The sequence below is a fragment of the Rattus rattus genome, chromosome 3 (assembly GCF_011064425.1).
Source record: "Rattus rattus isolate New Zealand chromosome 3, Rrattus_CSIRO_v1, whole genome shotgun sequence".
NCBI lineage: Eukaryota > Metazoa > Chordata > Mammalia > Rodentia > Muridae > Rattus > Rattus rattus.
Window position 1 is genome coordinate 3,959,698 of NC_046156.1, and position 144,179 is coordinate 4,103,876.

Genomic DNA, 144,179 nt, shown 5'->3' on the forward strand with positions numbered 1-144,179 from the left:
CTTTCTCTCATCAAAATTCACAGCAATCACAAGAAGGCCAGTCTGGTGTCTGAGAATCACCATCACCTTTGTCAAGTGTTTCCAGTTACTGCAATATTATTACTTTTACATAAGGAGGTTTACATTATTGCATTGAACTTGTTTATTTGGATACAGATGTGTTTAAATCAGAAAGTTAACATGAAACTTCCTCAGCTGAATGGTAATATGGAAGCAGCTTCCCAACAAATTCCTTTCTATTATAAACCAGGAGTCCTGTGTGTAAATGTCACCCTGTGGATAATTTACTAGCGAATAATAACTCTCTAGGTATCAAACATGATAATATGACACTAGGAGGTTGCTAAAGAAAATATAAGAGAAAGGGCTCCTAGATATTGTTTTTCAGGGAAAAATGACATGCCCAGTGAAATTGCTTAAGGAACAGTGTGGTGTAATACCATGGGCTTTGAGTAGTATCAGGACCAGGGTACATTCGAGGACACACAAAGGTGTGAATTGTCCGAGGACCAAGATAAGGTGAGAAGGTGGGAATTGGGAAAGTTCTGTAGAGCTAAAATGATGACAAGGTTCTACAGATAACCACACATACATTAGAAGTGGGTTCTGACCATGACATTCAATCCTACGAGGTAAAGAAGTCAGTCTGAAGTTGAACTGAAAGTTCATATTGAGTACTTTGAAATAGTTCTAAACACTGTCATGCCTAACTGGTATCTAGCACATTACATACACTTCCTAGATATTGTGGCAATAACCTTATGGGAAATATGTTTTCGGTTCATAGATGGGTTCATTTGAGACCCAGGGGGGACATGCAGAAGGTTTCTCAAGGGCACAGGGACTCTTCATGGTGTATCAAGAGTCAAATCCAACTTGGCATCAAAGACCACGCAACTGCTACACCATCCAGTCCTATCCGTGGAATGCCATTGCAGTGAATGTTAGCGACGAGACTTGTGGAGAACTGTTCAGAACCCTCTCTTGTGACAATGAAACAGTAGATGACGGTTTGATACCCACAGAAGTGAGAGGTGGGCATTCCTCTGATGATGGTGTTTACCCTGTGCTCAGTGACGGCCACTGAACTTAAATCTGAGAAGGAAATGGATTCAAAATAAAGCAGTGGGAGTTGACGGCCGATTCACGGAAGGCGTCGTTTAGTCATAGGTGGATGGACTGAGAATGGATGCCCGGTTCAGGATGAAACTACACATCCCAGAGAAGTGGCAGTGTGATATAGCAGTGCCAAGCAGACACTGAGTATCTGCTGAACTAAGAGCTGGACTGGGGGGAAAGGGGCGGAGTCCGAATGTGAGGTGGAAGAAGGAAGAACAGGTTGTCGGACTGACAAGCACGTAAGTGTGTACCAGACGGGAGCTATCAAATAACTCAAGTATTTTTCAAAGTCCATTATTTCAATGCAGACAAAATCATTTTATTTCATAAAAAAAAGTCACAGACTTAGATGTAGAATAACTGTCACTTAGTAATTTTGCCCTCTCCCCCCTCTTGATTGTGCTACCTGAGCACAAATTATGTGAAATCTTAAGTAGATAGTAATTCAAAAATAACATCGAACTGGAATGGTGATTAGCTGGTTTTCCTTTTTAACGGCTCTCACTGAACACTTAGTCACCTAGCTTTGGAACTATTAGTGACACCTGGAATGTGTCTTTAGCTAAACTTCTCCCTTTAAGAAACGGAGAAATCATGTCGTGGTTCCTGAATTACTGGGGGGCCAGTAATTAAGTTAGAAACCTTGTTTCCCAGTCTCACTGAGAAGGACACAGTTCTGTGGTGCCCTACAGCTGCTTGGCGAAAAACACTTGCCCTCTCGTGCAGGGTTTTTTATCTTGTGCAGCTCATGGCATGTTAGGTGGACATTTGCTGTCAATACATTGGCGCTTCACTGTTAAAAAGCTATGCTGCTTTTTCAGATCTATGTAGTAGAAGCAGACTATCAAATACATGAAGGTATCCATGTCCATAAAGGTTCTGGAAGCTGGAGATGGAGGCACTTCTGCACTGAGTCTCTCTCTGCTGCTCTATGCAGTCTTGCCCCCCTTCTTAAGTGCAGAGTCCTTCACAGGAACCAGCTAATGGCCAGACTTTCAGATTATCATAAGAAAGCTTGTCTCGGTGTGTTTAATGGCAAGGAAAACTTAAAATATGAGGCCGAAAGAAGATACAATCCAAAATGATTCAGTTATCCTTCCCTGGGGGAAGAAATTCTCATACTCAGGGAAGTGGGTATTGCAATGAAAGTCCGCTTCAGGTTGTTCATCATCTGTTAAAACAGAGAGAGAACTGTGAGTATGTTAGGAAAGATTGTTAATATGTTTGTGTGTAAAGATGAATGTAGCACATAAATAAGAAATCCATGTGTCATGTACAGGCAAAACAGGTGTGCAGAAATTAGGTGTGTTTGATAAATAAACCCAATTATGGGTACATCAGATACAGTTTAGCACACAAGTCCCAATAAGTATATAATTGTGATTTTAAAAGTAGGAAGAGTGTCATCCAGTACCTCATAAAATACAGACCCCCACCAATCCAACAAAGTCTTCTGCTAGGTAAGACAATGTGTCAGTGCTTGAAGTAGACTACTTAGAGAAGCAACTCACTGACAGAATTTCACATCTCTAATTCTTTTTAGAAGACATTTTGGCTGCATGTGGTTTTCAAGAGCGTTATAGCTCACACATAGCACACTCCTTGAACATCTTCTTAAGCTGAAAGAAAATGCGAGCGTAAGAAGAAGCAATCCCGTGGCTGAGTGTGATGCCTGTAATTCCAGCACTCAGGAGGCTGAGAGAAGAGAATCTGGAGTTCAAGGCAATTGGCTCCCTAGAGTTTGAGGTTGTCTAGGACTGCAGAAGACCCTGTCAAACTAACTAACTAACTAACTAACTAACTAACTAACTAACTAACTAACTAACTAACTAAAACAACAACAAACCACACCGACTAAAAAAGGCAGCGACTACAAATGCCTTCACATTCTGTCTTGCAATTGCAGTGTAGATACTTGCCATGGTGCCCAGGGTAATTGCAGATCCTGGTTGAGGGAGCTGCTGTGTGCTCCTTGATAAGCTCTTGTGTACACAATATATTAACTTTCTAAAATATTTGCAAATAGTCTTAGAAGTGCATATTTTACATTAAAGAAACAAGAACGGGGCTGAAGAGATGGCTCAGCAGTTAAGAGCACCTGACTGTTCTTCCAGAGGTCCTGAGTTCAATTCCCAGCAACCACATGGTGGCTCACAACCATCTGTAAAAGAGATCGGATGCCCTCTTCTGGTGTGTCTGAAGACAGCTACAGTGTACTTATATGTAATAAATAAATAAATCTTTAAAAAAAAAAAAAGAAACAAGAACAATGTTTTTTCAAAGCACATGTAATAAACGCCTAAAAATGTATGCCATAGATGTACCAGACAGACTTTTTAGAATGCACAGAGAGAAACTAGAGAGATGGCTTAGCAGTTATGAGCACTTTCTGCTATTGCACAAGTTCTGAATTCAGTCAGTTCCAAGCTCTGCTATTGGGTACCTCATAATCACCTCTAACTCCAGCTCCAAGGGATCTTTTGCCCTCTACTGGCTTCTGCAGGCATCTGTACTCACATAGACACACAGACACATACACACTGAGACACACATACACACACACATGCACATGCAAATAGGAGCACACACACACACATAAACATACACACTCGTGCACACACACATGCATGCACACAACACATGCACCACCAAACATGCACATGAACCCATGCCTGTACATACACTCACACAGACACATGCACCAGACATAGAGCTAACAAATTATTTTTTAATAACCTTGCAGATACACTCACACAGACACATGTGTAGATATAAACACACTAAAAAATGATTTTTTAAAAAGCCTAAGATGAAACTAATAACAACAAAAAGATGGAAATAAGTTACCCTCTGTCTTCCCTTCATGCCACTTAACAATAGAGAGCCACAATGTGCCCAGGATAGCACATTTGATCTTACAGATGCTAAATAAAGGACATGGAGTAAAAAAATTGTTGGTTTCATGACATTTAGAAATATTTAGTTTAGTTTGTGTGTATTCATATGTATATGTGGAGTGCGTATTTGTGTTCTTGTGCACATGTATAAGTATGGTGCCCTTAGAGTCCAGAAGAAGGAAGAGGGAGTCAGATCCCTGAAGTTAGAATTACAGGCAGTTGTAAGTCCCCTAACATGGGTCCTGAGAACTAAGCCCAGGTCCAGTACAAGAGGTGTCTGTGTTCTGAACCATTGAGCTATCCCCACAGCTCCAGTCTTATAACTTTTAAGCTTTTCCATAGTCCAACAGCATAATTTTGCTGGTCTAGTTCCCAACTTCATAAAAATCATATTTAGTTTCTTTTCCTGAAAGATTGAGGTGATTCCCCATCATCACAATCAGGAGGTGATAAAGGGCAAAGACATTAAACTCTTGAACATCCACATTCATAGAAACACTGTTTACTGAGAAGAGGTATTTTCAGAGAATGAAACAAAGCACGCTGGCTTTCGACTTAATAAACCAAATGTACTGTCATTAAAAACAATAAGACCCTTTCCTTCATACCCTCTCTTTTGGATATAGGCTATAGACCAAAATCAAGCTGGTAGACTTCATTTAGTCTACCTGTGGCTCTGGAGTCCCTAACAGACATGGCGAAGACAGTGTTGGGGAAGAACTGATGCTCTAAATTTAAGAGTCATTTTGGTCTTCACTGTGATCTGTTTTCTAGAGTACTCATTCTCCAAAGGACACAGTTCATACAAATCAAATCAAATCCAAAGAGGAACTGAGAACGAGCTGGCCATGTGGCAGAAACATTGGGTTCTGGTGTCTAATTAAGACGTTGACTCAGACATAAGACACTTGTTATTCATCTTATTATGAACACTCAGTGACACGGTAGAGATGTTGATTTGCCAGGAGACCAAGCTGGAACCAGTCTCAGCTGGCCCTCAGTAAAAGGAAATGTCTGATGAGTTTTATTTTTCTGGATTAAGGTGTGATAACATCCAGTTGTATGTGAGAGAAAGTGTGTGTGTGTGTGTGTGTGTGTGTGTGTGTGTGTGCATTTGTGAGTGTGTGTGTGTGAGGGGGGAGCAGTGGACAATCTCGAGTGCTGGTCCCCAAGAAACTTTCACTTTTTCATTGAGACGTGACTCTGGGACTTGACGGTGTAGGCCAGTCTAGCTGGCCAGTGAACTTCAGAGACTCTCCTGTCTCCCTCTCTCATTTCTCCTTTACTGAGATAGGTACACGTCACACTCGTCTTTTGACATGGGTTCTACTGGTAGAACGAAGGTCCTCATGCTTGAGGTAAGCACTAACAGGCTGAGCCATCTTCTCAGCCCTTACTACACATTTTAATTCTCAGAGATACTTTTGCTTTGGTAGCACTGCTGAGACTTGAGCTGAGGGCTAGGAAGCCTCTCTGTCAAGCATGCAGCCTTCCATCTCACCTTTCTAGCTGGTCACTCCACATCAGGACTGAGGAGCCTGGGCAGGGCAAGGAGGTAGAGCTGGAAGCATAGTTGGTGTGGTCCCTGATCTGTGAACAGACAGAGGTGTCAGAGGACAAAGCTACTGACTTTGGCTCTCTTCATCAAATTATGCTCCCTCAACAATGTTGGAAGAAACCCAAAGCTCACACATGGACGAACACTGGTCATGAGAAAAGAAGAAATATGCTTTAGATTATCTTCCCAAGACCATCATACTTCTACCATCGTGCTGAAAACTTGAGACTCAGATTCTACTTCCTCCATGTCCACATCTGAAATGACTTCTAAATCTACACAGTGGTGACCTCAGCACGTGTTCAGCCCTGAATAAAAATGCCTGCAATACAATGGTCTAGAGTCTGCTCCTTTCAGCTTAAACTTTCTTATCACTTCTGATTACTCTTAGGAGAAGACTAGAATTCTTAACTAGACATCAACAAACTCTGTTTGGTTTAGCCTCTAGCTGAAAGATTAGCCTCATTTTAAGGATGCCCCTGCTCTGATATCCTTAGTCTCCACTAGTTACCCTTGAGTGGTACTAACTGAGGCACCCTCTTTCCTCTCAGGGTCTTTGTACCTATTGGTTCATCCTCGCTCCCATTAGCTGGCTAACTCCTACTCATCCTATAGATCTCGATTTGAAAGCTTGCTTCTTTGTGGCACCATGCAGGACTTTTCCATTATTTAATGTTTGTGGTTAGTCTCTTCGGGAATTTGTTGTTGGACACCAGTGGGCTTTATGAGTATTTGGTACTAAGGGTGAAAGTTCACACAGGAGAGGAATGTCTGCTTTTATTTGCTGCTGTGTCTATGACAGTAAGGGTTTATGGCATAAAGGATGCTGCTAAATTGATGCCTAGCACCTACTCTTAGCAGCAGTGGCAAAGTGCAGCCTAGTTCATTGGATGCTGCTGAGAAACTAAGAAAAGACTTCTCATGCTGAAAACATATTTCTCCATAATTTTCTTACAAGGAGAAGAATAAAATATGAAGCTGTTTTGCTGCCCAGAATGTAGGCTTATTCTCAATAAAATCATCAGGACCAGCTGGGACAGCACGCCTGTGGGAAACACATGACATCCCTTAGCTTGTCAAGTGAACACTCTGGCTGAGTGAAGGAAACCGGCAAGTTCAGGAAATGGGTGAACTCGTCGGGAAAGTGTGTCTGGATACCTGTGGCATGTCTTTCTTACAATCCAGAGAAAACAGGAGATCAGTAACATTTTCCACTCAAACACAACTCTGGGTTGGGAACAAACATGGTTTCCCATTTCTCCTTCCAGGACCTCAGAATCCCCTTTCATTCTTGAAGCTGAAGAAATCCCATCTGGTTGGGTGGGTTCTGACATTAGCCAGCCTTGAGGATCCTTTTGATGGCGTTAGGCTAATGGGTCCTTGTTTCATGATGTAAATACACTTGAGCTTGCCACATTTGTTGGCACACTTTAGCAGTAGGCAAAGTTCAGAATCTGGTATCAAACAGCAGAAGAACACTGCTGTGTGGGGCTGAGACAGTATGGACCAATCCCTGTCCATCCATTCAGACCCACAGCTCATGCACCAAACATGCACCTAACACAAGTCATGAACTTGGAACAGTGAGGTGTTAGTGTGAGCTCATTAACTGTAACATGTTCGCCTCCATGCTTGGGACAGAGAGCATAGGTGTGATTGTGAGTGAGGGAAAGTGGATAAAAGCTTTCACTTCCCAATTCTGCTGTAAACTACCACAGAAACAAGCATGGTTATTGAAATGGTTCTATATGATTACAGCTTTTTTTTTTAAACAATGGTTGATTGATAGATGGTTTAACCCAATAATGGCTTTCCTGGTAATGGCGTTATCATCCATATTTTTCTTCTCTCAAATACATCTATACCATTTCTAAGACAAACATCAATAAGTTCTAAAGACCTTTCAGTTTTGTTACAACCAGATAGAGCCTTTGGGCACCCAAGGCACTTAAAGTGCCACCAAGTGGCTCCAAGCATCCCTGTGGACCTTTGTCCTGCCTCTGAGCTCCATGCCACCCCTGCTACCCTCCCCCACAGAGTGAGGCATGTGTAGGAACAGGAAGGACTCTGGAAAAGAAGCAAGCCATCAGCCAGTGCCAGATATACACTTTGGCAAACTTTGCTTAGCTGTGAATGGGAGGGCTGCCATTGCATTGAATGGGGCCCTCTTGGAAGGGAGTCCTGTGAAAAGCAGTCTTCTCTGACCACCTGTGATCTACTCACCTTAGCTAGCGGCTAAGCTTTTAGACTATGCTAGGAAGCGGTATTTACAAGTTCATTGGCATTTGGGAGGCAGAGGGAGGCAGAGGCAGGCAAAAGCAGGAGACTGGAAGTGTATGGCCAGCCTGGAACTTATTTAGGGTAGAGGGAATGGTAAATGGAGACATTCATCTTAAGTCATGGTACCAGACTCTTGATTTTAATATCATTTTGTGCTTAATTCCTCAAATGTCTCCTTTGGCATCTCCAAAATGGTATGAGAGGCTACAAATGGGCCTCTCAGACACTTCTGCTCTCCACCATGGAGTTCAGCCTTTGTGCTGCCCAAGAACTTCCTAGACCAAAGCCCCTCACTCTGGCTTTGGGTAAGCTCGTAGGATGGCCAAGTGTCTCCACACCACCAAATGTAATCTACCCAGTTCTCTCTGAATATAAGAGACCAAAGTTTTCCATTAAAAGTATACCTTACCACTTATCTGAAAGCCATATTTCTAGACATTTTCTGGTAGAGTTTTTATGGAAGTCTTATATACAATATGTCATTTAAAATATGGAAAAAACCTGTAACTCATAATGAATATCAAGGGCAGTTTTTAAGAATCCAGGTGAAATACCTAACACTATCTACCCAAGGTCAGTTTCCTTGTGGTGACTGTGTTGACATACACTTGCAGATACTTTTACACAACCAGTACTGAATCTTCTCTGTGGGTGTCCTGTGAACCCTGTGGGTTGCTGGAGGTTTGACTGGGGGTGATTGACCCCTCTATTTGCACTCCCTCTGTCTATGAGGTGCTGTAGTTAGAGGGCTCTGTCTGTGTGCTCATCAGTTAGCTGACTTATTCCATCCACTTGCCTATCCACCTCAGTGCCAGGATTGTCTGCATTGACATTAGCTTCATGTTTTGAAGAGCTCTGAGAAGAAACTTCTAGAATTCTCTCCCATCATCTCTAGTCACCTATGTTTTTATTATAACCATACTTCTCCCATAGCTCCCTCTTCTGCCTCCTGTTCACCAGCTTTCAACCCATTTTGGATATGACATATGCTCTTTGATTCCTTTGTTAAAAAAGCAACCATAATTATTAAGTACCTTTCCCCTGACAGACACTGTTATAAACATCTTACCAATATTAAGTCACTGAATTTATCATTATCTTCCCTTGACGCTGGGGGAAACTGAGACATAGATAAGTAGTAGCCCAGGGTCACCTACAAAAGGTGGCAGAGCTTGGCTCAAAACACATATGTATAATGATACATTACCAACTTATAGCTAATATATCATGTATACATTGCTTCCTCTTATGGCCATCACTGGATTTCACTCAATATTAATAAAAATTGATCTGTCAGTAACTTTCAATGTTTGTTACCACTACTGGTACTGCAGTTGTTAAGGTAAGTATATCTATGATATAAATTAAGCTCTAAAATGTATAAACTTGGCCCTTCCTTTCTGTATAAAAATAATAAAACCTTATTATCTGGAATGAACACACTTTTCTGATGAAGGATAGAGTAAATTTTTTCATGATACTAGGGAGAGAAATTATTCCTTTGGTCAATTAATAATTAATTACTAAACATACATGATAGACATGAAATTAAAGGAATATTTTGGGATGTTGAAATGGAAATCCAAACCCCTCATAGCCAGTGGCTTTTCATATTCCAGACAATAATATGTAGACTATACTGCCTGAATGCTGCTTTGGAGAATGTTTAACATGGAAAACGTCAACAGGGATCAAAAGAAGCAGTAGAAAGGGGCTCTAATTGCAGGAGAACTTAGCATGATGAAGTCTGTTCTTAAGTAGTATTGGAATTCACAGCTCATCCCATGGGTGGATCAGCTCTTAGGCACGGGACCAACCACTCACAACAAGGTGGTAGTCTTGTGAATATACAAAACCGTACTTTTTAAAGCTAGAAGGAGCCTTAGGGATCGTGGAACCCAACTAAATTTACACATGGGGATGTGAAGCCAAGTTGTTTTTCTTGTAACAAAGCTGGATTTTGGTAAAGTTTTGTCTGGAATCCAGTTTCCTCATTTTTGTCCCGCATGAGACCCAAGAATAGATCTGCAGATTTCATCTACTTATAAACAGCCAAGAGCGTAAACTATTCAGAAAAAAAGAAAAAGGAGAGAGGAAGGGGAAGGACAGAAGCACAGAAGAGGAGAAGATGGTAGAAGGAAGGGTAGGGGAGAGGACAGAGGGGAGGAGAGAGGAGAGGAGAGGAAGAGGGTGGAGGGGATGGGAAAGGAGGAGAGGAGAGGGGAGGGGAGGGGATAAGGACTGGAGGGAGAGAGAATGGGAACTACTGACCAGAATGAAAGCTGACAAGGGAGTTTGCCAGTGCTGCTTGTCGTGAGCCCCAGATGTTCATGGGTGTTTGTTGATGCCCTCTGAGTGTTTAGCCTCTAGTCTAGCACAACCTAATTACTCTAGGGTGTTTGCATGAGTGATCTTGTGTTTTCACACAGTATCTGTAAGTAAAGATTAGCTCTACTCGTAGGCAAATGTTGTTAATCACGATGCTTCCATGAACTAAGTGACTTGCTCAAATCTAGATCATGAGCCACAACCAGAAACCAAGTCTTTGGATCCTCATGTGCCATGTCACCCTCCAAAAAGTGTTTAAGTTGGTAGATGATTCTAGAGTGAGGATAAGGACAATGAGCCACCTCAGCTAAGGGACAGGCTCTCAGCAGGTTTGTTGACTCGGTCGTCGTCTTTCTGGCCCAACCTCAGGAAGCTGAGGACCTCCCAGCTCCTCAGAACTTCCTAGTTTCTTCCTGTTCTTCTCAAAATCCAAACCGCTCTGAGAATGAGGAAGAGGGTCTCCATGGCCCTGGCTGCTGCAAGCCTGAGGCAGCTGCAGGTGGATTAGCATCTGTCATTTATGTCTGAGGGCTCGGAGCCTCTTCTCACCTTGCAGGTTTTACTTGAACCTGGGTGTTTTCAGTGGGCCTCTGCGCTTCCCCAGAATACTGACATGCATTCTTAGCAGAGTAAATCTTCAGTACACTGCTCTCGTGGACTAACATAGGCTCACAATGCCTTGACAACTTAGAGAGATGCTAAAGTAAACGTGATTTAGAAGATTTTGGGTTTCCTGGGATTTGTAAAGAATTGTGAAGAGGGCTGCAAAGGAAGGGCAAAGTTGTAAAAGGCACAGTAGCAGGTCTGAGCCAACACTACCTGTGTCAGTGTTTGTCTTCCTGCTAAGATTGAGTGAGGTGAGTAGTGGCTGGAAAACACAGTGCTCCCTCTTTTTCTGTGTGCCCAAGACTTTCACTGAGGGTCATATGTGGTAGCTGTGTGTCAAAGGCCTGAGAAGGAAGGATGTCCAGGGTGAAACCTATTCCCCTGTAGGAGGAGCCTCCTACAGCAGGAAAAGGCTAAGACACTGAGCCCTCACCTCTAAACTGCCGAGATCACACCTAGACCATCTCGTTACAGGCCCCAAGGAATCGGAGTGCCCAGCACAGCCCTTCATATCACATTATGATCTTCACTTCACATTATGAAGTGAGAAACTTGGTGTTTTCCTTTAAAACCCTGACATCGTCACAGAAAGCAAAGAGGACTGCTTGTAAGTGCAAGCTGTGTGCAGCCACACTGTCCAGAGGCAGGGTTTCGGATAATTCAGTGCTTCTCTGTGAAGGAGTTAACAGTGCTTCCCACAGAGTTTGATAAAAAGTCTTCAGATGCCAAGCTTCCACACAGCCAGTCAGCTCTGTACTGCTGAGGGTTTTCATTTCCTCTTTAAGTGGTTGTTTTCCAAGAGGATACGCACGCTTTATTTGAACATTGTGTCATCTAAAAATCCATATTGTGAAATACTATAAGAAAAAAGTAAGAGCAATAAAACATCCATATTCCAAGTGGTTAGCTCTTAAATTATATTCATACAAGTGACTCTAAACAGACTGAGTAGATTATGTTTATATATTCAGGTGCATAGGCTCTTCAGGTGCATAACAATTAAAGAAAAAGGCTAGAATTCAGGAGAGAGCAAGGGAGAGGACATAGGAAGGTCTAGAGGGAAAAAGGGGGAAAATAATATTTTAATTAAAATATTATAACAAAAATTTAAGACACTATCTAAAGCGAACCATTATAATATAATCTAAATTTAATAACAATTTTTGAATGGATCAATCTTCAAACATTACCTTAATTTTTAAAACATCAACAGGCAAAATATAAAGGAAAGTAAGTCCATATCTCACTATCAAGTTGAAATGATTTGTGTGTGTATCTGTGTATCACGTGTGTATATGTTTATATGTACCTAACTATATGTCTGTGCATCATGTGTATATGTATCTATGTGTGTAAAGCTAAGTATATATGTGTATCATGTATGTGTGAATCTATATGTGCATCATGTCTATATGTGTGTGTACCTAAGTATATGTCTGTGCATCATATGTGTGTATGTATGTGTGTGTAAAGCTAAGTATATGTTTGTGTATCATTTGTATGCCCATGAAGGCCAAAAGGCATCATATCTTCTGGAACTGGATTTATATGTGTGAAATGCCATATGGCTCCCCAAAACAGAAGCTGTGTTCTCTGTAAGAGCCATGCTCTTAGATGCTGAGCATCTCTTCAGCATTAATTCTGAAGGAAAGACAGACAGACAGACAGACAGACAGACACACACACACACACACATACACACACACACACACACACACCCCTGCTGGGGAATCTCCTTCTATAAACCACAGCACTTTTCTCTTCCTCCTTTATCATCCCTGCCCCATCGTGTGGACACAGGTTCCTTCAGAACACGGCTTTCCTTCCTCTGATCTTTGTTCTAAGTGCCCATATCTGGGCCCTGTGTAAGAAACCCAACAAGCAGTGTTTCCTCCGTGCATCCCTCCTTGATTCCTCTCAGTGATTGACTGTGACCAAGAAGTGAGAGCCAAATAAGCCTTTTCCTGCCCAAATTGCTCTTCGAGGAGGAGTGCTTTCTCATGATAACATGGAGAAACTAGACCACTCTATGTGATTGTGGGTTAGATTGGAAGGGCTAGTGTGTCTGAATTGCTTGGAACAGAACTGGCAGTGTGCCTGGGGCTCAGGAGTTGGGAGCTCCCTTTCAGCTATGTTGGATATGGTATTTGTTACCCTGTCTGCAATTCCAGGTCCCTGTAAGGGGATGTCCATAGCTATCACCTCTGCTGAAGACATACCCACGTGTCTTTCTACACACATTTTATATAAGGATACTGTCCATCACAGTCCAACCTGACTGTGCAGACATGCAAATCCAAGTTATAGAACAGCCTGTGACCTGTGATCTTGCCAATCAAGGAGCCAATAGTTGATTTGATGGTTCATATTGATTGGCAACTAGAACAAAGAAACAAACCTCTGTGAGATCTTTGGGGATAAATTAAGGTGGGGAGAACCATCTTGCTGTAAGTAACACCATTCATGAGTCACTCACAGTTATGGGGTACAGAAATGAATGTTAAGAACAAAGCAAGCTGAGCACTGGCGTTCATCTCCCTCTGCCCTCTGACTGTACATGCAGTGTGACCTCACATTTCTCACATATTTTTGGACACAACTTTTATACCATGGGCAATTATTTCCTTGAATTGTGAGCCCAAATAAAACCTGTATTGCTTAAGCTGTTTATGCAGCTACTTTAACACAACCAGGACGCGGGAAACTAACATGACCAAGATCTCCTCTCTTGAGGATCTGATCCTGAAAGATAATGACATGGTTTGGATATAAAATGTTGCCCTGGGACTCAGGGGTAGAACCCTTGATTCCAGCATTGGTTCTGGAAGGTCGATGAACCTTCAAGAGGGAGGGTGCACAGCTGGCACAGGTAGGGCACGGAGGAAGACATCTTAAGGTATCTCAGTCTGCTTCCTGGCTTACTGAGTTGTGAAGAGTCCTAGCCATGGGCTCTGCTGTTATGACATCCAACATGTCTTCCCCACAATACCATAATGCACCAGGACTCTCAAACCACGAGCACAAATCAATCCTTCCTCCAACGAGCTGCTTTCTAGCAGATTTTTCTCACAGAAACAAGAGAAGTGACTAGCGAGAGTTCCTGGAGACAAACCAGGAAGTAGAGGACTCAGGCCAGAACTGGGAACTTGCTCCAGTCAGCCCTGCAGCCCTACCTCTGAAAGTAGGCCACAGGTCTAAGATTCATACAGCCTTCCAAATCCTGGCCACCAAGTAGGGACCAGTTCCTCAAACATACGAGCTTGTGGAGATACTGCATATCAACAACATCCACTTAAATGGATAAACATTTTTAAAAGAAAATACCTTTTTTGGTAAAATAGCTAAGAAAGAAGTTGTACAGATTACAAAAATTGTAAAGGTTTTGGTGACAACAGAAATCCCCCCATATCTTTTTTTTAAATAAATATAAAAATAAATCAAATATATTAGAAAAATATTTTCTGAGCTTGGTAAAAAATACTGTCCCTAACTCCAAATTCTATTTTTGTGCTGAAGGAACATAGCAATAAAATGTCGTAAAGACATTCTGCTATACCAATAGATCAAAGTCTTGCTTAGAGATAACCAGAGAGGCTGCCTCCTATAGTCGCTGGGAATTAATACAGAGACCTACAACTGGGTAATTTGAGAGACTCTGGAGCACTCAGCCCTAAATGGGATGCCTTCATCAAACTTCTTCCCTCAAAGATCAGAAGAGGAGGCAGAAAGACTGTAAGAGCCAAAGGATCTTATGGATCACACCAAGGATAGGGTACCTTCCATACACCACAGGGCTGATATGTAAATGAACTCAGAGAGTGACTGTGGCAGCACACAGGGCCTGTGCAGGTTCAAGCCACATGGGGTGCCAGTACTGCAAGGAGGAAGTGAACCCTATCACCCATGCCTGACCAAGAACCTATCTCCAAGTGATAACTTCTTGCAAAGGAAAAAATTAATTCTCTCCAATGGAGTATCACTGGGTATATAAAACACACTTAAGAGTTGGCCTCCTGCCCAGCCATAAACGGCCAACACAAACACACAAAATGAACTCAATGCGGTTTTGCCTGTTTGCTTTTGTTGTTGTTGTTTTTGGTTTTGTTTGTTTTTTGTGGTTTTTGGGTTTTTTCAAGTCAGGGTTTCTCTGTGTAGCGGCCAGCTGTTCTGGAACTTCCTCTGTATACCAGGCTGGGCTTGAACTCACAGAGATCTACCTACCTCTGCTTCCCGAGTACTAGGATTCAAAGTGTGCACCCCCCTAATAGACTGAACTCAATGGTATATTTGCACTTTTTGTCTTACAGCACTTTCGTTTACTTTTGTCATACAGATATTTCACTTTTATGTTTTCCAATGTTTTGGTTTTATGGGTTATGTTTTATGTTACTTGTTTTTATCTATTTAAATTCCGTTTTGTTTTCCTACTTGTTCATCTAAATAGAAAGAAAAAGGAAAGGCATGGGGTTGAGTGGGGAAGGGAGGAGGAAAAACCTTGATCAGAATACATTGTACAAAAAAAAATTTTTTTTTACCACTCTCTGCTCGTGCACATGCAAACCCTTTGTGATTGTAACCAAATGGAAATGAGACAGGGAATGCAGCCTTGTGGCAGAGCAGAGCTTGCAGGATATAACATGGAGTGAGAGGCAGGGGATGATGTCTTTCAGCCAGCATGGCTGCCATAACACCAAACTACACTTGTGTGTGTGTGTGTGTGTGTGTGTGTGTGTGTGTGTGTGTGTGTGTGTGTGTGTGTGTGTGTGGGGCAGGGGGGGTGGGGAGTGGGGGCAAGAACGGGAACTCCAAAGAGCAGGAAGAAAGGGTCTAAGATATTAAGGACACACAGTGAAGAGGCTATGCTCTTCACAATAAACTTTAAAACACACATTTAAAAAGTCCTATTCCTTATAGCAAACACATAGGCGAATGCCAGCAGCAAACCACTGAACTGAGAACGGGACCCCCTTTGAAGGAATCAGAGAAAGGACTGGAAGAGCTTGAAGGGGCTTGAGACCCCATATGAACAACAATGCCAACCAACCAGAGCTTCCAGGGACTAAGCCACTACCCAAAGACTATACATGGACTGACCCTGGGCTCTGACCTCATAGGTAGCAATGAATAGCCTAGTAAGAGCACCAGTGGAAGGTGAAGCCCTGGGTCCTGCCAAGACTGAACCCCCAGTGAACTAGACTGTTGGGGGGAGGGCGGCAATGGGGGGAGGATGGGGAGGGGAACACCCATAAGGAAGGGGAGGGGGGGAGGTTAGGGGGATGTTGGCCTGGAAACCGGAAAAGGGAATAACAATCGAAATGTAAATAAGAAATACTCAAGTTAATAAAGAAAAAAGAAAAAAAGTCCTATTCTTAAAATCACACTAATTTATAAGTAGTATTGTCACAGACATAGTAAGCCCTAAGTCGTGGACAATGCACGCCATTACACCCCCCCCACCCCCACCCCAGTTAGCAGCAAAGGAAAAAAAGATGTCATCGAGGCTGAAAAAAATCCAGGACTGCCCCTATAAACAAGTGAACAACTCCCCTCAATTAAATACATTACAAAGATGGTCGGAAAGAAATCCAAACCTCTGCCCCAAATGACAGATTTTCAAAGGCCACCTTAATTATTCCAAACAAGCTAAAAATGTAGATATAAAGTCAAATTAAGTCTGACAGAAGGTATGTGTTCTGCGTTTTTTAATAACTTGTCATGGAAGAGTGATGGAGGATCTTCTTGCAATTTCCGATGGCAAACCGATCAGGAAATTCAGCTCAGACCAAAAGGCAAACAACCGAAGGTTCTCACTTATCAGCAGTCAGTAGCAGAGCAGCTCAAGGAAGATTAAAGACTGCTGTGGATGTGGTGATGTGTGCAAGCCATGGATCTCATGATAAATCAGCCCTCGTCATCTCTAGGTCAGAGCAGGTTTGCTCAATGCCTCTGCACTTCTGTATGCTGGCTAGGGGTTGGGGGATGGGCGTGCGTATCAAGTCCTCATGCAGGTGACTGCTGTCTGCAAAACATCTGTACCAAAGTGACTCACCATGGCCCCCACTGTGCATCATAAGCACCCACAGCCATCCAACAACCAGGTTAAGTTGTCCCCACTCGGGCCCCCCATCAGATGTTCTCCTTTATGGGTGAGACAAATACTTCAGCCTTACAGTGAAGGTCAACTCAGCCAGCTCTTGTATAAGATGCTGTCCAGGCAGTGAAAAGATCTTGACTCAAGAACAATGAAATTGCTGTAAATTGTACATGATTTAAAATGACCACTATGCAGTATACATCCTATGAGTTGAAGGATTAGGATGAGTCTAAACTCAGTATACCCACATTTCTCTAGGGTGATAGGGTCAGCCAAAAATATGGCTAACACAACATCAGCTCCAGCATGGATATCTAGAGTCTGAGTCAGAAAAGAGACACCTCAGTTTTAAATACAAAACAATGCAGTAAATCATTATTGCTTGGCATTTCTTTTTTAAAAAATAATTTAAGTGTTTTTATGTGCATCAGTGTGAGGGTGTCAGATCCATCACAACTGGAGTTACAGACAGTTGTGAGCTGCCATGTGGGTGCTGAGAATTGAACCTGGGCCCTTTGGAATAGCACCCAGTGCTCTTAACCACTGAGTTATCTCTCCAGCCCCTTGCCTGGCATTTCTTACTCTGAAAGTCACAATAACTATAACTCAGATGGGATGGGAACAGATTCCCTGACACCAAACAACTCACACAGAGAACAGACATCACAAGGCCACTCAACCCCAGCACAGTACGTAAGGTTTGTGACCCCTAGCAGGCACTCTCCCCTTCCTTGTATAAGAGCACATTACTAGCTAGATACCAGCTAATACATTGCATTCCCTGCTCTCTCTGTTAGGGGTAGCCATGTGATGAAATTCTGGACAATCGTATGTAAGCAGAAGAGGTGAGACTTCTGTAGAGTCTTAAGGAGGAGACGTACACTTTTCTTTACTTCCTCTTCTCCAGCAGAAGGTAGACTGATGGCTGACACTCACTCAGTTGTATTGGACCATGGGGCAGGGAATGAGAATGGCCAGCTCAGCCCTGGGCCACCTGCACAGCATTTATTTACATATCAGGGAAATATATCCTTTCAGCCATTCTTTTCTTTCTACTCTTACTTTTATAATTCTGTAGAGAAGTTTTGCTTATAGAATTGTGAGTTTTTTAAGAATAGTGTGTGTAGGACCCTATTTTAGACTGTAAAATTATCATTGGCAATGAGAAGTTGGCTAATATAATTATCTTTTTTAAACAATGAAAAATTATTAGCTAATTTAGAAAAAACTACTTGACTGAAATATGTGACAATGATTGAAATCTAAAAGCGAGACATAACACATTTCCTACAACCCAGAATCAAACGCCCAGGCATCTCACAGGACAGCATTCATTTTGTAGCACTGAATAATTATCAACTGGTATAACTGAATAATTACCAACTGGCATTAGAATGCTCTAGACCTACAAAGCATTGAAGGACCTTCTGTTGCTAGCGAATGGACCTGGATTACTGAAATCGTTCATGGGCCCCATCCACAGACAGTCAACAGAGAGCTGATGAGAACATACATCTTTATCCCTGAAGAGTTTGCAGGATAGCAAATAAAATGTAGCAGAATAAAATACGATGTGATTCCCCTCCACAGACAGTGAAGGTATGAAAAAAAAAATCTGTCTCAAAGAGAAATAGAACATTGCAGTCTATTGCAGTCTATGATAGAGAACTCCGGTTGATTTCCAGGGCTCCCTTCCAACTGCCTTGTGATTACTTTATTTGTTTTTTTTTCTTTTTTTCGGAGCTGGGGACCGAACTCAGGGCCTTGCGCATGCTAGGCAAGCGCTCTATCACTGAGCTAAATCCCCAACCCCCCTGTGATTACTTTAATCATGACAGTCACCTGACTTAAACTGTCCTTAACACCCTCTATCTACCCACTTATATACACAAAGATACATACACAGACACACAAACACAGACACATACACGGGCACACACAGAGATACATATAGACACATACATGCACACACAGGCACATATATGCAAAGGCACCTAGGTATTTACACAGACATACAGAGGCACACATATAGATACACATAGACAAGTGAACATACACAAAGAGACACACAGATGCATATAGACACATATACAGACACCAAGGTGCACATGCATGTGTACACGCACACACACACACACACACACACACACACACACACACGCCCCTCTCCTTGACTTGGGGATCTCTACTGCCCATCTGGCTGCAGAAATCTATGAACACACCTGACTGCAAGGTCTCAAAGTATGCCCTCTTCTCCATACTGTAGTCCAGTAGAAACCAGAAAAGAGGAGAGCCTTCCATAAGCGAAGGAACTTGCTTCATTTTTTCACCAGTTTCTTGTTAGAACTCAGATACTGAAGGAATAATTTAAAAGTCCACCCTGTATAGTGGATTAACTTTGCTTATTGTATTAGCAAAGGCATACCAGAGGTCCCCTATAATTAAATCCTTTCCTCTCCCAACACTGAATTTGGTGAACTCTATTCACTGAATGTGAATCTTAGCTCTGAATATACTTTTTCTTCCCCCAAACCAGATATTCTTTAAGAATTTTACTCTTCCTTTCTTCATAGTGGAACAAACATCTTGAATTTGCTTGGTTTCTGGTATCATTACTGTACCTTTGTCTTTCTCCTGTTAACCTCCCCTCACCATCTGTCAGGGACAAAGGACGTCTGCTATATAAAGTAATGTGTCGCCAGAGGATGTTGAAGACTACGTGGTGCTTGAAGAGCCAGGAGACTCCTGTGTTATACCTATTTTTTGAAGAATCCACATTTTGTGCAGTTAGGCTATGGCATCAGTCATGTGTCTGTGACTCAGCACCTGTGAACGGTCAAAGGTAAGGAGTACAGGAAGACCTGTGGCTCTGAGGACTAGAAGGCCTGTTCAGGTGGCTTCCGGGCTTTGCAGCCTGTATGCTCTGCAGAGCAATAAGAGGGAGAAAGAATGAAGCCCAGTATGAACTGGATCTGTGAATAAAGGACTAAGATCGAGAGTCACTATGGATGGAAACAGGAAATACCCCGGAAGTGTCTGCCTATCTCAGCCTTGCCACATGGGTGGTTTCATAAAAGGTTCCAGGAAGGGAAATGATTTCTCAGCCTCCGACTTCACACCTGGACCACTGAGTGGGTGAGGAGTAGGGGTATCGAGTCCAGGGCTCAGTGGACAGTGTGAATGAAGCCAAGGCTCCGGCTCGCTCGCCACAGCCGCCCCTGTCTTCTGGTCTGGGTGCGCTCCTCTCAGCTATCTGCTTCCCAGCTAAGGCTCTTTTAGGAACACACAGTCTCGACAGGAACGTTCTCCCCTCACCTTACCTCTGAAATGTGATGTGAGGGTGTGAGCACGGCTGTGCTCAGTGAGCTGAATGCATTCGATCTAAACTTGTCATTGATGATGCTGTGAGCAGGACTTTAAAAAGTTCTGGGATACAGCCACGCCATGTGGAGTCACTACTTGCTGAACTGGAACAGGACCCTTCCTAGTACTATAGTAACTTTGTGAACTGTATTATTTTTTCTGCTAGACTCCCCAGATACCCGTGTACTTATTGATGTGTAACACTGTGTCTGGTTCTTTTATTCAGTGAATTTTTCTACAGATGCTAAGAATTTCTTCTACTTTACAGCCTTCATGAATATAGCTAGGGTTGTGGGGAGGAGAGGAGACAAGCCAGGTCAGACCACCAAACTTAAAGGTGTGGTTTGTTATTTGAGAGGCTAGAGGGAGATGCGTGAGAGGCAGGTCCAGCGGTGGAGTGCACGCGGGAGTAGTAAGAAACCATCATAGATGTAACTGAGCACAGAGGGGAGAGTCACTGACTCTGGATTCGGCAGAAGGAAAAAGCTAGCAGTCTAAGCATTGAAGTCTAAGGACTTCACGAAAAAGGAGGAAGTCTCCAGTTAAGGGGAACATGTGAACTAAGGAACTTGAAACTGAGCTGCGAACATCCAGTTTGCCAGCATTCCAGAGAGGCTGAGACCCTAGCTCCTGGACACTAGGAACAGGAGATTAAGCCTAACTCCTGCTAGCTTTGGATAAAGTAAAACAGTTCAGTTTGGGGCATAGTGGACATACCAAAGGCTTTTGGGGGAACTACAGTCTTTGCTTTCCAAATGAGAAAACGAGGCTTAGTGGGAAGAGACAAATGGGGAGAGGGTGTCTGAGCAGATTCTGACTCAAACACTGCTCTCAGTGCTACTTTCCTTTATAGCCTATTTATTTTAATAGGCAAGTATCAATTTTATATATATAGTACATTCAGCGGGTTGATATATTACCCTTCCTTTTAATTTATTTCTCTGTAAAAATTGTTCTGATAAAACAAAATTACAGATGTCTAGATGACTCAATAACTATGAGTTCTGTGACCATAAGTGACTAGCATATTGCTATTTTGCTATTATCATAGGCCATAATTAACTAATATCACTCCTGAAATTACCATGAAGGCATGTCTACAGATGCATTGGTGTTATTTAGTGTGAATGTTGGTCGTAAGGGATCAGGGTCTTACTGTGCATCCTACAAATATTATCTCATTTCCTTTGAATACCTGGGGAAATATATCTGTTCTCATCTCTAACTTATAGACAGGAGCAGACACCTGCCCAATTGCACTGCTTATATAGTCAAGAACCAGGCTTCATAGCTTTCATACCCAATGCTATAAATGCTGCTGGGGAAAATCAGCAGCAACTTTTTAACAGATGTGCACCCTGTAGCTAAAACAATGACTTCCCTGGCAAGATGTGCCCAGGGGTGCACAAATATCATGGGAGTAAACTAATACATTCTGAACAGATTTAAGGCCCTCTCTGCAGAAACTGTAAATCTGCCCAAGAACCCATTTCTCAGGAGCTCACAGGCCCCAGGGATGAATCAGTATTATTATTTTGCTAAACAGACCTAACATCAAATTGCCCTTCAAATTCTTACCTCCTTACCCATAGATTAGTACAAACATGGTCAGTGGAGTTTGTGCAGTGGATGGTGGTTAAGACAGAAACTCACAACTCTGAGTGCACAGAATCGGTGTCTATGGAATGCTGAACTACAAACTGAACATCTATACATACACTCCTCCAAGGCTCAGGGACCATCAGCGAAGAGAGAACAGAGAGATTATAAGAGTCAGAAGCAATGTCCTCATGAACTCCCAGCAGCTGCAGTTGCCTGCACAAGACTTGTAAAAGGTCAACCTGGTGAACATCCTGTTGTGTACTGGAAAGTGGTTCTTGAGTCCACATTTGTATTGGACAGTGTGTATGTACACATGTGACATGATGTCTGGAAGAAGTGAGAAGGTGATTGGTTGATCCAGGAGTTAGAGGGAGTGAGGTTATTATGATCAAAATACATTGTGAGCATGAACCAAAATCCTGAAAGAATTAATAACAAGTAGTATATTTATTTATTTAAAAAAGAACCTCCTTGATCAAGGGGATACAAATGGGAAAGAAAGAAGTCAAAGTCACTATTTGCTAATAACATGATAGTATCTATAAGTGACCCCCAAAAATTCTATTAGAGAACTCCTACAGCTGATAAACACCCTCAGTGAAGTGGCTGGATAGAAAATTTACTCAAAGAAATCAGTAGCCCTCCTTTATACTGAAGACAAATGGTTAAGAAAGAAATTAGGGAAATAACATACTTTACAATAGCCATGAATAATACGAAATATTTTGGTATAGCTCTAACCAAGTAAGTGAAAGATCTGCATGACAAGAAGTTCAAGTCCCTGAAGGAAGAAATTGAAGAAGATATCAGATGGAAAGATCTCCCATGCTCATGGATAGATAGGATTAACACAGTGAGAATGGCCATCTTACCAAAAGCAATCTTCAGATTCAAGGCAATCTCCATCAAGATTCGACCACAAGTTTTTATATACCTTGAAAGAGTATTTCTCAACTTCATATGTAAAAACAAAAAAACCCGGGATAGCCAAAATAATCATGAACAATAAAAGAACTTCGGGAGGAATCGCCATCCCTGACCTTAAGTGGTATTACAGAGCAATAGATAAAAATTGCATGGTATTGGTACAGAAACAGACTTGTTCCTCAATGGAATCAAATAGAAGACCTAGAAATAAACACACACACCTATGGACACTTGATTTTTTTTTATAAAGAAGCCAAAACCATACGATGGAAAAAGAAAACATCTTCAACAAATGGTGCTGGTCTAACTAGATGTCTATATGTAGAAGAATGAAAATAGATCCATATTTATCACAAAATTTATCACAAGTGGATGAAACACCTCAACATAAAACCCAGATACACTAAATCTTATAGAAGAGAAAGTGGGGGGGTTGGGGGATTTAGCTCAGTGGTAGAGCGCTTGCCTAGGAAGCGCAAGGCCCTGGGTTCGGTCCCCAGCTCCGGAAAAAAAAAAAAAAAGAACCGAAAAAAAAAAGAAAGTGGGAAATACCTTTGAATGCATTGGTACAGGGGACAATTTCCTAAACAGAAAACAAATGTCTCAGGTTCTAAGATCAACAATAGATAAATCTGACCTCATGAAACTGAAATGGTTCTCTAAGGCAGAGGACACCGTCCATAAGACAAAATGGCAGCCTACAGATTGGGAAAGGATCTTCATCAACCCTACACCTGACAGGGAGCTAACATCCAAAATTTGTAAAGAACTCAAGAAGTTAGACACCCACAATCCAAATAACGCAATCAAAAAATGGGGTACAGAGCTAAGCAGAATTCTTAACAGAATAATCTCTAATGGCCGAGAAGCACTTAAAGAAATGTTCAAAGTCCATAGTCATCAGAGAAATACAAATCAAGACAACTCTGAGGTTCCATCTTAGATCCATCAGAATGGATCAAAACCCAAGAGACAGAACATGCTGGCGAGGCTGTGGAGCAAGGGAATGATGCCCCCATTGTTGGTGGAAGTACAAACTTATACAACCGCTTTGGAAATCAATTTGCTGTTTCTAAAAAAGCTGAGATTATTTCTACCTCAAGACTCAGCTATACCACTCCTGGGCATATACCCAAAAGATGCTCCAACATCCCACAAAGACACTTGCTCAACTATGTCCATAGCAGCTTTATTCATAATATCCAGAAGCTGGAAATAACCTAGATGTCCCTCAACTGAAGAATGGAAAAAGAAAATGTGGTACATCTATACAATGGACTACTATCCAGCTATTAAAAACCAAGACATTATCAATTTTTCAGGCAAAACTTGAGAATATTATCTTAAGTGAGGTAACCCAGTCCCCAAAAGAAAATCATGATATACACTTACTTACAAATGGATATTGGTCATAAAATATAGGTGCCATGCTATATTCCACAGACCCAAAGAAACTAAACAAGAAGGAAGGCATAAATGAGGATTCTTGAGTCTCATTTAGAAGGGGGAATAAAATAGTCATAAGAGGATGGAGGGAGCTTGGAGGAAAGGCGAATAGGGATGGGGGATTCAGAATCAGGTGTAGGGAAGGACATGAGATGGCCAAATGGTCATGAAAATGAGTGGATATCTGCAACTGAGGTGAGGAGGTGAGGGGCATCTCCAGGACAAGACCAAGACCTGGGATAAAAGAGTTACCCAAGAATCAATGGGAGAACCTAAGCTGTAACTCATAACATTGGAGATGTAGAACTTTAAGAAGCCCCCACCTCCTATAGCCAGGCAGGAACTCCAGTAGAGCAACAGAGACACCAACCCACCCACAAATTTTTCAACCCAGAAATACAGGCATGGGGGATAAAGCAGAGACTGAGTAAATAGCCAACCAATAACCAGCCCAGCTTGAGACTCATCTGATGAGCAAGCACCAATCTCTAACACTATTAAATGATATTCTGTCATACTTGCAGACAGGAGCATGTTGTCCTCTGAGAGACTCTATGCAGCAGTCGACTTAGACAGATACAGACACCCACTGCCAAAGAGTGGATGGAGCTTGGGGATTCTTATGGAAGAATAGGAGGAAGGATTGCAGGTCCCAAAGCGATAGGAATTCCAAAGGAAAACCAACAGAGTCAACTAACCTGGACCCCTGTGGCTCTCAGAGTCTGAACCACCAACCAAAAAAACATACAGGCTGGACCTCGGCCTACACACATATATAGCAAATGTGCAGCTTGGTCTTCATGTGGGTCCCAAACAATTGGAGTGGGGTGGGGGCTGTCCCAAAAGCTGTTGCCTGTCTACGGGATGTGTTCATCTATCTGGGATGCCTTGTCTGACTTCAGTGGGAGAAGAAGTGTCTAGCTTTGCAGAGAAATTGAAGTGCCAGGGTTGGGGGAAAACCAGGGCATTCCCACCTGCTCAGAGGAAGAGGAGAGGGGGATGGAGGAAGGATTGCAGGAGGAGGTGACTGGGAGGGAGGCAGTGAATGAGATATAAAGTAAATAAGTAAAAATTAAATTAATTTAAAAGAACCTCCTTCAGATTCATGTCCTTCTACATGTAACCCTTGGCTTCCTTTGATGATATTGTGACCTCACAGAATGTATGACACACTGCATGGAGATCCTGTCTTCAAGGAATTTGTAGAGTCAGCACAAATTTCAACACAAAACAGGCATTAACACCAGTTCTATGCTGTAATGAGGTACTGAACAGTTAAGTAGAATGGCTCTTGAGGCTTGACTAATCAGAAAACTATGGTTCATTTTACCTCTCTTAGTATGAGGACCTCAGTTCAATTAGGGCTCACATGAAAAACTGGGTGGAATGCACTGCTAAAGCCAGCACAGAGGAGGTAGAGAAGGGCAGATTCACCTCCATATCTATCCAGTCAGCCTAGCCAAATCAGCAAGATCCAAGCCAAGCGAGAGAGACCCTATGTCCAAACTAAACTGGATGACATCTGAAGACAACGCCTGAGGCCGACCTCTGGTCTCTGCGTGCGTGTGGTGTGGATGTCTACCCCACACAGATGCACCAGGACACAAGCATAGCCACACAAGCACAGAAAGAGAACAATTTTATTGTTGATTATGGGGGAAAAAAAGACAAGCCCGGCATGGTGGTCCACGCCTTTAATCTCAGAGGCAAAAGCAGGTGGATCTTTGTGAGCTTGAGGCCAGCCTGGTCTAAAAGAGAGGATTCCAGGACACCTAAGGCTACACAGAGAAACCATGACTCAGAAAAAAAAACCCAAATAAAACAAAAAAACAAAAAACAAAAACAAAAACCTCAACCAAGAACCCATTCTGATTATATAAGTATCAGTTCCTCAAAGACCTAAATCAAATGATTCATTAATTTCTATATTTAAAATCTGTCTCTGTCTCTGTCTCTGTCTCTGTCTCTGTCTCTCTCTCTCTCTCTCTCTCTCTCTCTCTCATACAAAAACACTTCACAGACTTGGTAATGCTATGCAAAAAGAGAGGTGTTCTCAATGGGTTTATTCTATTAACCGTATGAATCACACACATAAATAAAAATGATCAGAATAAATAGTTAGCTAAGTCGGACTGAGTCCATAGTCCAAATGTGCATTTCACCGTGAAGAGAATCTGTCCCTGATATTGTTGACCATTAGGTGTTCTCATTTAACTACTGGACAATAATCACTGCAGCTCTTTAGATTTCTTTCCTGTCCTTTTTGTATGAAACTACAAACTGACTAATTGAGACAGAGCTACCATGCTAGACTACCTTTGTGATGTGGCCCTGGTATCCCATAGAGCAGATGCGTCTCGGGGGAAAGGGTTATGGAAAAGCACTGCTAAGCTCAACTGCTAAATTCTAATCTTTTTTATTCACACCAATTCATATTTGGTAGCCCCTCTATAACTGGTTTGTTTCATAGAATCCTGGAGTCCTGAATAGTAAGAAGCCTTTAAGAGCATTTGCCACCCCTCTTAGTTCCCTTCTGGTTGCCCAGCATTTGCAGAACACAGTCAGGACCAAGTACCTTACTATGTCTTCAAGCACATACTTTTATCTTGGGCCACATCTGCTTGCCTTTCTCTCTCTCTCTCTCTCTCTCTCTCTCTCTCTCTCTCTCTCTCTCTCTCTCTCTGTAGACATCAATTGAAATTCTCTCTGTAGCTACTTTCCACCTTTCACAGTATTGAAACACACCTGATTCCATGTGACTTCCCTTTAATACACAGATACTCCATCTTGGTTCCTAGTTGCAGTCAGGCTCAAGGAGAGACTTTCAAACACCAGCTTTTCAAGGGACGGTGATGGCTCATTCTGAGTGGCCTCTTGTAATTTTCCCCTGCTCTGTGCTTTTCTCCACTGTTGTAATTTCACACTTGAATATATAGTGTAATTGTGATGAAAATTACATAAAGGGCTGTTTATATTTTGGTGAAAATATTAATGCTCTAGATAAAATTAATAAAAAAAACTGAGACTGTCTTAAAGAATCCGGTAATCTGAGGTCTGGAATGTGTGATGTAATCTCAAACTTGGAATGTGTGATGTAATCTTAAATCTGGAATGTGTGATGGCAAAGTTTAGTTCCCAGGGACGGAGCCCCATATTAACAATGTTCAGTATAGATATGTGGAGACTAAAGAAACCAAAGTATCATGTATTCAATTGGTAATCCAAACATACGCAAATCAAATATCCCCCACACATATCCCTTCCCTGTATAGTATCAAAACCACGGCAGAAATGGGGACTTTAGGACCAAAGGATTGCTGAGAATCCAATGCTAGGAGAAATGTGATTGTTTCTGTCCCAATCAAACACATTCAATGACCTCATGTTTTTCTCAAATGCAATATGTTCCAAAAACTTCATTGATAGTTCTGTCTGCTAATTACTCCATGACTAAAAGCACATAAAAGTGATCTTATGTATATACAAAGTATTTCTTTGCCCGGGTCTTGATAGGTCTGTTGGTGATTTTATACATGAAATAATGGTGACAAAAATACACCTGACTCCACGTGACATTCCTTTAGTGTTGGCCTGTGTGCCAGAGATTTGCCTCTCCAAAATACTCACAATCCCTATAAACTAGGATTCATGGATCTAGTGCCCCTTGGCTGAGGAAGGCAGTGAAGTGACAGGGACGCCATGCCAGTCTGTACCGGCTGATGCTGAGAAAGGTTCACATTGATGTGTCTCAGGTGAACTCGGCCAGCCTGAGCTCTGCAGAAGGAAGCTGATACAGGCACTTCTCTAATGACCTCTTTGGAGTTAGAGAAGCTTTAGAGAAGCTACACGGTCCCTTATCTCACAAAGACAGATTGAAACTTTAATTATAAACTAAGCATGGTGGTACATACTTGTAATCCCAGCACCTGGGAGGCTGAGGTGGGAGGGTCCCCAGTTCCAAGTCAGCCTGGGGTACACAGCAATAGTAAATAAACAAGTAAAATAGAACAAAACAAAGCTGTCAGATATGCTTGTTTTGCCATTTCCTATAATTTCTCCTACTTCCTATGGAGCTAGTCCACATCCTTCCTCTCTTACCCTGAGTGGGATGATGGGGCAAATTTTATACACTGGTGAATACACTTAGCCTTTGAAAACTGGACCACTTGTCTTCTAAGCCTTTCTTCAATGTTAACAATTTACAAAACTGAAACAACAAAGTGCTTACGTTGGCATTATTTCATGAAACGCTTATAATAAATGTTTCCTTATATAAAATTGTTACATCCACTTATAGATAACCTCAAGATTTGAAAAGATGATGTTAACTTAAGATCAGCCAATGAGTAAATTAACAGAGCTAGTTTTATGCTCCATGCTCTCAAATGCAACATGACATGTGGCAAGCCACGAGCCCTGGAGTCAGGGAGTCTCTCTCTCCACGTGGCCATGTGGTATGATGGATCTCTCAGGTTAGTACCACTGCAGCTGTCACTTCATGCACTGTGGCTAATTCAGCAATTCTCCCTCCAGATGGGTGCCCCCTATCTATTTTGTAAGACTTACATTGTTTTCTTTAACCATCACAGCTGCCCTGTAAGGTAAATGCAAACATCTCACTTCTTCATACAAATTTTTACGAGCTCTTACACAGTTTCTTTCAAATACTCACATCTGGATCCCTAGATACATGTTCCCATAGCCCTGAAGGTTCTCTGGCTGAGACACTTTCTTTCCAAACACTTCCCCACCAATCAAGTTGGCATTCTGCTTGCCTCTTGTCTCTAGGATATTCTCTCCCCAACGGTTGTGCTGGGAAAATGGGAACAATATTAACCCTTAGTGGGCCTTTATTCAGAGAGACAGAGTACTGTCCTTTCTGCAAGGAAACCAAGAGATACGGTCTTTCCTTGCTACTTCAATTTTTTTTTAACCATGTCCTCATGAGATGAGGCCCATCAATTATTATATAATTTCAAAGTTACATAATTACTGATAACTATTATGAAGACTTCTGGATGCCATACCCATTGTGAGCTTTGTAGAAGCTGGCCAGCACAGGGAAATCATCACTCATTTTCCCTGTGCAACTCATTTAATTTAGTTTAATTAACTCTAGGCTAGTAAAAGCAAAATTTTAAATAAATAAGAAATGTGTTGAAGCCATTCTGAAGAAACTTCACCCGGGTCCAAGATGCTTGAGGACTGCATGTATATTGAAATACTCAAGATATCATTAAAAATGAGATCAAATATAGATTCCAGTATGCACCAATTTTCAACTCAGTAGCACTTTGGGTGGACTGCCTTCAGAATTCACTTAGCAACAAGAGCAGAATTTGAGGTTGGAGATGTTGAAAACAGTGGAGAACTTTTTTTTTTTAACTGTTCTAGTCAGTCGGAGCAGGGGAAGGAAGAGCTTTGCACTGAGGAGAGAAAACTGGAGATTAAAAGACTAGCACGAAGTAGATTCTCCCTGTTAAGCAATGGGAGAAGGAAAACCCAAAAAGAGAGTGAGGAATTACTTGTTTCTCAAAACAAAAACAAAACCACAAACAAACAAACAAACAACAACAACAAAACAGTCTGCACCCAAAACCGCATCTTGCAAAGGGAAGGTAGAGCAAGTTTCAAGATCAGGCAGAAGGGACGATTTCCTGCCGACTGGGTTACAGGTTTTCCCAAGTCCCTTTGTAAATGAGAACCCCTTTGCTTTTCAGCTTTTCTGAACGCCTGCTCTCGTGCAAAAAAACTGGAGAAGTAAAAAACTTAAGGGGCTGGGAGATGTGATCTTGAATAAACCACATTGTAACAAGCTTTTAGCTTCTGCAAAACCCACAGGCCTGGGCAGGAAGTGTCTGCCACTTCTGCCAACCGCTCGCCACCTCCAAGCGTGTCTCCCCTCCACTGTGCACTCATCTAACAAGGAAGAGCCTGGCTGTTTGCAGCACTGAGCACACGCACAGATTAGACATATGGTTAATACCAAGTTTTGATGAGAAGCTTGTTTTCTGGTCTAAGCAATCCTACTGGGAAAGCTGGCTCCTTGTAGCCGCTGAAGATGGGTCTGCCTCTCAAAATGTCTCAGTCTCAGTAGCACCGAAGTCTTCCTTAGGCAGAGCCTCTGTGGCGCCTTCAGAGGTGAACTTGGAGCTTCCGAAAATGCCTACAGCTATAATTCTTCGGTCAGGGATTATGTGATACTTAAGCTGAGAACAGGTGTGAACCCCAGCCTGGCTCACATTCTGTATAACAGACATGGTTGGAGATTTACCTCTCATGAGCCTCTGAGTCCTCCTCAACAAATTTTGATAACAAGACCTACCTTGCGGCACAGGCACAGGATCTGTGGGCCCCGTGAATAAGGACATCATGAAATGAAGTCTATGCTGTTGGTTGTTCTCATCTCCGGTTTGCTCACATTCACTTAAAGATACCCAGAAATCCTAAATTCTGTTCGTCTGTGTTGTGTTTTGTGACGGAGTCTCACGGTCAATACCGGCTTCAACGTCGAGTCTATCTACCACCCAAGTGCTGGGTGACAGCCGTACATCACCGTGCCCAGTTGAGGGCTTGGCTCTTGACACATTCTAATCCATCAAAATGAGGAGTAATCTAAAACTTAAGGCGTGGGTCTGAATCTACAGAGCAGGGAATCCAATAAAGGCAGGAGAAAGCATTAAAATTGTTTTCTACCTACAAAGAGGAAATAAAGGCGGAGAGAGCCAAGGTCAGCATGTGGTGTTTAGTAACGGTGGAACAAGGCAAGCCACAAACACACTAGTTAGAAACATGTTAATGAAAATATGCCAAGACAGGGGCCGAGAGAGAAGCCGTCTCCTAGCAGTGTGGAGGTACAGGTTCAAGGCGGTCAGGCCTTGTGATGAGTCTTTGGCATTATTTGACTTTTTAAAACAACACTTTATTGGCACATTCATTGCACATAGTGAAGGGCTTTAGAAACATAATCTCAGGTACATCAAGAACTTTGATCACATTTATCATACAACATCCCCCCTTTTCTCTGTTTTTTTTTTAAAAATATATAATTTTACCAATAAATAAAATTTTAAGGAAAAAAAACTTGTTTAGAAAAACTACACAGTTGAGTTATAAAAGAGACCAAGAAACTCTTAATTTTTTCAGTGTGAAGGTGGTGCACACATGTATCAAGCCCATATTTCACAAATAAGACCAAAAGAAATGAAGCATTCTTTGTAAATCATGTGCCCCATCTGGGTCAGGGACCAGCCTTCTAAGAGTGCTTGAGTGTACCCAATGACAGTGTGAGTGTCTAATACTGAGGCAGAAGCTGTCTGGATAGCTCAAGATGGGAACAGCCAAGTTAGTTTCCTGATGGCGTTCTGCTAGTGAACAAGAATGGCATAATAATAGCAAACTCCAGAATAGCACGTTGAGACTTTTGGAGTTCGTCTGCCGTAAGAATCTTAGGTTGGCTGGAAATCTAAGTTCAGAAAAAAAAAATCTGTTGATTTATCAAGAACAAATAACTAACTAGAAACTAGTCAGCCTGGCTGCTGCACTTGATATCCTAACTCCTTGTCTAGCACAGAGGACTCCCTCTTTTACTTCTTCTAGCAAGAACTTAGAAAGCATTTTTGTGAAATGACTTTGTTCGAAGAATAAGTAATAATAGTTTAAATTATTAACCACCTACAGATTGTATCAGGAATATCAGTTGGCACCGGCAAACCTGTTGATAAGCAAGCCCTAATTAGGAATGTACAGCACTTAAGCTAGTAATCGTTCTTGGCCATATATTAACATTTCAACAATTATTTTCAGCAAGAATTACTTTTGTCTCCATAGTTTTGAAAATTGCAATGTTAGGGAAAAGCTTTCAATGGCCAGTAAATAGCAAAACTAGGTGACAATAGGCAATCCCTTTTCTCCAAAAGTGAAGTCTTGGTGAATCTTCCCCAAACCACTGACCCTTTGAGAATGCCCATGTGATGTTGTAAAGATACTCCCACAGCAGTGCAAGTCTACACACGTGTCCCACGCAGCCCACTCCACATTAGAAAGCAAGTTCTAATTTATGGATTTTTTTTGAAGGCTCTAAGGTTTCATGTCCATCTTCATTTAGGAAGCAGAGAGCAAGGCAGAGATCAGTTTCACAAAGCACTCCATCCTTCCTCCCTCCCCCCAGAGAAACTCAGACCATAAACCACGGTGCACCTTCTTCTAAAGGCAACAGCAATGCAAGGGCGTGTGCCGTGCACTCCTATACAAAGACTGGGTCTGCTGGGTCATCATTGCCATCTGCATTTTTCAACTTTGTTTCTTTTTCCTTTTCTTTTTCCTTTTCAAGACAGAGTTTCTCTGTGTAGGCCCGGCTGTCCTAGAACTTGCTCTGTAGACCAGGCTGGCTTTATAGAAATCTGCCTGCCTCTGCTTCCTGAATGCTGGGATTAAAAGCATGAATGACCATACCTGGCTGCCATCTGCATTTTAAACAGCAATGCACAGTCTGAGCTCATGCAGAACTAGGGATAGATTTGTGTCACATTCTAATCATTAGCTTGTTTGTATGTAGACGGCACTCAGAGTTCGGGCTGTGTTTCTTCTAAACTCTGAATATAATTTTAAGCCTCCTCTTGCTGGCTCAGCACAAAGAGAAGCAAAACAATCCTCTTTCTGTTAAGACAAATGAGTCGTTGGGTAACTTTTGCTTTAAAAACTTGTTTTAGATGGACTGAGTGTGGTGGTGCACACCTTTAATCCCAGCTCTCAAGAGGGAGAGGCAGATGGATCTCAGCTCAAGACCAGCCCGGTCTAAAGAGATAGTTCCAGGACAGCCAGGGCCACATAGAGAAACCAAAACCAACCAACAAATCAACTAAACAGACAAACATATAAATAAAAAATAGGGGAAAAAAGAGTTGTTTCAGGGAATACCTATTTAGTGCTGCGATTGCCCAGAAAGCACAAGCTTCTGCATTTTGTTCCTGTCCTGTTTAGAGAGAGAAATGACCATTCCTTATCACTAGGTTGGGTCACATTATGTCTTGCCATCATGCAATGACAGTTTTTAAAGTGACAGTAGTGTGGTGAAGTCACCTTACCCTGTCACATACCCTATCTGTTCCCATAGGTCTGAAGGGAGATGTCAAGGAGTGTGGCTGTTTACTGGGAAGTAAACACACAGACTTAGTTATGGCTGCAGCTTTCAGCATTTTTTTTTTTAAAAAACGAAAGACTTACTCAATTTCTGACCCATGAAGAAAGTCAGTAAGAGTCCCTAACCTGTGTCCACCAACTCCCGAGGGCGTCCTAGATGAACTTGGTGGTGGTAGGGGGTAAGGGTGAGAGCTGTGCTTTATCCGACACATCACACAGAGAGAGGTCTAGGCACTGTGCACAAGAAGGGGATCAAACATACTATTAAAGCATTTGGTAAACAACTCTGTGTCTGAGGAATCCAGCCTGGTTAGTTCATCCTGAGATATTTCCTCAATATCCACTGGCTATGATACAATCATCTGAGGAGGAAATGCATGTTCTATGGTCATCTCTCACACACACCAGGAAGATGAAAGACCCTTTAAAGAAAAGCTCTACAAGGCACCTGCCAGGGAATGTGTCCTTAATTACAGAGAATTAAAACACAGAAAGAGACTCCCATTAGCAATCCCTCGTAGAGACACCAGAATAGATGTCGGGGCGTCAGTAGAAAGAGAATACTCCTGAGAGAGTGCACCTCCCCTTCTATGAATAGGCTTATGAGCTTACAGAAGCCGGTCAGGCCACTGTGACCCAGGCATTATTGTCATGGTAGTGCTGCACTTCTGCAGCCACACACACACATTCCAGGCCCGACATCAGTGACACAGACCCACCTGCATTCGTGGCCCCTTTTCTGAAATCACAGGTTTCTCCTGCGGACCAACATGTCTACCTGTCAAAGTCTGAGACACTTTTTCTTGTCCTCATTTAGGACATATTCCTGGCATACAGTGAGTAAAGGCGAAGATGCTGTATCTATCTTTATCTCTATCTATCATCTTTACCATCTATATCTAAACCCTATCATCTATACCATCTATATCTATATCATATATCAAATATCAAGTATCATATATCTATATCTATCATCTATTCCATCTATACCTATAACTATACCTATCATCTATACTGTCTATATCTATATCATATATCACTTATCATCTATCTTTATCTCTATCATTTATACCATCTATATCTATATCTATCATCTATACCATCTATATCTATATTATATATCATATATCATATATCTATATCTATATATCATTTATACCATCTAATCTATATCACATATCATATATCTATCATCTATACCATCTATATCTATATCTATCATCTGTACCATCTATATCTATAGCTATACCTATCATCTATACCCTCTATATCTATATCATATATCATATATTACATATCTATATCTATACCCATCATCTATACCATCTATATCTATATCAGATATCTATATCTTTATCTATCATCTATACCATTTATTCTATATCTAACATCTATACCATCTATATCTATATCTATCTCCAAGTGTATTTGCAGTGCCAAGAAGAGTAGCCTGGTCACTTCTGCTCAAGAGTAAGAGAGAGGTGGATGGAAGGTTAGGACAGCTGTAAGAGTAATTAGAAAGCTGTGAGGTTCTGGAGAAGTGAGGTGAAAGGTCTTCTAATGTCCTCCGTCCAGGTTAGTAGTTTCCTTTCTCCAAAACACAATAAAATATCACCCATCGATTCACAGTGCCTCCTGTGATTTTGTAGCTCTGATGGAATTGACTCCCTTTCTCCTACTGTATTGTAAATGCAAAGTGTGTGTCTGTGCATATGTTTGTGTGTGATTGTAAATGCAGTAGATTGCAAGTGTGAAGTGTGAACTACATACTCTTTGTTTAGTGTGTGTGATAATGTCTTTGTGTATGTGTCTGTGTTTATGTGTCTATGTGTGTGTATGTCTGTGTTTATGTCTCTATGTGATTGTAAGTGCACTAGATTGTAAGTGCAATGTGTGAACTACATATTATCTGTTTAGCCTGTGTGTCTGTGTGTGTGTGTGTGACTGTAAGTGCACTGGATTTTAAATGCAAAGTGTAAACTACACATTATTTGTTCAGTGTGTATGTGATAGTGTCTTTGTATGTATGCATCTGTTTGTGTATGCTTGTATATGTATGTGTCTCTGTGTTTACGTGTTTATGTGTATGTCTATGTGTGTATCTCTGTATGTGTATATGTTTGTGTGTGATTGTAAGTGCACTAGATTGTAAGTTCAAATAATAAGTGCATATTATTTATTGTGTGTGTGTGTCTGTGTGTATCTGTGTGTGTTTCTATGTATGTCTGTATGTGAGTGTCTGTATGTGCACGTGTCTGTGTGTGCCTATCTGTGTGTGTGTGTGTGTGCTTATATGTATCCCTCTCTGTGTGTATGTGTCTGTGTCTATCTGTCTGTCCTTCTGCCTGTCTGTGTGAGTGTATATATGTACCAGGGCTGCATGTAGAGGTCTGAGGATACCCTCCTAGACTTGTTTCCTCTCTCTATTATGTGAATCTCCAGGACCCAACCCAGGTTATTAAGCTTAGCAGCAGATACCTTGACTGCTCAGTCATTTCACTGGGTCTCACAAAGCTCCAGGTTTAAAAAAACAAATCCTGATGTTTTATCTCCTACCAGACAGAGGTAGAACCTGGTACACAAAGTTGCAGAGAGAAGAACAGAGCTGAGGAACTGGCTTGGACTCCACGCCTGTGTCAGCTGCACTGCATTCACCCAGCAAGCACCAGGTCACGAAGAACAATTGACTCTGCCTGCTCAGGACACAAACACAGGGGCATCGCATGCCACAGCCCGCAGGTTTCCCATCACTGTGGCGGGGATTTCTAGTCAGACATACCCACTCTGGCTACAATGACTTTCCCTGAAGTTGTGCATAATTAAGAACGTGATCCTGGCCTTACAACTCCCATGGGAGAGGAAAAGAAAAGAGACTTTGTCCTAGAAGCCTTTTCTTAGGAGGAAGGCAGGTAAGCTCAGCGCACTAGTTTTAATATGTCTGGATTTGCAGAGCAGGGGAGGGGTGGAGCCTGGCCATCACCACCACAAGAATCCAACACTGGGGCCTGCTGGTCAAAGGTCTCTGATAGCTCAGGCACCAGTGGTAGATTACACCAGTGGTAGATTACACCAGAATGCACAAGAGCAAGGAAAAAGTTTAATGTATGAATGGGGTTTTGCATTAAAAACAGCAATCTGGAGAGAGGCAGCATGCTGAAAATGCAGACCGAGAGGCTCTCCACAGTGGAGAGAATCAGTGACTTCCTGCATGGGGTTACAGAGTCAGAATCGAAACAGTACAGTTGTTCCAAACAGGACAGGGCTGTTGCTAGACACTGGGCTTTTATTTGACCAAGCGCAGCAAGTAGGAGATCAGCAAGACGCTTAATACCATTGTGAGCAAAATATCCCCAACAAGAAAACATTCCTGAGATCGGGAAATAAAAACAGGGACATTTCATATCATTTGCTTTATTTTTTCATTGACAGACGACATAAATAACAGACATTTATTACATACACAGAGAAGCTGTCCTCGGATGCCGTCAGAATTCTGATGTACATCTTATACATTCATTCTTTGACTACACAGTATTGAGTATCAGCCTACAGAACACATGGCAGTTATATTTAAATACACTGCAAAGAAATACCCACAAAGCTTTACACGAGACGGCAAAAACACACTTTCCTACATGGCCAAGCAAGTGGGGACAAAGCAGTGAGCAGGAGAGGTAGAGGACTCCCTGCTCTGAGCAATTGAGTGGGGCTTAAAGTGCAGGTGCAGCCAGTACCTCACCCCAGAGAGTGGGGTTCCTGTCTGTTAGCTGTGAGCAGCCTACAGTAATTAATGTGACAATAGATTAAGTCTCTCTCTCTCTCTCTCTCTCTCTCTCTCTCTCTCTCTCTCTCTCTCTCTCTGTGTGTGTGTGTGTGTGTGTGTGTGTGTGTGTGTGACTATCTAAGTGAATGTGTTTACCATTTCTTTTATGAAAACGAACCCCACACTCTTTGTCTTCCTGGTCAGTAGTATCTCCAGTTAAATGAGGCCCCTCCCTGCCTCTGCTTCTGAGTTCTGTCTTAAAGGACCAGGGATTTAAACAGGTTGCAGTGGACAAAGTCTTCCCTACCATGTTCTCCACCTCATCCAGTGTACATACACATAGCCGTCCTTTCTAAAACACCAAGAACCTTGAATTGCGTGAATCTCCCCTGGCTTCTCAATAAACACTGATTTTTTTTTTCCTCCAGAATCTGAAAACTAACTACACAAGGAAATTATTTTCAAATGGCTGCTCAATTTTGGTGCTTGGCTATACACTGTCCCAAAACCTGCTGACTTTAAAAGATATATATACTTTAAATCTAAAGCATTTCACACAAGAATCCAGAGATTCACAATCAAAAGGGGACACTGATGTGGAATTCTCCAAAATACTCAAAAAGCATGAAGAGGTTGATTTGTTTTGATTTTTTTTTGGGAGATTTCTTTCTTTCCTTCATAATAAAATTGCTCCATCGAGGCTCACTAGAAACGAACAATGCAAGCCTAGTCAACAGCAAATATTTCTGTTCTCTGTTTTCTCTGAGAGGACAGGCGGGCGGGGTGAGGAAGGTGGTGGGAGTAAATCAGTTTCAAAGGTGGGTGTGGAAAGCCAGCCCACAGGCTATTTAATGTTTAGGACACACAGCTGGCAGGTGAGAAGCTCTGAAAATAATATTCTTTGTCTCAGTGGAACTCAGACAGGTAGCCATCATGATGCACATGGTGGAACTGTCTTTGCAGAGAATGCTCTCTGCTTATGGTATCACGCTGTAATGGTGAGAGTTAAATGTTCACATGGTATCACATGGTCTTTACCTTAGGTGATCGTAAAGCATGGTTCATAAAAGGTTTACTTAATTCTCTGATTTGTGCTTCATTGGCTAATACCAACTACTTCCCTGGGTTGACTTTTAAATTTTGTAATACGTTCATACATAATACTGTAAAAATGTCAGCAGTAGCTTAACGCCCATCAGCACTTTGTTACAACACAGGAAACACATCTCTCGTCTTAATCAGAGATGCACAATTTTTAGACATTTATGTATATTTCAATTTTGACATGTTTTAATTTTAAAAAAATCACAAAACAAACATCAAATAAGGATCTGTGATAGTGTGTCGCAGTCTAAGGCTGGGTGGATAAAACACATTTTAATTATTCTAGTTAAGCTATTCCAGTATTTGCAGCAACAAACACTTTGCTGGTGGCTTAACACTCTTCCCTATATCATGTGCAGCTTCAGAGTGCTTTTGTAGTTAACTGGCAACACACTTGACAATGAATTTAGAAGAGCTATACCTCCATTGCTGATTTGATCTCAGCCCAAAGGAGCTATTGAATTATTGAATCATTTTTTTATGCTGGGAAAACCTGAAAGCCAGTCACTAATTTGGGGCCTCCAATCAATAAAACTGTGAGAACTGTTGATTAAATAATCAATGAATTTCAAATCTTCAAGCACCAGGATGCTGCCAAGGTGCCACCACTTTGCAGCCTGCCTGTGAGTTTTAAGTCTCACCATTAACTTATAGGACATTGTATATTTTTCGGTAACTCTGTCAGGAGATCTTTTATGAAATAAAGAAGAATTATGCAAAAATATATGCCTTTCATTTCAGAATAGTTTAAGCCTGTTGAGATTAAATGTTTATTTAAAATGCCTGAGTATACAGCATTAGGCAAATTTGATAAATTGCACTGTTTTGTTGTTGTGATTGTTTTCTGAGATATCTCTGTGTTGCCTGGCTGGCACACCCCTGAACGCTCACCATCCAACACTGAGACTTTGGGGACTTTTACTTCTCATCAAGTTTTCCTGAACTCCCCAATGGCTTTTCGGGTAACACAACTCACAATTTCTTCCCTTGCTGCCTCTTTTAAAGTTTGTTCAAAAGTAGCCATTCATTCACTCCTATCACATAATCCCTGGATAGGAACTGATTTCGTAGCCTAGGATAAGTTTAAACCTTGGTGAGAACTGATGTTCTTTTCAGAGTGACTCCCTTGACCCGTTGGAAATATATCCTTTAGATTATTAACAGAAATGACACCCTGCTGGAAAACAGCACAGCAAATGCCTCTAAAGGCAGATCTCTGTTTACTCCACTAAATAAGAAGTCATCTGATTTACAAGTTGGGTGATCTGAAAAAAAAATGTGTCAAAAGCAGAAGTGTTGGCAGAATCTCATTTATTCATCCATTGAGCGATGTTTATTGGAAAGTCCTATATTCCAGATGCTAGAGTGGGTGTGGGAAGAAGTAACAAAATGACACCACTCAAACCCAGTTGTATTTTTACTGGATCACGGAAGGGCTCAGGAACCCCTCCGAAGCAAAGCCTCTTTGTTATAAGGTCATTTAAGCATTGGGGGAGGAGAGTTTTATCCTATACTCTATAAAGCATATGAAAGGGAGTTTTTTATAACAGGGTTAGTATAGGTTTATCCTTGTCTTTATTTTCACGTTTGAATTATGGAGACACTCTGGATGGTGACAGTGCCTCCATCAGCCTTTAAATTCTGACTCGGGGGGTTGGGGATTTAGCTCAGTGGTACAGCGCTTGCCTAGCAAGTGCAAGGCCCTGGGTTCGGTCCCCAGCTCAGAAAAAAAAGAAAAGGTTTGACCTGATTGTTTAGATTGATTATCCTAACTGTCCTAGGCCAGTGAGCACAATTAATCTAACAGACACAATGTGACAGTTACAGTCAACCCTCATCCAAACTGGTACTAATCATAAGAAAATGCCAATATATAAGAAGCAGACAGAAATCTTCAGCTTTGAAGAAACTAGGAAGCAATAAATTACACATCAGAACCTTCACATTAATTATTAATGAACTTGCAGGAAGGAGGGTGCCAAAGAGTAGACAGTATCTCAGAGGGTCCTGAAGGAACACAATGTCTGTGGGGTAACTTTTAAGCCCTTGAATCCCAAAGCTTCTGCTTGTAATCTACCTGTGAGACAAGGATACATCAAGCCAAAGTGTCAAGCCTGTGCACTTGTTTGTAAGCTGGGTGAAAAGCAAGCCTTGCCACAGAGCTGAGTGAGAGAGAGTGCTAGCCCAAGGGCAGGGGAAAGGCTGAAAAGTCATCATTAATACTCCTGTCTTACAAGGAAGCCAGACTATGGTAAATCTTTATTTAGTTTCTACATTTCTATTTGTTCTAGAATCAGAGTTGGTCTTTAAAGACCAGAGGACACTGGGAACGGGACTAACCCTCAGTTCCCAATCCAGCCTTCAGGCAGCATTCTGAAATATGGTTCATGACTCTCATAGATCAGTTAGGACTTTCCTCCAGGCTTCTAAGAATGCAAAATGTATTCAAAGGAAAGAACATTCCAAAACAGTGGGTAGACATACACTGTCTTACTTGCAGCCAAGTGGACTTGTATCTTTTTAATTAAGGAATAAACTTCCATACCAACCCAACCAAAGTTAAGTTTTGTAAGGCTATGAGCTGATAATCTATTGAATAGTATCTGAATAACATCAAGATAATAAATATGTGGATACATTATACATTTTTTAAAAATCCCAACTAGATGCTTTAAATTTTGAATGGAAAAAGGGCGTCAGAAAAGTAACAGAGACGATGGTGAAAGAGAACATGACCAATGTCCTCAGACAAGACAAATCGCTGTGGCCTCATCTCCTGCCCAAGGGTTTACACCCCCAACTCCCCACACAATGTGCTGGGAAAGCAACCACCCTTACCCCCAAGCACCTCAAGGTAGTTTATCAGTGTTTCATCACATAAATAACCCCATATTCAGCTAACACTGGCAGAGACTCAAAATGCTAGACTGTTATTAACAGATTTTCCTTTGTTTGTATTTCTGGACTTTGGCACAGAAAGGATTATCTATGTTCCTCAGACCATCTAGCTTTATATCAAAAATTCCACTCCACCACATAAACAGCAGCATACCAGAGATGCCTCGGTCCATAAGGGTTAGAGACATTGGCTGCAAAAGCTGTGTCTAAGCTCATTGGCTCTGTTCTCTTTCATGGCCCTGGCTGTACTACTTCATTAGACAAGGAGATGGCCTGCCCTTTCTGTTGGTCACTAGAGCAGCTGGAGACAGCGTTTGCTACCTGGCAGAACTTCCGAAGAAGGATCTTTCTTAGCAGCAAATAAACCCAGGGATCCAAGATCTGGTTCAGCGAAGCCAGGCGAACGGCGATTAGGAAGGAATTGCACTCCTTCTCCTTCCCCATCTGCGTCTTGCATTGCTCAACTGACATCTGATTGAAGATCATTTTCAGCATCATTATCTATGGAAGAAGCGCAAAGAGTTGTTGGCAAAGCTTGACAAGGTCACGCTCATCTCTGCAGAGCACGAGCCCACCCGATGCAGACTGTGTTTTCATGAGCTCACTGCTGATCTCTGAGTGTTGATCCAGACACTGTAACATATTGCTGCTCTGAGTTGAGCCTGTTCTATGGATTGCCCCACATTTTGGGTGATTTGACAGGAAATAGTCTTGTTTTTTTTTTTTTTTTTTAAAGTGGGCTCTAGTTTCTTGGCTTTTGAAATTTAAAAAGCCTGAATATAACACATCTCAAAATTAGCCAAATTCACCAGGCAGGCTGGCACCCAAATGAGACCTACTACTTCAGCAATAATGACGTGAGGACACACTAAGTATAAATTCCAGTAATTCTAAGTAAAATCTATTGTTGAATAAAGATGTAGAAGAAAGGGGAAAAATCAACCATATTATTATGATTCCCATCAGTGGGTTTTGTTTCTCTAGTATGGGTACTGTGGGGAGATATTCATACATGTTTGGTAGATATAAGGGCTGGGACCATTACCACTTCCCTTTATACAATTTCAAAAACCATAATTTAGTGATGCGAAATGGCTCAGCCAAATTCAAACGTAAGTTTATTAAAACTACAAGTTGTGTGGTTGCAGAGATGGCTCAGAGGTTGAGAATGCTGGCTGCTCTTCCAGAGGACTTGAGCTTGGTACTCAGCAGTGCACACATGGCAGCTCACAACTATCTGTAACTCCAGTTCCAGAGGATGGAATGTCTTCTTCTCTGGTCTCTGAAGGCAACACATACACACACACACACACACACACACACACACACACACACACACACACAGTGCACATATATACATGCAGGCAAAACATATTCGTATGAAGTAGATATAAAATTTTTCACATAGATAAAAATCTTCATCATACAAGCTATTTTATTTTTCATCTCTTTGTGTGTGGGTGTGGGTGTCTCCATTTCCATGGTAAAACAAACTCCAGAATAGTGGGCATTTGGTGCTATTCCCCATCTAGTGTAGTCCCAGGGTCTAAAGTCTAGACTATTTAGCAGATAGCAGGCAAATATTTGGCAAGTGTTTATATTTGAAGGACTATACTCTAGGGTATATATATTAATGCAATACCATGTGTCATACGTGCGGCATATAATAGGTATATGTGGGTAAATACCTGTTTCTTTCATGTAAAGAAAAGCGAAACAGGTCTTAAGCATATAAAAAGATGTTCAGAATCATTAGATGTTCAAAATCATCAGAAGAACTGCAACAGTGGAGGGAGAAGCACTTTAAACCCACACAACATTGCAAACGAGGAACCGTGGTCACCAGAAAGGTTACTGAGAGGTGGGGCAAGGGTAACACAGTGGAAATGGGTATGAATCCTGGTGCAAGCATGAAGAATGTAGTCTGTCTTTATGTCTTCACCCCAGCAGCACGAAGCACATGGTTGGGTCTTTCTGAGCAGACGTGCGTGCATTGTTATCCCTGACTGTTGTTTCCATGACAGTGAGAGACAGGAATGACCCAGACACCAATTTATGAACATAAGCAAAGACAGGAGCTGGCTTCACTTTCTAGACCTATGTGACCATTAGTCATGTTCCCACAGGTGTCTCAGAGTTACTAATGCTTCCGTAAGACACCACGACCAAAAGCTAGTTGGGTGGGGGAGGTTTATTTGCCTTACACTTCCACCTCATAGTCCATCATTGAAGGAAATCGGGACAGGGACATAAAGAGGGACAGAACCTAGAGGCAAGAGCTGATGCAGAGAATTCTGACCTCCACATCTGAGCTGTGGCACACATAAGCTAACATCTACATATACACATCATACATACAACATGCACATGTGTGCATGTGTGTGCACACATGTACATGCACACACACATACATACACACACACACACACACACACACACACAAAACGGCCATGCTGCTTACTGGCTTGCCCACCATGGCTTGCTCTGCCTGCTTTCTTCTGGAACTCAGGACCACCAGCCCAGGGATAACTCAATGGCTGGGGACTCCTCTTACATCAATCACTAATTAAGAAAATGCTCTATGGCTTGCTTACCTACAGCCCAGACGTATGAAGGCATTTTCTAAATTGGGATTTCCTCTTAACAGATGACTCTAGCCTATGTCAGGCTGACAAAATCAGCCAGCGCACCAGGCTAGCACACAGGTACTGGATAGCATTATGAATAATATGTCTTAAATAAAACATGATTAAAATTGTCGCTTTTGAAAAACATTCTTTTAAAGAATTTTTACTTTAAACTCGTGGGGCCATAGTCTCATTCTAATCAAGACCCTTCCTCATGCATTTGAGTTGGAACAGTAACAGTCACTGAGGCTGGTCTTGCTGTGCAGTGAAGCTTGTGTTCTCTAGAGCTTATGTCTGAAGCCCTAATACCCACTGTGATGGCGTCAGAGCTGGGGCAACTCAGTGTGATGGTTTGTATATGCCTGGCCCAGGGCATGGCCTCCTTAGGAGGTGTGGCCTTGTTGGAGTAGGTTTGTCACTGTGGGTGTGGGCTTTAAGATCCTCATCTTAGCTATCTGAAAGCCAGTATTCTCCTAGTGGCCTTCAGATGAAGATGTAGAACTCTCAGTTTCTCCTACATCATGCCTGCCCAGATGCTGTCATGCTCCTGCCTTGATGATAATGGACTGAACCTCTGAACCTGTTATCCAGTCCCAATTAAATGGTGTCCTTGTAAGAATTGGCTTGGTCATAGTGTCTGTTCACAGCAGTAAAACCCTAACTAAGACACTCAATTTAGATGAGACTAGAGGATGTAGCCCTCGAGATGAGATTAGAGTCTTTATAAGGAGAGTAAGAGATAGCAAATCTTTGTCCTGGCTGTGCAGATACAGCCTAAAAATGACCATCTACAAGACAGAAAACTGGTTTTTGTGGGGAACTGACTCAAGAAGCAATAGTATCTTGCAATTCCCAGTCTCCAGAACCATGGAAATACACATCTGTCATTTAAGGTGCAGCATCTTAAACTGTGGAGTTGTGACCCTATATGAGGTCGTGTCACAGAATGTAGAGGTTGTAAAAAAAAAATACAGCAAAAATATAAGGCTGTTGCATGTGTAATGACTCAGTGAGTAAGTCCCATCTATCTAGATGTGCAGTCCTGAGCTGTCTTTAGCACTGCAGTGTAGACTTGGCTCTGATTCTGTGTGTCTTGTCACACCCCGTAAGACCTACAGGACTGTCTTAAAACACCTCAACTTAGACTTGAGACTACAGCGTTAGGAATCACAGGGTTTTTATTGCACAAACAGTTCCGCTCTTTCTCCTAGAAACAGGATTGCTTTCTTATGAAAAAAAGATTTGTACTGTTCTCCAACCATCTCCCCTGACAGGCATCAAATCAGAGTATCTTTGGGTATTACAGTGTTTTAGATTAAAAAATAAATTTGTTTGAACTTAAAGACATCGGCATGGTGAAGGAAAGGATCAAAGGGGTGAAAGGAATCTTTGCAGCTATACGTCTCATAGCAGATTAATATCTAGAATACACAGAGAACTAAAAAAAAAAAACAAAAAAACAAAAAGCACCAAGGAAACAAACAATTCTAGAGTTAAAGGGAGCTTACAAAAGGCCAAGAAGTATGCTACATCTTTATCAACCAGGAAAACGCAAATCAAAACTTTGAGATTTCATCTTACTGTGGACAAGATTAAGAAAATAAATGGTAGAACCCTTTGTCCTGCCAAAGCTCGATGCCCCGGTGTAGGGGAATGTCAGGGCAGGGAGGTGGGAAGGGTTAGGTGGAAACACCCTCATAGAAGCAGGGGGAGGGGAGATGGGATAGGGGGGTTATGGACAGGAAACCAGGGAAAGGGATAACATTTGAAATGTAAGTAAAAACATACTGAATTAAAAAGTACATAACAAAAAAAAGAGAAAAGAATTGGCAACAGATGCATCTAGTGAGGGTTCCAGAAAAAAAAAAGGGACCCTCTTTACCACTGGTGGGGATAAAAACAGATGTAGACACCTTGGAAATAAGTGTGAAGATTCTTCAAAATTCTATGAATGCATCTGCCTTATAACTCGGCTGTACCAACCCTGGGTATATACCCAAAGCACTCAATATCCTGTTACAGAGGCAGACACCTGCTTATCCATGTTCATTGCTGTTCTCCTTTTAACAGCAGGGGGATGAAAACAGCTGAGATGCCCATCAGTTGATGAACGTATAGTGAAAACGCTCAATGTACATGATGAAATTTTATCAAGCTATACAGAGAAAGGAAGCTACTAAATTTTCAGGTAAATTTATAATTGAACTCAGAACTGGGAAAATGTATACCAAGTGAGATGGTCCAGGCCCTGAAAGGCAAATGCTGTATCTTTCATCGTATATGAGGGTGCCACCTTCAAATCTTTACATTTGTGAGTTTAACATGAAATGCTGGTAAGTACCTGTAACTAGAAAGAAGCCATGGAGAGACAGGAGAGTGGAACACAGGAAGGCGTGGCTTGTGGGAAGAGGGGTGGGAACACAGTGCACAGGAAGTAGAGAGAGAGAGAGAAAGAGAGCGCGCTTCATACATGAAGGGCAAGGGGAGGATACTCCTCAAAAGGAACTTTCCTTTGAGTTGTTGGTATGGCCTGTCCCAGAATCCCCCCAATGACTTATAGACCCTTGGTTACCCAGAAGAGCTTGAGGGTACCAGCTTATTGACGAGAATACCACCAGCTTTAGTCACAGCACATAGGAAATAAAGCGATAACGTGGACCCCTGGACACACTGGCTACAGTTCTGGGACATCCATGTCAGACTAACTACAGAGCTCTCGGACACAGTGCTGTGGCTTTTGAGGTCCCAAGCATCTAATAATTTGTTACAGCAGCAGTGGAAAATTAATACGTCCCCCACACTGAGCTCCAATAAACAATAAAGAGAATGAGGAGTAAGAACGCTGTCTTTGCTCAGGGATAAAGCTTGTTTACAGTCTTCATTTTCTTAGGAACATTATCAAGAACTATGAAGTAAAAGTAAAACATCGTGATGAACCTCTGCCCCAGTGACCATGATTTCTGTGTTGACAACAGACATAGCTGAACGCACCCTACTCAGCAGTGTGTGGGTAAGAGCTCAGTGTATTTGATTAAAAGCTTTAAAATAGCTCTTTTCAGCCATTTGTTTTTGTAACAAACACACTAATCCTCTCTCCCCTTATTTTAAACAACTGTAAAAGTTCTGTCTACTTCTCACAAATCCTTGTAAAGTACAATCATCTAAAAGCCAAATGTATTCGGCCACTGACTGCTTTTCAGGAATTGTTCTGACCATGCTGCTTAAAATCCCTTGCAATTATATCTTCATTTTCTTTTATAAAATGAAATATTGCATTTCTTCAACTCTTCATGGTCATAAATATTTACAAAATGATTTATTAAAGTGAGATTTTAGCCATTTTGTGAAGATCTGCTTGATAAATTAATTTCATGAGATTAATAATTCAACTTGACTTTTTAGGGGGTTAGCATAGGTTTCATGTGACACACATTGGTTAGTGCTTGGTAATTTCCTATAACTTCCCACTGGCAATGCGCTGATTATAAAATTAGTAATAAGCTCTCTAAGCAACAGCTGGCACCTGGGAAGCCACACCAGCTCTTCCCAGAATTCACGTGCTGGGACACATGCAGATGACTGGAGTTGAAGGCAGCACCCACGATGCTCCATTTCCAACTGACTGCAGAAGAGGAAGCAGGGCCTCAGATTACCATCTCATCTTGAGTAAGAATGCAACTTGGCATCTGCCTGTGTATTTCCTTATACTTAAGGAGCTAATCTGTGATGCCGATTTATGTGTGTGAGTCTGCGATTTTTTTCTTTAACCTGTTGAGACTTTACGAGAAAACCTTGGGCATGGACCTACAACTTCTGGTAGAATTCCTGGTAATGCAGTTCTCTTTGGGGAGGACATATAAAACATATTCAACTGGTACAGAAGGTATTTTTCTTTTTTCTTTTTAAGCATATATATAAAATATAATATATATACGCATGAACACACTATATATATACACATGTACACACACTATATATATACATGTACACACACTATATATATATTTATACACACACACACGTGTGTTTGTGTGTGTGTGTGTGTGTGTGTGTGTTGAATTACTATTTCTTCTGAGCAGCTACATATAACATGGGATCTGGTCAAAAGAGTCAAGAGGCAGCAGAGGTTTCTTACCTCTTCAATGAGTATCATCTGAAAGGAGAAATTTCTGCACTAAAAATAAGCAGGGTTCCCTGATCACAGACAAATGAGACTTGCAGCATTCTCAAGGGAAAACAAATTATTTCTTATCCCATGGTCCTACTCGTGTGTGTGTGTGTGTGTGTGTGTGTGTGTGTGTGTGTGTGTGTGTGTGTGTGAACATAAGCTAGCCAGAGTGGTTTTCATGTTCTGCACTTGGATTTTATTTCGTGGCAGTAAGTGTGGACTTTACATACTTAGAAAATTTCAGAACTACCCTTCATGATTCAGTAGTGCCTTGCCTTGAGCTGTTGGGCAATTGTACCATTGAGGATGGCAGCAAAGTATACCCAGACAAATGAATTTGTGTAGCAGAAATTAAAACTGGCAAGCCTCTCTTAGGCGCCATGATGGGACGTTTATACATCCTTACTTCATTCCTAATGCAATTCTTTAAGAGAAATTTCTTCATAAGCCAATTTTTATCTATAATTTTTTGCTCTGGACTCTGTTGAGCTGCAGCAGAGCAACCTGCTCCACTGGAAATTCCTATCCTTTGATGAACTTGTTGCTCTATACCACTGAAAACCAGTTTGGGCCCTTTCGAGGCTTGTAATTGCATGATGTGGAGGATCTCTGGAGGATTAGGAAAGAGCAGCCACCACTCCAAGCTGCTGCACTGTTCTCTGCTTAGCTGTCTGGTCACCCCTGAGTCCCACACTGCAGTTTCTGAGGCTACCCTTGCTTATCTGATGCAAACACAGGGTAACACACAGCTCGCAAACACTGAGGACAAGGCTGCCAGTGTCCTTTACTCCCTGGGCTGGCTTTGGCACCACTCATGGCTTTAGGGACATCCTCTGCTCTCTGGGTTTTGCCAACTACCAGTTGGACCAGTTGGACCCAATGTACAGCCCTATGTTTGGACTTTCTCTTGTTAATTATGGCATAAAGCTATTTGGAACAGAAAACAAATACAAAGGAAGAAGCTAGGAAGTGAAAGGCTATTCCTCACAGGGGAAACTTCTCATCTCTGGAGTAAATGAAGGAGAAATACAAAGTCCGGAGATTGTGGCTGGGGATTCATGAAGCTCTGGGAAAGGTGGTCTTTGGAGCAAAACTGAAGGCTGTAGACTGACACACTGCCCAAGAGTCAAAGTCCTTTCACAAATCAGACCCAGTTCTGATTGCAATTGGAGATAGCTTTAGATCTCCCAATTCACCTTCTCAGAAGCATGACTAACATAGGCACACTGCCATCTTTTTCATCTGTCAGGAAACTTGCAAACGTGACTGCTGGGTAAGTGTAATAAGCACCTTCAGTCTGCCCAGGACACCTGTTCCTAGCCAGGCTCTGTCCCTCTGTACGGCACATTTCTACAGCAGAACACTTGACAGTCAGAGACAGGACAGTGTAGGAGAGGGAACCTGCAGGGACAAACGTGTCCTCCTGTCATAGCTGGTGTACATCCATCTCATTCTCAAAGGAAACTAGGGCAGGTTCTCAAAGCAGGAATCCAGAGTGAGTCTGTAAGCCGTGCTCCTCTGGGCCACCACTTCAGGGACGACTTCCAGGTTCTTGCTCTTTTTATTTCTTCAAATATAAGTTAACTAAAATCCAAACTGCTTGATTTTACTACCATAGTGGTGTTTAAAGAAAATAATTCAAAATGTTAGTTTAATATGTATATTGTTGACATCGACATAAAATATGTAATATTTATTTAGGTTTTTTTTTTTTGAGATAAGATTTCTCTGTGAAACAGTCCTGGTTGTCCTAGAACTCACTTTGTAGACTGTGCTGGTCTTGAACTCAGAAATCTGCATGCCTCTGCATCCTAAGTGCTGGGATTAAGACACTGTTCACAGCTACAATTTGTTACTGCCAGCCTAGATATACAGGTGCCTCATGTGAGGCAGACATAAATGAATGCAGTGGCAGCCCCTAGAGGGGATAGGGACTTGACAAGATAAACAGAGAGTCAACTAACCTAGACCCTTAGGGGTTCTCAGAGACTGAACTACCAACCAAAGAGCATACAAGGACTGGACCTAGGCCCTCTGCACATTCATAGCAGATGTACAGCGTGGTCTTCATGCTGGTCCCCCAACAACTGCCGTGGGGACTTACCCTGACTCTGTTGCCTGCCTATGGATCCTGTTCCCCTATCTGGTCTGCCTTGTCTGGACTTAGTGGGAGAGCATATGACTAGTCCTGCAGTGACTTGAGGTGCCAGGGTGAGTTGGTACCCAGAGAATAATCTCTCTCTTCTCAGAGGTAAAGGGGAGGGGTCATGGGAAGAGGGAACTGGGAGGAGAGGGAGCCCACAATAGCGATATAAAGTGAATAAATGATTGGATGAATGAATGAATGAATGAATGAATAAATAAATAAATAAATAAATAAATGAGCAGGGTGTGCACATGTGTTATGGTGTGCACATGGGGGTCAGAAGATGTCTTAGTCAGGGTTTGTACTCAGCATAAAACATCATGACCAAGAAGCAAGTTGGAAAGGAAAGGGTTTGTTCAGCTACACTTCCACATTGCTGTTTATCACTAAAGGAAATCAGGACAGGAACTCAAGCAGGTCAGGAAGGAGGAGCTGATGCAGAGGCCATGGAGGGATGTTACTTACTGGCTTGCTTCCCCTGGCTTGCTCAGCTTCCTTTCTTATAGAACCCAGGACCACCAGCCCAGGGATGGCACCACCCACAATGGGCCCTCCCCCCTTGATCACTAATTGAGAAAATGCCTTACAGCTGGATCTCATGGAGGCATTTCCTTAAGGGAGGCTCCTTTCTCTGTGATAACTCCAGCTTGACTCACAAAGCCAGCCGGTACCGAGGACAACCCTGGGTGTTAGTACTTGCCTTCCACCTTGTTCCAACCAGGATCTCTTTGTACATCAACACTGTGTATTCCAGACCAGCTTTTCTATGAGCTTCCAGAAATTCTTTTTTCTGCCTCTCATCTCACTGTAGTCGTGCTGAGATTGAACACACAAGCCACTGTGCTTGGCTCATAGACTTTGGAAATTTGAACTCACAAGGCAAGTGCTTTACCCTTGAGCCACCTCCCATCCCTAAATGGCTTCCATTGAATGCATAATGTATATGAATTCTAACATTACCATTTAAAAATCACGATTTTGAATGTGTGGAAACAGAAGGCATACTGCAACTGTATTAATTAAGAATAAATTTTTGGGGCTGGGGATTTAGCTCAGTGGTAGAGCGCTTACCTAGGAAGCGCAAGGCCCTGGGTTCGGTCCCCAGCTCCGAAAAAAAGAACCAAAAGAAAAAAAAAAGAATAAATTTTTGTGTATATACACAAAATGTTAGAAGCAATTAGCAGTGAGAAAGAATTAAGGCAATTTCTGTTATCTTTTCTGTGTTTGTTGTTGTTGTTGGTTGTGGTGGTGTTGGTGGTGGTGGTGGTGGTTTGTTTCCCAAACTTTCCACAACAAACAAATTGTTTTTATACTTACAATAAAAATGTTCAATTTCAAATATCATTAGAAGGCTTAGCTCTAAAAACTTATTGGTAAAAATATTAAAATATTAAAAATATTAATGCTTGATCCTGCCTAAAACCATAATGTGATCATTTTGGTTTTTGATTCCATGCAGTCGTGCAGTCAATAGATGTATAATTTAACAATTAATAGAAAAACAATTTGTAGTTTACCAAGGAATTTGACTTAACCAACATACAAAAGTCAATGAACTTTTTGTGGTAAATGTTAGTCTCTGATACAGCCACAGCATGAAACATGGATACATGGTATAGATTAGGGATCAGCTTTCCTTTACTTTATTAATTGTTTAGGCTGGGCAGAGCAGCAAGTACCAGGCTGGAAAACGCCAGCACCAGAGTTCCATACAGGCCCAGGCTGCTGTGCCCAGCTTTTATGTAAGTGTGGGGGATCTGAACTCAGGTCCTCTTGTTTGAACAGCAATCACTCTACTCCCTACTTTTTCTTGACATTTTAAGTCAGTATACAACGTAATGGGTTTTGTTATAACATTTTCAAAAACTTTTTTTCCCTACCAGATCGGACATCCTTATCTAATTTTGTAGTGTGTCAAAATGGCAGCTATGGGTCTATACTGTGAGACACCTTCATCCTGTAGGAGGATCCAGACATACAGAGTGGCCTCCACCCACACTCATGGTCTCAACTGTACCCCACAACCTGCTCTGTTTCCCTGTGCCCTTTCTCCAGACCCCTTATTTCATCAAATGTTCACAGACTTAAATCCCCTCTCAGAAGTCACAGCACCTGTGGCCCTGTTTGCCCTCCAGAGCCAGTTTCGGTCTGTGCCCTGGAACCCCTCCTTCTAGAATTCAGGATATTTAAACCCACCTTCTAAGTCCCTCCGTTACAGTTAATTTCCCTCTGGGCTGACTTTCGAGCTGTAGCTTCAATGTATCTAAATGTCTGCTTAGCTTTTTCTTGTGTTTGGCACCTTTACAAGCAGGAGCCCCTAGTTCTGGGAAGCTCATCCTCCTGCTTTGCTTGAGTAATTCTGCCACATTTTTTTAAGGGTGTGAAACATCAATTTATCTGGGAGGTCAAAAGCTAGCATGCTATAGCCCAAGCACAGTCTGACACGGAGCCCGGTTACACTGGAGCCTGGTTACACTGTTTCTCTTTCCACCTTGAACATTTTATAGTGTTGCTTGCTTTTTTTTTTTTTATTTGATTATTTGTTTTAATTTTAAAAGCATTTGTTCAACAACGGTGTTTTCAGATTCCTGACATATGAGTCTTTGAGATTCAGGAAAAATGGTCAGTATTTCTAAGAGTTCTCAGAGTTTTCAAAATTATGACGTTTTCCACATGCTCCTGACAATCTTCACACTCCATAATTTGAGATGCTGATTTCCTGCTTGAAGAATGAAATACAGATCTTCCGGTCCACAATGGTCCCTCTGGGCAAACCCAGCAGCTGTGAGTTCCGCCCTGCCCCTTTCTACTCCACTTCCTGGGCCACAGCTCTGCCTGCAGCTCTGGAAGCCTGCTGCTGCCTGGAACAACCAGGTGAGATTCCCCCAACCCCCAAACCCCTGCCTGCTAGGTTCCCCAGTCAACCATGCAGATATGAGGTCTTCCTGGTCCTCTCTCCACTCCATCTGCTGTTCCACACCTCTACCTGCAATCCCAGAGGCTCCCAAACATCGGGGAGCAGCAAATGAGACCCCTATCCAAATCCATGCCTGCATGCCCCTCTAGGCAAACCCAACAGCTGCAAGTTCTGCCCTGCCCTATCCGCCGCCGTTCCATTTACACAGCTCCGCCTACAGCCCTGGAGGCCAGCTGCCAGGAAGGACAACCAGCTCTACCTCCAATCCCAGAGGCCTGCTAACATCAGGGATTACGGGACCTGCCAACACTAGGGAAAACCAGATAGCTAAAGGCCAGCATAAGAACACAATTAAAACAAACAAACAAACAAAAACAAACAAAAAAAAAAAAAAAAAAACAGAGCAATATGGCACCACCAGAACCCAGCTATGCTACTACAGCAAGCCCTAGAAATCCTAACACACTTGAATGTCAAGAAAATGATCTTAAATCTAATCTTATGATGATTACAGAGAATTTTAAAGAGCAAACAAGTAAATCCCTTAAAGAAATTCTGGAAAAATACAATCAAACAGGTAGAGGCTCTTAAAGAGGAAATGGACAAATATTAAGAAATGCAGGAGGAGAAGACCTTCAGCGTTGCCTTGGTGGAGCAGGACAGGCCCACCCCTGGGGTTGCAGATATGTGTAACATAACAACTTACACGACCTAGGAAAGTCTGCCCAGGATGTCTTTAACAAAGAGTATGGGCTCGGCATGGTCAAAATGGATCTGAAAACCAAGTCTTATAGTGGAATGGAATTTTCTACATCAGGTCATGCTTATACTGGTACAAGGAAAGCATCAGCAACCTAGAGACCAAATATAAGGTCTGTAACTACATACAGGCTCACCTTCACCCAAACGTGGAATACAGACAATACTCTCTGGACAGAAATCTCTTGGGAGAATAAGTTGGCTGAAGGGTTGAAACTGACTCTTGATATCATATTTGCACCAAACACAGGGAAAAAAGAGTGGGAAATTAAAGGCCTCCTATAAACAGGATTGTTTTAGTCTGGGCAGTAATGTTGATATAGATTTTTCGGGACTGACCATTTATGGCTTGGTTGTGTTGGCCTTTGAAGGTTGGCTTGCCAGCTATCAGATAAGTTTTGACACAGCCAAATCCAAAGTGTCTCAGAATAATTTTGCTCTTGGTTACAAGGCTGCAGACCCGTGCACTCATGTGAACAATGGCACTGAATTTAGAGGCTTTATCTACCAGAAAGTTAACAAGATCGAAACGTGAATAAACCTAGCGTGAACAGCTGTCAGCAACAACACTCATTTTGGCATCCCTACTAAATATAAGCTGGATCACAGAACTTCTCTATCTGCCAGAGTAAATAATGCCAGTTTAATTGGACTGGGTTATATGCACACCCTCCAACCAGGAGTCAAACTGACCATGTCAGTTTTAATAGATGGAAAGAACTTCGATGTCGGAGGTCACAAGGTTGGATTGGGGTTGAACTGGAAGCTTAATGTGGTTTTGAATAGAGTATCAATTGTCCCTGAAAATGAAGAGAAATGAACTCACTATGTTTTGGCCTTAAAATTCTGTGAAATTTCAAAAGTGTGAATTTTTTTATTCTTCCAAAGAATTGTAATTCTTCCCACACTGAAATCCAGAGGTTACAAATCCATCCAGTGGGAAGTCCTTGAAGGCATTCCTGGAAATTGTCATGTTTGTGCCACATTTCAGTTGAGTTCTGCAGAGTTAATTTAAATATGTTCCTCAGCAACGATGTAGTGTCATGTTAAAGGAAGTGATCTGCTTCCCCAGTTTGTACATCTCATCCTGCATGTTCCACTCCACTTTTCCATGACCTTTTGTTATATCAGTCTCTACTCCAGTGAGATCTTTGGTTTTACAACAAGGTAAAATTAACCCATCACATTTGGGGGAAAAGGAAATACAGGAAAATACAATCAAGCAGGAGAAAGAAATGAATAGAATTGTTAAAGACCTAAAAATGGAGATAGAAGCAATAAAGAAAACACAAATGGAGGCAACCCCAGACATGGAAAACCTAGAAAGAAAACAGGAACTTCAGATACAAGCATTACTAACAGAATACAAAAGATGAAAAAGAGAATCTTGGGTGTAGAAATTGATACATTGGTTAAAAAAATGCTACAAATAAAAAGTATCTAAAACAAATCTTCCAGAAAATTGTGGACACTATTAAAAAGCAAGCCTACGAATAATTAGAATAGAAGAAAAAGACTCCCTTAAAGGCAAAAGAAATATTTTCAATAAAATCATAGAAGAAAATTTTCCTTAACCTAAAGAAAGAGATGCCTATAAATATACAAGAAGGTTATAGAATACCAAATACAGTGGACCAAAAAAGGAAATCTTCCCTCCACATAATAATCAAAACACTAAATATACAGAACAAAGAAAGAATATTAAAAGCCACAAAGAATAAAAGCCAAGCAACACATACAGGCAGACCTATTAGCATTAACACCAGACTTTTCAACAGAGACTTTAAAATCCAGAAAAGGTCTGGACAGATGTCTTACAGTCTCTAAGAGACAACAGATGCCAGCCCAGACTACTATACCCAACAAAACTTTCAGTCACCATAGACAGAGAAAACAAGATATTCAACAACAAAACCAAATTTAAACAAAATCTTTCCATCGATCCAGCCCTACAGAAGGAACACCAGCAAAACCAAAAGAAGACACACACACACACACACACACACACACACACACAGAGAGAGAGAGAGAAAGAGAGAGAGAGAGAGAGAGAGAGAGAGAGAGAGAGAGAGAGAGAGGGGGGAGGGAGAAAGAGAGGAAAACATCATTAACATCAAAATAACAGATATTAACAAATATTGATCATTAATATTTCTCAACATCAATGGGTTCAATTTTCCAATAAAAAGACACAGGTTAACAGAAGGGATGTGAAAATGGGACCCATCATTCTGCTGCATAGGAAAAACACATCTCAGCAACAAAGAGAGACACAGCCTCAGAGCAGAGTAGCCATTCTAATATCTAATAAGATAGACTTTCAACCAAAAGTAATCCAAAAAATGCAAAGGACACTTCATACTCATCAAAGAAAAAAGTCCAAGATGACATCTCAATTCTGAACATCTATGCAGCAAATGCAAGGGCACCCACATTCATAAAAGAAACATAACTAAAGCTTAAATCGCACATTGAACCATACATATTAATAGTGGGAAACTTCACCACCCCATTCACACCAATGGACAGGTTATCCAGACAGAAACTAAACAGAAAAATAATGACATTAACAGAGGTTAGTAATCAAATGAATCTAACAGATATCTACAGATCATTTCATCTAAGTTTCTTCTCAGTACTTCATGGAACTTTCTCCAAATCTGACCATATACTCAGTCACAAAGCAAGGCTCAACAGATACAAGAAAATTGAAATAATACCTGCTACCTGTCAGGCCACCATGGATTAAAGCTGGACTCCAACAACAATAGAAACAACAGAAAACCTACAAACTCAAGGAAACCGAACAACTCTCTACTCAATAACCACTGTGTCAGGGAGGAAAGAAAGAGAGAAATTAAAGACTTTTTAGAATTTAATGAAAATGAGGGCACAACATACCCAACCTTATGGGACATGATGAAAGCAGTACTAAAAGGAAAGGTCATAGCCCTAAGTGATTTCATAAAAAAATTAGAGTTCTCATACTAGCAATTTAAAAGTACACTGAAAGCTTTAAAACAAAAGGAAACAAACACACCAAAGAGTAGTAGAAGGCAGGAAATAATCATACTCAGGGCTAAAATCAACTAATTTGAAACAAAGACAATACAAGGAATCAACAAACCCAAGAGCTGGTTCCTTAAGAGAATAAATGAGATAGACAAACCCTTAGCTAAACTAACTAAAAGACAGAGAGAGTATCCAAATTAACAACATCAGAATTAAAAAGGAAGAACTAACAATGGACAATGAGGAAATTCAAAGAATCATTAGGTCTTCCTCCAAAAGTCTGTACTCCACAAAATTGGAAACTCTAAATGAAATGAATGATTTTTCTAAACAGATACCACTTACCAAAGTTAAATCAAGATCAGTTAGACTATTTAAATAGTTGTACAACTCCTAAGGAAATAGAAGCAGTCATTAAAAGTCTCCAACAACAACAAAGCTTAGGGCCTGATGGTTTTAGCAGAGAAAACTACCAGACTTTGAAGAAGAGCTAATACCAATACTCCTCAAACTATTCCACAAAGTAGAAAAAGAAGGAACATTGTCAAACTTATTCTCTGAAGCCACAGTCACCCTGATACCTAATCTATGCAAAGACTTAACAAATAAAAAATTTCAGACCAATGTCCCTTATGAATATTGATGCAAAAATATCCACAAAATAAAATTGCAGGGATGCAGAGGTAGTTGAATAAATGAAAATCCATCAATGCAATCCATCATATAAACAAATTGAAAGAAAAAAAACCACATGTTCATCTCATTAGGTGCTAACAAAAAGCCTTTGAGAAAATCTAACACCTCTTGGTGATAAAAGTCTTGAAGAAATAGGAGATACAAGAGGCATACCTAAACAAAATAAAGGCAATATACACTAAGCCAATAGCCAACATCAAATTAAATGGAGAGAAACTTAGAGCAATTCCACTTAAATCAGGGATAAGACAAACCTTGGACAGGTTTGTCTTTCCCTATCTCTTCAATATAATACTTGAAGTCCTGTCTAGATGAATAAGAAAACTAAAGGAGACCAATGAGATATAAATTGGAAAGAAATAAATCAAAGTATTGCTATTTACAGATGGTAGGATAGTATAATTGGCACCAAAAATTCTTCCAGAAAACTCCTACAGCTGATAAACTTCTTCAGCAAAGTGACTGGATTCAAAATTAACTCAGTATAACTCAGTATTCCTCCTTTATAAAAATGATAAACAGGCTGAAAAAGAAGTAAGGGAGACAACACACTTCACAAATAGCCACAAATAATATAAAATAACTTTGACCAAACAAGTGAAAGAACTTCAAACCTCTGAAGAAAGAAATTGAAGAAGATATCAGGAGATGGAAAGATCTCCCATGCTCAGGGATCTGTAGGATTATCACAATGAAAATGGCCAATCTACCAAAAGCAATCTATAGAGATTCAATGCAATTCCCATCAAAATTCCAACACAACATTTTCAAAAACCCAGAAAGAACAATTCTCAACTTCATATGGAAAAAGAAAAAAACCCAGGATAACTAAAACAATCCTGAACAATAAAAGGACTTCTGGAGATATCACCATCCCTGACTTCAAATTGTACTTCAGAGCAATAGTAACAAAAACTGCACAGTATTGGTATAGAAACAAACAGGTTGATTGATGGAATCAAATCAAAGTCCCAGAAATAAATGAACACACCTATGAATGCTCAATATTTGACAAAGAAGTCAAAACCATACAATATAAAAAAAGAAAGCACCTTCAACAAATGGTGCTGGTCTAACTGGCAGTCTGCATGTAGAAGAATACAATTAGATCCATATCTATCACCTGCACAAAACTCAAGACTGGATGGATCAAAGACCTCAGCCTAAAACTGGATACACTAAATCTACTAAAAGAGAAAGTGAGGAACAGACTTGAACCCATTGGTACAAGAGACAACTTCCTGAACGGAACATCTACAGCTCAGGCATTAAGATCAACAATTAATAAATGGGACCTCATGAAACTGAAAAGCTTCTGTAAGGCCAAGGGCACTGTCAATAGGACAAAACAGGAGCTTACAGATTGGGGGGAAAAATCTTCACTCACTCTACATCTGACAGAAAGCTAACATCCAAAATATATAAAGAACTCAAGAAGTTAGACACCAACAACCCGAATAAACCAGTTTAAAAATGGGGTCCGAAGCTAAACAGGGAAATCTCTAGTGGCCAAGAAACACTTAGGGGAATGTTCAATGTTCTTAGTCATTAGGGAAATGCAAATCAAAACAACCCTAAGTTCCACCTGACACCCATCAGAATAGCTTAAGATAAAAAATTCAAGGGACAGTACATGCTGGCTAGAATGTAGAGCAAGAACACTGCTCCATTGCTGGTGGGGGTGAAAATTGTACAACCACCTTGTAAATCACTTTGGTGGTTTCTCGGAAAAGTGGAAATAGCTCTCCCTCAAGGCCCAGACTTCCTACGCCTGGGCATATCCCACACGGACACCTGCTCAACTATGTTTATAGAAGCTTTATTCCTAATCGCCAGAAACTGGAAACAACCTAGATGTCCCTCAACTGAAGAATGGATAAGGAAAACGTGGTACATCTACACGATGGAACGCCTCTAAGCTATTAAAAACAAGGACATCAATAATTTTTGCAGACAAGAAGGTGGAACCAGAAATTATCACCCAGAGGTAGTCAAGACTCAAAGGGATTTAGTTATTTATGTGCTCACTGATAAGTGGATATGAGCCATAAAGTACAGGATAACCACGCTACCATCCGCAGACCCAAAGAAGCCAAATAACAAGAAGGGCCCAAGGGAAGATGCTTGACTCTTACTCAGTAGGGGAAATAAAATAGTAATAAGAATGGGTGGAGGAAGAGAACTGGGTGAGAGAGGGGATGGAGAGGGGAATGGGGGTGGGGTGGGAATCATCTTTAGGGAGAGGCATCTCTAGAATGTGCCAGAGAGGGGACAGGGGAGTCTATGGGTACGACTCTAGCTGAGACTTCTAGCAGTGGGGGACACAGAGCCTGAAGTAGCTACCTCCTGGGAGGGATAAGAACACCAAGTCACCCATAAAACCTTTGGCCCAAAATGTGCCCTGTCTACAAGACACGCAGGGACAAAGATGGAGCAGAGCTGGAGGGAGTGCCCAACTAAGGCATGGCCCAACTGAGACCTATCCCATGGGCAAGAACCAACCCCTGACACTCTTAACGATATACTCTGTTATGCTTGCAGACAGGACCCTAGTGTAACTGCCCTTTGAGATCGCCACCAAGCAGCCCATAGAAACAGATGCAGAGACCCATAGACAAACATTGGACAGAGTTCAGGTCATCTTATGGAAGAGTTAGGGGAAGGATTGGGGAAGTTAGAGGAGATGATAGGGACTCCACAGGGAAACCGACAGAGTCAGCTAATCGAGATGCTTTGGGGGCTCCCAGAGACTGAACCACCAAGCCAAAGAGCAAGCACGGGCTGGACCTAGCCACCTCCCCAACATATGTAGCAGATGTGCAGCTTGGTCTTCATACAGGTCTACCAACGGGAGCTGGGCCTGTCCCTGAATCTGTTGCCTGCCTGTGGATCCCATTCCCCTAACTGAGTCTTTTTATCTGGCTTCAGTGGGAGAGGATACACCTAGGCCTGCAGTGACTTGAAGTGCCAGGGTACATGATGGGAGGCTCCTCCTTCTTAGAGGAAAATGAAGTGGGGGTTGTATGAGAGGGGGACTGAGAGGAGTGGGGGGGGGCTACAATTGGGATGTAAAGTGAATGAATGAATGAATGAATGAATAAATGAATGAATAAATAATGGAAAAAAGAGACCTGGATCATCGTGTACAATGATTAAATGATCATTTAAAAATATTTTAAAATGCTGGATTTTTATTTGAGCTATCCTTTGGCACTCTTCAAAATAAAATAAAATAAAATACTCTGTTTGGGAAGCCTTTTACGTGTGCCATGGCAAGAATCCATACAACAGCATAATACCCTAAGGATAAAAAATCTTTACATTTATAAAGGAATGATAGCCAATGGTGGGCACAGTGTGGGCTCTTCATTTTGTATTAAAGAGCCTGGAGTTTTTCATCTAAGAACCATCTCACTTTTCCTCTTCCCTTCTTCCCTTTTTCCCCAAGTGTCGCTCAATCGGGGGTCAGATGGGCCACAAGCACCTCTTCTTATCACTCATAATTTTAAATAGAAATTTCTGGAATTTCAATCACAGCAAAAGTAATGACCTGAAGCTGGTAAGTTGAGGGGCTGGAGAATAAGAAAAAAGCATATGTTTAAAATAAAACACCTTGAGTCATTAGAAGAATTTCTGTCTTCTACTTATTGATTAGCATTTTCCTTAAAATTACACCCCGAGGGAAAAAGCAGAAGATGTGACGTAGAAGACTTAGTATAGATACTTGCTGTCAAATCTTAGTACTTCATGTCAGCATCCTTCTACTACTGTGAGAGCACTGTGTGCGAGCGTAGCACACATCACTCACACGCAAGCCCATATATTGCAGTACAGGGTCTGAGAAGCGACACACCATCTCTGTCTGTTTTCTGTTTTTATAATAGGATTACAGAGCTTAGATCATCATGGTGGTTTGAATGTGAACGCATCCCATAGGCTCATATGTTTAAGTGTTTAGTTCCCAATTTGTGGGACTGTTCAGGGAGGACTAGGAGCTATGGCCTTGTTGGAGGAGTTAGGCCACTGGGGGTGAGCTTTGAAGTTTCAAAACCCTACCTCAGAAGGCCCAGTCTCCCTTTGCCTTCTGTTTGTGGATCAGATGTGAGCTCTAGCACCATGCCTGCTTGCTTGTTGCCATGCTCCTTACGATGGTGACCATGGACTAACACTCTGAAACTATGCAAGCTCCAAGCTTCCTTTTATAATCTGCCTTGGTCGTGGTGTTTCCCCATAACAACAGAAGAGTAACTGAGACAGCTACTCATAAACAAAAGCTACTAGCCTGTCGTTTGGCCTAGGAAGTTCAAGAGCATTGCATTAAAATCTAGGGAAGATGGCAGAAAGGCAGATGAAGTCATTCCAGTCAGAGAGAAAACCACTTACCCTGGTCTTTGTCATTGGGAACTGTTAATGACATGATACAGCTTTAATCCATCAGGAGGGTGGCCCCCTTATACCTCATCCCCTCTAATCCCACATAAATGCTATTACAATGGCAACATGGATTTTACAGGGGTGTTCACACCACAGTATCCACCCTCACAATCCAACCGGCTTGCAAAGCTTCCTGCCAGCTTGGCTTACAGTCATCAAGGACATCAGAACTTCCAGACACCATGTTAAATCATTCTTTTCCCTAACACCAAACACACCCTCATGGAATTTACCAGCCTTGGTCATATTAACTCCAGTCCTGTTGACTGTAAGCAGGGGTTGAGTTATTCCTCAAGGTCAGACCCACAGCTTAAGGGGTGGAAAGTGTCCCAGTAGCTGAGGTTTCTTTGGTGCTAAAGGGGGACTCAGTTTCTAGTGCTTCTCTCACTCTGTGAATTCGATTGACCTCTCACCCACATCAGAGCTGCTGACAAACATTTTTTAGTACCCTGTCCTTTGGGGGACATTAGAATGAAATAAGTCCTTTAGGGATACCAGCCTCAAAGATGCCTATTCTGTAACCCGAGTCTCAGTGACAGACTTTGGGTAAGTCTCATGTGCTGGTTGCTGGCTTCTTATGCTTGTTATTTGTATGCACAGACATCTCTTCACTGTCTTCAGTTTACAAACTGCAGTGAGGAGGAAAGAGGCTATGACATACAAAGAATGATGAGCCCTCGAGGGTCCCTTTCTAGCCATTGTCCTGTACCATGCCACGTTCCCACTGTCACCGTTTCCTTCTGTTCACTACATGGGTGACAGGTAGAAGCCAACTGGCGTTTGATATTTCCATAATGAACAGGAAACTTCAGGTAGTCATGGAAGATCCTGTTTGTCCTTCAGGAAATCTGAAACATCTTTCAGCATCGCTAAATCTTTAAACATCACTGAATTACGGCCAGCACTTAATAATTGTATACCAGGCTTGAGAAACTTGAGAAAGACTTAGACACGATGTATTTTATAGTAGATGAGCATTCTCAATGATTCTTATCTATGTTTGCTGTCTTGCTGAATCTCGCTGTGTCCATTGGTTCACTAGAATTAATACCATTAAGTTCAGCAATAGCATAGTCACAGAAGGAGGCACAGGAGGAAGAAGTGTATCCTCTCAAATTCTGGCTGCCTAAGAATCTGAGGCTCTCAGGAAAACAAAGATAATCCATCACCCAAGTTCTCTCTCTCTCTCTCTCTCTCTCTCTCTCTCTCTCTCTCTCTCTCTCTCTCTCTCTCTCTCCTTGAAGTATGAACTCTGAAATCCATTCTCACCACAGTACTTACCCACTAAGGGCAGAGCTTAAGCAGGCAATTACAAAATCATCAAATACTATTATCTCCAGGAAAATGCTTTTGGTGGACTCACTCTAAGTTGTAGTGTTAAAATTTTCAGGAATGGTTTGGCAGGATCAGGGAAAAGAGGAGGTGGACATAGGTGAGCTCATTCAAGCAGAATTTTGTGCTTGTCCAAAGAGACCCATTGAAGGAGTTTCTCAGTTAAAAATAATGGAAGTACAAAGCCCCCAGCCTAATGCGGTCCTACAGAGTAGGAGTAGAATTCAAGCAGTAAATGTGAGCCATATTATACGCTCCAGCCTCCTGCTAGACTCCTTTTCAAGTAATAAAAAGGAACTCAGATTTGATGTAAAGGTTATTTAATTTTATTTCCTTTTATGAAATGTACCTTAATGCTAATTTCAGCATGTCACTGATTTTAAAAGTGTATTGAGACATTTTTACATTTTGCTTTTTGGTATCCTGGCCATGAAAATGTGTTCAGGTCAGGACTGGCACGCTGATAAACAACAAAATCCTCTAAGTGTTTGGCTGTGGTGGTTTATGCCTTGAATTCTAGCACTCGAGAGGAAGAGGCAGGTAGGTCTCTGTGAGCTAGAGGCCAGTCTGGTCTGACTATATAGCAAGTTCCAGGATAGTCAGGGATACATAATGAGACCCTGTCTAAAGAAAGAAGAGGAAAAGAAGACAAGAAAGAGCCCCTCTTCTTTTAAAAACTTTATAGAATAGTTTAATTCACTCTTTGACAGTTCGTGTATGCACACCATGCAATGTATAGTCTTCATCCCCATTGCCCTCTGTAACCCCCTCCCCCACTTACTCTGAGCCCTTCTTACCAAGTCTGCATTCTGATTTCACGCCAGTTTTTTAATGACACACAGAGTTTAATTAGGATTGCTTAAATGAGCATGGGTGTGTCTCTCTGCTTCATACATCCAGACAAGGTCCTTCACTGAACCAGAAGCTTGCTGATTTCAGCCTGGCTGCTGTCCAGCAAGCCCCAGCCTTCTTTATGTTTTCAACTCCACCCCTAACACTGGAGTCACAGACATAGAGTCACACCCTACCCGGCCTTTTACAGGGTTCTGAGGAGCTGACTTCAGATCCCCAAGCTTGCACAGCAATGTTCTTGTACCACGAGCCATTGCTCCAGCACAGACTCCTCAGGTTGGGGAGGGTAACTGAGAAGCCTATGCTAGCTACCATCTGCCCACAAGAAGGCCAGGGATTAATCAAATACTGAACTTCAAAACAGACAGGCAAGCCTTGGTCCCGGTGTCCAGGCTAAGCCCTTGGGTTCACCAGCTCAGGAGATACTCTGAATCTGGACTTGGAGCTGTGCTTTGTTGTGTTAAAGTAGCACTTATGCTGAGAGCAACATCCAGTGAATCTCCTCAGTGTCTTCACAGCACCACACTCCATACGACCTTTTTACTGTTTCTCTGTTGTTCCTGAATCCCCAGAGCACCTTTCCAGACCCCCTTTTCCTTGTTCATTCTGTGGATTCCAGATGTGGAACAGCTGTTTTCTATTGTTCACGGCTGCTTCTAATTAAGTCCCATCACAAAAGCAACATTGTTTCTCCCCCTCTTATCCATTCTAAAGGTATTTTTGTCTTCCTAAGAGTTTTTATTACATGTAACACAATTGAAACAATGTTAACCACTGCAGAAAATAAACACTATAGCCTGTCGTTGTCAACCTATTCATGAATCTTGCTGTGGCATCTGGACAGTCATTCCTTACAGATAAGTGGAGTTACTGCTTTGGAATAAACGTTTTAGTTTGGTTCACTAAATACTATTTACAGGATGTAGGCCTTAAAGCATGATGATTAGTCAGGATAACAAAGATAAAAGCATTGCTATCAACCATGTTTCAGGACTGATACCGATATTAAAAACCACCCAGTACATATAAAATTTTGAATGAAGAATAATTGATACTTTGATTCCAAAACTTGTCTCCTTTCAGTTCATTATAATCTCCCCCCCTTTTCATTTACTCCACAATCATTTATGTAGGGTCTGTTGTGGCCACACAGATATATCATCAATTATGCATGATCTCCACTTTAAAGCAATTTATACTTTACAGTGAGCCAAACAAACACAGGGATATTGACAAGAGGGAGACCATGCAGCTTGCCTGTTAATTGCAGAGGCAATAGGGCCACACAGGTTTGATCTGAAGGCGTTTTCCCTTTCCTTATCTTTGTGACCTGGAAAAGTGACTTAACATCTCAAAAGATGTTTCTTCATCTGTGCACAGTATGGTTGGCAGGACAAAGCGAGACTGACTGTGTACTACATGCACAGGTCCGGTCCTCTAAAGCAAGTACTGGCCAGTGGAGGGCGCTCTCTTCACACCACCATCTAAGCAGTAGAGGGGAAAGGTCATGTCAATCATTCCCAGGTTTAGAAAAGTGCCACGCCCACTGAAAGAATTTAAAAAACAAAACAAAACAAACAAACAAAAAAAAACAGCTGATAGTTTGGAGAATTTGGGAAGAGGAACAGCATTCGTCTCTGTGTGAAGTTGTGTGAGCTATTTTTGGAACTCCGAGTTTTTCATGAATGAAATAAGTGAGTGTGCAAGAAGGACATGGGACGTGGCGCTGTCTATGAGCTGGCCAAAGCCGAGGCCCTGCGATTAAAGAATCCAAAAGCTTCTTACTGTAGCTAAGAGGGTGGAGAAAGACCATGCTCTGACCTTGAGCTGCAGCCACTGAGATCACACGGGGCGCCACTGAGATCACACGGGGCTCCTCTGAGCCAGTTTCTCTTCTCCACAAGAGAAGAAAACGATGAAATGCCAGCTAGGTTGTATCATGCAGGAAGATGACCAGAGTCTAGCAGCCTTTCTAATTCTGACCACAGTCAGACACCTTCCCACTAACCAAAGGGTCCCCAGTAACCAGCCTTATCAATATTTTAATGAGAAGAATATTTGAGACTACCAGCTGAAACCCACTGGCCGAGGAAGACTTTGTCACTGTGTGACGGTCACAAGCAGAAAGCACACAGAGACTGAGTGAAGCTCATGCCACGCCCATACAGAGATGTCTCTCTACTTTGCAAGGAACCTTGGGGAAATGGAACCTTTTAACAAACTACTATTTGATGAAATGTTCACATCCCTCTACAGGGATCTTCAAAATATGTTCCTGAGAATCCTGTATTCCTAAGAAGACCAATGAACAAAGTGTTAGACATCTCAGAAGTCTGTAAACATGGTGGTTTGCTAACCTGCACAGATTTTTGTGGTTTTATTTCACATTACTACTCTTGACTAAATGATTTGAAAGTGTTAAGCAAGCTAATAAAAAATAAAGGACAGATGAGGCAGAGTGTATGAATGGTCTGCCAATTACTAGGAGTTTGTTCCAGAAAGGTCTGTAACCTGAAACTTCATGAATGTGGCTAAAAAATCATGGGAACAGAAACTCAGGACTTCTCTTTGTAGAGGTTAAACCAGATACCATGAAGGGCAATTCTCTCAAGCCTGACAGGGAGGCACTCAGCACGCAGGAGTCCTTTTTGTCCGCCTGCCTCTCTTCACTGTCCTCTGCTACTTCATTTCCCCAGCCTACACACAGCTCACAGACAGCCACACTACAAGCTAATGTTTCTGAGCATGGATTCAGCAATAGAAAGAACTCTGTTATTTTCATAAACAGCCTTTAGGAGATTTCCTTTCTCCCCATTCCACAAACAGGCAGGGTACCTGGTGCTTCAGTTGGCCCCTTGACACAATCTGCCCCAAATCTTCAAGAATGCTTGTTCATCGGCAGTGCACAGAAAACGCTTCCTGATGAGGGAGCCTACATGGCTAACAGCAGACACACTTCCAGCTCCTCTCTGGGTCCTGACCATGCGTTGTCCCAAGATTCTGCTGTTGCATTACTAGAGCCGACTAGAGTCTAGGGAGCAGACTAGGCTCTGAAGTCAGAAGATGTTCCTGTTTCCTGACATTGACCAATAGCGTAATTTAATTAGAAGTGGACGCCAGAAAGAAGGGCTTCAGAATTTCCCTCATGACTTTTGTAGAACAAAAGCTAATGTAAAGAATTTACTTCTGGATCCTGGCTAAGCCTGGAGAAGGCAACTATTGCTAAGTAATTAAAAAAAAAAATCTACCATCCAGAACATTGGCCTTAGCACAGCCACCAACTTCTCAAGGGGACACAAAGTACAAGTTTTCCTCTGTGGGGAGAAAAAAATCAAGAACTTCTCTCCTTTAGTGACGTCCTCCCTGTGGCACTGAAAGATCAGTTTTGAGCATTTGGAGTCTCCCTGAAGAAGCCTCTGGGTAAACTCTCCACTTCCAGCAGATTCTCAAGTGGGGCTTCTTCATCACGGCTTTGGAGAACTCACATTACGTCTTTGAAGATGGTTCAGGGTAGTGAGATTTTTTTTTTTTTGTCATCTCTAGTTATTCCTTGTAAAAGAGCAAAACAGAAGGGAAAGAATGAGAGGGAGAGGGAGAGGGAGAAGAGGGAGAGAGAGAGAGAGAGAGAGAGAGAGGGAGGAGAAATGATGCTTCAAGATAATGTAGCCACTGAAGTACTGTGTTGCTGTGAAGGAAGTCTTTTAAAGAGCCCCAGTTGCATGACTGTAAATGTAACCCTAGCAACTTGAAGCTGTGGGCAAAACTGAACAATGATGTGTGAGGTCGGGTCCTGAGAAGCAGAGCCTGAACTGGAGATTTGCACACTTGGCAGGGTACCAGAGTCAGAGATACACGAAGAAGTCTGTCTCCAGCCACTTCAGCAATGGACAGCCCTGCTCTTACTGGAGCCAGGCATTAGCCCTGGCCCCTGGTCTGTCATCTTTGCTTAAGGTGGTTTTGAATACTGCAGTCAGACAATCCCTATTTGAGATGTATGGGATATGAACCTGTGGGTCACTCCCCACTCGGAAGAAGTGGATGATCCCGAGAGCTGGTTTAATCACAAATGCAATCAGGAGCCTCCGAGGAGGCCTCAATTACAGATGCACTCAGTTGGCATCTTAGGTGGAGGGTCTTAGGACTGGGTAGTGCTTTGTAAGTAAACTTTGCTAGGCTGTGTGTCTCTGTGTGCCCTTGAGTCAGGTCTCAGAAGGGGAACATCTCCCCCGCCCCCAGCACAACAAAAATAAAAACAAAGCAAAGCAAAATAAGACGATACCCATGAGCTACAGTTAGGGCAGCCGCCTCCCTCTCAGGGAGTTAGGAAAGTCATTTGCGGATAGGTCTGGTCAGAGTCAGCTTTCTGGGACAGCGGGGCTGAAGAGAGTGGTGAGTAACTGCTCACAAGCACTTGTGTGTACACTCTGCCTATCCTATGCTTTTTTGGAGGTGGGGGTGGGAGGTCCCACTCCAGCCATGTTGGCTCTTTCTACCTCTTGAACACAGGAAGAAAGATCGTATTCCCTCAGCCCAGAGCTCCGACCCTGCGAAGGCCTAATATCTGTGTGTGTTACTATCATTGCTGCTGTAACAAACGACAGCCAACAAAGGCAATTGAAGACAGGATAGGTTCAGTTTGACTCAGGGTTTAAGGTCATGTTCACGATTGGGGCATACATGGCATCAGGAAGTGTGCTTGAGCCCGAGTCACTTCCTCCTATCAGTTCAGGATTCCAGCCCACAGGATAGAGCCACCAACCCGAGATACAGCCTTTGGGTATAGTCTTCTAGAGGAGCCTAAATCCAGTCAAGATGACCATGAAGGTCAACTACACTTTGGTCTTTCTGGTCTTCCTGGTCCCACAGGCATATTTTAGAGGCATTTTTCCTGCTAGCTCAACCTAAGAAGCCTTACCCCCTCCACTCCATACTGCTAGGCTTGGGGCTTTATTCACGGTATCATGATAGATGTGTTTTTAACAGTTCTGGGCTTCATTTTATGAAAAGTGACTGTAGAAAAAATATTATCAGTTTTGTTACAACCTCAAGTTTCTCTAGAGATGCACTGTGCAGGCTACAATTCTACAGACACTCGGTGCATGGGATTTATCTACAGGGCTGTAACACAGTAACTCACACACAACCCGTGTCAGTGTCGGTAAACTGGAAACCTCAGCACTCCTCCTCTAGCCATGAGCTCAGGAAAGCCCTAAGAAGCAGAGATCCTCAAGAGTCATGCAACTGTCAGGTGCTAAAGCTTTGTGTGTGCCAACCTTGAGAGGAAAATAAAGCCATGTTCTTTGAAAATGGAGATAGTGTACTCTCCCAAAGACACGTCCGCCAGGACAGAAAAGCCTTGGCTTTGTCTAGGTCACCTCTCCATCTCAGAGGGAAACTCCACTCCAAAGCACTCTTGCTTTTTTCCTGTTACAACCAAAATCAGTTGTCTTCCTGGCAGGAGTTTTGGAGAGTGGCCAAGAGGTGTGTTTAAAGGCAGCTGGAATGTGCATTCCCTTGAATATTTCTCAAACGGACAGATTATCAAGTCTAGTAGCAGAAGGGCCTAGCTTCTCGAACTGCTGGTCTTTCTACCCCACATTGTCAGGTCTTTCCTCCTTACTGTCAAATGCTCCAGTTGCTTAATGTAACAGCACACAGTACAGTCTTCACCTGAAGCCAGGCCCGGATCCCCTTGACATGGGGAAACCCTTTACCCGTGGTATTGAACTGGGCTTCTTTAACTACTTCAATGTCTTCTTCAATGTGGGATCTAGCTGACTGGGATTCTTTCAATGGAAATATCTTCTAGCCCCACCCAACCCACCCTGCCATCTCTATACTCCAGGGGAGGCCTGAGGATCCTTGTCTAGGATCATAGTACAACGGGGACAGGATGGACTCTCCCAGACTCCACTTCCTAGACAGTGATGTGAGCATTTTAACCCACTCCCCAACCCCTGCACCATCCAGTCAACACTTATGATTCAATGGCAACCAAATTGTCTTCAGCTTATTTGAACCAAGTGTGAAGGATCTTACTTTAAACTCTAACTATGCCCATCATCCTCTTCTTTCTTTGAGACTGGGAAACATTGGTTTACCCTAACAAGGAAGAGTCATGCCAAACCAGAGTTGCTTTTGGCCTTTGGCAGCCATTGAGAAGTACATTTGCGATGCTTTCTAAGAATTCTCACAATGTGTACACTTCCTGATTCTTAGATGCAATTACTGCAAAGTCTTAAACTTAATATTTCGATCTGTCCTTTTTTTTGTAATCATCAGCTTGTTTGATGTTGGTTTTCCTGGGCTTGGCACATTGAAAATATTAAGACTCCTCCTCTTCCTTCTTCTTCTTGGAAAGTTGTTTTCTCTGAATTAAAGTATCCAAGTTCTTCTATGTCTGTCCCATGTGTTGGAATGTCAGGTAGGGATCCACTAACCCTGCAGCAGCAATTTCATATCCACAGTCAGGTACTAGAACGCATGTTGATTGACTGACCATTTGTCTAAATGCTGCAGAGATCGAGCTGTCAATCTTTAAAATGAGATCTCTTAACAATATAAAAAGAAAAAGTTAGTTTTGTTCTATAAAAGCAAGGAATAGTGTTCAAATTCAAGGGCAGAGGCAGATTCTGATTCAACTGTTTTAGGGCAAAGGAGATTTTTCTGGTAGAAAGAACAACCCAGGATGGCCTGGGCCACCCAAAGCCTGCCCTTAGCCTCTCAGCTTGACTCTAGCCCCGCCCCCTTGACTCTAGTCCCGCCCCTTCTCTCAGTGTGATCTACAGTTGATCCACCGCTTGGAAAAATGGTAAGGCATTAGGAAACTCCTATGTGCAAGCCATCTGGCACAGTGCTCAGTTCTGAGAATGTTCATTATGTTCTTGAAAAGTAGCAAACGCTCTCTAAGGAAAGGTATTCAAACAAAGCTTGCTTTTCACCAAGAATATTCCAGAGAGAGGGAGATCAAAGAAATGTTTTGCTTTCCTACACAATCTTCCGGAGTTCTGGGATTTTATGTGGATTCCTTGGTTTACAAGGACCAACACAACTTACCCAGGAAGCCATGGGAATTCTTATTCCTATCTCCACAGCCACTTGCCAAGGCTCCTCCCACTTCCGTCCAACTTGACTGCAGCATGCCTTGACACTCTGTCATTTGGTTTCCTGCTGCCACCCTCCCAGTCACCAATGTTGTGCCAAGCAACATTTTTCTCATATTTTTCAGAAACCCTTGAGGGAAAAGAGATTCCTCCAACTGGTACATTTTCTTTATCATTTGACCCTAGGGCTCTGTCAGTGTTCAGATCACATAACTGAAAGTTCTATAAGGCTGGTTATGTTGGGTTACTGGAGTAGGTGTAGCTGTCTACTAAAAGCTCCATGAAGGAAAATGCTGCTCCTACCTGTTATGGCCGGGTACAGTCTGCACAGGATTCACACTCAAACACCATAATGTCTTCACAAGGAATACGACGGGATAATGCCACCCAACTGTGCAGCTGCCTAACCCTTGCATGTGTGAGCTTCGAGGTTCACACTCTGGCTGGGTGTCCTCAGAGCCATCAGTGTGGAAAGATGTCCAGTAAATACTTACAGAGCAACTGGGTAAAAGAACACGCAGTTGTATCTACTCCATGTGGGCTCCTTTCCCTCAGACATGTGCCAGATGTCTCCACCATGAAACCCACACTGATCTGCTGCAGGGACACACTTATCTGTTCAGTGCCACAGGAAGTCAGAACCAACAAGTCCCACTGATGTGATGAAGGAGGAGCAGCCAGATAAGGGGACTTCCGAGAAGTAACAGAGGAAACAGATGAGTGCTTTTGTGGGTCCCCCTCTATTGCACCCTGGCCTAGGGGGTGTAGCAGGGCAGTGTGCATGCATGTGTGTGTGTGTGTGTGTGTGTGTGTGTGTGTGTGTGTGTGTGTGTGTGTGTGTGAGAGAGAGAGAGAGAGAGAGAGAGAGAGAGAGATTCTTGATCTGCCAGGAGGCTGGCCCAGGTAAAGCAGCAACAAGAGCTAACGGGGAATTCTATACACCAAGATAGTCGATATTTTGAGAATTCCCATCAAGGCATCATCTTGCCTAATAAATCTCTCATTCTCAACTTGAAAAAAGGTATTGCCCCCCCTCAACTTCCTGTTTCTTTTTTTCTCTTTTCTTTTTTCTATTTCTTTTCTTTTGATGGTGTTTTTGCTATCATTTTTTTGACAAGGTCTAATTTGTTCCCCCTCCCTTAGCTCAGGCTGGTTTGGGACTCGCAGTAACACCCTCGAGTGCTCCCGAGTGCTTGGATCTCAGGTATGAACCAAGATATCTGCTTCAAGTTTTCATGACTTATCCAGTAACAACAATATATGCGTAACTGTGAAATTTGTTCGTGTTTAGGAAGGCACATAAAAGATGGCAACCATATGAAATCTACATTTAAGAAACATTACAGAAACAACAGAGGGTGGTTATTTACTTATTTATCTGTTTTTCTGTTTTTCAAGACAAGGTTTTTCTGTGTAGCCCTGGCTTTCCTGGAACTTGCTCTGTAGATCAGTCTGGCTTCAAACTCAGAGACCTGCCTGTCTCTGCCTTCCAAGTGCTGAAATTACTGACATGCATGCATTACCACTATACTACATGAGAGGGTGTATTTTTAAAACTGTACTTTTCTCCCATCAATAATTGTGGAATATAATGGGTTTCCAACTCTGACATGACCCGTGTTTTATGACGTGGCTTTTACCTAAGTAAATAACCACTTTTCTTTCTTCTTGCAGAATTGGATGGTGACTGGTCAAGTTTCCATCTGCCCCCATCTTTAATTCTTAGATTTTTAGTCATTCAGATAACTGCCAAAGTGCGTGTTGCTGAAACAGTGTGTGGGCTTTGGTAAGCGCTGAGACCCATCCCTGAGAGTACTGGCTATTGGCCAGGGACTATCTGGGCACACCACAGAATGTATTATGTCCACTCCACAGTTAATACCATATGCTGTAAGTGCCTGATCAGCACAAGAAACAGTAAAATTCAAGCTCCCTGCACATGGTTTGATTTAAGAATTATATGAATTCAGTTCTGGGCTTTGAGTCAGTGGTAGAGACTCAGTTTGGCCCTTCCGTCTGTGGCTACTTGTACACTAACTCTACAGGCTCCATCCACACACTTGGGCCTCCACTGCCCCCACATCTTGTCATAGTCAAGGCTTCTTCACACATACAGAGCTGACTTCACTGAGAAGTGTGCACTGTCTTTGTGTACCTGGATGTTGCCGTAGGCCAGGTTCTTCTGCAGGTAAATGCTGTCCTCCAGTGAGGCATTGTTGGCAATGTTCCTTTATGAAGGAAAGCAACCAGCTTGCCAGGCTGGTTCAAGCCCAGCTCGAAGCCCAGCAACCAGCTTCAAGCCTGCAGTTTTCACAGGCTTGTACCTCGATTTGTATTACAGTCCTGTGAAATGGGCTGACATTTTGAATCCCAGGACAACAGAGTTGGGTTACAGTTCTCAAGCTGTCCCTGTGTCCCTCACTGAAGAAGTCATATGCTGTCCATCAGCCACATCTTGAAAGAATGAATGATTACGTTTTCCTGTGTTATTGTGATATACTCTGGGAAAATCCCCTTCCCACCTTTATCTATAAAAGTTCGAATCTCTGAGAGAAAGTGGGAGTTTAAGAGCCCCTCTGGAGACCCTCAAGACTCATGGCTGGGGAGAAGAAAGTTCAAGCTGCCCACTTACTTCCATGATGAGGAACTGTGGGAGATGGAGGGGCAGCTATGGGCCTCAGAGTCAGAACAAAGACATAAGGTGAAACCTACGTGGTTATAAAACACTGAGCTGGGAAAGTGGATGGCTTCTTTCTGTCCAGGAGGGCAACTGGGGCTGCAAGGGAAGCTAAGCTCTAGATGGTTCTACAACAGCCTGCAGCATACCGAGGCAGCCACAAGCCGTTGTGAATGTTTGCCGTGCACGTTTCTGAGCGTCTGTCCTGTATGGTTAACCTTTGCAGCTTTTCAATGAGAAAGGACAGTGGCTCACGGTTCTGCTATTCTGCAGACCGTCTGACTCTCCTCGACGGCTCAAGAAGCAGCGAATTATTTGAATTCTCACAAATCCTGAATTCAAATATCTACATCTTTTAGTTATGATTTAATCTCATTAATCTTTAGGTCGTATTGGCCTCCGGTTGTTTCATTCAAATAATCCACTCCTATTTATGTACTCATCCCTATCAGCACCCAGCGTAGACCAATCTCTCTTGTCCGAATTTCAAAAGTGGATGCACTGAACTGCGATTCCCCCCAAATGAATGCACCCTAAGAGCACTATCCCTGCAGGAGAGCCATCTCTGTGCGTTGCACATCAGAGTGCGCATGGCTTCCTATGCTGGGATTAAGGCTAGAATTCCCTGCCTCTAGGCAACTCCAGAAACAAGCAAACCGCAACCAAAACTGAAAGTAAAGCCAGTCAGAGGTAGTTATCCTGGGCTGCAACTCTGGCTCTAATAGGATGCAAGCTCAGGCTTGAAATTTGGTGTTGTGGGTGCTGCTAACAGACTTGGAGGACTCAGCTAATTGAGGGGCAGCTGTGAAGCCCTGCAAAGGCACATAGGATTCCATCGAGGCAGCACAATCGTTCCTTCCCTGACCAGTCTTCCCACTCACTGTATCCTAACGACAAAGGGACCTAGAAATTAAGTGGCAGGCAGTCTCACCGTTTTCCAGCCTGTATCCATCCACACACTAGACCCTGCTATCATTCTTTCTCAATCTTCATACAGAAGGCTCTGCTTCCTGCCACCCAAGGGGGAGTTCTTCATCCTGTCATTAGGGGACTAACTAGTAAAGTTGGGTCTGAGGAGATCGCATGTGCATCCCTCTGATTCACCGTGTATACATACTGTCCTCACTGGCTGGGCTTCTGCATATGCTGAAGTCAACCATGAAGTTAAGCAGTGCCATGGAATCTCCTTCATGGGGGCTTTCCTCTGAGAGTTAAAGGCATGAGTTCTGGCCTGTCTTGCATCGTGGTTTTTCAGTTGTTTCACTCATAAGTGTGGAAGTCCTACTGCTCTGAAGACATTTTTTTCATATGTGTATGTGTGTTTTGCTTGCGTGTATGTCTGTGTAGGATGTGAATGCCTGGGGCTCATAGATGTCAGAAGAGAATGTTGCATCCCCTCGTACTGGAGTTACAGTTCAGAGCTGTCATGTAGGTACCAGAAACCAAATCCAGGTCCTCTGCGAGAGCAGCCAGTGCTCTTGACTGCTGAGCCGTCTCTCCAGCTCCTCTTAGACTGCTTTTGTCTGAGTCTATTTAGAGTTCAAATTATAGCACATGGCCCTCAGTTCTATCACTAGTGATCAGAATAAGAAAGAAAGAAAGAAAGAAAGAAAGAGAGAGAGAGAGAGAGAGAGAGAGAGAGAAAGAAAGAACGAACGAATGGAAGGAGGAAGGAGAGAACCAAACAGTATATTATATTGAAACAAACTACAAATGTAATGAATTCTGAATACTCTCACCTCCTAAAACTAGTTACAGACAAATCTTCCTAGGGTGCATATTTGTATCATAATTTCTCCTTGAGCTCCTTCCCAAACACGGCAGGAGTTACAGGCAGAGATAATTAGGTGTTGGACAATACTTAAACATATTGCACAATTATATTGTCCCCTAAAGTAATCTATCAAGCCTATCAACATTGTGTGTCTTATTAAAGCAACCACTACTTAAAAATACATCTCCACTGAAGTATGCCTTGTGAAGATGTGCGGACAATGAGCAGGGATGTGGCTAACTCCGAACTGAGCACAACCTTCCGGGGCTGCTGTGCCCAGTCCCAAGGCTGAAGATGAACAGCTGCTTGTTCATCAGAGCCCGCCTTTCATTGTATCCAGAGCTTTGAGTTTATTGCTCCTAAGTGGCTACAGTATATCAGTTGCATCCACTCTTTGGGTCACCAGGCTACACAAACACAAAACGTCTCCCTGCCCGTGTCTGAGCAGCATCCTAAGGGCTCCCATGTCTCCTGTCTCAGAAACTGAAGATTATGTCAAGTAACTGGACTATTTGCTAGGCATGGCCCATGAAAAGTAAAAATCAATCGTAAGTCAGTGGGTTGCTGACTCAACTGTCTAATGCCAATGATATGGTCATTTGATACCTAGCATGGACCAAACAATGCCAGCTACCTAGTAGGACACTTCTTACAGATTTCATCACCTTGACAGCTTCACATCTTGTAATCTGCAAAGCTTCTGGGAGAAAAAGGTGCCTTCGTGCTCTGCCTGGGAACGAGTGTGATGGAAAGGGACAGAAGCTGTGCTTTTTTCTGGGAGGTGGAACAGGTGTCCTTTTTCTTCTTACAAGTGTAAGAGAACAACCATTTTTTTTTTTTGTTACAGTAACAATTATTATCAGAGGGACTTCAAAACAAATTTACAGCCAAGCAGAATATGAATACTAAATTAGTATCCTATGTTAACTCCTCCAAAGACAGTAGGAAGTCCACATTTTTACTTTTCCTTGCAGTTAGAAAATGTGCAAAGGCCATTTCTCATGTTGGCATTTACCAGTAAAAACGCAGGTCGTGGGGTTCTTGTAGCCTCCTTACCTACCAAGGTAAGGACTCTGTTCATGTCTTTCTAATGGAAATGTCAAGTTTGCACCACAGCTCTTTCTGACAATGTGCTGCTATGTATTTTAGTGGTACATCAAAGAAATTGCAACCAGTTCTTAAAATGTGCCTATTCCTAGACTGGGAAGAAGGCTCTGTCGGTAAAGCACTTGTCACAATATGAGGACTGGAGTTTGGATCACTGGCACCTATATAAAGTGTTGGGTAAGTGTGGTGGCCACAGTAACCCTGAAATCGGAGTAGAAGGGAAACAGAAAAGGAGATCCCTGGAGCAAGCCAGGCAGCTTAACTGACACAATAAGAGAGCCCTGAGGTTCAGTGAGAGAATTTGTCCTGTACATAAGATGAAGCATGATCAAAGAAGATACTCAACCTCGGCCTCTAGGCACAACATGCAAAAGCACGCAACAGTGCCTGTGCACACCTCCACATGTGCTCTCTTTTTCCACCACACACACACACACACACACACACACACACACACACACACACACACATGGATGTACAGCACACATACATGTACACATGAAGAAACAAAAACACCTATTTTGAAACCGAATTTCTCCTCCTATACGATCTCATATTGAATTCCTTTTAATTGTTTTATAAGAAATGAATGTATAAAGTGTTAGCTAAAATGCAACACACTGGGGTCACCCAACTGTACAGCCACCCCATTCTCGTGTTTCATGGGCATCTTTATGCTCTGGCCCTAAGGGCAGGACTCCTGACAGTTGTGCTATGTTGGGACACTGTTTGCCTCTAAAGCCATGCTGGTTCAGTGAAGTGTTTATTCTGGGAGCTTCATTTCCCTCTGCTTGGCTACCTACACCCCATTCCTCAACCACAGCAGTAAATGTCTAAAATTGGTGCTGGTTCTGGTAAACATGGTGATGACATCAGCCCGTGCTCCAGCTACTAGAGAACAGTGACCACTCAGTCACTTGTGGGCAGTTAGGTCCCAGCAGTGCTGTCCTATCTGTATCACCCCAGGCCAGTCACCACGGGGGATCTCTAAGGTTTGTCATAATCAGGGAGAGTGGGTAAAGACAAGAACCACACAACCGTTTCAAGGCAGATTTAACCTCATGTGGCACATAAATATGATGTCCCTGACCTCACTGAACTGTACATGTAAATGGTTGAAATGACAAATTTGTTAAATGATGTGTGTGAGAGAAAGAGAATCGAGAGGAGGTTGGAGAGGGAGAGGGTGAAGGAGCTAAGAGGAGGGGGAGGGAAACAGAGAGGAGGAGGGGGTCAGAGAAGGGGAGGGAAAAGAGAACAGAGAGGGAAAGAGAGAGGGGGGGGGGAGAGGGAGAGGGAGAAGGAGAGGGAGAGGTTGAAGGAGCTAAGAGGAGGGGGAGGGGAACAGAGAGGAGGGGGGTCAGAGAAGGGGAGGGAAAAGAGAACAGAGAGGGAAAGAGAGAGGGGGGGGGGAGAGGGAGAAGGAGAGGGAGAAGGAGAGGGAGAGGGAGAGGGAGAGGGAGAGGGAGAGGGAGAGGAGAGGGAGAGGAGAGGAGAGGGAGAGGGAGAGAATTGAGTCTACTATGTAATGGTTGATAACTGTGCTACACTATGGGGATGCTGCTCTGCACATTAAGCCAGGCTCTATGAGTCCTAAGAAAGCATCCATTCTTCAAGAATTAGCAAACCACACTTATCCACAGAAGTTTCTAGCTACAAGTGCTACAGAAGAAAACCTCAAAAGCACCATGTGAGAGTTGGGGATAGGGAGCATGCGGAAGCACAGCTTCCTCTGGGTAGTTCTGTGATGGATAGCATGGGGGAACCAAGGACCAAGAAACCCTTACCTCCTGTCTCTGGAATTGCAAAGATCTGACATTCCCTCCATAAGGATGGGGGGGGGCACAAGACCCCAGTGACCACTAGCCAAAAGGTGATGGTGTTATTGTGTGTGTGTGTGGGGGGGGTTGTTATTGGAGAGTCCTCCACTTCGGTGTACACACTACCTACCGGCTTCCTAGGGGCTGCAGCAACTCTGCCTTCCGCCCCTCCCTGCAGACAGTAGCTACCTGAGAACCTTTAGCGCTGGCACAGAGCGACAGCGTGCCAAGAAATCGCTGGAGAGGATGGGGTAACCGTGTGGCTGAAGGTGTAGGAGCGTGGACTTGCCTGGCTCTCAGGTACGGAACTGTCTCAGCGGGATTAAAACTAAAACACAAGTTGGGCTTGAGTTGTCATCACATCTCCATTCAAAACACAAAGGGCAAAGTCAGTCTGCACTGGCTTGAGCAGCATCTGCTCACCTCTGTGCGCAGGCTGTTCGAATCTTCACAAGCGCCTGGCAAGCCAGGGCGGACTCGACTGGCTCTTGGAAGCTTCGCAAGCGGCTGAGGCACTTGACTGGAGGCTGCAACCCTGTGCAGGAGCAGCAGGAACTCGGGAGCTAGTCACTTCCAGAAAGTCTCCCTCCATTTACTGCTCGCTACAAGTTCCCACTGTACCAACTACTTACCAATAGCGGCGACCAGCACACGGACAGTACACACATGATCCCCATAAGCTGGATGGCCGTCTCCGTGGTGATCCGGCCCCACTGGGCGCTGGACTGCGAGGCGGCGGCTTTGGCCCGGCAGCGGGACACCAGGGCTTTGATGGTCGCCAGGTTGCAGGCAAAGGTCACCACCAGAGCCAGCAAGCCCAGACAGGCGAAGGCGGAGGCAAAGGCCACGCTGCCCGGCTCCCGCGCAGAGTCCGTCTCGTTGCCCGCCGGCCCGGTGCTGATGAAGCACCACGTGCCCGGCCACTGCACGCTGTAGCGGCCCACGCCCAGCACAGGCAGCAGCGCGAAGGCGAGCACAGACAGCCACACACCCAGCAGTACCGCGCGCGTGGCGCGAGTCTTCATATGGCTGGCATACCAGTGCGGCGCACGGATAGCCAGGGCGCGCTCCACGGCCATGGCGCTGGCCACCAAGAGCGAGGACAGTCCAAACACTGTCATGGTCAGCCCGAAGAAGGTGCACAGGCGCCCGGATGGGTCGAGCTGCTCCCAGCGTCGCTGCGACAGGTACACGAGGATGACCACCGGACTGGTCAGGAGCTGCCCCACCAAGTCGGTGAGCGCCAGCCAGCCAATGCACAGCAGGAAAGACTTTTTGCGTTTGCTCTCCCGGCGTCTATAGCTGCGCGACACAAGCAACATGGCCAGCGCGTTGCCCACGAAGCCAGTGACCATCATGGTGATGGGGAAGGCCACGGACACAGAGCCGCAGCCGTCGGCAGCACTTGACTGGTTGCTGTGCGCTTCAACCGAGTGCTCCGGCGCCCACACGCCGGCCATAGTGGCGGGGCCGCGGTAGGGCGCACAGGGCCGGAGCCTCTTGGCTCAGCTGCAGGGTTGCAGCGGAGCGCGCTGGAGGACGGCGGGGCCCGGGGCTCTGCTCTCCATCGCCCGCCGCCGCCCGCGCTAGGCTGCGGGGACTGGACAGGCGTCGCCCGACGCCGCGCGAGGCTCCTCCCGCGCCTTGGAGCTCCAGGGGCGGTGCCGCGAGTGGGCAGGCAGAGGGCGGTGTCTGCCGGGATTACCTGGCGCCGCGCCCCCTAGGCTGCCTCTTCAACTCTGGGACTCTGTAAAGTGCTCAACAGCCTTTGGGTTACACGATACTCCGAGACAAGGCGAAATCTGACATATTAGTATCTGCGTGAATCGCAATGCTGATTTCTTCTCATGTTTGGCTATCATTGAAGTTGTTTTGTTTTATATATATATATATAGATAGATAGATAGATAGATAGATAGATAGATAGATAGATAGATAGATGTGTGTGTGTAAAATTTAGGAAATATATTTTTTACTTTATATATTTTTCTATATAGTATATAATTTAGATAGATAGATAGATACCCACAGCTGGGAAAGAATAGAGATAAGCTTGTGTCTTGTCTTCCTCAAACTATTGCCTTATTTACTTTGGACTAATTCCAAACTCATATTGGTAAAGTATTTTTCTAGGATAATGTCAGTTTAAAAGTAAGCACACAGGTGAGAGCACATATCAAATTCACATTTTCACTGAAACATTCCAGTGTAATGATATATTTAAATTTTAAGAGCATTTTGGAATTCATACATCAAAGAAAATATGCCACATTTTAGTTATATCGAAGAATTGTATATTTATTAACTGACCTATTTACATTATTGTCTCCCTCTCTATGTTCTACCCCTGTGTGTGTGTGTGTGTGTGTGTGTGTGTGTGTGTGTGTGTGTGTGTGTGTGTGTTATGTGAGTGTGAGTCTGAGCATATTTACATTGAGGTCAGACTTCAGCATCGGGTATCTTCCACTGTCACTCCCACCAGCCTGGTAAGGCCTCGCACACCCCAGCCCAGCAGCCAGCTTTATTTTACTCAGGTGTTGGGAATCCCAAATCAGGTCTTCCTTTGAGTGGCTAGCATTTCCCAGCGCCCTAACGCTTACTGAGAATGCCCACCATGAGAACTTGTGTTGACAAAGATGGTTAATCTCTTAACAACGTTTCAGAAACCCTTCCTTTCTTGAGGCATTTTCCAGTCAGAGTTATCTATGTTTTAGCTGTTAAGCTTGCAAATAAGTAACTTGTAGGTTCTTCTGGTTGATTTCCTGTTGGTTCTTTTGCTATCTGCCTTAGTTTATCTGAAACAACACTCCCCTCTAGTGGCTAAATGGCTAACATGCACTATTCTGTATTAAAGAGTTTTTTGGTTATGTTTTGTTTTGTTTTGTTTTGTGTTTTGTTTTTTGTTTTTCCTCCAAAAGGATGTCCCTACCCCCAACCCCTACCCTACCAGACCTCCCCACTCCCGGGGGGCCTCAAGTCTTTTTCGAGGCATAAGTGCATCTTCTCTCACTGAGTCAAGATCCGGCAGTCCTCTGCTGTACATGTTTTGGGGACCTCATATCAGCTGCCTGGTTGGTGGCTTATTGTCTGAGGGATCTGTTTGTTGATACTTCCTACAGGGTCAACCTCCTCCTAAGCTTCTTCCAGCTTTCCCTCATTCAACCACAAGGGTCACCAGCTTCTGTCCATTGCTGGGGTTTAAATATCAGCTGTTGCTTGTTGGGCCTTTTGGAGGGTAGTCATGCTAGGCTCCTGTTTGTAAGCACACCACAGTATCAGTAATAGTGTCAGGCCTTGGAACTTCCCCTTGAGCTGGATCCCAATGTGTGCTGATCACTTCCTCTCCCTCAGGCTCTTCTCCATTTTTCACCTGCAGTTCTTTCAGACAAGAACAATTCTGGGTCAGAGTTTCTGACTGTGGAATGGCAACCCCATCCCTCCACTTGATGCCGGTCTTTCTACTGGAGGTGAACTCTACAAGTTCCCTCTCCCCACTGTAGGCCATCTCATCTAAGGTCCCTCTCATTTCCTGGAGTTCACAAATTGGGCTGGAATAACTAGTCAGTGATCCTCAGGGATCCTTGTACCCCATGCCCCCATTGCTGGGATTACAAATCTAGATCACTAGATTAATCATTTCCACATGGGAATGAGCTTAGCCCTGTACTTGCATCTCTGATTAACCAATAAACCAGTGGAGACTGAAATCAAAGGAGCATATTTTCATATTTCAAAAACATCAAAGCTTATATTGTCACACCTTAAATTCTAAAATAATTTTAATAAGCAAATAATCTATCTCACCTGTATCTTGTTTTTAGATTCAACCACATTTTTATTTTTAACTAATGCATTTGAACTTATTTAACACGTTAAACTTCCCTAGGGACATAGCCTCAGATCCAGATCCACTGTTGCCATGTAAGAACCTATGGTTCTTTCTCATCCTTCATCTTCAGTCATTCGGTGAGCACTCACTGGGCTCCTGGTCTATGAGACACTGTCTTAGTCTTAGAGATGCCAATCAACATATCGAAGTCCCTAAACTTAACAGATTTATATCTCAACGTCAAACTCTTGATTTTCAGAAGCCCCACTGAGGGAAGGAGATGGATCTCAGAGGTCTTGTATTTCTAGAATGATTTGCTCTATAACTTAGTGAAACTTATTTCCTACAACTTAGTGAAAATTATACATTGTTGCATTTTTTTTTTTGTGGACACTTGACTGCCCTCCTGGAAAATTCCTGAAGTACAGGTCTGTTGCTATCTCTGAGTCTTTCACTCTCTCATGCCTGCTTTATTCTGTGTTCACTGCAGATGGACCTCCTCTGTGCTTCTGTAATTTGCTGGTCAGTCAGTGATGGCACCACCCTCTGGTAAGGGTGCTTCATTCCGTTTCCTGCTGTGTCCTGTCCTGAATTGCCACAGTTGAGTAGGCACTCCTTTAGACGCATCTGTACTGTAGACATATTCAATTCAACAATTATATGATCTCTGTCTGCTCAGTACTTGTTTCTTTTCTGAGGGGTCTCTACACTTTGGGCCGAGTTCAGCTGTGTGATATGGATTAGAATGGGCTCTTTTGCATCTCTAACGTGGGCCTAGGTGTGAGACTCTTGTTAAATGTGTGTCTCTCCAAGCCTGATTGCAATAACTAGCACCTTTTATGTGGAAGGCTGTGTGTGACTTCCTCAGCCTTGCTTCCCAGAGTGTGTTCACCAAGGTTCAGCAGTAGCTTCAGTCCAATAACAACTCCTCTGTTCCAGGCTTCCCTTCTCCCTTTATAAATTAACCTCTTTGGTTTTTTAATCTTCTTGAATGCTTTCTACCAAGATTGAGTCTTAAGCAGAATTTAGGTTTTGTTATTTTGTCCTTTCCAAAATTTAAGCATCAAAACGTTAAGGCCCAAGAATCACCAAAGAATGGTACCCCCGACTCCAATAGTATGCAAAAGCGAAGAGTGTTTATTCAACTGAATTTCCTGCATGCAGAGGTCTCCCCATTTGGGAATGGAGATTTGTAGTGGGCTCTCAGGCCCAGTATTTATTGTTAGTTAAGGGAATACCAGGCAGGGATGTGTGCCCTTTTACCTTGATTTGATAGCTTTATCTTTAGGGTTCTAATTTTACAAGAGGGTCGCTTATTCATTCTAGCTACCTACTCTTACATCAGGCCAGATGACAAGGTATCCTTGGATTGGTTGCCTAAGGCTGTGGTAGGCTAACCACAGATTCTGGGATCCAGGTTCTCATTTCTGGGAAACAGATTGTAGGCCTAGTCTCCCAAACTGTCAGTCATGGAGTCAGCCTTGGCTTAGATTTCCCAAAAACTTTTTATGATATTTTCCAAAGTAGAGCTTATGTACCATTTACGTGGAAGGAACTAAGACAAAGTTCAGTGAAAGAATATTCTAGAATTATATATATATATGTGTGTGTGTGTGTGTGTGTGTGTGTGTATAATATATACAATATATAGTTCATATGTGTATGAACTCTTTATTACATATACACATCACAGTATATATTTGCAAATTCAATTGTTTTTGTCAGGGGTCTTCAAAAGTCTTCAAAAATGCAATTATGAAGCTGATTATGGTGCTACACAACTGTAACCTCAGGACTTGTAAGGCTGAAGCCGGAAAAGTTCCATGGGTTTGAGGACCCTGGTGAAGGACACGTGGCAGAAAACAAACCCCTAAATCAAAACAGGTTATTGATCTTGTTCAGAAATAAAAATAAACACAGAAAGAACCAAGATTTAAATGTATGATCTATAAATCTAGACTAAACCAGAACATTTGCTAACTCCTCTCCGACATTACTAGGAGTGCAGCATATGTTGTTTAGTAACATGTGATCACCCCTTTTGGTCAATATTCATGGAACTTTTCATCCTTCTTGAATGCTAGCTAATTATTTTCTAATGTTTGGCTTATTTGGTAGTTTATCTTCACTGTCAATTTGGCTGGATTTTCTCCTGTAGGAGACAAATCTTTGTGTGTGTCTGTAAAGGTGTCTCCAGAGAGGACTAACTAGTGATGGAACACTCACCCTGGGTGTGGGCAGTTCCACTCACTGGGTTGAAGCACTAACAGAACAGGGGAAGAAGGAAACCAGCTAATCACAAGCATGAATCTCTCTGCTTCCTGACTCTGGATGTGATGTGACCAGTTAGTTGCCTTGCACATCTGTCAGGATGACTGCATTGCACAATGAACTTTTTCCCCAGCCCTGTCCCAAACTGTAAGAGAATAAACACTTGAATTGCTTTTGTTAAAAATTTTGGAATAATAATGAAAGGTATAGCAAGTTGATTCTGAGAGGTGGGGCCGTCATTATAGGGATTATCTAAAGACCGGTCCAAAGCTCTGTGCTGGAGGTGGTGGAACTGTAGGGTGGGTCAGCCCAAACTTGGAGACCAGGTGAAGACAGGCACCTAAGATGTTAGATTTGTTGTTTGCCTTGCTCCGTCTGGTCTCACTTTTGTCCCACCCTCCCACCCTATCAGGCCTACATATCTCTTAAGAAGGGGAATGGTTTTCAGAGCTGTTTCCAGAGAAGTTTAGGGATGGAAACCCCATGTTGAGTGTAGTCAATATTGTTTCATGGCCCAGGAGGCCAGCTACAATGTGACCAGATACCTCAAGCTCCTATTATCATGGAAGTTAAGGTTTCTTAACCTGTCAACCAAACAAACCTTGTTTGGTTAGTTATTTTGTAACAGCAATGAAAAAAAAAATACAGGTTATTTCTGCATTTTACTAAGAGAAACAATGTTCAGCAATACATGCTGGTATATTTAAGGAACTCTATCATGCAGTCAGTCTCCATTAGTGAGTGGTTGCTCTGGGCTGATGCCTTCCAGATTTGTCTCTACATCATTGGCTTTGCCTTTAACACTGATAATATTCAAAGATTATCTTCCTTCCCAGTCTTGTGTTTGAGTTTTCCAAGTTTCAATCAACATTACTAACCATATATCCACTCTTCCATCTTCTAGTAATATTAATTCTAAGTTCAAACAGATCTCGTTATATATTCACCTATCTCAATCTCTTTAGCCACCCCCCTGGTTAAAATAATTTCAAAATCTTTTACTCTTTTAGAAATTGTCTTGATTTCATAACCATTTAAACAAATTAAGCAAATTTAAAGGGCATTTAAAATTTCAACTCATATTTCACTTCCAAATTAACAAACACGAAGAGATTGGGATATTATATTATGAAGATATTTCTCCTTTAAAAAGAATGTATGCTTCTGCTTTCCTAGCGTTAAAAACACTCAGTGTAATCTGTGGAATGTATTTTATGGTGACTATGAACTAGTTAAAAGACTGTCTCCTCTGTTCACTGAAGAATTTTCTATGGAACTGTCATAGTCCTCATCTGTAGAAACTGCAATAGAGATGCCTGCTTCTCATATACCCACCCTGCCCTTCTCCTTTTCCTTTGTGGTTTTTGAGGAATCCTGTGAAAGGTGGTGTTTGAATTCCTATAGGACACTTACTTTTGAGGGTTTTTTTCTTTCTTTTTAATATTCACATCTTAATCCTCAAATACTAGGAATGCATTCAGTGCCTCAAAATCTCACACGTTAGGTAGGTGATCTGTTGCTGAGCTATCTCTATCCCATTTAGTCTTTCAACTTCAAAGTCTCTTGCCTTAGTATCTCAAGTGGCTATAACCAAGGCTTATACTACCATACCCAACTCAACATTGAATTAAAAATATTTTCTTCTTAGCAAATGGTAATGGGGTTTTATTTTAACAGGCACAACTGGCATGTTTCTCTACATTGAAATCCACCAAATACTCATTTCATTGCCAGAGCTTGGTTGCAAGTAAATGCTCTTCAGTGGGAGTAGCAGGGATCTTGGAGAGAACAATACTCTATGACTTAGTAGAGGCCCACCAATGAATGCACGAGATAGGATGGGACATGTCAAAGTGATACAAGTGCCAACTTTTAAGTGTTAGAAACTAATCCTCAACAATTTTAATGAAAAAAAAAAAATAGTTGATTGCCAGCCTTGGCTAGGTCTGGGTTCCTGAGAGAATGGGTATCTGAAAACCGTGAAACAAACCACTGGAAGTTAAATTGTGGGTTAGTAACTGACAGCCTATTTTCTGCTTGAGACAGCTTTCCAGAATGCTCTATGTTCTGCTTTCTCTGGAGATTTCCAGACAGCTCTGTGTTCTGCTCTGCTCGAGACAGCTTTCTTTTACTATTGTAAAGCTCTCTGGATAGCTCATCTCTTGCAGACCAAAAAGGCCAGTCTTTTATTTTACATATCAATTGAATCTTTTGCCCCAGGTTCCCTTCTGATTATTCCATGGATCATCATTCCTTGAAGCCAGCCTCTGGATTCTTAAGAAGAGACAGCAAACAAAAGCACAGGAAATAAGATAGCTGCCCTGGGATTACCATTTTGACCACGCCTGGACCTCAATTCAATCTGACCTAGGCTGGCCTTGAACTCAGGCATTTGCCTGCATTTGTATCTTCCTGCCTTTGTATCTTTCTGACAAGGTGACTCATAGTGCAAGCTGCCCTTGTTCCTTTAGATCTGTGATACTCCTTATACAATTTATATTTCATCCTTATATTTTGCATAGTTTCAAAATTATATATTTTCAAACTCATGTTTTTAGTGTTCTTTCCCACAGCCTTAAGGGCTGTCCTGAAGGTCAGAGCATTTTAGCATTTTGCTGAGACATAGCCATGCCCTTGCCTCCCAGACTGTGCTCTGTCTTTGATTATTATGGTGTCATTAACCTTGGCAGAGAGGGCATTCTTCAAAGGAAGAACATGAAATTATGTATACTACTATACATACAAGACTTTTGCTCATACCAACCATCACACTTGTGTAGGTCCACACCCTTCTGGCTCTGTTCCACGGACAGGAACCATGTCATCCCTTACACATGGCCAAGCAGAACTCAGCAAGGTTACTGAATTGTAACCTGTGTATAAGGTAAATAGATGTACATTCACATATTCATAAGTAATAAAATACACAAGAGAGATCACATATGTAGGTAGCAGCATCAGAAAAGTGCCCTTGCTTATCACTGCATGCCAGAAACCATTAATTGCAAATACAGTGAAAAATTACTTCATAGTAGAGAAAGCAAACATGATCATTTATGCAATGGTGATTGAGCTGTCAGGTGTATATATCATACACTTCATGAGAGGAGAAAAAGTACATCTTTGTAGCAATTTTTCTGAAAACATATAATCCTAATCTAATGAGAAAAAGGAAATGATAAACTAAGACCAAAGATTATTCTACAGATACCTGACAAGTAGTCTACAAGACCAAGGTCCTGAAAAAAACAAGAAACTATCTCAAATCAGAAAAGAACAAAATGTTTAGTGTAGTATCCTTAGTTGGGTTCTGGAGTAGAAAGAGAACTTAACTGTAAATTAGTGAAACTTATAAAAGTGGATTTTATTAATAAAATAATAAAATTTTATTGGAGGCCAGTAGAATTGCTTTGTATGGTTACCCACAATCACCTTTGATCGCCCAGAAGTGCTTCCTGCAGCTATGTATAAGCTTTTATATCTGCTTTCATAAGCTGCCCTTGGGATCCTAACATGAGAGACACCTGAACCAATATAAGAAACTGTTTGGAATAAGACTTTTATAGGGTCTTTATTACAAACTCCAGCTTAGGCTCCCTGCCAATTCTGACACAGCAGGACTGGAAGGTGGAGCCTTGAGCCTTGTTCCAGGCAAGCATTTATAGAGGTAAGAAGGGGTTATCTAGCCTGGCATATATCTGATTGGGGGGCCATTATGGACTTTAACATAATTGGCTGGTACTGGGAGCCAAACCATAAACTTAACTTCTGCTTTTCTCATGATTGGTGGTTGTTACTAAGTGAAGTGCCAGGGGCAAGCTTGTAACCTGGAGGTGCAGGTCTGTTGTGAAGTAACCTGGAAATTGGTGCTAGGTTCTGGCTTGTTAGTTAACTTCAGTTCTACCTTAGGACAGGTTCTCTAAGATCTTTAGTGTGAACCCCACAAAAATCTGGTCTCTCAACAGCTATATGGGTTGTCCTGTTGGCAAATTAAGACAGGAATGTTAGACAAGGCAAGTCCCCTTGCCAAAGGTGAATACTCCAACCAGTGGGAGGAGGATAACTATACAAGACATGTTCCTGAGGAAGTCCCCTATCCCTAAATCCTGATTGGTGGAATAAATTGGCACAGATGTTTGCAGATCTCAGGCTTAAATAGCTCTACAGGATCTGGACTGCAATGTAGCCCTGACCAGTGTTGGGGTGTGGTGTTCAGTAATCCATCCCTATTTGACTGAGATTGGTCTTTGAGTGGTTTGTGCTGTGATTCCCAAACTCCAACAATAAAGAACAGTGGATAAGGGCATAAGAAAGTCTTGTATTTTTGCAACTTTTCTGCTATATGGGGTTGGAGTCTTTCCCATGATCTTCCTATTCCGTTGAATGATTGTATTTCTAAGGTAGGTACTAACATAATACAGAAGTACAGAACTCTTATGTATAGCTTATAGTTTTACACAAGCATGTGCAATTGTCAGCCATCTAGATTGACATACAGTTTTAATTAAACAAGAGGATGTTTGAACTTACTAGCTAACCAGGGCATCTATTACTCAAGAATTAACTATTATTTTGATTTCTGCTGGAGTAGCTAAAATGTTGAAAATTTATGTATATTGCTTCTTATAGTACATATGTTGTCAGTTCTACTGAACCTAGGATCAACTGTGTATAGGGTACTTCTGGACATGCCTGTTGGGATTATCCTAATTACTTTAACTGATGGGGAAGACCTAATAGTGGGTCGGGCCATTTGCTGAGCCAAAAATTCTGGACTGTGAGAAAGGGAGCTGTATAGCAGCATGCACTGTGGCTAGGCTACCTTCTGATCCTCAGTGTTACCTGCTGCTTTGATTGACTGTATATTAAACTTTGGGCCAAATTAACCCATTCTTTAAAGCTATTGTTAAGGCATTTTATCACAGACAAAGACACTCTATATTCCTAAATATGTAGTTGAAATGGCCTGTAGACCCTTTTGCAATGTTCTTTAGTATCTTAGACCAGCTCAGTTGGTCAGTTCTCAAGTCTGTTTTCACTTAAATCACTTCAATTGTGACAAGAAATGTGTATTTCACCTTTGCAGCTCACTTTTGTTTTATATTCTGAAGATAAATAGGTGCACTCATGAAAGGCCTTTCAATCCATTGATCTTTATCATTATTCACAACTTTTTTGATCTTTATAAATTCATGCAGGACTCTTTGGGGCTTGGGTGTAAATTGACTTACCTTAAAGATGAGGCAGAACATTGCGCCAATTGCCTCGCAGTACATTTCAGTCTCTCTGCAGCATGGCAGTCATGTACTTTACCAGCACATACAAGCTCTACCAGGTCGGGCCTAAACATATTTAATACACCCATACGGATGCTGTCCTATGCCATTAAACTCTGTTTTTTATAGGCTTTGGTCAGAGGCCTAGTGGTGAATTCTTCTAGCTGTTTAATAGTTGGTGCACTACCTGTACTTCTGATTTGTATTTTCATGTTGCACACCTGGCTTGCCTTGCTTCACATCATTTGATCTTCTATCTACTTTCCTTTCCATTGGAAAAAGGAGGCACATCAGGAAATCTAAAAGCACTTAATATTGAACCATCTAAGCAGCAAAGTGACAAGTATCGGTATGACCAAATGGAAAAACAAGTGTTTCTTAGGAAGAATTCCACAAAGGTTTGGATAACATCTTCAGTAAGAGGTGGATTTTGCATTTCCAATTCCTTTACTGATGGAATGGAAGTACACTAAATATCACTTATGAGGATCATTAAGGAAGAGGATTGTCACCCTAAAAGCTGAGGTTAACATTCCTAGGATGTCACACTGTACTGGCTGGCTGGCTTTGTGTGTCAACCTAACAAAAGTTGGAGGTATCACAGAGAAAGAAGCCTCCCTTGAGGAAATGCCTCCATGAGACCTAGCTATAAGGCATTTTCTTAATTAGTAATCAAGGGGGGGGGGGTCCCCTTATTGGTGGTACTATCCCTGGGCTGGTAGTCTTGGATTCTCTAAGCAGGCTAATCAAGGGAACCAAGCCAACAAGTAACATCTCTCCCTGGCCTCTGCATCAACTTTTGCTTCTTGCCCCTGTAGTTCCTCCTGACTTCCTTTGGTGATGAAAAGCAATGTGAATGTGTAAACTGAATAAACCCTTTCCTCCCCAACTTGATTCTTGGTCATGTTTGTGCAGGAATATAAACCCTAAGACACACACATAGTAAGCTCCAGAGATCAAAAGGGTGCTTTTTAAACCCACAGCCCTAGACCACAGGGTAGTAAAAAAACCAAAAACCAGACCTAACCCAGTGGGTTAGGAAGTTGCTATGCATGGTGGTTTGAATGAAAATCATCTCTACAGCCTTGTGGGAATGACATTATTGGAGCTGTGGCTTGTTGAAGACACTGGGAGTGAACTTTTGAGGTTTCAGAAGAGGCCCAGGGTTCTTTCTTCTTGATGTCTATTAATCCAGATGTAGAATTCTTGGCTTCTCCAACACCATGTCTGCCTTGTGCTGCCATGCTTTCTACCACAATGCAGCAAACCTCTACCTGTAAGCCAGTCCCAATGAAATGTATTCCTTTACAGAGTTCCTGTCATCATGGTGTCTTCACAACAGAAACCCTAAGACCTAGGCAGAATCCTTCAAGACTGTCAGACAAAAAGAATGACAAGTTATAATCTTATTGATTACAAAGGTATTATAATTAATGTATCTAGACTAGACTCAGGAACAAATGAAAAAAAAACTGAAAAAGCTCAAATTAAATCTGGAATAACATCCAGCTGTAGCAGTGCATACCAGAAACCTCAGTACTTGGGAAACTGAGGCAGGAGCACCCAGGTCTGACTGTAGCAATTATCTTCAAAAAAGTCAGAATCTCATGGTAGCTAGGAAATGGTATCCTGGTTAGCTTTTCTTGTCAGCTTGATACACTGTAGAGAGCCACCTGGTAAGAGATCATCACAACTGAAGAACTGCCTATGATCATGTCCATGAGAGACTGTCTTAATGATTAATGTGAGAGGGACCAGACCACTGTAGATGAAACTCTGGTCAGGTAGGCCTGGATGGCCTGAGCATGCAACCAATAAGCAAGACTGCTATCAGGCAGCATCCCTCATGACTCCTGCTGGAATTACTTGGCTCTGAGTTCATAATCCTGTACGGACTAGCAAGTAGCCCTGCCTGTATATTCCTGTCCTACCTCCTTCAAAGATGGAATGTGACCTGAATGTATAGGATTGAGTAAACTGCCTTATCCTCTAAGATTCAGGACGTTTTATCACAGCAACAGAGATCAATAGGAAGTCATTTTCTTCAGCAATTCACCTGTTAGTAGGTTGCCTATGCTTATGTGGTCAGCACTGACTGGCCTCTGCGGGTTAAAGAGAGGGCATGAAGGTGGGAGGAGCTCATGTTAGCAGGGTCTCCAAGGACTTGTGGGTGGATATGATCAAGATTTTGCATATATGTATGAAAACTGAAAAAATTAAAAAGAAACGAAAACCAAACAACAAAAGACAAGCCAGAACATAAAATAGTATACAAGCATTGATTTTCTTAGTTCTAAAACATGAATTCACAATGTTAACAAATATTGGAAATGAAGAAACAGTTTACATATAACCTTTTGTAACTTGTATAAATAGGAATCCTGAAAATGCCCACTAATAACTTCATCAAGTTGCTATCCTAAAAAGAATTTGAATAATTGATTTACCAACCATAGAAGTTATTTGACTTTTTGTAAGACACAATAGTAAAATCTGTTATTACTCCGCTCTTCTGGTTCCTGCAAACGAGTTTTTAATTGCACTGTGCTCTAACCTTCGATGATTGTGTAGTCTGCTTAGTGAGATGGTTCAGTGGGTAAAAGTATGGGCCAGCCAACAATATTAAGATTGATGGCCTGGAACTACCACGAAAGAGGAAAGAATGGATTCTACTAAGTTAATCTGATCTCTACACTTCCACACTGTGGCAAGTGTACCCCATCCCCCATATCATATAAATGAATAACAACAAAAAACCAACAACAAAAAAGTGTTTTATACTTTCCAAAAATCATAAAACTTCCATGCTCCGATAGTGGCCCTAAGCGCCAGCAAACAGGAAAGGGACAAAGAATGACAGTAATACCCAATTATCTTTCCAACTGTGCCTAGATGGCCTTGTACTGACAACTTTAGATTCCAGTGGAAACATAAAAAACTTATTGTCATCACTGAATGTTAAGTATGAGCTCCTGAGTGATTTTAGGAACATACTGATACTCTAGCTGACCACAGGGAGTGAGGTATGTAATGTCCTGTTAGCAAGCATACACAAAAAAAAGGTGTATCCCAAGTACCCCAAGTTGTTGTCTTCTTGTTTGTTATGTTTTAAAGTTAGCATGATGAAGTAAACAGTGGGGGGAAAAAGGCTATTATAAGCTTAGGACATTCAGTCAAAGCTTAGAACATTCTAGTTTATTTCTAATAAACAACACTTGATGGTTGACTCACAGATTTTATTTACATTTGTCTACAGTATCATTTCCTTATGAAATGAACTAGTACAGCTCAATTAAACCAAATCAAATCATAATCATCTGAACTGTTTGAAAACTCCTATTAGCTAAATTTATAATCTTGCATTTGCCTAGTACAGCTCAAGTTTTAAATACAGAAAGCACAAAAACAAACCAAGGCTAACACGTCGGATCTAGAAGATCTGGGCAACTCAGAAAGTCGACTTTCGAGAAGTCTGAGGCACAATTACAAGAGAGTAAGAGTTCGTGTGCAACCTACAGTAAATGCAGCAAGGAAAATAAGACAAAAAACACAGGAAAGCTTGTAAAAATATTACCAAAATATTTCTACGTACGATATTTTGTTTTCATCTTTAGATCAGTTGAGAAGAAAAACACTCACTTTAAAATAAAAACATTTCGTTTGATCTGTCTACTAAACATCTCAGAAGGCTTTACTTATATTTAAACTGCAGCAGACAAATACTAAAGGAGAAACAGGAAGTAATTCCCTCACAAGGAGTCCCAGCATAACTGTTGTCCCTTATATACTTACCTTGCTTTTGCTGCTGAAAAGACTGTTAAGAGAAACCTTATAACTTTTAAACCAGAGAACAAAATGGATCTCAAGTGACCAGATTTTAATTTGAGAAATAAAACTCTGAAAGCATTTTAAGCCATATGTTTTTTTTTTTTTCAGGTGAGAAAAATGATTTTGCTTAAATTGTGGGGAAGTAAGAATTCTTCTGTTACTTAGATATCTACAATGTTAAAAATCAGACATCACAAGGCAAATGTTCACTTAAATTCATGTCTTTGTTAGCCTGCCACTGAGAAACAAGTTTCAAAAGCTCTCGTCAATTGGCTCATTAACTATGATTTAGCCTTTTTAAAAATCTTTTATCAATCAAGTACAACATTTGGTAACTAGATTTATTTAAAGGATATCCACATTTCTTAAACTTTGAGAAAGACATTTTGAAGTAATATGTGGTTAACCTTCCCTTTCCTTCTGTAATTTCTACAATCCTCTTGCATTAAGAGGTGTAAAGCTGGTAAGAGACAATGATTCTAAGGCACCCTCAGCTTGTTCCCAGTTGTCAGCTTTGCAATGTAGTTTACCTCTGGTAAGAAATTACTGCATAGGTAAATAACATAACCAGGTTGACTACTACTCCCACATGAACATGAACTGGTTATTCCAACTAGCTTACTAGCTTTGCCCATGTGTCTGAAGTTCAGGCAAGCCCAGGCAACCGTCTCTGCCAATAGAACATTTAGAAATGAAAAGGACAGGATTTAAAGTAGGAAACAAAAGTACTCCGTTATTGCTAGGATGGTTTTAAACGAAGTAAATGGTTGTAAATAATGGACAGAGCATTTATCTGGGGAACAGTATGGCTTAAAATGCAATTTACTTTCAGTTTCACAAATGAACAGTTTTATTGTTTTGAAAAGCAATAAAGGCATGCACCTCTACTAGCAGATGTAGTACTTCTGACCAAATGAGACATCAACTTCCTAAAAAATATGCTTCATGCACTGTACTCAATGTTTTTTAAAGATGTAAATTTTAATACATTATTTCTTTTTTGAACTTGAACGGGAACCAGAATGGGTTGATCCGGAGGACGACCTGTGGTGCCTGTAAGACATAAGAGAGCAACACAATCTATAAACAGCACTAAACCAAGTGTCTGTTTCTAAGACTGCAAACATCAGAGAAAAGCAGAGCAAACACTAGGTACCTTGATGCTCACAAGAGTAGTTAAAAACTAAGATAGCTTACACACTTTTTGAATGTAAGCCCAGAATTGGTGTGATTTGAACCCAAAACTCTCTACAATTTAAGACTATAAACTCGTTTCAAATATAGCCACCTCTCAATTATTCAAGGTAATGAAGGAAAAGTCTTGAAAAAAAGCTCATAATCACATACATGTACAAGGAAGGCACAGAATCCTGGTAAGGTGTGATAAAGTCTATGTCTGCTGTACCACAGAGAATACACCGGGTCTCTATGAACACAGCAAGGCTTCTGAGTGCATGAGAAAGTACATTCAAAGCAATGAAGTTTTGGAAGTCTAGATCACATAAGGTGACTGTATAGTTAGGTAAAGTGCTAAGAGTCATGCAGCCAATATGAGTAAGTCAGTATCAACCTGGGCAAAGTGGTGGTGTTCCGTAGGGGTTGGCCCTGGGCTCAGGGTTGTTTAATGTTTTCACCAATCACCTGGCTTATAGAATAGAGAACATGTGCATTAAGTTTAGATGACAACAAACTAGGGGGGGATTATATGTGGCTAAGATAAAAATTTTCAGAAGTGGTAGAATGGCAACAGAATGAATTTAATTCAAGTACAGAGTAATTTTCATATAAAGAAACAATGCGCAGAAGGAAGACTGGGTACAATCTTGAACTTGAATGTGAAGGACATGTAATTCTGAGAGTAGGAATAACATGACCCTACCCTCTGAACCCAGCCATCACCAGACTCTAATGATCCTTCTTTTCTTTCACAAGCTGAGAGAATATGGAAAATTTGCCAAGATTACAAATGAAGCCACAAATCATTATTAAGACATTAAAAACCAAGAGAAAATTAGTGAAACCAAGCAATCAAGTCTGTTGCAGAAAAGGCTGACACATGACAAGTGCACTCTAGATACAAGGACCCAGAGAAGGTCCTTTTCAAAAGAGAAAAATGGATCTGGACTGCAAGATGAAAAAAGTATTAACTCCAAGGGCATACCCTGTACATGGCATAAGTCATGTGCTACAGAAGTGCACTTAAAACGTATTTAAAGGAGGACAGAGCCCCAGGATTTTGCAAGTTCATCCTGACTAGGTATCCTAGGATCCCTACCATTGCTAACATTTAGTTTAATAAAACAAACACAGGTACATTATTTTAACATATTGCTTTTGGGTTTTGATCTTTAAAAACACAAAAATAACCGAGAGTTGGCTATAATACACATGGAAATAAAATTGTAACAATAAAATGATCAGAGAATAGTCTGTCCTGTAACTCTAAGTTAATAAACAAGCTAAACAAAGTAATCTGAATTTTGAAGTTTAAAGATAAAAAAATGTAATTTAAAGAACAAAGGAGAAAAGAAATCTAACCCTTGCCTACAAAGTCCACCTATGAAATACACGTAAGAACACCCATTCTTATTCTACAGAAACCCAAACCTTTCGGGTGACCGTGATCTCGTTCGTCTTTTTTTGCGAACAGCTGGTGAAGAAGGTCTAGAGCGACTCCTCTTCCTGTCTCTTTCAGGAGATGATGAAGAACTCGAGTAAGATCTTTTTCTTGGGGAAGAAGAGCCCCTGTGGGACCTGGAGCTGGATCTTCATTGATTGAGAGACAAAGCAGACGTTTCATTAAAGGCAGAAGGGAAGACTGTCCAGTTCCCAAAAGCACACAGGGTTGTACTATGAGGACTTCATGAGGGAGTACTTACTGCTCACTCAGCAGGAGACTTCTGGGTCAACCATGAACACGGTCTACTTATACACAGTCATCTCATATGTGAAAATTCTAAATATTTACCCTTGCTAATTAAAATGTGGTTTACCGAATTAAGACAGAGTATTATTATAATTGCTTATAGTGTTCCAGTTTAAAGTATACAAACATTGAAATCAAAAGGTAACTTTAATTCTGTGACTTTATGGTCAGAAAATAGATCCTTCCATTTGTTGGGAAAATCCATGTTATATAAAGCTTGCCCTAGACAATGAACTTAACTTCTTACAGGTAAGGTGCTACAGACAACTGAGGGACATGGCCCAGAAAAAGAACACTAAGGTGTGAAGTAGTCAATGAAAATGGCAACTTTAAAATGTGACTTGTGCTTAGAATTGTGCTATGAAGTATGAAGTGGTAACATTTGTGTTTTAGGTGGAAATAAATGTGCAATTTAAAAAGCAAATTTATCTTCATTTACATAATTTAGTTGAAGGAATTTAGCTCAAACTTCCCAAAAAATTCACCTTTGGGCTTAAAATAAAATGAGAAAGCCCAAAAGGAGAATTCTTTGGAAAGTTGTAAGCAATTGAATGTTTGGGAAGGCTATGAAGGCTGTTCTGTAAACCTCAGTCCTACAGTTCCCAGAGGGACCACACCAAGACTCCACAGTCTGAAGTGAGCACCGACAGCTAATGCACATTAGAAAGAAACCTTTGCTTTACTGGGCACCATCACTCCTCTCCTCAGGGGGACTCAGTGGTAACTGCCCTCAAATGCTAGAATGGGCTCAGGTACGTGAGCCTTTCTCCAGAAGAGTTGTTAGGAAACATCAATGTGAATCCTACAAGTGGGATTCTAGAGGCTTTCATGTACGTGCTGCGAGCCTGCAGTAGACAACAATACGGTGACTGAACATAAAGGCAGCACACTGAGCAAGCACAAAATCTAGGGCTTCTACTGCTTCTTTACCAATCATTTCCTTTGATATTTAACTAAACGCAACTGAAATGTTCATAGCATGGCTTATATCACACCATACCTAAGCCAACATCCTACATAACTTGGTTTTAGGAGGGTGTTCATTACACAGGTAATTTATAATATTCTTTAATGTCAGGAGATAAACATATAGAGCACTCACTAGAAACGAAGAATAGGCAAAGCTATTGTAAACATTTGCCTGAAATACAAAATCTGTTTTGAAGCTGTATGATGGACTGGCTGGTCTTCCTCTCAGCAGTAACTTCTCATTTGTGTGCCAAATTTAAATTAACTATAAACAAACATAATCTTAATATACTAGGTATCTGGTGGAGTAACTTGGCTTCACCTTCCTACATTACACATCTTAGCTATATATGCACCCCCCCCCCCAGTCGACCATGGAAATGTCTTGTCACACTGTGCAGTGGAAACGTTTTGTGGTGAGATTAAGCTGAGGCAGGTGCATTAGGTTCCCAGTGCTACAATAGAACTGACAAGTAGAAGCAGAGGAATGAGAGAAGCAGCGGAGCCGTCTGAAGCCTGAGCACTCTCCTCTGCTGTACAGAGGTGCTACCTCATTCACCTTGATTTCGAACCACGGGATCTGGAATGTTCTCTGGAACCGGAGTGAGACCTGGACTGCGAGCTGGAAGAGCTTCTTGAACGGGACCTGGAACAACACGGAAGCATTTTTTTCCCCTAGGACCACATTTTTGAGCTTTGTGATATGAACACTGAAAGAAAGGCATATATTAAGAGTGCATTTTTTCACATAAAAAGGCATCTATGCAAGTTATGCATTTTCCAAACAAAAATACTTAAAACAAAGCTTCTTACTGTAATAAAGACTAAGTTTAAAGAAGAAAAAAAACAGTGACCACTTTCCCAGCCTGATTAAGCTACCAAATGGGAAGTAACAAGGACCGGTCACTAGATAATGTTACATTTCCATTCTCCAGGGTTCTTTGCATGTTTATTTGAAAACCCATTTCCCGAGTCTAGTAGGCAGAAAACCCTAATTGCTGCATCACATTTTGGTGTCTAGTCTTCATCTGTAGAGAATAAAAGATTCAACAACCCAGTGTTCTACATTAATTACATTACTAACAGACTATAGAGCCAAGGGAAATATGACCTTCACACTCTAAAAACCACAAATGACATCCCTCACACCATTTTTAGTTTGTTCTCACAGGAAGACTATCACACTTATCTCAGAATCAACTTATGGGTGAGGAGAGGGACTAGGAATTGAGCCTAGGGCCCCACACATGCTAAGACAAGGCTCTATCACTGAGGTATATTTCCCTGGCCTTCAAAATTAGCATTCTTAGGCTTTACAGTACTAATTAAATAGCTGGCAACATGTTTTATTCTTAAATATCATTAAAAAATTGGCCATTAATGCTGACCCATATAAAGCAATGTTTAAATTATAATATCAAATACATGTTTTAAATATCTGAATATCCTGGACTCTTTGGAAGCATTAACATTATGGCTAGATTTGTTCTCTATTCAGAAGATTGACATCAAAATAAATTATCAAAAATTATGTGTCATTAATGCTCAGAAAAATCTAAAAACTAAACTTTAACATATTAAAATAAATTTCTACTTTACTAGACAATACCCGAACACACTCTACCTACTTAGAAATACGTCGCTTAGAAGGTGCTTTTGAACTTAAGGTACTCTAGTCAAAGCCAAAGGGGTGACACAAAACAGGCAACTTCTAAGGTTTAAAATTTCTAAAAATACAGGGTACTATTTGCAGGATACAAAGATAAAGTGAGCTAAGGTGACATTATTGAAATATTTAAAATAAAAAGCTTATTTAAGTTAAGTAGTAAAAAGTTAGATACTGACATTTTGACTGGTGTTACCCTTGGCCTGCACCCGTTTACCTGGACCTGGACCTTGAACTTGAGGGGGAGGATGAGCGTGATGAAGACCTTGAGTGAGACGATCGAGACTTTGAGCGGCTCCGCCTATTGCTTTTCTTTTTGTTACTATCTTCCTCTTCACTGGCATCAAGATTATATTTTGAGAGATCAGCATCATCTTCATCCTCGTCCTAATAAAATTTTAATTCCATTTAGACATTTATATATTAATACTATCCACCCCAAAGGATAAATATTTATCATACTAAACATTTTCAGATGAGTCTGTTACCAAGCTTATTTTTAATTTGGGAGTTCATCCACTAAAGTCATCTGATAGAAAAAGAGTGTGTAGACAGTTCAGACAGGTTCCTAGAAGCTAAAGCACTGGTTCTCACAACATACACCAAACTGTCAGCAATTTTCAGTTCTGTCAGGAGACCTTGTCCACTACTAGCCTTAGTTTAGAATACCATTTTCTGTTCTCTGAGCTACAATAACCATTTGCTTGGTTCTGTTCACCTAAGGCCACAATGTGCTGACACTCATCACTCTGAAGAACAGAACCTGGCTCCTCCATGAGGATGCATGGCCACCAACGCTCCAGGTGTCAAAGGCGTCTTCTGCTTCAGAATAGTCCCAGTAACATAAAGGGGAGAGGAGAGGACAGGGAGCATTACCTCATCTAGCTTATATTTAGAGAGATCTTCATCCTCATCCTCTTCTTCTCCCTCTGATTCTTTATCTTCAACTTCCTTTAATATAGATGCAGGACCAACTGCCTTCCCCCTGTATTTTTTCTTTTTACGTCCAAACTAAAGAGGAAAAAAATATTTATACAGGCTGAAAACACATAAAAATATTTTATTTTCAAAACCTACTTGTACCCTTGTGGAAAAGGCAGATGTGGAAGTGTAAGCCTGTAATCCCTTGCATGGAGATGGAGGATCCCCCCTGGTCAGTCAGTCCAGCTAATGGCTGAGTTATAGGTTCAATGAGAAGTATCACCTTAAAGCCTCTACAGATGCACACAAGGCCACATGCACCCCCTCTATTGTACGTGCACACATCCATGCACATACAGCTTTTCTGAACTGCAGGTATTTTTTAACATTTCTCTAACTTAAAAGTACACATCTAATGAGAGCTTACCTCATCATATTCCCCATCAGATTCTTCTCTTTCTATGTATTCAACGTTCTCTCTTTCATTAAAACCACCTCCATATCCTTAAAAAAAAAAAAGAGCATAAATTGCTGTAACAGCTCAACAAAAGTATTAAGCTCACTTTTCCCAGCTAACACAAAATGAAGATCTAATAAATGGCGGTCATTTACATAACTGATTACTAGCCTTTTTCATGATAGAAAACAAGTCAGATCTACTTTAGTTGTAAAGCACAACTTAAAAATTTCATGACAGGTCATTTATGAAATAGATATACAAAACATCTTTTTCTGCTATGACAAAGCAGAATTTAATTCTGTAATTCCACTGTAATTCTTCTAGATCTGGGTTATTAATTAAAAAGTACCATTGGTTAAATTTATATTCATTAGGTAACACAGATGTTGAAGGTCGGGTTAGGATGAACAAAGTGCCAGGAAGCATGCAGCTGAGGGGCGCATCCTGATGTGAGCAATCACAAGACACAGATCTATAAAAGGTAGGTCTTAGGGGGAAACCACAAGTTCAGTTATAATAAAATGAATCTGACAATTACATGGCAACGTAAGATAAGTAGCTGTATAGGTAGTTATAAGAAATCTGATGTTGTTACTTAAGGCTTCAGAAGAAAATATACAGAAAACAAAGGAAAGAAGATTCAAATAAGGTTCCTGAGGTGTCCAAAGACCCAGTGATAAGATGGAATGCAGAATAATATAGGAAGACAAAGCTGCCTTGGGAGTTAAGAGGTGGAATCCAAGGAATGAAAGAGAACACCTAGGAAGTTGGAAGTTAGGTAGTATGGTTCTCAACGTCAAGAATTATAAACAAATGAACAAACAAATCGGTGTAAAGAAAATTTGGAAGGACTTGATCCAAAAGATCTATCTGCCATTAGGCCTCTGATCCCCAGAAATCAAACAGGGACAGTGGTATGCACTCATAACAGGCAAACAGGGGAAGCAGTTTTACCAACTCAGGAGCCACATGCTAAATATGTGTGTAAATGTCTCTGACAATGGTTGGATTAATCGTTGGTAATGGGAAAATTATATTCTGTGAGGTCCTCCATTGACATACAGAAATATCATCCACACAATTACTAGGTTTTGGGACTCACTCTCAAGCAAGCCCGAGAGTCGACACTTTCATAGTTCTTTGACAATATGATGCTCTTACAAGAGGTACCATACACTTGCGTTACAGGATATGTAACAAGCTGGTACTGATGTGAAAGCTTTATCCTTACTGGCTAATTTCAATAGTGTTAGAAGTTTCTGTGTGCACTACCAAGGGAAGAAAGGAAATCAACAGCCTTCACTCAGCTGCAAACCCTGCCTTTCCAGGGAAGCCCACTGGTGTAGCACCATGTTATGGAAATAATCAACCAAATTCTGATTAGATGTAAAGCTCTCTACAGAAGACAAACTCAGGTGTGGTACTACACTAATAAGGCAAAATTTCCATGGCAGGTAGGTCACCGGCCCTCGGGGGAGCCCGATACAATGATACTGGTAAATGGACATAGGTAAGGGACACATGCACCTGTGTTCTTATCTTTATACCCATAGAGAAGTGCATCTCTTAACCATCACCAGAGAAGCTTCTTTTCCTAGTAGTCAAAGATTAAAACAGAAGTCAACAGACAGGCAACATGCAGTCAATGCGTGGAGTGCTTAGCTCTGAATGGCACATATCCTTTCCTCTAAGGCTGGTGATCATTAAAAAGGTATAGAGAGATTTTAAAGCCAGGGGGAGTGAGGTACATAGTAGTATTAGCTGGACCACACAGCATATGAACTTACAGTGGCTGTGACTATGTATACAAAGCCATTCTAACAAGAACAAACTGCCAAAGTTCCAGCATGAACTGGGAAGGGTCTATGAAGTCCCATTTAAGCTGGGATGTTAATTGGCAACTGAAGGCTATCAGGAGGCAATGTAAGCTTTATGCTCATGAAAGCTACCCATGCTCCAGTAGACAGATGGTCTAATACCTACACATACGAAGCCAGCACTAATTGTACCCAGTGATTTAAAAGGGGGGATGGGGGTGGGATTGACACTGATTGGGAACATGAGGTTGAGAAGGGAACATAATAGTGGGATTAGGAGAGAAACTGGAGATGAGTGAATGTCTACCTTATGAATTTGATCAAAACATACACGATGCACATATAAAATTCTTAAAACAGTAAAAAGAAAATGCAAACAAAATCCCAACAACAACAAGAATTTAGTTTTATGCTTTGTAATCTATAGCTTTAAAGTTTCTCTGATATCTAAATGTGGCTGAAGATTAAGAATTATTTTGTAAGCTTTATAGGCTGTCTTTAAAATGTCCTTTACCTTTCTGTCACACTAGGATCTACGCTATTGCTGTATCATTACTAACTACTATGCACACCAAGCAGAAGGAGGCAGGAAAGCATTTATGGAAGCTGAGAATCCTAAATGTTAGTGTAAGGCTGACTAACACTAGTTCATAAACTGAAGCTATTACATAAAAATTTTTGAGTGTTAAGGGGGGGAAAAACCTGCAGTAAATAGGGTGTGGTGGTATATGCTTATAATACCTGCACACAGGATGAGGCAGAAGCTGAGAAATGAAAGCTATCCTTGGTTGTACAGAGTCTGATGTCATCTAGGGCTCAAACAGAAACACACACACACGCACACGCACGCGCACACACACACACACCAAACAGAAGTAGACAGGTTCCCTTCTTTCCTATGCTCTCTTGAAAAAGTAGTATAATTATTCTTACCTGTTCTTTCTTCTAATTTAGCATACTTTGGAGTATTACACATGTTACACTCTGATCTTCTAGCCCAATTCACATTACTGCAACTACGATTATAAAACAAAACCAAAAAAACATTAAACCAGAAGGCCCCTAAACATTGAAAAAATACTATTAAAAACATTATGGTAAAACAATTAGTACAGAGCAGTGTTCATTAAGGAATAATAGGAATTAAATAAAATAATCTATTCAATATAAATTAGACTGAGAAGTGACATAACTAGAAATACACTACCTACCATTTCTGAATCTACAGAGTATGGGTCTCACCTTTCACAAACATGCTTGCTATTCTTAGTGCCATATGAGAAATCCTTTGCAGCTCACTAAATCGTGTGACTTACTTTGTAAGACAACTTCCCTGTATAGGTTCAAGGTCTATCCACAGGACCAGGCTTTATGTAAGATGCTTTTCTGGTCCACTGCTCTTTCATATATGTAGAATTTATTTACATAGCACAAACCGTGGAGATTGAGAAAAATCAATACAAAATAAAACTCTAAACCTGAAAGAAAATATTGTATATTTTTTAAGGTATCATGTGGCTGCTGGGAATTTAACTAGGGTCCTCTGGAAGGGCAGTCAGTGCTCTTAAGCGCTAAACTACCTCTTAAGCCTAAAAGGTAACAACAAAGAAATCTAAGAAGCAATTTTTATTGGTAGTCAACTTATGATTTTCAAGTTACTTTCATATTATGAGACAAAAAGTAAAAACAAAACAAAACAAAATTCCCAAGTCATGCAATTATTCAGAAACAAGAAGTAGACTAGTGTCTTCAATGCCCCCAGCCCTTTGGTTATCAGCTCATTAACCACCACCACAGCAGCAACTGGAAACACCCCTGAAAGACACCACTTAAAATGTCCCTTACACTATACTTAGATTAATTAATAAGTGTTTGGATTAAAATAGCATAACGTCTTACATAATTAGCAAGAGTTCGTCATGTTAATTGGAACATTTTGTTGCAGTAACAAGACAGTAACCAGAAGCACATACGTTTTGCACTGCCAATCATTGGCACTAAATAAGCCTCGGCTCTTCTCTGCCAGTGTCTTTCCTATTTCTGTTCCCCCAGCTTTCATCATCTTGGCCTCAGTTGTCTTCTCTGCAAACAGACAAAGAACTTGACATAAATCCTGGGAAATAAAGAAATGATCTGCATACACAGTATTAAGAGAATTGTCCATTAGCACTCACCTCGACCACATCTGTTACAGCTGGTTCTTCTGGCGAAGTTTACATTTCCACACCTGAAGATAAAATGAGAAACACTTAAAGTACTAATTTCTAGATACTTAAAATGTTTACATTTTACACTGTCCCTGGGACACAGAACAAGCTTATCCCATCATGTTAATATCAGCTTCAGCGGGAAGAAACAAGAGCTGGGTAAAAATCTCAACCTTGTGCTTTACAGCTATGGGAACCACTTCTGGATCCAAACCTTGCTGTCTTCAAACTAGCATGCATCATTAGACATAAAAGGCCCTTGTTCCAAGTGTCACCAGACTCTTCTATAACAATTAGACAAGATACCAGAGAGATTTACAAAAGGAGTATCAAATTAACTCTCAGTACAAGTAATATATGTGATGAGTTTTAGAAGAAGCATAAAATTCAAGCTGGGTGTTGGCACAAGCTTTAATCACAGAACTTGTGAGTCAGAGGTTGTGAGCCAGAGGCAGGCAGATCTCTGTGAGTTTCAGAACAACCCTGGCTACACACACAAGAGAAATTCTGTCTAGAAGAAAAAAGGAAAAAAGGAAGGGGGGGAAAAAAATCACAAATCCTAGGGATGGATCCACCAGGAAAGAACAGGTACAGAAGGACTCCAGAGAATTGATGAAATGTTCTTTGAGGTAGAAAGTAGGATGATAAGAAAAAGACTGGCTATATTAACTAAAAACATAACTAAGTAGTAAAGAAATTTGAGTTTACAGTATTTAAGAAATCTAAAACTGCAAAGAACAAGAAATAAAAACACAACCACCCTAATAGGTGTAACCTTATGACATTAAATATTTTAAGTTTTTATATACTTGCACGACTGTAGTATTTATCAGCTAAAGCATGTTAGATACTTAATTTAATGCTTCAGAAGCCACCACCCGATTTTAAAAATGAATGAAATAAAGAAGTGAATGGAAGTCTAACACTAAACTGAATGACTCCATACAACTTTATGGTTGCTCTTCCCTGTTAAAAAAATACACAAGTTCCAAGTCACACTAAAAATATGTTTTGGAAACTGTCTCCTTGATTTACATATTCGGTAGAAATAACATTTTGTTTCTGCCGAGTTTAGGTGTACAGTACTTTGAAGGAAGAGTCTTCCCATAATATATGGGTGTTTTCAGTAAGACGCAGAGCACATTTCAGAGTCGCATAGATGGTAGAGGCTGGTGTCTTAATGTCTGAAGGATTCCAATGTGTCACACAGTTGCCTGCAGTGACAGACCAGGAGGATCTCGGTTCTAGTCTGCTGACTTGGTGTGCTTAAGCCTGATAACATCAGTCAGATACCAACCAAGTGAATGTGAGTGACATCATTTCCTTGCTTTCCACACACCACCCATGTTATTTCGGTGTTAACTGTAATCGAGCAATGTATTTTCTAGCAGAGGTACTTCAAACTAGACGCTCTGCAGTAGACAGAACTAGGAGTAAACCCGGATTTCCTTCAGCTCTGGCTCTGGCTTTCCAAGAACACGAGCTGGTACATCACTTTAAGAAAAAAACAAACAAACAAACAAACAAACAAAAAACAGGGACACCTATTCAGTACGATCTCCATGGCCAAAAGCGGAGCACACCGGCTTCCCGGCCACGTACGCGCCCAGGCCTCCTGGCTCTAGGCAGGAGGGTGAGAAAAGCCAAGTCACTGGGGACCGTCAGCAGGCCCGAAAGCACGGCGGCCGCAGCGAGGGAGGGACGGACAGCGTGTAGCCCCGGTAAAGCTACTGAGTCGAGAGCTCTGCTCCGCGCGGGGTCACGTGCGGGCCGCCCGCGACCGCTCAAGGCCGGCGGCGACCGCCCCGCCGTCCCCACAAAGGCCGCGGCCCCGTCGCCGCCCTCACAGGGGCCTCCCCGCCGGCCCCGAACCCACGCCGCCCCGACGCACTCACTTCTTGTCAGGGCAGATCCAGTCCCCGTCACTAACTCGGAAATTCTTGGTCGACATCTTGGACGCCAGCAGCAGTGCCGCCCGCAGCGACGTCCCCACCGGAGCCGCGGGGCCTCGCGCCGGGCTGTCCGCGCGCCGCCGGACCCGCCCTCCCCTGGGGGTGGGGGAGAACGCAGACCGCCTGACCGCGAGCCTGGAGCAGCAGTGCGGAGACGACTCCCTAGAGTCAGCAGCCGGTCCAGAAGCTCGGCCTCGATGCGGCCTCACGGAGTTCCTGAGCAGGCGTTGTGAGGACAGCCCGGCACGGCAGCCATCGTAGCAGAGCTCTCCTCAGGCCGAAGGACCCTAGAGAAAGACACTTCCGCTTCCGGGGCGGGGCTAAGTGCTCAGAGGCGGAAGTGACTCGGCGAGCCTCGGCAGCCCACGGGCTTGCGCGTTGCCTAGGGTTCACTCGGGCGAGCGATAAGGTGGGCGGTTCGAGTCTTGGGAGAAGATATTTTATTTTTATTTTTGGACAGAGTCCGAGGCCTAGCCCAGGTTTCTCCGGACTTTACTGTTTCGTCCATACCACTTCGAACCTCTGTCAGGTTCTGTAGGCCACGTCAAAACGCTAGGCTTTTTCCTGTGAGAAAACAGGGTCTCACTTTTAGCTTCACCTGGCTTGTGTAGTCCGGTTGCTTAGTATTTGGACGGAAAAGTCATTCTAATAAAGGGAGACAACTTTCCTTTTTGGGCTGTTGTTTAAAAACTTAGCTTTTAAAATACTTGATATCTGTAAGAGATAAGACCTGAACACGGAAGAGCCATCCAAAGGTTTTAGGAATAGAACATTGTCAGTATTGATACAATTACTAGTGTCTTCTGACCCCAGCTCACTACCTTTCCCCAGATTTAACACTGGCCCTTTGGGTTTATACTCTTGCTTTATAAAAGACTTAGTTCATATACTGTAGGCTTACTTTTTAAAGTAAGAAACAGGGATAATCTGCTGTTACAGGGGGTTGCTTTTAGTTCGGCATAGATTCTGAGTTTGCAGATAGTTGCATGTAGCTCACTTTTATTTCAATGATACATATTCAGAATTCTTTCTTTTGACAGTTAAGCCCCAAACCCTGCACTTTGTCACTATTATTCTTACAGTTAACCCACAAAACCCATGTTTTGCCATTGTTGATCAACACTCGTGAACATCTATGCTGTACACAGGTTCTGGCATTTACATGGGGTTCCTAGCATATAGCTCATCCAGGAAAAACGTTGTTAAACTGTTTTGGTTTTAATCTAACACCTTTGATAATTATATCCATCTTGATCATCTCACCTGAAAGCTGTTGGTTGCATTTTATTTTGATAGTTGTCCACACTTTCCCAGCTATTTGGCACTGTATAATCACTGTTTTTTTTTTTCCTGGATTTTTATCTTGGGTAATGTAGAATTTTTATTTTCTTTTAGCAAGCAATCCTTTGGTTGTCATCACAGGCTCAGTCTTGGCGTGTGAGTACTGGTTCTATATCAGTTGGCTCCTCTGAGTATTTGCTGTGCTTTAAACAAATTGCTTTTATGTGTATGGATGTTTTGTCTATATGTATGTCTGTGTACCACATGCATGCTGGGCACCCTCAGAGGCCAGGAGAAGGTGTGGATCCCCTGAAACTGGATTTACAGATGGTTGTGAATCAGCATGTAGGTGCTGGGGATCGAACTCTGGACTTCTGGAAAAGCAAGCAGTGCTCCGAGCCAACTCTCCAGCCCCTGCTGTCTTGAGTCTGTCCTACACATAAACACTTGGATTGTTTCAGTATCTTAGTAATACTTTTAATTGTAGTTCATTACATGAATCAGTTCCATCCTGCTTTGCTCAGTTGATACTTGAACACAGAACTTGGCTGGATTCATACTAGATTTGGAGGACAAACCTCTCCATCCATCTTTTTTTCTTAGATTCCTCTCATGTAGTCTGTCTTGCAGTGTTCCCCCATTCCTTTTTTGTGAGAGATTTCCCTTGGGTTTTTAGCAGCTTGTCATAGCTATAGCATTTGACTAGGGCCCTAACAAAGGGTGAAGTGGTGAGGGAAAGAGAAAGTGTGCTATGCTTTTCCACCACACTTGGAAGACTATGGAGACTTCCTTTCCTTGTATAGTTTCTCCTGTACTTTCACTCTGGGTGGGAGGAGAGCTGTGAAATGTTTAAGTATTTCCTTACAAACCGGTAGCTCACAGATATGCATTTCCCCAGTTCATATGGCTGGAAAAATGTTTTTTAAATTAATTCAATTATTACTGATTGTGCCTTTACTATAGATTTACCAGCTAGATGCCTGGCCAGCTACAACAGAAAAATAGCAAAATGAAATGAAGTAACCAACAAACAGACACTACTAAGCTTTGGCTCTCTGTGGTAGTTTGCCCACAGATAAGGGCAAGTTTTATCTAAGTTTTCCATATGGTTAATGGAGAAAGACAGACAGCAGTGAACCTGTTCTGTCTTCTGTTGCTGCAAGTCATGGAACTACAAAATAAAACCGTAATGTGTAAAACTATGATCCATTCATCAAAGTGAATGAAGAGGGGTAGAGGGTGGCCAGAGTCCTTATTGTACATTGTAGGCAATGTGTCCTCATCTGCACATGGATTGATTTATATTATTTTAGTTTCATCATGGTGTGGATATGATACCCAGGGTGTTTCAAAGTTTGAATTGTCAACTTTTTATAATATAGCGACATTGATATACCTGAGATTCTGGGTAGTAACAGTGAGCTGTCATGAGGGTGAAGGACTTATACTCTATAGTGTACAGTGTCACAAAGTTACTATGCTCAGTCAGTTAGGCATGTTCAATTTATTTTCAGCTTACAATAGGTTTGTCTTGTGGAATTTTCAATCCAGTGAGCTTTATGTAACCCCAGAGCAAGTCAAGTAGCATTTTTTAATTTGGAAAATACTTGTCAGACCCAACTAAATCTGAACAAATGCATATATACACTATGACCCTGAAACTTCTTAGGGTGTTTCCTAAGCCCTGCAAATGTTTCTACTGAAGGTATGTATAACAGTGTTCATAATGTCATTATTCATGTTGCTCCCAGTTGTAAGTTTCCAGATTTTGTCAATGGGAGCCAGAGCAAACAGATAATCACATAGTCATTTAGTAAAATGCAACATGCAACAGTAAGAATGACATTGAAGCTGCATTGAACACTGTGAATGTCACCCACATTAAACGGAGAAATCCAGACCCAAGATGGAAAAGCCTGTATCATTCCATTTAGGTTCAGTTTAATAACTTCAGAGTTAGTCTTGTACAGTAGTCACCAATGAGACTGGGATTGTGACCAGAGCTAGTAAAATGACATGCAGTTATTATAATAAAGGAGTAACTGTAGTTATAGTTTCTAGGATAGTCAAGTTAATAGAAAGATCCTCTGTAGTCAGTCTGAGATAGAATAAGCACAACTTAAAAGTATGTCTGCCAATAACCACAACAGGTGAGTTCACAGGCCACAGATGGCTTTTCAGGGAGGGATATTCCTAGGGTAAAGAGTAGTTCTCCTATTAGAATGAAAGAAAAATACAATTACCCATTTTTTTTATTCTAACCTTTGGTAATTTTGTCCCATCTCCTGGATACACTTAACCTATCATGGTGAAACATTCAGAGTGAATCATCCATGCAAATTGCTCTTATATATGATGCTGTATTATTGATTAATAAATTACCATGCACACAAGCAAATCTTGGTCTCTAAGAGGTTAACTAGGTATTGTGGACATATTTAAGTTTTTGAACTTACATGTTTTTATATGTAAGTAGCTCTTCAGTTGTGGCTCTCTACTTGCTAAGAACCAATGTCAGCATATATTCTTTAACCACCCTTCCCCCCAACTAAAGCCAAAGCACAACAGGCAAAAGAGGAGTCTAAGAGGAGTCCAAGAAGAAGGGTCTCATGTTGGGCAAGAGCACAGTTCGGTTCTGGAAAGGGGCTTAGAGAAGCTCTTGTGCTTCAGTAGTACACTTTATCTCTTAAGACCAACTGCCTGCATCTTTAGTTCACAAGACAGACAGTCAGAAGCTATAATACCATGCTTGAACCTGAGCAAGCAGGCTCTTAGCCTGGCTGGCCCAGCTGTGCTTAGGGAAACCTTCCTTATAGAGATCACAGTCTCTTGTGTTTTGGGCTACTCCAAACCTGCTCCCTTGTGGGTCCGATTCGATAGAAACCCTGGGCTGTTTTATTGTCTCTTGGTGGTAGTGATGAGACACTTAGGGTTTGAGGTTCTCAGGATGCTCTCTTGCTGTTGTGTATGGGTCCAACAGACGTTCCTTAAGAGCCCTGGGGCTGTCTTAATGTGAGGTGAGCTAGGGTTACATTTCCATGCCAGGCCCTGGGAAGCATTGTTAAAGTTCCCACTGACCAGGACAGTACTTTTAAAAATGGGATCATACAACTTTGGATCACTGAAATGATTCTGACAAATGATTAAAAGGTGATTTGTGATAGGTTGAGTTCTGGCCTACCCACTACACACTGCTGAACTTGGGAGAAGTCACATTTGTGAAATTGTGTGTGGACTCTGCCCTTTTCCCAGGGAGGTACAGGTAGTTATAGGTTCCTTTTGTTTGTCTCTGCCTCCATTGTTTCTGCCTTCCGGGTTCCAGAGGGCATGTTAGGAAACAAGCGTTATCTCTTCCCAGGGCTTTGTCTGTGGCAGTGTAAAACCAGCTTTTCCTTTTCAGCCATGTCTTTTCTTGCTTTTAATTGACACAGCATCACCCTGCTCTCCTGGGTAGTTGAAAGTCTCGTTCAAATGATGGGCATTGCATACTCTAATAAGAGATTGCTTCATGACCTGCCTGGGGTCCTGTACCTGTCCTTGCTGATGGTAGCTATGTGGGAAGTCAGGCTCCCAGTTGGCATTGCAGTGTTGAAATTCTAGAGTTGCCACGGGTAAGGCCCAGAGGTATCAGAAGAAGGAGTGGATGGAAGATGAGTTGCCTTGTAAATGCTATACATTCTATAAATGCTACCATATGCCAACAATTATTTATGTTTTTTTGTACAAAATAACATAATGTAACATAACATAGCATATTTTCTGGGTAACACTTGCATTTGGGTCCTCTTCCACAAACACATTGATGCTGTCTTGAAGGTCATTGGAAAGTGTCTCACAGACAGCACAGTGGATGTTGTGGGTTACGAGTAGTGACTCAATAGGCTCTGAACAGATGGCATTAGATAACCAAAGAAGCAAAGCATTTATACTGTTTCACTAAAAAGGGCTGCAGAATATGTCACTGTGAATAACAGTGTCATCGCCTTCTCCTTGCAGTGAGATCTATGACATTAACCAGGAATGGTATTTGTGACACAAAAACCAAACCATTTCCTCCTGGGAGCAGGGGAAATTTTCATCTGTACTAACCGGACAATAAGTAGTCGTGTAGCACATTTTCCTTACCCCACATATTTATCAATAAATTGCTATACTTCAGATGGGCCCATAATTTAAAATTACTTTTATAATAAAATTGTTGCTAGAGAGAGGTACTTCTGCTAAACAGTCTGTTCTTTTCCTTCTGCAGACCCCAGTGCACTATCTTAGCTGTAACTTTATATTCTCCAAGGTTCTAGTTGCCCTGGTCTATCTCTGTGTGCACCAGCGACCCAGTTGGTTATGTCAACCATGGGGCCATGATGACTGCTAGGAGGTCCCATGTGGAAAAAGGACAAAGAAAGAGGTAGCTTGTTGTATTGGTAGTTTTTTCTTTTCTCTCTTTCCTCTTTCTTTTTTTCATTTTTTTTTTTTTTGCTGAATAGCAATTTAACACAAAATTAGCAGCACAAACAATATGCTTATAACTGTCCAGCTTCTGTTGCTGAGAAGACTGAAAGGGGCTTAGTTGGTTTTACTGCTCAATATCTCACCATGCAACATCAAAGTATAGATTTGCAGTTGTGATCCCAACTGAAGCTTGGATTCTTCTGAACTGTTCTGGTTGCTGGTTTTTAGAGCTCAGTCTTTGAGTATCGAGGTCATCATTTTCTTTGTAGATATTGGCTACGGCTTTCTCACAGCTCCTAGCGACGGACCTCAGACGTGCATCACATGGCCTCTGAAAACATGGAGCCTATTGCTCCGAAGCCAACAGGAGAGCTTCTCCCAATCCTACTGCTGCTGCTGCTACAGCTGCTGACAACAGCTCTTGGCCAGAGTTTTATATCCAATGTGACAACATAGGAGAAAGGATTCCACCACTTTTGCTGTATTACATAAATGAACAAAAGGAAGAACATCCCATTATACTCCCATACTCAGGGAGAGGTTATAACCCAGTTTACAGGGATGTTAGGAGCCATTTTTTTTAAGGTCTTGCCAACCATGATTCTTGAATGGGTAACTGCTGCCAGCCAGCACGTGAAATCCTTTTTAAACTGATTGTCCACTTTTTTCTTTGATGCTCTCTTGAAAACAGCCACTAGTGTGCTTAGAAAATATGAATTTCCAGTATGAATCGGTGTGGACACTCACATTTCACAGATTTCAAAGTTATATCTTTGAGCATATTTTGTCACACAGTCTTCCTTACAATTTAAAATAAATGTGTTGTTAAAAAATGATCAAATAGTGTGTGTTTGGTATAATTTGTAATTGACATTTCAGAAAGTCAGTGGCTAGGAGACTGCAGTGCATGCACGTGCACACGCACACTTCATAACTCTTCAACTTAACTGCTCTTTTTCATTTTGTAGGAATCTGGTGGAATTTATTTGCCAGCTGGTGTTTCAGAGTCCTTTATAAATTAATTATAGTATTTACTAGCCATGTGGAGGTGGAGAAATCTAATTAGGTCAAGGAGGCTGGCCCTGCTGGAGTCTGAAAAGCAAAACTGTGTAAGGTGTCAGCTGCAGATCCCCTGTTGTGCTTTCTTGAGTATATGTTGGGGCAGGGTAGTGGGACAACAGAAAAGATACATTAAAAATTTACAGTAGAAAGTCATAATTGTGATGAAAATGATTGAAGCTGTCCATCAATAAATGAATGAACAAACAAACCGACAAAATTCAAACACCTTTTAGCTGACAAAGGCCTTTCCAGGTATCTCATTACAGTGTAAGAACTGGACTCGGGATGCTAAAAGCATTCACTCAGGCAATAAATACAGAACTGATGGCTGTAGGTAAGGAGAATTGTACCACGGTCTCCTAAAGGTGCACAGAGATATAAATACATTTGTGTATGTATGAGGAAACTAGGTTTAGGCAGACTCAAGGAGGGCAGGGAAGTTAAACACATTGATGTTGATCCATCAGGGTTGTCAGAACATGATCAATAAACCTTATCCTGAAAGGGTTGGGAATGGAGTGAGGTCACTCAGGACACAGTGGGTGTGAGCCTCAGGCACTGATATTGCAGGCGTTGCCTCAAGATGCTCTCTATGATTGTTGAGTCTTTCCTCATCCCAGTCCTCCCATCCTGTTCTGCTTTCCCTAGTCTCAAAAAAGTTTCATGAAACTTTTGAGAAAACCCATTCACACCGAAGTAAATAATCTAGTTTTAACATTTACATTATTATAATGGGGGTTATTTGCCAGAAGTAAAAAAAGTCAAGGGTAAAAAAAAAAATCCTCAAAATTTACTGGGCTAGACAGTAACATAAATGGATGACTGAGGGCCTGAGTGAGATACTAGGGGTGAGGGAGACTGTGACAAACAGTTTGAGGACATGAAATGCTGTTTCAGCCAAAGAAAAGGTGCCAGCTGAATTATTATATCAGGCCAGAAGTTGCTCCCACTCCCTGCCTTTAAAGTTAAGTTGTGTTTAGAATTTGGTGGTAGAGTTCATCAGAGAAATGGATCTAAGAAAAGGAGATAGAGTGGGAACCCCTGTATCTATACCATACTCTTCCTTCACCTGAGTTTACTGCGGAGGCCCTGGCCGTCATTCTCTTGGCTCACTGTCTCGCAGGCCCCAGCGTGTGGCCTGCCTTTCCCCTGTCTATTACTGTTATTCATTTTTCAATTGCTGTAGTCTGAGAGCAGCAGAACAGAGCCGGAGACTTGTTTGCAGGCAGAAACTACAGGGAGAGAGATGACCTGCAGAGAATTTCATCATCAGGACCCTCTAACTTCTTTGACTGTTTGGGAGCAGTGTGGTCGGCTTCCGTTGGGACCATGCCTGCTCAAGCACGTGCTACTCTAGGTGATTCACACTTCTTTAGCCTCAGGGCAGCTTGGGGTTCCTGTCCTATACAGCACAGTCAGAATATGTAGCCTACTGATGAGGAAGAAGAAAATTAGCTGCCCCTTGGCCATTCCCTTCTGTTCCTAAAAGGGCATCCCGGGGGGATGGGGGCGGGGAAGAAAGCTGACAGCCTGGTTGAATCCCATGGTCAACAGAAATCCCAGCTAAATGGAAGAATAGTTTACAAAAAATTGGGAAGGATTTTTTTTTTTTTTGGTAATTAACAGTGTTGTTTATGACAAGGCACAAAATAACTGTAGTTTTCTCTGTTGGCTCTCAGGCTCATGCGAGCAGATATTTGATCTTCATAGCAACCTTAGGAAGGAAGTGGTGTTATTCTTTTCAGGATGAAGGAGACCAGGTTCAGGACAAGCGTACTCCTCCAAGGTGATAAAACTGGGGTGCAGTAACAGATGTTCTTTACATGTAACTCAGACCCTTGGGGATGCCAGGGATCCCTGAGGGAAGTCAGGAAGCTAAAGCTCTTCTTTGTACCAATGCTCGGCTGTTAGTTGCCATTTCTAAGCTTTAAAAAATATTCTTCTTTCAGATATTACATTCTGACCATAGTTTCCCCTCACTCCTCTCCTCCAGTCCCCCATCCTCTTCCCCAGATCCATTCTTCCTCCACTGAGGGATATCAATCAAACATCACATACGAAGTGGCAGTAAGATGAAACATATCCTCTTATATTAAAGCTGGACAAGACAACCCAGCAGGAAGTAAGGGGTCCAAAATGAGGCAAAAGAGTCAGAGACAGCCCCCATTTCCACTGTTAGGAGTCTCACAAAATACCAAGCTATACAACCATAACATACATGCAGAGAACCACCATACAGGATCCCCTGGTTTTCAGTTCAGTCCCTGTGGGTCCCCTGTGTGCCCCTCTGAGTCTCTGTAAGCCCTGGCTAGTTAATTCTGTGGGTTTTCTTATGGTGCCTTTGACCACTCTGGCTGTTACAATCCTCCCTCACTGATTCTCTGAGCACCATCTAATGTTTGTCTGTGGGTTTCTGCACCTGCTTCCATTGGTTGTTGGATGAAGCTTCTCTGATGAGGATTATCTAGGCTTTGGTCTACAACTTCAGCAGAGCATCATTAGGAATCATTTCATTGACTTTAACCCCCACCCCTAGTCATGTTTGATTCTATTCTAGGTCTCTGGGCTATCCAGTCTCTAGTTTCTGGACCTTCGGGCAGTGTCAAGGGCTCCCTCTTGTGACATGGGTGTCAAGCTATACCAGTCATTGGTTGGGCACTCCTACAAGTTCTGTGCCACCTTTAAGCCCGGCACATCTTGCAGGCAAAATAAATTGTAGGTTTTGTGGCTGGGTTAGTGTCTCAGTCTGCCCATTAGAAGCCTTGCCTGGTTTCAGAAGATGGCTATGTATTGCCCAATACTAGGAGTCTTCCCTAGGGTCACTGTCATAGATTCCTGGGAGTTTCTAATGCAATAGGTTTCTACCCCACTCTCCAAACTCCACTCTCCCAATCCCCTTGCTTCCAGTTGTCTTTCCCAATACTTTATTCCAAGACTCCCCAGACCCCTCATCAGGAGGAATTTGTATTTAATGCAATACCTTCCAGAAGGATTCTCCTCGGGTAAGGGTTAGTTCTAGTAAGTTTGGAGTCTGTTGTCTTGTGCAACATGGTCTCCCCAGAGGATGTTATGGGATGCCACACCATTGTATAACTGAGGTACAAAATGGAAATGCCTCAGAAATTGCATACTCCCACTTTGTGGAAAAATATGCAAAACTTCTTTAGAAAACTTGCTCATTATCATAAATCACAGAACGTAAGGATCTGGAAGCCAACTTCGACATTCTAGAACTTTCTCTGCTCTGTATCTGTCTCTTGACTGCCTGCACTCCTGAAATGATCGGTGAGTTGTCTTTGATTTTGTTGGACTTGTTTTAAGGCTAATCCAGGAAATACCAGATAGAATGTAGCATTCTCTAGAATTTATTTAGGGATACTGGGAGAGAGTTCTGTCTCCAGTAGAGTTGCTAAGCTGATGTATGTGAATGTGAAACCTACTTTATAGAAAGAAGTTATACATAGATTATAAAAGCTGATAGTGGAAATCAAGAGAGAGAGAGAGAGAGAGAGAGAGAGAGAGAGAGAGAGAGAGAGAGAGAGAAGAGCAGGAAGTGGAGGGAGAAAGGGAGATTTTGAATATAGCACTTAAACTTTTCGATTTAGTTTTGTGTAAGTCATGTCTGTTCATTGAAAGTTCTAGTCACACGAACCAAGTTAGAGAATTTTCTTTTGGTTTAAAGTTAGCTGCACAGGATTCTATAATTTGGGGCCACAAATTCTCATTAATCTTACAATGGCATTTTGTACTGGCTGCACTGGGAAGGTTTGAGGACTCAGGGCTCAGTAGCCTACGAGGCAGGAATGGCCTTAGAGGTAACTCTGTGATCAGAGGAATATACATATCGTAAATCTGTCCTGAAACATGAATACATATGTAACGTACACTTACCTGTTACTGATCTTTAAATAAAATTGCAGACATTATGGTGATATCTAAAGCCTCTTACTCCATGTACTGATGAAGGTATACTCTGTCTTACTCAGGCTAGCTTCGCCTTTTGTGTGAACTGATTTGGGTCAGTGTGACCAGGTAACACAGAGTGTTTTCATAAATTTGGGTTTGATTTAGGTAGCCAACTGTAACTTTTTTTTTATATTTTAATTATCTATGTGTACATCTCTAGTTCTTCATAGTGGGGCATGGACTTGATCTCCGTAACTTCAGCATCTGGAGCATAGGTGGTGCTCAGTGATTTTTGGAACAAATAGAATATTTTATTTATTTTATTTTAATTTTTTTTTACCATTTCTGACCTGTGCAAATCTACTCTGTGAGGAACTCTCTTCCAAGTGGGCTGGTTTATTTTACTTGGTACGAGGTATTGAACCATTTGTAGCAATGAGCTGGCTCACATTGTCCCATAGTTTGATGAGTGGTTTAAATTCTGGCACTTTGGAACTTTGCTCTGCCTCCTGATAGATTTGCAACCTTAGTTCAAGCCCAAGTACTATTTCCCAGCCACCTTGCCTGGCTACAGAGTGGACTGATTTTGTTCTCAGTAGTGAGCACTGTATGTAGAACAGTTTGGATGGGAGAGCATCTGGACACCGTTAAGGAACAGGTAAGTGCTTGCTATCACTGTCATTGTTATTCTCCAGACCTCATGTTCATCAAAGTGAAATGGGGCAATATTACTAGGCAGAATTTAAATGAGCAATTCTTGTAACATGTCTGACAGCAACACACAATTATCAGTTTCTAAGAACCAAGAGTGTTGTATGTTTTGTGTGGCACACACACAACAATAACTCCTGTGATGTTTGTGTCAATAGGTAGATATCTGTACCGATCTGCCTGGGTTCTAACCCAGGCTGCACTCATTGTCTGAGTGATTGCTTCTGAGCAGGTTATGCAATGTCTCAGGATCACCTGTAATAAAATGAGAATGATGGTAGCATCCGCTTCCTAATGCGGTTTGAGGTTTAGTTGCTGAGGTCCCCCTAAAGTAATAAAGGCAACAGCAGGCGAACAGCATGCAGCCAATAAACCTACGCTGTCAGTACTGCTCTGAGCCTCAACCACTGCCAGTGGTGAGAGTGATTGTCTACCTGTCCAGGCTGCAACGTAGATAAGATGTGATGGTGCTCATGAATAGAGCTAGTAAGTGGTGGGCACTTGATAAATGCCGGCCTCTTTTCCATTTTTATGATTCAGGAGACAACTCAGAGTTTTATCATGCCTTGGAGTTGCAGCACGTACCGTCAACCCCATTTGTGTGCAGTTGTAGGACAGAGAGGATCAGGGGAAATTTTTACCAGTGACCCATGTTAAATACTGTTCATTAAATAAATACCATTCGGTGCTCACTTCGGCAGCACATATACTAAAACAAGTACCACTCAGTAAACTAATTTATTGCCTAGTTTTCTTCTAAAAGCAGCACAGACAAGAATTATCCAATGCATTTTAATTTGTTTGATTCTGGTCACAGGTATGGTGTGCCAGGAAGCATTTCGTGAACCCCAAAAGACCACCAAGGAGCCGTTTCTGATGTTATAGCTTTAGGGTCTCTTTATTACAAGCTTGGGTTGGGCTTTCCTCTAACCCAACCCTGACACAGCAGGACAGGAAGGGAAGGTGGAGCAGCCTCGAACCCTTATCAGGGAAACATTTTATTTGAAAATAGGAGCAAGTGAAGGGGAAGAGAGGGACGTTCAGTCTGGCAAGCATCTCGTAGAATGACTACAAGCCAACAGGTGGGTGCACTGAAGCAAGACCATATGCAGCCACAAACGGTCTGAAAGTACATCTGAAACAATCAGACTAATCTTTGACTAACTGTTGCTAGGAAATAACTAGGGAGTGACTCTGGCCAAGGACCAGGCGAGGGGGTCCTTCCTGGTACACAGGCACAGCTTGGATTCTGCTGAGATCAAGTTCTCAGGCTTTCTCTCTCTCTCTCCTCCTCTCCTCCCTCCCTCCTCTCCTCCCTCCCTCCCTCCCCCTTCCTCCCTTCCTTCCTCCTTCTTTCTTTCTTTCTTTCTTTCTTTCTTTCTTTCTTTCTTTTTTTTTTTTTTCGGAGCTGGGGACCAAACCCAAGGCCTTGAGCTTGCTAGGCAAGCGCTCTACCACTGAGCTAAATCCCCAACCCCTCTTTTTTTTTTCTTTAAAGATAGAGGCTGGTCCCAAGATGGAGTAGGCTTGGCCTCTCAATGGTGATTAGTTATCTGCTAAGAAATAGGTTATTCTCTCAAGATTTTTGGTGGCAAACCCTGGGACACAGTCTGCAGGAGCTGCAGGAGCTGCTGTCAATCACAGGGTGGACACGGAGGTTTGGACACCATGACTTCTGCTTCACTTCCAGGATTACACCTGCAGCTTTCTAACGAGCAAGCCCATTGGAGACAGCTGGCACCCCACAAAGTGCAAGCTGTGCTGAGCCTCTTCTTGTCTCAAACCAGCTTGTCTTCATGGTTGTGTTGGTTAAAGTCTTAAAGGATGTGAGAGGCTCTGGTAAGATTGTAATTGGTTGAAGCACCTTTTAACTGGTCTACAGGAGCACACATTGCTGGGAAAAGAGTGGCAGGGATGGGGGTGATGTTAACAAAAAGTGTGTGTTTGTGTGTGTGTGTGTGTGTGTGTGTGTGTGTGTGTGTGGTTGTCAGTGCACTCATGGAAGAAAAGTCTGTAGCAGATAATAAGATGTGCTAGGCAAAACCAATCCAGCAGGTGGCAGCGCAGTAACGTGTAGTCAGGAACTGGTGTTCAGAATCCTCTTTCCTTAGAATAGAAAAACCCCGTGTTTTAAGCAATATATATTTATTGTCAGGTTTTTTGTGTGTGGAAAAGTTAGCACATACCATCCATGCCCATGATCTATGCTGGCCTAGAAAATCAAAATTGTTATGTGAAGTTACCCAACTGAAAGGACATTGAAGTTTTCTGAAATTTTCTACTATACGAACACTCCATTATTTTGAAGCATATATATGTATTTTCTATGTTCTAAGAGATGGCAGACATTCTTCAAGTATAGTGCATTGCAACCAACAATTGATCACTTTGAGAAGTTAACTGAAATTTCACTTATTCCATGAGTGATTTCTTTAACAGTAAAGATATTCAGGAAACTCAGGGAGGCAGCAAAGGAAGCCGAGATGCTCAGGGCAGCAGAATGAAACAGGAGAATTTCCAGTGAGTTTGAATATATAAAAAAAGAAAAACAGACAAAAAGCCAAGACAAAAATTATCCTTAAAGTACAAGCTCAAGGGTTGAGCATCTCGGTGTGGATTTCCAGGTGTTAGGATCGTCCTAATCCCAGAACAGAACACTGGCAATGCCTCCTGAGACAGCACCAGACCGTTACACACTGTGTCTGTTTAACTGAGCATATTGTCACACCCTTCAGCAACAAATCTGTACTGTGCCCTATTTGATCGGCCACCAGGGCCTGACAGATTTCTCACACAATTAAGCCGTCAAAAGTGATACAGTTTTGACCGCGAAATATGTTTATATTTTTAGAGTCATCAAACAAAGCTTATCTGCTTGTAATTACCTAATAAAATGAAAGGCTCCGGAGGAGGCCCATTTTAAAAACACATCATAACATTTTAAGTGCACAGGTCTCATGAAGTTTGTTCCAATTTCCTGGTGACAGACACATAAGATTCCCCCTAACAGATGTGTAGTTCTGGGTATTCACATGCTACTCACGCTGATAAAGTTTTAGAACCAGCATTCTCCTCACTATCTTCCAAGGGTCAGCTACTGAGCAAAGTTCAGTTTTGACCAATTGAAAAGGATAAAATTCCCAAAGTCCAGTTTATTTAAGTTAATTTGATAGAAGAGGCTAGCATTCCTTTCCCAAATATCCTACTAAGTCCCATTCTCCTAATGCAAATTAGCCTGAGCTGTAGATGCCTACAGAAAAGACTTCTGTCAGTTTCTACGAAGATCATAGAACTGGGGGTTGGAAGTTGTGGTGGTTTTAATAAGAATGGCCCCATCAGGCTCTTAAATTTGAGTGTCTTGTAATTAGGGAGTGGCACTGCATGAGAGGGATTAGGAGGTGTGGCCTTGTTGGGATAGGTTTGGCCTTACTGTAGTAGGTATGGTGTTTTTAGTGTTTGTGTGGCCTTACTGGAGAAAGTGTGTCACTGAGATTGGGCTTTGAAGTTTCAAAAACCCAAGCCAGGCCCATTGGCTCTCTCTTCCTGGTACCTGAAGATCCAGAGAACTCGACCTGCCACTTCCCCTGCATCATATCTGCCTACGTGCCACCATACTGCTCAGCATGATAATAATAGACTAAATTTCTGAAATAGCAAGCACCAAACTTTCTTCGTCATGGTGTCTCTTCATAACATAGTATCACTGACAAAGACAGAAGTGAAATTTAGAGATGCTGTATCCTGAGTTAATGCTTATTTGCAGGGATTTTCTTTTACGTGGATCTGGGTTTCATCACCATTTGTGTGTGTGTGTGTGTGTGTGACATAGTCTAAGAACATTTTTCTTTATTAAAACTTTTTATTATTTTATAATTCTATACGTACATACAATGCATGTTTTCAGCATAATATTTTTATTGATTCTTTGGGAATTTCACATCATGCAACCTAATCACACTCTTTCCAAAACCTTCCATATCTGCTCTCACCCTTGTGAGCCCCCAAAATTAAAAAAATTAAATAAAAATAAAAAGATCCAGTTACTTATATGCTTACTAGAGCATGGCCAAACTCTCAGTGTCCTGGCCCTTAAATAAAACTGAGTGATTCCCTGCTCGGCCAGAAGCCATCAATTGTGGAGAGCTAATTTAGCATTCTTACCACATTTGCCTTCCTGTTTAGGATGCTACATTTTTTTGTGAGATAATGGGGGTTGGGGTGAGTGTAGGGCCTGTCACAGAAGCCTTTCATAGCCCTCTTTGTCAACCATGTGTCTGCAGACATTGATAGCACTGCACAAGTAGCTTCCTTGCTCTTTATAGTCAGTGGGAGCAGGGATCATGGACTTCCACATGGTTTCTGGCAATAGCACAGACCACAAACACAGCCCTTAGTTGTAGTAGGCCCAGGGTCTTAGACATGTCTTAGCATGATTGTAGCTCACAACTTTATATCTGCTTAAGACTATTGATAATGTTTTCTTTTTCTTTTCAGCATCCTGCATAGCACCTTCCAGTCCTAGGAAAGTTAGCCAGCAGGAAGGAAACTTCTTTATCAGTACCAACTTGATTTCTCCATGTCTTATGACTAATGTGTATGGTGTCTTCAGAGATGGGGTCTTACCATCAAGTTCTGGTGGCATCAAAGAGCAATGGCAACAGCCTGTATTGTTTCAAGAGTTTTTCAGATACCTGTGACTAACAGCTTAAGGGGAGGTATACTGTATTGGGTATGGGTCTTTTCATTTGTCAAACTAAGGTTACTAGGAAGAGCATTGTCACCTGTGTAGGGTTGCTCAAATTAAAGTTACAGTTTCTTATTTGTTTACTAATCTCAACAGACATTTATGAACTATCTCACATGCAGACCCCAGGAACCATAGCAGGGACTGTTAATGCACAATGACTGTTTCACTCTATGTATCTCTGCTGAGGGGCTTGGGCCAGAACAGGAAGAACGACAAGTAAATTAAAATTATACATAGAATAATAAGGGCTATTACATATTTGTATATGATCTGTGGGAAAACACACAAGGGAGCAATTTGTGTCAGTTGGGGTTTTGTGGCAAAAACAAATTAGAAATCACGTTTGAGCTGGGTTTTGATTTGAGCAGGAAATCCCACAAGACAAGAGATGGAGACAACTCAGAGTATAGGAAAGGAGACAGATACAGAGGCAAGGAAGCATCGTGTACTGTGATAGTGTAAGACAAAGGAAGGCAACCAACAAGACCATAGACATCAGATACTAGAGAGCTTGCAGGGCTTACATGATAAGGAGCTACTGACGAGCCCCAAAGGTGTTTCAAAGGATATGGCCTGATAGAGATACTGAAGCTATCTCTGGGGATGGTATGAAAACTAGACTAGCCTAGGAATGGGCAGCACGAGGTATGTGCAGGTCCTTAGCATCACCATGGAGCGACATCGGAGAAAGACATACGTTAAAACGTATTTTTAGAAGCTGAAAGGACAAACCTTGATGGTTAGTTACTAGGGAGAAGGAGAAATTAAAAGGAAGAGAGAAGCAAAAGATAACTTAGATAAATGCAGGTCACATGATTAATATTGAAGTGTTAATAGGCATTTACTGTATCATCTTCAAAAGTTTCTGAGAATCATAAAAGGCAAAAAGGAATGAACCTCTCCAAAGTCATTGCCGATGTGAATGCTATGAACTATTGTGCTTTCTCAGAACTGATGCTTAGTTCTAATCCTAACACAAGGGTGTTCAGAGACGGAATGTTGACAAAGTCATTGCCAATGTGAATGCTAGGAACTATTGTGCATCCTCAGACCTGATGCTTAGTTCTAATCCCAACATAATGGTGTTCAGAGGTGGAATGTTGAGGAGATAATTAGGTTTAAATATTGTCATGAATTCTTATGATAGGATTAGTGTCTTTATAAGAAGAGGCCAGACAAACACCTTTCTCTTTAACATGTCAGGATCCAGCAAAGGCCGCTGCCAGAAGAAGGTCCTTGCCAGATCCTCAGAGTGTGTTGGTGCCCTAACCCTGAACTCCCAGCCCATAGAATGAGTACCATTTTGAAGTCATGAGGCATGTGTTATTTTGTCGAAACCACCTGATCAGACCAGAATTAGCAAATTGTTAGTAATTTACAGAGGCCACATATTCTCTGTCTGGTTCTGAAATCTAACCTCTTCACTCTTCTGCATTTAGTTCTGCAACTGAAATACAGACAGAAAAGCACACTTTCTAAGGATGATATTGTCCTCGAACATCTTGAGTTTGAAGGACCACAGGCTAGGCCGTGGCTATATTAAGAAAAGAATTGGAAATAACAGTCCAGTTTGTATCTTGTGAAATAAACAGAGTCAGAAAGTTCAAATTTAAGAGATAGCGAATGAAGTCAGAGTAGTGACCTAGAAGGCACAGGAAGTAGGCATATGGAGAGAAGGGAATTGTGTTGAAAATTCCTAAGGCTATGGAGCAGGAGGGGTCAGTGGAAGAGGCAGAGAAGGAACACATGTGGATTGGAGGAAAAGCTCTTGTAACTGTGACATGTGACATGTGTCCACACAAGACTGTGGAGATTTACTTCTTCTCACGTGAGCACACGTTGAACAGAAGATTGGACCATGATCTTAATCATCTGCTATTTCTGTAAGAGCCTCATTTTGAGTCTCATTCCACATAGATCTTATGGTCATTTGAAACCACAAGCCCACACCTTTTCAATGTTCCTCCAATCCCCACATGAATTCCTTAGCTATATATGAGCTATTTCACTCCTACAATTTCCATGTCCACATGAAAGCTCCACTAATGAAATGTTTGTCTTTGAAATCCCCGTGGGAAAGCACAGCATATTGTTCCCCTCCCCATTGGCATCATTCACATTTAACTTAAACAGCGTTTGAGAACCTGTCACTGCAACAATGCCCCTCATTAAAACTCACGTGCCTCCACGTGTGGTTAATAAAACGACAGTGATGTATTATAGGTGCCACCCTGTAGAAAGTTTGAGCAGTTGTACCTGTGTTAGGATGAAGCTGTATCATTTATAAGTTTATGGATTAAAGTTTAAGTGAAAATTTAATGGCTTGACTTATTCCTGACAGTTTTGTAGCTGAATGAGATCCATCTTCAAGTGCTGGGTTTTGTTTTGGTGCTCTGGAAAAACTCTGTGTCCTCTCGTTCAAATTTCTCCAGACAGGTAACCTGCACATCCTCCTCACTGAGCTAGGTTGGAACTGGAATTGTGTCAGTTATACAGTTGTAGTGTCAGGGAACTGTTAGCGATGCCCCGCCCCACAATAACAGACAGGAGCACACAGGGTCTTTATTTTATTTGAGCTAGCTAGGGGTCCCAGTTCACCACCGACACAGGATGGTTTTGGTGGAGGGCAAGGCTTTATAGAAAATAGCAAGCTGGAGGTAGGTATGTCTGTTTTTAGCCTGGCAAGTATCTAATTGGAGAACTACTATGGCCTTTAACATAATTGGCTGGTGTTGGGAGTTATAACATAAATTTAATTTTTGCTTCCCTCTTCATTGGTGGTTGTTAGGCAAGGGGCAGGCTTGTAACCTGAAAGTGCAGGTTTGATGCGGGAATAACCTGGAGACGCTGGTTTTCTTGGGGGTTAACCTAGAGAATGGAGCTAGACTTGGGTTTTTATTGGGGGTTTACTTGGAAACTAATGCTAGCTAGGTACTGGCCTGTTAGTTTACCTGGGTTTGAGTACTCTGAAATGAAGTCTGAACTTAAAAGATTTGGCCTCTCGCAGTGTCCTATTGGTCTGACAAGAATCGTGTTTTTGGTGAGCTAATGGTGTGTGTTTAGGGATTGGAAAGAATATTAGGCGTTCCCCTCTCCCCCTTCTTCTCCCTTCCTGTTTTATGGTGGTGGGTAGTTAACTCTTATTAAGGGATATTTTAGGTGAGTCTTGAAGGCTGAGAAGAGCAGAAGGATACGGGGTTAATGGTGGGGAGATGCTCTTAGGCAAGAGGTTGCAGAGGAGTGAATTTGCCAGGACACAGGAGGCATGGAGGAGAAGGCTGTAGATGCTCTCAGAGAGGCGTGTGTAGGAGAACAGCTACTCACCTGTTTCTCCTCATGCTTGCTCTTGTTCTTAACCTGCTTTTGTTTCCCTCTTCAACAGCTGCACAGGCAACTCAGGGTTATTAGGTTAAATGCATCATGGGTACCCTTAAATTCAAGCATCCTCTTCCTTTCATTACACTGTCTGATTATCAGTTGGGTGCTAATCCACTTCGGTTCTGATCCTCAAAGCAGGCATCGAGTACTGATAGAGCAAGTTTTACTGTGGATGGCCTGTGCTGTCTTTACTCTGTCCCACCTCTCTTGTACTCTTGAAATTTTATCAGATCTTTTCAGATCCCTGTCCCTTTCCTGTGTGGACCTACAATCTCATCATATTTTGAGCTTTGTGTTTCCCAAATCATTTTTCAACCTCACTGAGGCAGTTAGCATTACACAGTTTCCTTTGGATCTCTGCCTGAATGTTGTTTGCTCTCACCATTCTGTCCTGTTCCCTTCTCTCCTTTCCAACATCACCATTGTGACAAGGTGTACTTGACATCCTTGCCTTCTCTGAGGGGCTTACAGCTCTCATCATGGATATCCGCTGTCCCTCTGCCCTCTTGATTTTGTCCCCAATGTTCTATCCCCAGCTAGTTATTCCCCTGAGACTATACCATTCATTATGTGCTCAGTTTCTGTCTTTTTTACAACTTCCTTTTCACTCTAAAACATGTAGAGCTATTCTCTATTCTAGAAACATCCACGTTATCTTGTACCCCCTGCCTATTCCTCTTTAGTTCATATGTACCACTCAGCATCTGCTGCTTAACTTAAAGTCTTGACTGAACATTAATCAAGTTCTCACATATATGTATGTGAGACTAAGGAGCATTTCCCAGTTGTCTATACTGTAATAGAGACTTACCCTTCATCTTACTTGCAGTGGAGGGTGGGATAAAAATTCAGTTATGAGGAACCTGCCTTAGAGAAGTGAGAACTTACTAAGCCATACTTAGATGAGAGCTAAGTTTAGAAAATGACTGAGGCTTTGAATTCCATGGATTTCTTTAAAAACTCAATTGCAGTTCACTGACATTTGATTCTTGGAACCTGTGCTGGGTCATGGGTCATGAGCTGGACATCTCCATCCATCTCCTTGCTTTCTCCTTCTTCTCTTGGCATAGCATAGTTTGGGAATTGTACCACACATCATCATTATTTTATGCCATGGATTAAACATGGTGCTTAGTTGACCCTTGGGAGTCAAAGACTTTTAGAGCTTAGATTTCCCCTACAACAGAGAGACTTTTGAAGCAGAAATTTGGCTTCCAGACATAGAGGAGGTGATATACTGCAGAGATGAATATCCCTTATTGTTGGCATAGGGAAATCCTTGCGCATACACACACATAAAATGTAATCCTGATGTTTTTAAAAGGTATTTTGTATTACTTTAAATTTTTAATGTGTCTGAGTGTTTGCTTGAATGTATCTGTGCACCACCTGTGTGCCTCATGTCTGAAGAGGCCAGAAGAGGGGTTAGAGTCCCTGGAACTGCAGATAAAAGTGTTTGTGAGCCATCATGTGGGTGTTGGGAATAGGACTGTGGTTGTTTGGAAGACCAGCTGTGCTCCCTGCAGTTTAGCTGTCTCTTCAGCCCCAATTTCAGATATTTTAAATCAAGTATACAATCTATTATTATAGCTGAGGATGGTCTAACATCCTGACTACAGTGCTATTGCTATCAACAGGGAAAGACAGTCTACAAATCAAGACAGCAATTCACAGAATTTGTTTTCTCTGGTAAATCTCATGTTAGAATGTTGTTTAAATACAGTCTTTCCATAAAAACACACACACTCATGAGGAGTTTGAGCCAGAGCAATAAAACTAGCTACCGACTCGCCTTCACTACCTATAACATTTATCCTGTAGCCTGTGAGTTCATTTAACAGTAGAGGCTTGGGTTGGACCCCCTCCCCCTTGCATCCTCGCTATATGAAGTCAACATTCAATACAGCCAACCTGACACTAAAATGAACCATTATCCGGCACCAGCCAGCAGAGGAGGTACGGCGTCTTCCACATTCCTCACACTCCAGAGAGCGGCTGATTCTTCCTCTGGGTTGAACACATACAAAGCACTTCGTCAACAACTTTATACATTTTCTGTTAAATTGGGTTTACTCTTCTTACAGGAATTCCCCCCTAGGTACTTTTTTTCAAATAATGCATGAAGTATTTGAGTGAACTAAAACTTCTTCGTAAGAAAGTTTGTGGCCATAAAAACCAAAGAAAATACTACTGAGGCACTTAGAAAAAATGGTAAACAAAATAAAATGTATAAATATTAAAACTAAAATTTCCAAGAGCCAGTGTTACTTAAATGGGACTTATCTGAAACTTCTTTATGGTGCCTGCTCCATAAAGTAGCTATTTTACCATCAAGAGCATTAAGCAGAGGGGCTCCAGAACTGGCTTGCCTGGTAAAATGCTTACTACGAAAGCAAGAAGAGCTGAGCACGAATTCCTCTCACCTACATGAAGAGTTGGAGAGAGCACTGCTCACTTGTCATCCCAGAACAGGGGAGGCAGAAACAGGAAGATCCCTGGGGCTTATTTGCCAGCAAGTGTAGCCAATCAGTAGGCTTCAAATTCAGGAAGAGACTGTGCCTCAGAAAATAATGTGCAGAAGCAATTGAGGAAACTAAACTGACCTCTAACTTCTGCACACACGCATACCCCAACGCATGTGCATCTGTTTCTTGCGTCTTGCTACAATCACCCACCCTTCCTGTGTATTCCGCAGCAGAAGATCCCCTCAGTGCTTCTCCTTTGAAGTCAGGCTTCTGAGTAATGTTCTCCGGAGAGGGTGCTGTAGGGTGTCCGGTAGGAGGGAGCACTGCAGTGGCTGTGGTTCACTGTGTGCAGGGTGGCATGAGGACATCTGCTGGTGCTCTGGCTATGCTATGTGCTCAGAACTGGTCCTCCAGCAAGCTCGCAGAGGTGTGCTGGGGACAACCAACTTGCTGTGCTTGCATGGTGGGGATTGTCACCCCAAAGGCTTCCAGTCTTCATCAGATCCTCACAGTGTACCCTGGAAGTGTCCTACCAATCCTTCTGTGTGCTGTCTACATCTAGAAAGGCTTCTGCCCTGCTGCACACCCTCCCCATTGCTAGCTGCCCACTTCTGACCTGCTCTGAAGCCTTGCTCTAGGACTGCACAGCAGCTCTGGCTCCAGGAAATCAGTTCCTTTTAGGGCCATATCTTAAAGGGTCTTAAGTACCGCTTTAGAGGGGGGCAGTGTTCCCCCAATTTTCTTTGCTTAGGCATCCTCCTTCAACCCAAGGGCACCAATGAAGTTTTCCTACATTTCATGGCTAGTCTCTTATCATCGTTGGCAATTTGTTGTGTGAAGCTCTCCTTGTTTATCTCTCAGCGTGGCTTGTTTCCAGACTGGATCTAGACTGACAGATTTGGTGTCAGGCTTCCAAATGTAGTACTGGGATCAGTGTCCTGGCTGTGGCTCCCTTGGGTTGTGGCCAGCTTAGCCAGCCTCTCTTCATGTGGTTCCACGTTTATTTTATGCCTTTGATGGGGGTCCACATTCCTTTTACACTGAGCCATACATTCCATCAGTTTGCCTCGGGCTCTATGCATACCACACACAGGCTCTGAGAACTGAGGACTAGACCTCCCTATCTCTGCTTATCTGGACTCTGTGAGTACCACATTTCACCTTGTGTTGCTGGCATCAACTTTTACATCAGTATCGAGCGTTGCTGTTGCAAGTGGCATTAACTCACCTTACATCAAAGAGAATTTACTGGTTCGTGACCCTGAGAAATCCGCAGGTGAGCCTGGATTCGTGTGCTGTTTGATTCTGAGCTCAGATGATATCCACAGGCTTCCCCAGGCTGCCCCTCTGTACCTGCTGACTTTTCCTATGAGGGTAAAGGACAGAACAGCTCCAAGCATCTCAGTTTCAGGTACAGAGCAGTCAAGGCAGAGTTTCTCCTTTCTGGAAGTGGCTGCCTCAAAGGGTTGATGCAGTGGTTAAAATGTAGGATACATACCTGTGAGCATTGCCCCGTGTGGAAACTGCATGTGCTACTGTGTCTCACCCATGGCCCCTTTATCAGTGAACTTTAGCTTCTTGTCAGTTTGTGTGCCAAGCATTGTGGTCCACCAGCCAGAACATCCAGACTATTTTAGAATCTTCCTTTTAGTCCCAAGAGTACTGTGATGGCTAGCTTTATGCCAGCTTAACTGTCGCATGGGTATCTGGATATCTGGTCATCTGACAATCTTGGGGTGTCTGGGAGAATGTTTAGTAGTAACTTACCTTTGAACTGCAGTTATAATAAAGCAGATTGTCCTCCTGCATGAGCAGCCCTAATACAAATAGCCACACCATGCTAGTAGGAAGGAACTCATTGCAGCTGATGGCTTCAGTGGGGACATCAGCTCCCACTGTCTTTGGGGCATAATTGAAACCTCAGTTTTGGAGAGCAAGTCTCATCCCGATTCCCAGACCTAGACTGGAACTGCTGTCTGGCTTGCTGGCTATCTTGGAACTTCTTAGTATCTATAATAATGCAACCCGATTTTTCATAGTGCAATTCTTTATCTATAGCTAGACCTCATGTGCATGTATGCTGTATAGATACCATACTCCTTTTGGTTCTATTTTGGAGAATTTTGAAAAACACAGAAAATCAGTGAATGCCATTAGTAACTCCTAAAAGTGAAAGGAAGAAAGGAGGAATGTGGGGTAGGAATGACGGTGGAGAGAGGCAAGGGGAAGATGAGGAAGAAAAACAGCCCAAATTCACAGTTTTGTCTTGTCTGATGGGATACTCCCATGCCCAGACTTTCTATCTTTTCCTCTGTGTCAGTCAAGGGATCAGCAAGATAAAATACTTGAATAGCTTTTTACTACTCAGCTAATGGCTCATAGGTCAGAACCAAGAAGATGCTGGAGGAGTACTTACTTGTACCCTTGGTCTGGGATAAAATTCAGTCAAGAATCCTCTAGAGTTATATAATGTTATAAGGAAGTACACCACCTATTTTGGACTCTGCATGTTTGTCAATAGATAGGGTATGCTATTAGAAGCCATAATCTGCATCTGAGAGAGGACATATGGTATTTGTCTTTCTGAGCCTGGGTCACCTCAGCTAATAAAACGTTTTCAAGTATTACCCATTGTTTTCCAGACAACTTTGTAATTTTATTTTCTTTTAGCTGAAAAAAAATTCCATACTGTGCATACACCATGTTTTCATTATCCATTAGCTCAATCCAGAGATCTTGGATTGAGAGCATCAACGGAAAGCAGGGATCTATTCTGAGCGAGCTGCTACATACAGTCCAGTGGGCTTGGGTCTTAGATTGGAAAGAGAAGGAGGCTGTTCTAGCTGGAGCGAACGTCTCTGCTTCAAGTCAGCCTTGGTGCGAACTGCCTTTCCTGCTTCAAGTCAGCCATGGTGCAAACTGCCTTTCCTGACTCAAGTCAGCTGTGGTGTGAACTGCCTTTCCCGCCTCAAGTCAGCTGTGGTGTGAACCGCCTTTCTCCATCATAACCACCAGTGGAGCTCAGACACCTCTAAAACTTTGAGCCAAAGCAATTCCTCCCTCCCTGAGGTTGCTTTGACAAAATAGTAACAACCAACACAGTGCTGTTTCTTCCAGTGTAGATCAGATTTTTACATGCTCTTGATGACTCTGAAAGTTCATCTATTTCCATTTAGATTATTGTGATACAAAGTTATGCCACAGTTTATTTATTCAAGCAGGCTGAGTGTGTGTGTGTGTGTGTGTGTGTGTGTGTGTGTGTGTGTGTGTGTGTGTGTAGGGTGGGGGGGGATTGTAGGATAAGTATATGGTAGATATGGCAAATCCACTTCCCCAAAAGATCCTATCTGTATACCTCCACAAGAATTCTTACTGCCCTACAAATCCTCAGTATATGATGCTTTCAGGATTTTAATTTTAAGGTTAGGAAATTTGCACTAGATCTGCAGTTTGTGTTGGCTCTGCCAATGAACTTGGCAGATGGGGGAAAAATTCGAGACAGGAGATCAGTTGGAATGCTGTTAAGTTCATAAGAATAATATGTCAATAGACTATTATTAATAACAGAGGGACTAGAAATGGTGGGATTAAGACATTACTGCTATAGCATGTACCTACAAACAGCAAGATTGCCCATGAGCAGTGAGAATCAAGGCAGGCATCATGCTCACACTTAGCAGCTGGGGATGAAATTTGGTTAAACTGAGAAGATGAAAGAAAGTACATCGTGACTGTTTTGTTTCTAAAAGTCACATCTTGGTTAATTGAACCATGTACCAGCCTAGTGTTTGAATTTGCGACCCTCCTTCTTTCCGAGTCTTATTTTCATTGTTGTTGGAAGATCTTCCTTCCTTCCTTCCTTCCTTCCTTCCTTCCTTCCTTCCTTCCTTCCTTCCTTCCTTCCTTTCTTCCTTTCTTTCTTTCTGGCTGGGAAGAAAGAAGCAAGGCAGCGATGGGCAGTCAAACCTCTCTGCCTCAGTAAACTCAATCTGCAGAGAAGATCTTCCATTAGGTATACCCGACAGCCACCGAGTAAGGAGTGACTATGACTAGGAGTGACTATGACAGTTTGGGGGTTGTGAAGAGCTTCAGTGATGTAGTTGTGGATACGGTTCTGTTCTGGGATTTTCTTCTTACACTGACATGAACGGTAGCTTCTCCAGGTTTTGCAGAGTACTTACTATTGAGAGACAAGGGCAGGGGGTGGGGCACAGATCTGCCCCAAGTCCATCACCCAACCCTCACCTGGATCACAGCACTGCACAGGTGTGCTGTTGCTGCTTGGTTTGTAGACAGTCCTGGGCCTGCCTGTCTAGAGGAGCATATGGAACCATTTCGTATGTCTTATGTGCGTTTCAGTACAGCCTTTTAAGACAGAGGCTTGGTTTAATATCTTTAGTGATATTTCATCTGCCACTGTATCTGGAAATGTATGACTACTCATTAAACTGTTTATATTGCTTCTTCCAATGGGATGGCTTTGACAAATGTTTCATCTTAAATTTGTACTTTCCAGGACTGTGACTATGCCTTCATAGCTCATGGGTGACACTAACAAGAAACAGAATTAATAGTATCTTATATTTCCAGCTACTGTAAAATTTACAAAGCATTTTTACACCTATTATCCTCCATTGCTTCATGAGTGAGGGGCTATTACTTCGTTTCACAGATCAAGAAATGCAGGCTCAAGGACATACACGGTGTCGTAGCTACTGATTTGTGGAGATCAAATCCGATTTCCTAATGGGAGGCTCAGTGCCATTTGGCAGTGACTCTGCCCTGATTGCTTTTTGTATCTGAATGCCGATTTTCCTATTATCTTCCCACTGTTAGTCAGAATCATATTCTTGCCAGGTAAGGATTGTATGTATACTGAGTCCATAGCATTCGACAACAAGAGCAGTTCTCAAAATTAACAGGTTAATTTACTAACTGAAAACAGTCGCATGCTCAAGAGTTTATCTTCTGGCATAAACTTTGCCACTTCTCGTCTTTTCATTTGATTGAATAATCCTTGGACAGCATCAACATAGTTCCCTGGGCAGTTAGGATTTGGACAGTATCAGCGTAGCTCTCTGGGCAGTTAGCACAGTGTTTGGACAGTGTCACTAAGCGCCCGTCACAGCCCCTATGATACTGATAAGAGCTGTAACTACGGCAGCCTGTATCACGCAAGAGTCGTCTTCATCCTAGTGCAAGGGTGGAGTCAGCACAAACCTAACAGTTCTTTCTTTTGTTGTTGTTGTTCTTTTAATGGAAAATAGATCCCTTTTTCCTATAATACATTCAGACCACACAATACATTCCCCTCCCTCACTCTGCCCAGCTCCCCCCATCTCTCCTACCCCCATCCTCTTCCCCCACTTCCATTTCTTTTCAGAAGAAAACAGGTCTCTAGAGGACAACAACCAAACACAACGAAGCAAAATACAGGAAGACAAGACAAAGCAAAAGCCCTCACACCAAGGCTAGACAAAGGCAACCCAAAAGTAGGAAAAGAGTCCAGGGAGCAGGCCAAAGAGTCAGAGACACATCTATTCCCACTTGTAATGGTTTTCTTGGGCAAACTAAAATTATTCTTTTGGTTGTAGATCATGATATGGCATGCATTTTTGAAAATGCTGTCCATTAGTAAAAATATTGACGACAATAAATAAACAAAAGACATAAGATACTATTAAATGCCAATAGATATTTAATTAAGAGGAAAGACCGAGGTACATGAACAAAAGTATAATGTCTATGACTTTATCAGCAGCATGTGCCTCTGTCACCCTTCAGAGGCTTTTGATTAAGAACAATGTAATGGAACAGTGACTTCCTCTCGAGTGCCATTTGAGCCTCTCCTAGTGGAAGGATATTTTTAGGCAACACAGATTCAGAAAAAGGCAGTGCAAATGAGATGTCCTTCCCCAAGCTCTGCTGTGACCATCTGACAAACAGTAACATTATAAGGGAAGGGAACACACACACACACACACACACACACACACACACACACACACACACACACACTCAGGCTCCTGAGTGGTGATATGAGCTTACGGCTCTCCCTCCACCTGTCCGGATGTTTTGCCAATGTTTACTTTATGGTTAACTCTTGAGAGATACTCTTGGGAGTATCTTCATATTGAACATTAATTCCTAAATTTGTGAATAAAAGTAAACTCCACCACTTGGATAGTGTTTGGGGAATGATCCAGGCAATGTTAACTAAGTGGAGAAGGGGAGCCCTTTATGAGGCCCATGGCAGTGACAGAAAGGCCATTCCTGCTCTGGACCATGGGCAGCTGGGAGCCAAAGCCTGAATCAGTATGCATTAGACTTAAACATTCAGAGGAACAACCAGACACTAGGTTGGCCAAGCCAGAGAGCCAAGCCATCCCTAAGGTGAGCAGGTGAGCAGTGTGCCACTTTCTTCTTTCAATCAGTTGCATTTAACCCTGGGGGTGGCTGCCTAAGAGGTCCAAGCCAGAAGATAATTGTCGATCTTTTTCTTAGACACCACTTAATGTGCTGTCATCCCATACAGTTTAAAATGTTTAACAGCAAAAAAAAAAAAAAAAGTCACAGGTGAATTCAGTTAATATCTCTAGAGGATTCCATACAATATTTGACAGACCTTTAAGTAGCCAAACCAATGCATTTGGGGATTGATTTAGTAATAGAGTCACAGACTCAAAGTAAACATTTCAAGGTGGTTCTGCCATCCGTGGCATAAGAATCTTTCTCTGTCTTCTGTGGTGTAAGAGTCATATTCTCGGCTGTATGCTCTTTGAACAGTCTCTCATCCCACCCAGCAGCCCTCATTTTTGTTTGTTTCTAGCTGCATTTGCTTGTTTTTATACTGCCTGCAGCTTAGGGCAACAGCCAGTCAAGGTCCTGGTTCCACAACCAGCAAGGGTGCCACTGAGAACACACTGGACCTGGCACAGTAGCATGGGCACATGAAGGTAATTACAGTACACTCTAGGTAGCATGGCTGCAGTCAGAGGAGTCCTCATTGACCTGAAACTACTGTTCAGATGCTAGAACTCAAATATAAATTAACAACTTACTGAAAATTGCTGAAAGTGGAAAGGATTGTCGACTGACTCACCAGAGGTGTGAATCCTACTTTCTTCCTTCATTCAGCAACCCACTCACAGACAATAAGCTCTACACTGTGAGCGCTGGAGTGATAATGCCCTCAGGGCTGTTTGAGGAGAACACCAAGGCAGAAAACTTGTATGTGGAGTCCCAAGTCTTGTGTATGGTTGACATAATCAAGAGTCTCAAAAGAAATGGACAAGTGTCTATTGTGTGTGTCTCTATATTCTGTATGCCTCTCAAGTTTGCCATTTGAAAGTTGTGACCATAAGCTAAAAACAAAACTCAAAGTAAACCAGTAATTTCAGCTCTAGTTAGCTGGACCTAGAAATATAATAATATAATACTAATCTACGATTTGAAGAAGATTTTCTTTCTAAGTTGACCTCCTCATATGGCTCACAGATGCACACATGAACAGTAGGGTAGCTAAGGGACTGTATAGGATGTGAAGAGGGTAAGAAGCATCTTCCTGGAGAGAGCAGTAAGAAAATTATGTGAGATTAGGTTAAGCTTCATACCTCAGAAGGTTATTTTAATATAAATAAATGACCTGAAATTTGAAGGTGTCCCTTATATCCTTCTTATTAACTTATACAATTTCTCCTTCTACCCTTAAATAATTGTAAAATATATATTTTATAGATTGTTTTAAGTCTTAATACAAAAATCAAGTCTTAACACTTGATTATCTCTTGAAAAGTATCTCTTTGGGTTTCTACTGAAGTCCAGATTAAAACATTTTGATCGAGTCTTCAGTGACAGACATTGTATATTCCCTCGGCCTAAAACTCCTTTAGGGATCTTCCCCTTCCTGCCATAGAGAATGTATGCACATGAAAAAGTAATTAAACTTTGTGGCCATGAGAATGTAGATGCTAACACTTCAGAATTAAAGCATGAGTGTACTTAAAAAATACACAATCTGAACTACATAAATACTTTTGTATTCAGATAAACATAAAAGCTTATTTTAAACATCTATCAACTGTTCTGGCAGTTGGGCTATTTCTGTTCAATAAACGTACGCCTCTGAATATTACTTATAGCTAGGAGACAATGACAGCATCAATCTATTCTCCACAGCATCAGTCTATTTCTTTTTTGTGGATGCAAGATCCAAGAAGATGCATTTCCATGAGTGAGTAGATAGGAGTGGCATGCTGGTTTAGCAGAGCCACTCGAACCATTGAACCCCTTCCAAGTTATATGGCCACAATCACATCACTATCTACCATCAAAATTATTTTTAATGACCCACCAGCTGTCAGCTCAATTAGGACTTCTTTCAACTGTATTAAAGACAAAGAATTGAAACCAATTTCAGAATCATTATTCAGTTATTAGAGTCGTTTTCTTTCTCAGTGCAGTTCCAATGTTTTGAGCCAAGCTGCTGTTTGCAGCTAGAGATTTCTCCACTTGTTGTCAACGTTCATAGTAAAGTGGTCAAGTGTGACAAAGATAGGAGCAGCCAGCATGAGTGTTCTCAGGAATGTACTTTAAGTTTAGACCGTAGAAGTTATTTTTTAAAATTACTCACACGCCCATAGGGTACACATTCCAGTTCGAAATAAGCTGGTTTCGGCTTAGCTCCTTAGAAGATAGTTATTATTCAACATGGAAGCCTTGCTGTTGAGAGGAGATCCCATACTTCCCTGCTTTGGACTTACTTGGATTTGGGCTGTGTCTGTGGAGGAAGTGATGCTTCCTTTGACTGGCTCCAGTGGCTAGGTCATTAAAGGAAACTTTTGTTTAGTCTTGGAGCCACGCTGCATGAAAGCCAGCTTTCAAACAAAGGATGTGAAAAGGTCTTCTGAGTGATGGTCTCATTTGAGACCCAATAAAACTTGTGGATCTCCATTGCCCACAGAGAGGACCTAAGGAAGGACCTCAGAACTAAAAGAAATGATCGAAACCATTGTAAGACATTACATTTTTGGATGCTTCATTGTTGAATTATAACAAAGAGTAGACTTCACAGAATAGATGGTAGCCCAAATTATTCAATGTCCACCATATTCATATTTATAAAAGTTTTATCTGTTCTTTGTTAAAATTTATTTTTGAACGTCATGTGAAATCTGAGGTACATGGAAGCAAACCGAGCAGTTCTTTCATTTCTAAAGGAAATGCAGCTTGACCTTTACAAATTTCAACCTATTATTGTCATTATTTCATTGATTCTGGGAATGAAATCTGGGACCTCACCCATGTAGACAAACCTTCTGTCATGGAGTCACACTTCTGTACCCTCCATTTATACTGAAAGGGGTCTTGCACTTGTGTAGAATTATCAGAACTTCTTATGTTTAATGTCATATAAAATAATGTATTTTGTTTTTTTCTCAAAGCAGTACTTACGCTTTATTTAGAGGCTGAATAGTTCTTGAACAGTAAATGAGCAACAGCGTCCCCACTGCACCTCCCCACCACCACCCACTGCTCCCAGTGCTTTGAGCCTCATGCCAGCATAGACTCTTTGTTTCTGACATGGTTGGTACTTGTTCTATGGGTTTTGTTGTTTTGTTTTGTTTGTAGATGTAGACACTACCTTTTAGCTACAGCAAAACTCCATGTGCTCGGGAATCTCTTGGGCCGCCCTGATCAACCACAGAAAGTAGATTTCTCAAGCCTAGTTCTGGGTTATTTTTATTAGATAGTCAATAGTTCTTGGAAGGAAGTATTGTCAAACCAAGTAGCATAAGTTGATTAAAATGTACTTATACACACACACACACACACACACACACACACACACACACACACACACACACACACACACAGAGTTTTAGATAAATAAAAATAATGTGATTCCTTATGGCTTTTTTTTTTCAAACATCCTTAACGTTATTTTCCCCTCCTCCCTGGACTTCTGTATTGATGTTCCCTACCCCTCCCCAAATAAAAGTCCCCCCATTTCACGTTTTCTTCTTCATATCATTCAAATCCTGCCATTTCCCATGATCCCTTTTTACTTTCCTGCTTTCTGCCATCATTCCAGGTTATAATACTCCCATCTGAAGGCTCGGAGCTAGGAGCCACAGATGAGAGAGAAGGAGCATGCTACATTTGTCTTTCTGGGTCTAGGTGTCCTCTCTCAATATGCTGTTATATGTATATGTATATGTATATGTGTATGTATATGTATGTATGTGTATGTATATGTATATGTATATGTCATTCCATAGTGTGTTTGTTTTACATTTTCACTATCCATTAGTTTGTTGTAGAACATGTAGGCTGTTTGCCTTTCCTAGCTGTTGTGAATAGAGCTTCATTTGTTTGTACGATGTCTTTGGGCATGTGACATGGAGTGGTATATCTGGGTCATATGCTAGATTTAACTTTAGCTTTTAGAGAATTCTCTACACTGATTTCCATAGTGGCTGCACCAGTTTGTAAATGATAGTTCCATTATCCCAACGTCCTCTTCAACATTTGTTGTTGGTTGTTCTGTTGATCTTAGACATTCTGATTAATCTTGACATTGTTTTTATTGCATTATCGCACTTCTCCAGTTGCTAGGGAAGATGAGTATTTTGTGAGATATTTATTAACCATTTTTTAAAAAGAGAATTCTCTATTCAGATCTTGGAGTTATTCTTTTAAGTGGATCATTTTTTTTGACTTTTTGTTTCCTTGTATATTTTGGTTATTAATCCTGTCAGATGATATATAGCTGGGATTCTCTCCCACCCTGTGGACTTCCTCTTCAATGTTGATTGTTTTTCTAGCTGTGCAGTTTTATGAGATTCATCTGTCAATTGTTGGCCTTAATTCCTGGGCAAATGAAGTCCTATTCAGAAAGTCTTTTCCTTCATCTGTTTCTTATAGAGTGTTGCCTATATTTTCTTCTATTTTTTTTTCAGGATTCACATTTAGGTCTTTGGTCAATTTAGAGTTAATTTTTGTGCAAATTTAATTGATTCTACTTGTACAACTTAATTAAAATGTAGCTGGGGAAAGAGTTTTACATTAGAAATAACTTTACTTTAGAATTTTGAAAATCTTGGTTTTTTTTTTAATTCTTTTTAAAAATTTATTACTTAATTATTTTACATCCTGACTCAGTTTTCCCCACCTCGTCTCCTCCCAGTACCGTTCCACCACCTGCCTTATTCCTTTCCTGTCCACTCCTCCAGTTCTCTTCAGAAAAGAGCGGGACTCCCATGGATATCAACCAGACATGGCATATCCGGTTTCAATAAGACTAAACACATCCTGTCCTTGTCTCTTAGCTTGTTGTCAGCCTGGCATTATTTAGAATCTAGGAAAGCCTAGGTTAAGGAAATGTGGACTGTGGATATATCTGTGGTACCATGTCTTAATTGTAAATTGTTTTAGGCAGACCCAGTCCACTGTGGGTAGCAGTATTCCTAAAGGTCCTTGGCTATAGAAGAAAGTTAGTTATGCCCAAGGCCTTGAGGGAGCTAATAGCATTTCTTCATGTTTTCTACTTGAGTTCCTGCCCTGACTTCCCTGAATGAACTATGACCTGGAAGTGTAAGCCAATCAAACTTTCCCTCCTGCCTTTGTCCATGGTGTTTGTCACAGAATCTGAAGGAAACCAGGACAGCCTATTTTTCTGGTTTCTGCCCATTTCTTCTTGCAGTTGTTCAATCTGATGCTTCTCCGATGCTAACTTGGATGTTTGATGATTCGTCTCTGTTTTTGGAACTTTTTTGTCTTACTCTTCACGTTTTGAAATTTCTCAAAGAGCTTCGATGTTACTCTTTTAGTCTCATGCACTGTGTTAGACTTCAGTGGTAAACTTTAGGTAAATAAAGTTATATTCGTTGTTCCTGAAAACACTCGTTTATTTTTGTTAAATAACTTTTTTTTCTTTCTAGTAAATTTCTGTTGGAAGCTTACTCCAACAATAATTGCCAATTGCCTGAATAAAAAATATTTATTTTTCTACTTTTTAATCCCTTTTCCTTTATATTTTCAAAAGAACATCCTTTATTACCTATTTTCTTATTGGATATTTTCAATTATTTAAAAATTTTCAGATATTTACTGCAAATGTTTTAAAAACCCTTCTGTTTTTAATGCCATGGTCATACTTTGTTTCTCTTATCCCTGTAGAGATATTTATAATTTAGAGAGAATTTCCGATTACTTTGTTTTCTCTGACTTTTTTTTCATTCTTTTTATTTCTGTATATAAATCTGAAACTTCTTCTTGGTATCTTGTGCTTAAGAATTTCAACTTGTTTGAGATAGAAAGATCTGAATAAAAATTTCTAGTTGTCTGTGCACAGGGAGCTGGTGGGTGACTGCAGATCAATCTGTGTAGGGGGCTTTAAAATATCAACTCAGTGGATATTGTCTCTTAGGCTGTGAAGTTTTCCTGTAGGAGACTCCTTCTTGTTTTCTGTAGGGCAGAACGAAGTGAGTGTGCCATTGTTTAGTATGAAACACAATGAATTGCCACCCCTCCAGAACAGGCTTCATCCCTAACGAAATGCCAACTGTACCATCCAGGCTCATGGCTAATTCATGGCACAGGCCTTGTGATACTAGCAGCACACACAGAGAAGCAGGTTTGCCGAGGCATGCGCTCTGGTATGGTAGATTTTCAGTCCCATGGTCCTGCCTGCACAGCCACGTGTTTCTGGAACGTTCTGAGACGGTCTGGGTGTTCTCTACTTGAGCCACTTTGCTGTGGCTTCTCCCAGTGTTGGTGTCTCTTGTCCTCAGTCTCCACGTCTCATTCCCCCACTTGTTCTTTGTTTTGTACATTCCCTCGGTTTTTTATGCTTATGCTAGTGGTATTTTAGGATTAGATATGTGTGATCATGTTTAACACAGTTCCTGAAGCCTTTCAGTGCGTGCCATTCTGTTAAATGTACCTCTGTGCCATTCTGTTAAATGTACCTCTGCAAATGACCTTCTAAATTATAAGATTTTGAGGTGACCAGTGGGCATGTGCCGCTATGTGAAAAAGTAACAGAAGCATCTTCATTCTTGTGACCTGATTCACTGATGTTAAGATTGGTTGGAGAGGTAACTCAGTAGTCAAGAGCTCTTGCTGCTCTTCAGAGGACCCAAGTTCCGTTCCCAGTACCCTCCTCTAATCCTCCAACTCCAGCTCTAGGGGATCCAATGCCTTCCTCTAGTTTTTACACACACACACACACACACACACACACACACACACACACACAAATGCACACACAGTTTCACATAACACACACCCAATCACATAGCCACATACACATATACTCTACTTCACACTCACATACTCACATATACACACTCATACACCTCCACACTTACACATAACACTCACACAAAACACTCCTCCCATACACATGTTCACACACTTGTTCCAGACTTTCATTTACACACACATTCACATACATATACACACATTCACACACACTTATCTTACTATACACATGCACACACACACTCACACACATGCACACACACTCATGCACACTCACACACACTGGAATGCAACCGTGCTGCCTCGGGGGGACCTGCAGGCTGCACTCTTTATCATCTTTCACACAATTTGAAAGACACATGCACATGCACATGCACGTGCATTAACACACTCACAAATACATGTTCATGCTCACCCATATCCGTCTCAGCCATATCCATACCACCCCATGGCAGAGCGCCGTGGGAAAGCAGCTGGCAAGGAAGCCTGTCAGATGCAGTCAGTACTCAGGCTCCTAGCCATACTGTGATGCAGAGGAGATTCCAGAAGGCTGGGAATGCTTCTGGAAGCCAAATGGGACAGCTAGCCAAGACAGAGATTCTAAAAGAAAAAGCACCAAATGACTTGCGAATCTTATTTCTACAGAGGCACTCTTCTACCTGGCATTTTCACCAAGTGAGACACGTTTCTAAATACAATGTGTCTAGTTTCTAAATACAATGTGTTTTAGTGTTTTTTTTTTTTTTTATAGTAGGGGAGACTTTGAGAATAAAGTCTGAACCACTTGTGGCACATAGGTTTGGTACTTTTTCAACTGTGGAGAAAACACTGCTAATGATATTTCATTGATTATTTTGGCATTCTCAGCACCTTTCTTAAACAGGCTGTTTTTATTGACATTTACAGGATTTGGCGCAAGCATATCAATTTAATAGGTTGTTAAATGTCTCAGATTTTAGGTGAGGATTAAAATTGAGCATAAAAATTGCTAAATTCCTCACACTCTAAGATCACCACAAAGGCATCCAAAATTAGTTTCAGAAACAGATGGGGTCCAGACAGGTAGGACTTCGACAAGGCTGTCAATCAACTTGTCTGCTCCTCCCACCTCAGAGCAGCGTCTCAGGGTTTCATTGCTGTGAAGACACCATGATCAAGGCGACTCTTACAGAGGAAGACATTTAATTGGTCTGGCTTACAGCTTCAGAGGTTTAGTCCAGCATCATCATGGTGGGAATAAAGGCAGTGTGCAGGCAGACATGGTGGTGGAGGAGCCAAGAGTTCTACATCTTTTTCAAAGGCATCAGGAGTCTCTTCCAAACTGGGTGAGCCTAAGCATAGGAAATCTCAAAGCGTAACCCCATCGTAATGCATTTCCTCCATTAATGCCACACCTCCTGATACTGCCATTCCCTATGGGCCACACATGAGTTTATTGGGGCCAAACCTACTCAAACCACTAGAAGCAGATTTCCCACTTTGGCTTTTGTTCTGCTGGTCTTGAACTCATAGATTCCTCTGCCTCCATATCCCGAGTTCTAGGATTTTATATACACCATGGCGACTGGCTGTATATTTCCTTCTTAGAACTTGTTTATTAAGGTAATAAGGTTTTTTAATCAGATGAATCTATGTTTTTATTACTCAGACAGATGGGGAATAAAATCCTGTTTGACCAGCATGTAATCTTAGAGAACACCAGTGTCCGTAATGCATTACCTGCACCCCTCCCTCAGGGAATTTAGTCCACCACCTTCCTGAAAGACGTTTGCAATTTGAAAAGGCAAAGGGGGTGCTCACTTTTATTTATTATCTATTTTTTATCTTTGAGGTTATAATTACAACAGCTTTCTTCTCTTTCATCCCTTCAAACACTCTCCTGTACATGCACATGCACGCACGCACGCACCTTGCCACACACACACACACACACACACACACACACACACACACACGCATGCACAATCCTTTTTCAATTTCAGAGCTCCTTTTACTATCTGTTTTACTCCCCCATTTCTTGTTCTCATGCTTTCTGGACAGAGTTGCTCACAGCAAAGGAAGGAAGGCTGTTCAGAACTGACATCAGGTGGATAAGCAGGCGGGGTTTGACCCAAGGCTCATGGCCTCTATGCCTTGCCCTGCATAGCCATTCTTCCCTTCAGCATTTGCACAGAAGTGTATGTGAAAACACTGGCCAGTGAGGACAACTTACCTATACTTGTCAGTTGCTGGGGCCTTATTT

General features: G+C 41.9%; 2 protein-coding genes and 1 pseudogene across 3 annotated transcripts; 1 reads left to right on the forward strand and 2 right to left on the reverse strand.

The window, feature by feature from the left end:
- Positions 1-1,409: 1,409 nt before the first annotated feature.
- On the reverse strand, positions 1,410-80,178 carry Ptger3 (prostaglandin E receptor 3). Of its 2 annotated transcripts, XM_032897113.1 has the most exons (4): positions 79,183-80,178; positions 41,448-41,627; positions 5,518-5,606; positions 1,410-2,290 (listed from the first exon to the last, which is right to left on the reverse strand). In XM_032897113.1, the coding sequence occupies exons 1-4, from the start codon at positions 80,008-80,010 to the stop codon at positions 2,287-2,289; spliced, it is 1,101 nt and encodes a 366-aa protein (XP_032753004.1). In that variant the 5' UTR covers positions 80,011-80,178; the 3' UTR covers positions 1,410-2,286. The 2 variants fall into 2 exon arrangements, with proteins under 2 accessions (XP_032753004.1, XP_032753005.1); XM_032897114.1 differs by lacking the exon at positions 5,518-5,606.
- Positions 53,670-54,563, forward strand: LOC116895154 (annotated as a pseudogene).
- A 12,921-nt stretch (positions 80,179-93,099) lies between the features above and the next one.
- Zranb2 (zinc finger RANBP2-type containing 2) lies at positions 93,100-106,952 on the reverse strand. The gene is given in 12 exon segments (XM_032897115.1): positions 93,100-94,792; positions 94,794-94,807; positions 96,362-96,503; positions 96,505-96,520; positions 98,209-98,295; positions 99,533-99,702; positions 100,192-100,326; positions 100,664-100,740; positions 103,447-103,529; positions 104,487-104,595; positions 104,688-104,740; positions 106,616-106,952. Coding segments are annotated over 12 exon segments (999 nt in total). The 5' UTR covers positions 106,672-106,952; the 3' UTR covers positions 93,100-94,735.
- Positions 106,953-144,179: the final 37,227 nt, after the last annotated feature.

Excerpts from the sequence above, each read along its gene's own strand:
- Ptger3 (XM_032897113.1), bottom strand. The coding sequence starts at position 80,010 with ATGGCCGGCGTGTGGGCGCCGGAGCACTCGGTTGAAGCGCACAGCAAC. Across the intron at positions 41,628-79,182 it reads TGTGCTGGTCGCCGCTATTG|ATAATGATGCTGAAAATGAT; the intron begins GTAAGTAGTTGG and ends CTTCTTCCATAG. Across the intron at positions 5,607-41,447 it reads TTCTTCGGAAGTTCTGCCAG|ATCAGGGACCACACCAACTA; the intron begins GTAGCAAACGCT and ends GTCTGTTCACAG.